This window comes from Papio anubis, chromosome 9 (assembly GCF_008728515.1).
Source record: "Papio anubis isolate 15944 chromosome 9, Panubis1.0, whole genome shotgun sequence".
In the NCBI taxonomy this organism is placed as follows: domain Eukaryota; kingdom Metazoa; phylum Chordata; class Mammalia; order Primates; family Cercopithecidae; genus Papio; species Papio anubis.
The window spans coordinates 82159630-82303808 of record NC_044984.1 but is presented as its reverse complement, the minus strand read 5'-3'; the positions used below and the strand labels follow the sequence as shown (position 1 = coordinate 82303808).

The following is a 144179-nucleotide window of genomic DNA, read 5'->3' as shown; positions in this document are numbered from 1 at the left end:
CTTGACCTCAAGAAATTCTCCTGCTTCAGTCTCCCAAAGTGCTGGGGTTATAGACATGAGCCACCACACCTAGCTCTACACTTCTCTTTTCCAAAATGGGTTGCCTGGTAGCACTGAACCATATTTCTGCATGACAATAGTAGAAAGTAGTAGGAAGGAGTTGAATAACGCTGTCCCTTTAGACAGGACATTCCAATTTTATCTAGTCTCCAACACTCCCATTATTGCTCTATCATTGACTTGATTTATTCCTTTAGATTATCTGTTAGCTCCTGTAAAGGATTTGAAATTAAGGCATATACTTTGAATGCTACCACTCCAGGGTGCATCATATCTACCATAGCCTTACAGTTTTTCCCTGGAGAGATCTGTGGCCCAACAAATATTTTCAATTCTTTTCTTGATGATCACATTGAGTTAAATGGCTGAAGAAGAATAATACTCACAGAATGGTTCTCATACCTAAGTTTATTTCTATTTGGCATGGCACATCTTTCTTAAGAAAAAGCTTTGAAATGTTACTTTCCTTCAGAGCCTGTAGTGGTTTGAATTCTATTCCCCCAAAAGATGTGTTCAAATCCTATCCCTGTGACTGTGACTGTGATTTAATTTGGAAATGGGGTCTTTGCAGATATGATTAAGATGTAAGTTAAGATGAAGTCATACTGGATTTGAGTGGGCCCTAAATCCAGTCACTGGTGTCCTTGTAAGAAAAGACATAGAAACCGAGAAACAGAGACAGATACACTTATAGGAAAGAAAGCCATGAGACTAATGGAGGCAGAGACTGGAGGGATGCAGCCACAGATCAATGGCAACCACCAGAAACTAGGAAGAGGAGAAGAAGGATTCTTCCCTATGGTCGTCAGAGGGAGTGTGAACTTATGACATGTTTATTGATTTCAGATTTCTGGCTTCTGGAACTGTGAAAATAAATTTCTGTTTTTCAAGCCACGCAATCTGTGTTAATTTGTTATGGTAACCTTAGGAAATTAATACAAGACTCATATATCTAAATTTTTCTTCATTACTTTTTCCTTAAGATGCTTTGGAAGCCGTTTGCCATTCAGTAGTCATACCTTACCTTTATCTTCTTATTTGAAAGGGCTTTCCTTTTCAGGATTAAAGAAGAATCCTGCATTTGAATTGTGCTTATTGCATTTTATAAATGCTGAAGTAATTTAAACTCCCTAGGCAATCCATAGTCACTTATCTTTCTCCAGTGAAATTGGTACATGTCTTTAGGTCTCACATTATATGCTTGTAGATTTCTAAAAATATAAGGTATCTTGCTGTGTTCTTTAACTTTTGGACCATAAGATATACAATATGCCATCCAATGATTAAGGGTAGAGATTTATTGTTTTAGTGTATTTAGGGAAGACTAGGAGTGATTGTATTTAAGTACAATTTTTAGTGGATAAAGGTCTGAACCATCAAAATTAGTTATTTGGTAAAAACAAAAACAAAAAAGAAAATACTGTCTAAAGGCATTTTACCAGATGTAGGATTTTGTTCTAACTTAGGGGAAAGAAATAAAAAGACATTTATAAAATGTTTCTCAAAAACCTTTATGTGCCAATTATTTATTTATTTATTTTTCCAAATGTTGGAAGCACCTAGTAGTAGCAACACTTTCTTTCAAGTAGTTTGGAGTATCGCTTATAACAGCGATAAGATAAAGAGTGGACATAAACATAGTATACCAGAAATGAAGAACCACAGATATATCCACACTCTCCATTGAACAGTGTATTCTTTTAATTTCTCATACATAGACATAAGTAATATCTCAATAATCTCATACTTGGTTCAATCAATAAGTAAACCATGCAAAAACAAATGCACTAGACATTGGGCTTTGTGAATTTCAATTACATGATTAATTACATGAAAAAGATCTGAGCATTTTATTAATTTAACATTTTGGTAACTTTAAAATTAATTGTAAGATGAAAGTCTTTCTTCCAAATGAATGATTCCATTAAAACTTTTAATAATCTCAATATCATTGAAATATATTGTACTGTTAAAAATTTTCTGAATAATTAAACTGCTATAATGGTTGCAAAACCAGATATTTTTTATTATTTTTCTAAATTGATATATTAAATTAAATGTTGTCATTTTAAGTGTATGAATGTCTAACCCTAATGGAGAAATGATTTTCCAGAATCTAAAGTCAGCTTTCTTAACAAAGGTAATCAAATCATAGTTATATTATTTTTGGTAATAACATGTACAGTTACTTTTCAGAGATATGTTAAATATTCAGTCTAAGGTAATAAATTGCCAGCATAGTACAAAATGAAATCCTTTCATATTTAAAAACTATTAATACTTCTTTATTAACCTAGGAAAAGTTTTTTTTTTTTTTTTTTTTTTAATTTATTTATTATTATTATACTTTAAGTTGTAGGGTACATGTGCATAACATGCAGGTTTGTTACATATGTATACTTGTGCCATGTTAGTCTGCTGCACCCATCAACTCGTCATTTACATCAGGTATAACTCCCAATGCAATCCCTCCCCCCTCCCCCCTCCCCATGATAGGCCCCGGTGTGTGATGTTCCCCTTCCTGAGTCCAAGTGATCTCGTTGTTCAGTTCCCACCTATGAGTGAGAACATGCGGTGTTTGGTTTTCTGTTCTTGTGATAGTTTGCTAAGAATGATGGTTTCCAGCTGCATCCATGTCCCTACAAAGGACACAAACTCATCCTTTTTTATGGCTGCATAGTATTCCATGGTGAATGTGTGCCACATTTTCTTAATCCAGTCTGTCACTGATGGACATTTGGGTTGATTCCAAGTCTTTGCTATTGTGAATAGTGCTGCAATAAACATACGTGTGCATGTGTCTTTATAGCAGCATAATTTATAATCCTTTGGGTATATCCCCAGTAATGGGATGGCTGGGTCATATGGTACATCTAGTTCTAGATCCTTTCAACGGAGTCTCGCTTTTGCTCTGTAGCCCAGGCTGTAGTGCAGTGGTGTGATCCCGGCTCACTGTAGCCTCTGCCTCCTGGGTTCAAGTAATTCTCCTGCTTCCTGAGTAGGCTGGGAGTACAGGAGCTCACCACCACACCCAGCTAATATTTGTATTTTTACTAGAGACGGGGTTTTGCCGTGTTGGCCAGGCAGGTCTCAAACTCCTGACCTCGTGTTCTGCCTGCCTTGGCCTCCCAAAGTGCTGGGATTATAGGCATAAGCCACCATGCTGGCCTACATAGACTCTTCTTGCTATCGATTTTCAATAGGGGAAGTAGCAACTGAAAAACTTTAGAGATATTTTCCTGCAGATTGACTTTTTGTTATCATTAAAAACCCTGATAATACCACTCTATCTAGATGGAAATTCACTGATAATTATAATACATAATAACTAACTCTGTCTCTATGGTTTGACCATACAAATCAGAACCAATTGCATTTAGTCAGTTGACTCTGAGTAATTGGGATGTGTTAGAAGTTTAATACACCATGAACATAAAGACAAAAGCAATGAGAAATTACTTTAATTTTTATCATCAAATAACTGAATGCCTACTGTGTTTCCAATACCAATGATATAGCAGCAATGCCAATGATAGAGAGCAAGACCTGAAGGTTCATGACCCTTATCGTCTTTGGGAAAATAAATGTTTCTACATAAGTGATTTTGTCTTTCTAAGTTTTTATTGTATACATTAAGTGGGGCAGATGTAAATGTTGGGCCAAGTCAAAAAGCTTTGTGTTTCTTGCTTCTATTGGATCTGACAGGCTAATTATTTTGCCCTTGTATTAAATATTTTCTTTGCAAATGTAGTTACACTTAGTTCCTTCCCCCATTTCCCTGATTCCAGGTATTGGCAAAGATAGTGCAGCTTCTAAACACTTTTCACCCAGTTTCTCTGATGTTAATATTTCATGTAAACACGGTACATTTTTCAAGACTAAGAAGTTTACACTGGCACATTATTATTAACTAAAATTATGACTTATTTGGATTTCACCTATTTTTTCACCCATCCTAATTTTTTTTTCTGTGCCAGTATCAAATCCGGGTTGCCATATTGCATTTAGTGGTGTATCAGTTTTGTGATTTATTTAATTTAAAATATCTTTTGACTAACTAGAAATAATAAAATCTTGCCAATTTTATCTATTCCTATTCATTTTGCATTTCCTAATAATTTCAATTAAATTACTGTAATTAAAAAAAATTGCTTATGCCTGTCAAAACACTCAATAAATTTACCGCTCTGCGAGTTTCAGAGGGTAGGTTCTTTCCATTTAAATGCAAAACCAGAAAGAAAAGTTTAGGGAGGTAGAGCAACATAATCAACAATTCTAAACTTCATAAGACAACTGGACATCATAAGACCTAGTATAAAAATTACTTTTTAAATAAAATTCCAGATAAATGTTTTGTACGTTAAGGTTAGAAATAAATTGAGCTGATTGCAACCTGACCTACAAATTCATGGTCGCCACAAAGATTGAATTCCTGTGTGTAGAAATTCAAAGTGAAATAAGAACTACAAAGTTAGAAGTAGAAAGAGATCACATCATAAAAAGGTCAGCAAGAGCACTGGGAGCTCTTACATGGGGCTTCTTACATAGCTTCAGTCTTATGACCTGTGAACACCATTGCAGTGGTGTGCTCTCATGCTGCTAATAAAGACATACCCAGACTGGGTAATTCATAAAGGAAAGAGATTTAATGGACTCACAGTTCCACATGGCTGGGGAGGCCTCACAATCACATTGGAGGATAAAGGAAGAGCAAAGGGATATCTTACATGGCAGTAGGCAAGAGGGCACGTGTGGGGGAACTCCCCTTTATAAAACCATTAAATCTCATGAGACTTATTCACTATCACGAGAACAGCAGGGGAAAAACCCACCCCCATGGTTCAATTTCCTCCCACCATGTCCCTCCCACAACATGTAGGGATTATCACAATTCAAGGTGAGATTTGGGTGGGGACACACAGCCAAACCATACCAACTATAAAGAATATCAAGATGTTAAGTGGCCCTGTCACTCTTATTTTCCCAAACTTTTTGTGCATCACATAGTTTCAGTAGCTCATAGATTCATTTCTCTTTGATTTTTTCCTTGGCTATGAAGACTTACGATTTACAAAGGATGTCTAAAAAAGTGAGTGGCTCAATGAATTTTCACTTTCTCCAGGATACATATTTTATCTTTTCTTTTTTTATTTCATTTCCCATCGTTTTATTAGTATTGTTTTTTTAAATAAGGAAATTACGCATATAGTAAAAAATTAAATATTATAGTACAGCTAAGAAAAAAAAGAGGTTACCTCCCCTCTTTCCAGACCCATATCTCAGAAGTAAACTCTTTCTTGCTTTTTTATTTTTTATATTAATTCTTCTATTTTAGATTTAGAGGGTACATGTGCAGGTTAGTTAACAGGCTATATTGCATGATGCTGAAGTTTGAGGTATGATCTATCCCATCACCCAGGTACTGAGCATAGTTCCCAATAGGTAGTTTTCCAACCCTGACCTCCTCCTTCCCTTACCTCTCTAGTAGTCCCTGGTGGCTATGGTTGCTATCTTTATGTCCATGAGTACCTTTTTTTTAGAAAGGAGGTCTCATTGTGTTATTATATTGCCCATGCTGGTCTAGAACTCCTGGGCCTCTCTTTGGCCTCTGAAAGTACTGGGACTACAGGCATGAGCCACTACACCCAGCCTCATGAATATCCAATGTTTAGCTCCCACTTATAAGTGAGAACATGCTGTATTTGATTTTCTGTTTCTGTGTTAATTTGCTTAGAACAATGGCCTCCATGTATGTCTACGTTGCTGCAAAGGACATGGTTTTGTTATTTTTTATGGCTGCATACTATTTGATGATATATATGTACCACATTTTCTTCACCCAACATACTGCTGATGGGCACCTAGGTTGATTTCATGCCCTTGCTATTGTGAATAATGCTATTTTTAACATAAGATTTCCTGTACCATTTTGGTAGAAGGACTTATTTTCTTTTGAAAATATACCCAGTAATGGGACTGCTGGGTTGAATTATAGTTCTGTTTCAAATTCTTTGAAAAATCTCCAAACTGCTTTCCAAAGTGTTTGGACTAATTTACATTCCCACCAACAGTGTATAAGCACTCCCTTTTCTCTGCAGCCTCACCGGCATGTCTTATTTTTTGACATTTTAATAATAGTCATTCTGACTGGTGTGAGACAGTATCTCATTGTGGTTTTGATTTGCATTTCTTTGATGGTTAGTGATGTGGAACTTTTAAAAATATGTTTCTCGTCGTTTGCATGTCTTGCCCACTTTTAAATGGGGTTATTTGTTTTTTGCTTGTTATTTTGTTTACATTCCTTATAGATTATGGATATTAGACCTTTGTCAGATGCATAGTTTGTGAGTATTTTCTCCCATTCTGTAGGTTATCTGTTTACTCTATCAACAGTTTGTTTTGGTGCACAGAAGCTTTTTGGTTTAATTAGGTCCCTCTTGTCAGTTTTTGTTTTTGCTGCAATTGCTTTTGAGGACTTGATCATAAATTATCTACCAAGGCCAATCTCCAGAATTGTGCTTCCTAGGTTTTCTTGCAGTATTCTTATAATTTGAGGACTTACATTTAAATCTTTAATCCTTCATGGATTAATTTTTATATGTGGTGAAAAGTAGGGATCCAGTTTCATTGTTCTACATATGGCAAGCCAGCTATTCCAGCATCATTTATTGAATAGTCAGTCGGTCCTTTCCCCATTGCTTTTTTGTTGTTGACTTTGTCGAAGATCAGATAGCTATAGGTGTGTGGCTTAAATTCTGGGTATTCTATTCTGTTCCACTCATCTATGTGTCTGCTTTTGTACCAGTACTATATTGGTTACTGCAGACTTACAGTATACTTTGAAATTGGGTAATGTGATGCCTCCAGCTTTGTTCTTTTTGCTTAGGATTGCTTTGGCTATTCAAGCTTTTTTGTTTTTTGGTTTCATACACATTTTAGGATAGTTTTCTGTAGTTCTGTGAAGCTTAACAAGAATAGCTTTTAGTGTGTAGATTGCTTTGGGCAGTATGGCCATTTTCATGATACTGATTCTTTCAATCCATGAGCATAGAATGCTATTCCATTTGTTTGTGTCATCTGATTTCTTTCAGCAGTGTTCTGTAGTTCTTCTCATAGAGCTCTTTCACATCCTTAGTTAGATGTATTCTTATGTATTTTATTTTCTTTTGTGGCTATTGTATATGAGATTGCATTCTTGATTTGAACCTTATTGGTGTACAGAAATGTTACTGATTTTTGTACATTGATTTTGTATACTGAAACATTACTGAATTCATTTATTAGCCCGGGATTCTTTTGGCAAAGTCATTAGGTTTTCTAGGTATAGAATCATATCATCAGCAAAGAGAGATAGTTTGACTTCTGTTCCTATTTGGATGCCTTTTAATTCTTTTTCTTCCCTCGCTGCTCTAGCTAGGACTTCCCAGAGGTAAACTGCACTTCTGTTTTTTTTTTTTTTTTTCTGGTGGCTACCTATGAAAATCTAAACAATATATTTATACCACTTTACTAGTAACTTATAAAATTCTCTCTGGAAAAGATAGAGGGGAAAAACACACTCTGGGGCCTATTGGAGGGTGAAGGTTGGGAGGAGGGAGTGGATCAAAAAAATAACAAACTGGTTCTAGGCTTAATAACTGGCTTATGAAATAATATGTACAACAAACTCGTGTGACATGTTTACCTATGTAACAAACTTGCACATGTACCCCTGAACTTAAAATAAAAGTTAAAAAAAGATGGAAATTTGCTCTGTATTTCTCCATCTTACTCTTCTACTTCAACCTGGATTCTTCTCTATTCCCATGTTTTGATAGTTATTATTTTTACTTTTCTCATAAATCACCTTTGTGGTTTAGTAACTTATTAAATACTCAATTCTTGTTTTACTAGTTTTAGGCAATGCTTCTCTCTCATTTTGTACAATTAGTTTTTTAAATTACAAATATGGAAAATATTATCATTTATTGAAATCTTACTAAGAGCTCAGACAAGTAGCTTTTCCTCACGTAAGCTTTGTTCATCTCTTGTTACACTCATTCCTAGGTATATTTTTCATTGTTCTGCTAATATAACTGCAATCTTTGCTTCCTTTGTAGGTTTGCTTCCTAATGGCTATTCTTTGCATATATTGGAGACAATTGCTTTCTGATGTTACTTGAAAACTCAGTTACCAAACTAAATTATCTTATTCTTATAGATCTTGTATAATTGATTTTCTTTGGTTTCTAGGCACACAAAAATTTCAGTCACATGTAATTATAGTTTAATCTCTTCTATTTTAATGTTTCAATATATTTAGTATTCTTCTTTTATATCAGTGCATTAGTACCTCTAGTAAAATGTTATGTTACAGTGCTGTCAGGAAACCTGTTTGCCCTATCAGTGTCTTCAGCTAAAATGCCTCCAGTGTTTTCCTATTCAGTATAACAGTGGCATGTTGTTGTAAGAAACTATCTATCAGTTCTTATTTTATGGAGGATTTTTAAAAATTAAAAGTGTTTCTGGGTGTGGTGGCTCATGTCTGTAATCCCAGCACTTTGGGAGGCTGAGGCAGGGAGATCACTTGAGCCAGGAGTTCAAGACCAGGCTGGGCAACATGGTGAAACCCCATCTCTACTAAAACTACAAAAGTTGACTAGTCATGGTGGCACAGACTTGCAGTACTAGCTACCTGGGAGCCTGAGGTGGGAGGATCACGTGAGACCATGAAGTCAAGCCTGCAGTCAGCCGTGATTACACTACTGCACTCCAGCCTGGGCAGAGAGTGAGACCGTATATTGAAAAAAAAAAAAAAAAAAATTGTGTTAAGTCTTTGTCAAATGCTTTTTCAGTGTTTATGGAGTTTATCATGCTTTTTTTCTTATTAAAGAGTTAACAAGTATTAACAAGATGAATTTTATTAACAGTTTTTCTGTTGTTAAATATTATCTTTGAATACCTGGAACAAACCCCACTTGGTTTAAGTAGTAGGCTTTCAATCATCTCTCTAATTATTTTGCATCAATATTCATAAGTGAGATACAACTGTATATTTCTTTTCAAATCAGGTTTATTTTCAGCTACAGTAGATTCAGAGGGTAGATTTTGTTATTGTTATACCAATTATTCTGTAGCTATCTATATGAAGGGTTATAATTCCTCATTCCATTTATGTCAGTTTTGGCCTCAGTACTTGCTTTGACCATATGACAATTGGGACATATGCTACTCATTGAATGAAATTTAAGGACCACCAACCTTTCCCTCTTCATCAAAGAGATGAACATATCTTTGATAGGTGATGCTCTTTCAACTTGAGTTTCAAAATGAAAAAAAAAAAATAGTGGAACATATAAGCAGGCAAGTATCCAAGGACATGAAATATAAATGAGGAATAAATCTTTGTCCTTGTAACTTAATAAGATATGAGGGCATTTATTACTGTAGTAACTTTCTTAAGATTATTCCTAGGCATTTAATCATTTTTGCTATTATTTTAATTGCAGTCATTTCTCCCATTATTTATTCCTAATGGTTGCTCTTTTTATATATAAAGGAAATTGATTTCTGATACAGCTCAGAACAAATATTAGAAAGCTTTCCTCTTTTTCTTGTTATCCCAATTAGATTAAATTCCATGGTAATTTTTCTTGTGAAGTCATCTGGGACTTATGCTTTTTATGGATGGTAGAGTATCTCTTTGATAGTTTTAAAAAATATTTTTTGTTGGGGAACTTTTCTTTTTAGACCTTCTACCTTTTATTGTCAGTCTTGGTAAGCTATATTTTCTCAAAAAATTATTCATTTATTTCAGATTTTCATATTTCCTAGTAAAAGGTAATTCAAATTTGTTGCTTGTCGTTTAGATAATTTCATCTTTACTTTGTTGGCACAGCAAAATGTGTGAATAATTTCAAATTAGCATCTAAAGTTGTAATGTCAACATGCAAAATTAAAAACCAGTATTTATATGGGTCAAAACATAGTTAAATTATATTTTTAATAGTTACATATGAGAAATACATTTTCCAAGTGTTAAAATAGATGACCATTTATGTTAAAACACATGCCTCAGTTTTGCTTGTTTTTTAATCTTTTTGATCCATTAGAAAACCTCTATCTTGGAAAAAGTAGAAAAAACTTCATTAAAAATTTTGAAGCTGATGATATGCAAGGCATATGACAAAATCTTTTATTATCATTGTAGAAAAACAGATACAGCAGTCAAACCAAAGTTACATTTCAAGGTGGATGCTAGTTTCTTTATTGTAGGTTTAGCAATAAAGAAAGAAATATAAGGCAATTCAATATTTCTTTAATAATAAAGAACTATCCACATTTTAATCAATAATTTAATGCATGACAGTAACTGCTGCTAAAGTTTGTGGCTGACAAAGAACTGGGTGAAATAACTAATATTATGGATGACAAAAATGATGATTTGAAATGATCTTGATAATTTAGGATACCAGAGTGAGATAAAAGAGGTAAAATTTAATGAGATAAAGGTAAACATCAGAACTTTAGTATAAAACTAAATTGTCACGGTACAGAATGAGACTTAACATCAGTAAATGTGACTGTAAGTTTTAGTTCACCATCATCTCTATTTGAACCAATGATATTTTGATGGTATAATGCCTAAGAGCCTAATCAGTTTGGATTAATAGGAATCCAAGGAACAGATCATCCAAAGTACGTTTCTAGTCTTTGTGCTGGACAAACTCTTTTGGGATTATTGTATTCAGTTTTGAGTTTCATTTTAAGAGAAAGACTTAAAACTAGAATTTGTTGAATGGCCATTTGGATTGTGAAACTGGTGAGATTTAGAAATCTAATCATGAAAGGTAGTTTTGGAAGAATCTGAGATTTTCAGTGTGAAGAATAAAAGACTAAGAGGAATTTCTCTTCTAGTAAGTTTTCCATGAATCTCTGGGTTTGCCCAAGGGCCCTCCCCTGTGCCAGTCTGATACACTGTATATTCATTCACTCATTCCATTAAAAATTGTATAGAATGTCTGCCATATGCCAGGAGCTATTCTACACTCTAGGCACATCGCGGTAAAGAAAACATGAAATTTCTACTCTCATAGAAATGACTCTCTGTGGGAGTCACAGATAGTAAACAAGTACATACATTCATGTTAAGTGCATGCAAAAGTAAAACGGTGCGTGGTAATAAAGAGTAACTAAAGAGGGAGTGCTTTTTAATATGTTGGTTATGGACAGCCTCTTTGAGAGGTGACATTTGAAATGATACAAACTACAGGTAGAGATCAGCCAAGATGTAGGCTTGCCACCTTCCTTGCAGAGGGATTTCTGAAGGCAAAGGCCTTCTGTGGCAGGAATTTGCTTGGCTTATGGGAGGAGAAAGGGATAGAACAGCAGGAAAGGAAAGTGGAAACATAAGCAAGACTATTTCTTGTTAAAAGTGTAAACTGTGGTAATGAATTGGATTTTATTCTGGGTACATGAGAAATTTATGAAAGATTTAAAAAGGAAAATTCCATAGCTATGAGGCTGCTCTGAGGAATATTGGTTGTAGAAAAAAGTATGGAAGAAAGGAAACATTTAGGGCACTTTATTTTAGTACTTTTCATGTTGTGTACACATTATTTGCTTATATTCATTTATTTCCTACTAAGTTGTAGTTTCCTTAGATAGAGCAAGAATATTATTTTCCCTGTTTTTCTTTTCTGTGTGTGTGTGTGTGTGTGTGTGTGTGTGTGTGTGTGTGTGTGTGTGTCTACAGTGGCCAGAAAAGTACTTGGAACCTGAAAGATATTTAGTACATTTTTATTGAAGATTCCAGTTTTATTCTATCTGATTATTTAAATGGGAAAAATAGTTGGAAGCTGAGGATGTCTATTTCTGCTGTATGGAATGGAAGCAAAGAAATCTGATTTGTAACAACAGCAGAATGGACATGCAGAGAGAAGCCGAGATGTAAGTCTGAGAAGGAAGTGTTTCTTTGTTCCCTGTAGTACTCCATTCTGTTGTTCCAGTTTATTCTTGACTAAATTTATGACCTTGAATGTAAAGAGATGATACCGGAATCTTTATAATAAACCATTTTTCTTCTTTTTGTGTTTCCTTGAGTTAACTAGTGTTGATTTTTATTACCTGCAAAGAGGAGTGCTAGGATTCATTTTCAATTCGTTGTTACTTGGTGAGTGATTTAAGTTACTTGACTTCTTTAAGTTCTAATTTCATTCACCTTGAAACAGATTTGATATTATTTTAATATCTGTTGATAGTACAAATACAGATAATGCAAGTAGTGTTGAGTTCTTTGTTTAGCTCTCATTCATCATGGCCACTCCCATGTGGAGGGTAGCCATGTTGGAGATTTGGATGGGAGTAAAACGCCAGGTGAGTTGCAGGCTAGCTCGTTTTGGGAAGGAAGAAGGAAAGTAAGTTCCCAAGTCCCCAGTACTTTTTCAGCTCAGTCAACCCATATTTGTTTTACAAAAATGACCCTGAAAGATTCCTGAAACCGCTGCCTATGACCTAGAAGTCCAAGCCCACTACAGGACGCAGGATTGTCAGACTCATGGAGATATTTCAGCTAGAGCTGACAACTGTTACCAGGTAACACTGAGCTATAGTTGGGACCAGAATGACTACATCTTCCATGACACAACCCCCTCACATGAAATCTTGTGCAGGCTCAACCTAGTCCTTTAATTACACTTACAATAACATGACTTCATTTATTGTGCAGTTGAAATTTTTATACGTCAGTTATTACATTGTCATAGGATTTTACTATAATAATAACTACATTAAGAAAATTAAATGAGATTGTATAGATGTAAAGTTCTTGCAGCAGATTGCATACTTGATAAATGTGAAATAGATATCAGTTATTGTTTTCAAAATTATGGCTATTATAATTAAAGGATGAGCATATAAAGGAATTGAAACTCAATATGTTTAACAGTAATATTTCTTATATAGTTGGGAAATAGGGTTAGTACAAATGCTGAAGTGATAATCTGTGACATTTATTTATGTAAGTTATTCTTTCCTCATATATCCAGGTTAATTGTCTTGGATGTGTATTTAATATTTTCAAAAAGGGAATTGGCAGTGGACTTGCTCTGTTGGCATTATTACTCATACATATGCTCTCTCTATGTCTAGAATTGTATTATTTTTACTTTTCTCTCATCACCCTGATCTCTTTTATAAGAGCAAATATTTCAAAATATGAACATTTGGGATTTAGTTTATTCATTTTGAAGTACCCGTCTTCTTAACTTCTATTCATTTCCCTTGATATATAAAGTCTGTAAACTCTATGCTACTCAGGATTTGTAAAGCAATTACTAAAAGTCTTTGATATTTATAAAGGATCTGAAGCTTTCAGAGTGATTAATTATTGATTACTCAAATGAATCAACCTATCAGGCCATAATAAATATTTAATATATTTTAGAATGAAGTGATCCATTTCTTGAGGATTTAAAAAATGATATTGTTCTTCTGTGTTTTAAAATTTTTAGTTTGCTGCCCTGCAATCAGATATAATCTTCTTTTAGTGAATAGGTTTTTTTGTTCCTTATATCATATTTAATTTGTTCTTTTAAACAAACTAAGCACATAATGTAGTTAATAATCATGCATTTCTTATTCAAATTTAAATGGTTTTACATTTATCTTTGGGATTTTTTGTGTGTGTCTGTATTAACAAGCAAAAAATTTCTGCTTTATACAAAACCATATTTAAATGTTTTCATTGTCCTATTTAGGTAAGTCAATCAATACAAAGTTACTTCTCAATAAATGATTGACCCAGATTAATATTTGTAAAAAATTTGTTAAACCCAAACAAATGAGTGCTTTTACCTGTCTCTATGAAATCAGTGGTCTTCATAAGCAAATTACTATTAAATCATGGAAAATACCAAACTACTCAACAATAAAAACATTTACATCAGCAACTGTATTCACAATGAAATACTTATGATAAACTGTTTAAACATGTTCAACATCTTTAGAGAATATACTCATGTTAGCATTATTCAGTCATTCATTTATTCTTTCAACAGTTAAACATTATCAGTCATTCATTTTTTTTCATTGAACAGCTAAATATTCTGTAAATATTCTATGCATTATGATAGAGTCTGAGCATGGAACATTAAAAAGGACAGACATGGTTCCTACCTCTCAGAGCTTGCAGTATGAGAGAGAAATGCAAGGCCATTTACGTGAAAGTGCTGTGACAATGAAACCAACCCGAACTAAGGTAGCACACAGTGCATACAGCCAACTCTGTGTGATGGTTGGAGGGCAGATAAACACCCATTGCAAAATGAAGAAAGGGAAAAAATAATGAAAACAGAAGGAAGGGTCCACGAAAATGCTCCAAGTTTTAAAAAAGATAATCTTCAACAAAGAAAGGAATGAAAGGAAATAAGAAACATGTTAAAGGAATTTAATAAACAATGATTTAAATATACCTAAATGAATAAATAAATGAGTAAAATAGTTCAAGAAAGGCACAAGAGCAAGTGGCAGAAAAATAAATATAGGAAAAAGATGTAAATAATTTTTTTAAAAAGGAATGAGAGCAAAACAGAAAAATTGTAATATTAAAAATTATAACACTTAGGAATTGTTTAAATGGTAAGAGTGAGTATGAAAGACAGATTGGATAATGTGTTTCTATAGATGCTGTTGAAGATTATTAATACCTTTGAAAGATTTTCAATGTAATAAAGGTTTGGAAAAAATTCAATAGGACTTATCAGATCCTTTAATAGTCTAAGGTATTCTGTGACTCACAGAAAGCAATACAATATGTAGCTGTCCCTCTGATGTCTTAACCATAAAAGTTTTTTTTACAGAAAATCTTACTAGTATCTCCAGAGATTAAGCTTCTGAAAAACATAACAAGAAATAGTATGCTAACAGAATTGTATCCAGAAATAAAGGGAAAGTGGGGAATGAAAAAACAACCTGAACTGTTTTTCCTAAAATCCACATATATTCTCTCCTTGCAAATCCCATTTTGTCCCAGTCACTTCTCTCTATACACGATATTCATTCTGCTATAATTTATTTTATTTTTGAAACATAACCCCCATGATCTCCTATGTGTATGTACATCTATAGATGTATATGTGCTTACATGCATTCATATATATGTATGTATGTATATACACACACATACATACTTGCATAAATACAAACGTATCTCTCGTTCTTCTTAAAAATCAGTTTTCTAGTTTTAAAAGTAAATAGCATCCACTAACCTAAGATATTCAATAGTTGTGATAGTGGTTAAGAATATTGTATGATACAAAAAGTAGTACTAAAAACCTCCTATGATCTAAAATTTAAAAATGAAAAAATTATAGTAATAGGAAAAATGTAATAATGTGGGGAATGCTATAGAAATATTCTCCCAGTCTTCAAACATATCACAACACAGAAACTCTTAAGGGATCAATAACCAGGGTGTTTATGCATGCCATATGGAAATATTTCCTCTGCAGTGTGCCTGCATTGCTATTTAAAAGGAGAATAAATGTTATGTTAGCAATATTTTTATATAGCCTAGAATTTTTATTTTTTAATTTTTTGCCATTGCATCTGGTTGGTAAATGAAAGATAAAATTCATTTAGGGAAGTAGTTATTTATATAATTTATGTAATAATATGATTAAAATGAAACCTTTAAAATTTTATCTTGAAAGAATAAACAGGCTTTTCCTTTTGAAAATAATAAGTTTAATTAGTAGGTAAATATGCACTCCAACAACAAGAGCAAGAAAGACTTTATGAACTCTTAATCTATGACTTGAAGCCAAATGCTAGACGTTACCATGGACCTTATACATGAAAGTGTTAATTCAAATAGAAAAATTCAGTAACGTTGGAATATCAAAAGCTATTCTTCTTGGATGTCTTTCCAATGGATCTGGATAATGCATCAAGTCTTTTGTGATTTTTATCTACCAAATAAGAATAGACTCAAAAATTGTCTTAATATTTTTGATGCTTTCTATTATAATGCATTACATATTATAATATGCTATTTCATAATCTATTATAATTATGAAGATCATAACCTATAATGATTTCTTCATAATCATAGGAAAACTCCAAAGTGGAAAATTATAGAAAGAAAATTAAAATTGCACATAATTCAGCCACCTAGTGCTGACTACTCTTAATATTGCCCACATTTGTCTACATTTGCATTCTCTATGCATTTTCTATTTATAAATTATCAGAGATATACACAACTTGACTTCTCGATGTAGGATCATATTGCATATCTTCCTAGCCATGTGTTACTTATTTTTTTCTCTCAACTGCACTGTAGGGAGATTTTCTTGTTTACCCAGACCCATAGGTCTGGGTATAAGTTTTATAGGATACTATGTGACATCCATCACCTGCTTCTTTCCTGAGCTTTAATAGCCCTTTGGTGTTATCTGTCAAAATCACTTGCCTTAGGTATTACTATTGCACCATTTTCTCACAATGAACCCTACTCTCTCCCCTGTGGGGTCCCAGCAGCTCTGATCTCTCTGGAGCTCTCAAAGTATCAACATTCTTTTATACTTTGGGCAGAAGGAAAGCGAATACCTCTCTCTAAGCCCTTAAAATTATGTTTTCCTCAGCATACTAAAACTGTGATGTTTGGGCCTCAACATAAAGCAGATTTTTCTTCTTTTAAAAAACTTTTTTTGTTGTTGTTCATTTATGATTGCAAACAACTTGCTTCCGCCATGAAATGAGAGTAGGGCAGGTGTATCAGTGAGTTTTCATGCTGCTGATAAAGACATACCTGAGACTGGGCAATTTACAAAAGAAAGAATTTTAACTGGACTTAGAGTTCCACATGACTGGGGAAGCCTCACAATCATGGCAGAAGGCAAGGAGGAGCAAGTCATGTCTTACATGGATGGCAGCAGCCAAAGAGAGATAGAGCTTGTGCAGGGAATCTCCTCTTTTTAAAATGATCAGATCTCATGAGACTTATTCACCATCTGAGAACAGCACAGGAATGGCTTGCGCCCATGTTTCAACCACCTCCCACTAGGTCCCTCCCACAACACGTGGGAATTCAAGATGAGATTTGGGTGGGGACACAGCCAAACTATATCAGCAGGAGTACATCTCTTTGATGGTTTTTGTTATGTATTGGCAAAGATTCTTTGCTTGGCCAGCCTTGATCAGGATTCTGCCCAAAGGCCCATGTGTGCACTTGTAACCATCAGATGAGTTCTTCTTGATTGCTGCTTAGATAGAGCCAGTTTTCCATGACAAGGTTATTACAATAAAGAAAAGAAAGAGTTTTTCAAACACATGGAGATGGCTAAACAGGAGATTAGAATTTTGTTATTACCCAAACTAGCCTCCCTGAAAATTTGGAGGCTAGCGCTCTTCAAAGATAATTTGTGGAAAAGAGACTGCCTAGGGAATGGGTGCTGCTGATTGGTTATGTGTCGGGGGGTATAGCTATAGGAGTGTGGAAAATGGTCTTCATGCATGCTGAGTCTACACCTGGGTGAAGCCACAGGACTAGTTGGCAAATTCAGGTGGAGAAAGACATCTCAAAAGGCCAATCTTATGTTCTACAATAATGATGTTATCTGCAGGAGTAATTGGAGAAGTTGCAAGTCTTGTGATATCTGGAATAATAGCTGCTAATCATTTATATCTATACTTCAGGAGAATTCAGGCTCCTGTCGTTGTCCTAACCTGGTGGCCTTTCATTAGTTTTACAAAGGTGGTTTAGTTCTGGAGAAGAGCTGTTATCATTTAAACTATACACTAAATTTCTCCCAAAGTTAGCTTGGCTGAAGCCCAGGAATGACTGAGGGCAGTATGGAAGGCAAAGGGTTGGTTAGATCAGATCTCTTTCACTGTCATAATTTTTTCATTGTTAGTTTTTGCAAAGGTGGTTTCACACTTCCTTATAAAATCCAGTTTTAACAAATAACCCTGCTAAGTCAGCTAGCAAGAACCTCCCATTCTCTATATCTGATCAAATTCATCATCCTCCACCATCTACCAGGTGATGTCTGATCACCCTGGCATGTTTTCACCAAGAATCAAATTGGTCAGTTGAGCCAGAAATCCCCTTACTCCTGATGCTTCCTCTTAATCATTTTCTATCCACCGACACCCACACTATTCCCTGGCTGTAGCTTCCCACTTGCCCATGCTGTATTGGTAGTTAAGCCCAATTTTCCCACTGTGAGCCCCTGCTGTAGTGGTCCCTGTACCTATCATGATGGTCCTGAATAAAGTTTATCTTACTGTGCTTTAACAAGTATCATTTAATATTTTTTTTTCTTTAACAGTATCATAATGGCCTTTCCTTTTATACCCCTACAACTTCGAAATTGGTCTATACTTATGACTCTCTGGTCCCTTAAAGATCCTCTCAGTAGAATCCTTGATTTGTTTTTGTAATTCGATTACTGCAGGAACTTGCCACAATTTTTTGCCAGACTACCTAGACACATTGAAATCCCTGCAGCTCCATTTCAAGATGCATTCTGTAAAAACTCCTCAGCCTCTTTCCCCCAAGCCAGCTTTACTGAGGCATGATCAACAAATAAACTTTGTATATATTTAAGGTACACAATGTGATGTTATATGTAATCATTATGAAATGATTCCCGCAATCAAGTTAATTAACCTATCCATCACCTAAAATAATTTACTTTACTTTTCTTTTCCCTGGGGAGAACCATTAAGATCTAGTCTCTTAGTAAAATTTAAGTGTATAGTACATTACCATTAGCTAATCATCATGCTGCACATTAGATCTCTAGAACTTAATCTTGAAAATTTGTATTCTTTGACAAACATTCCCCATATCCCACTGCCTAGCCCTTAGTAAATACCTTTCTATTCTGTTTCTGTGAGTTTGATTTTTTTATATTCCAAGTATAAGGGAGATCATGCAGTATTTGTCTTTTTGTGTCTGACTTACTTCACTTTGTGTAATGCCCTCTAGGTTTTCATGTTGTGGAAAATGTCAGGATTTCCCTATTTTTAAATGCTGAATAATATTCCTTTGGGTATATGTAGTATATTTTCTTTGTTTATTCACTAAGGGACACTTAGGTTGTTTCCATATCTGGCCATTGTGAATAATGCTGCAGTGAACATGGAAATGCAGACATCTTTTTGAGATGCGGATTTCATTTCTTTTGGATGCATACCCAAAGGTTGGCATTGCTGGGTCATGAGATAGTTCAATTTTCCGTTTTTTTGAAGAGCCTCCATATTGTGTTCCATAATGGCTGTACCAATTTTCAATTGCATCAACAGTGTACAAGGATGTCCTTTTGAACCTAGAAGTGTGTCTTACAGAACCTGCTTGTTGTTGTTATAAGGCTTTTGCCAAATACGGTATTGCAAATGATATTTTTGTGGACATTATATCATACCTTTGTGACTGTTTCTATAGGAAAAATCACTGAAAAATCAAATTGCTTGGTCAAAGGGTATGTGTACTTTGACTACATCAGAAAATTTTCTTATATTATTAGAATGTTTCTTTTTCTCAGTTCAATTTAATAACTATTAATTGAACGTTTTGTACCTGCCAGCATTGACACAGGCAATGGAGATACAACTGTGAACAGATGGATGTGATTCTCATTCTCACTGTGCATAACCTGTAGTGAAGAAATTTATGGTCTACGGAGGAACTATTTGTTCCTGTAGAGAACTTAATTTTTAAGATTGAAATTTGAGTGGTTTTCTTAGTGATTTAGCTATATTTATGTAATAGAAATTTTATTCGCCAGGACTTTCAGTTGCAAATTTAGCCAATTTAAGTCAGAAAAAGATTATTAGTGGTATAACTATTTGGGAACTTGTGATATTATATCTATAGGACAAATTTTTTAAATGGAATTGAGAGGTCAGAGTACACCTGCGTATTACATTTAATGTATACATCCAAATTAATCTCCAAAAATGTTGCAGAAATTTATAGTTCCCCAAATTCCCGTGGATACTGGACATTAGTAATCATTTTAATCTTACCAGTCTAACCAGTGAAACACTGCAACTCATTTTTGTTTTAATGTGCATTTGTTTAGTTATGACTGTGATTGAGTATGCTTCACATGTTTATTGCTTATTTTAATTTTATTTTTTCTGTAAACTATTTGTAATGTCCTTCATCCATTTTTTTGATAGGGTCTCACTATGTTGCCCAAGCTGGTCATAAACTACTGGCTTTGTTCATTTTTAAATGCAGTGTTTTATTAATTTATAAGAGCATTTTTATAGTAAAAAATTAAGTTTTATTCTGTCATATATATTGAGAATACTTTTCCTGGCTTGTTATTTTTTAGCTGTATTGTCATTGACTTTTTTTCATTGTAAAATTAAAATATATATATAGTCAATATGTAAATCTTTTCTTTTATGGCTTACATATAATATAACACTTAAAAGATCACCCTCATTTTAATTATATTATAAATATCATTTATTTAAAAGATATTATTTTTTGTCGCTTTATGACCTGAATTATTACATTATATTATAATTGTCTTTTAAAATATTTTATAAGAGTAAGAACAGGATCCAGCTTTATAACAGTTTTTAAAGTGACTTGATATTTTAAATATTGTTCATTGATTTGTCTATGCTTTCTCTATTTAAAATATATATTTTCAAATTTCCTGTTTAATTGACTGATTTCTGAACATTCTATTCTGTTTCATTTATTTGTCTATTATAATGTTTCTCAAATTGTGATTCTTGCATTCAAGAAGATGTCCCCTTAGCCAGCATGATTGGTAATAGTATTTGGTCTGTTAATAAACAGAAAACTGTTTGGAGACGTACAAAAATACAGAATGCCCCTAATGTTTTAATGTAAAACATGTAACCACACATTCATTTGCCAATCTCTTCAATTAGATTTCAGGCATGTTTTTTGACGATACATCTATTGTTAATTTTGTGTTAGCAATCTTGCAATAAAGATGTTCCTATCTTTAATATGGGCAAGATCTTAAAGAAAGATTTTGTGAGTAGTCTCTGATTTTTTTAAAATCTGTGTCTTAGTGTGCTATAGATTTCTCATCCACAACAGTTTAAACGAATTTTTAAAAATCAATTTACTTTGTTTTTTTTCTAAAACATTTAATTTAGTTTTAATAGAAACCTTTTTGAATGCACATTTCATGGGTTTGCAGAATATTTAATTAAATTAGGTAATTTTTTGGTGTAAATGGGCATAAATAGTTCTTAGTTTTTTCAGTTTTAGTTCTGAGAAAGAAAACAAAGAATTCAACCATGGAAACAAATTCATTGAGTGCACCAGTGTAGCCCATTGACTGTTTTTAGTATGCTGGGGACATCATATGGTATGTTTTATAGTGCAAATAGAGGTCCTCAGTTAAACTGGTGGATTAGTTATGGGAAGGATCCTTGTACTTTATATGTGTTTTAATCATCTGGGAATCCTGTTACAATGCATATTTTCATGCTACAGCACAGACCTAGAAAATCAGAATTTTGAGATGTTTGATCCACAGGGAAATTTAAGAGTTAACATACATACTAGGTGATTCTTATGTGCTGTTTGAGAGCCATGAGGATATCGTTTCACTTGTACCAAGCTGCTCTGATTTGTGTAACTCAATGACATTTTAATATTCTGTAGGGCTCTTATCCTCATTTTTCTTTTCTTAATTTTCTTGCCCATTTCTGCATGTTTATTTTACCAGGTCAAAGTTAACATTTTACTTTAAATTATTTTGTTTCAAGCTGTATCGATTTAATAGGTGAATTTCGAGAATAAACATATTTACAATGTGAAATTTTGGTTTCCACAAGTTATGTTTCCGTTTATCTTTCAAGCCTTTTTAATATGTCTCAGTATAGTTTTAAAGTTTTCTTTATACCACCCAACACAATTATTGTTAAACTTTTTCCTGAGTGTTTTATCTTCTGTTATTCCTATTGAAAATGAGATTTATTTAACCATTAAATTTTCTAACTTGCTGTGGGTTATCTATTGAAAAGCTGTTGCTTTTATATTTTGTTTTTTTTTTTTTTCAATCTGTTTCCTGATCATCTTTTTTCTTATTGTTTCACATCACTTTTTTTGGTTGATTTTCTTATGTTTTCTAAATATAGAGTCGTATCTACTGAAAACAATGGTTATTTGGTCTTTTCTGTCTCACTATTTTTATTTCTTGTTTCTCTTTCCAAGTGCACTGACTTCCAGAACGGCACTGTGCTGTTCTATAGCATGAAACTGAGTCCCCATGAGGATCTTGTTTACTCTTCCTGTCCTGGTTCATGCCCACAATTCTTACCAGTCTAAGTAAATGAAGCTAGTACCTTTCAGAGGTGCATCATTTACTTCTTGATAAATTTTCCCCAAAGTCTAGAAAGTTATATCGTCTCCCAATTTGTTCTGAAGTTCACTGTGCTTGGCAGATAATTTTGTTAGCCTGTGTTTTAAATTTGTAGCTATTTTCTTATTTAATGCAAGATACTATGTTTTCTATTTTTTTGTTTTCATTGATTTCAGGTTGAATGTATATAGTAATTAGCTAGCTAATTATTGCGGTATGTTTTCTCTATCAAGTTGTTAAAACCCTTAAAAATAGGTCATTATACTTTTGGCTTTTTTTTTTTTTCTACTATACATATCAAACATGTAGAATTTTTCCTGTATAACTTGGCTTATCAATGTCACAGAAGGTTGTACAATATGAATAATGGTTGCTGAATAAGGGACACTGCTTTTTCCAGACTTATCAATTTCTAAAATGAAAAGATTAAGGGCCTTAATTAACAAAAGGTATTTTTCTACCTTGTGAACTGACAAATACTTAGCAAATATTTTCTGTTTTAATGATTTAATTTTTAGTTAATATTTTTATTAACTTGGAATTGACTTTTTGGTATGATGTTAGGTGAGCATATTTTTCGTTTATCAAAGAGGTAACCATTTTTTTTTGTTTGTTTGTTTGTTTTTTTTTTTTTTTTTTTGAGACGGCGTCTCGCTCTGTGCCCCAGGCTGGAGCGCAGTGACGCAATCTCGGCTCACTGCAAGCTCCGCCTCCCGGGTTTACGTCATTCTCCTGACTCAGCCTTCCGAGTAGCTGGGACTACAGGCGCCTGCCACCGTGCCCGGCTCATTTTTTGTATTTTTAGTACACACGGGGTTTCACCGTGTTAGCCAGGATGGTCTCGATCTCCTGACCTCATGATCTTCCCTCCTCGGCCTCCCAAAGTGCTGGGATTGCAGGCGTGAGCCACCACGCCCGGCGGAGGTAACCATTTTTTGCCAATGTTATTTATTGAATCATCTTTTCTCTCTTTCTATCTGCCTGTCCACCTACAGATTGATAATACCACTCTCATCGTTTTCTAATATCATTGTGAAAATCTATTTCTGTATAATTTATGCCATTCTGATTATCTGTTTGTCAATTCTTGCAAATAATCTTCTTGGAGCTCTTGCAGTTTTAATTATTTTAAATATCAGTCACAGAAAATCTTCCTCATTTCTTTAAAAAACTTTTTTTTTTTTGCATCTTTCAATCCATTGACTCTTCTTGATAAACTTTAGAAACATTCTGTGAATGTCTAAAAACAATCACTTGGGATATAATTTGAATAGCATTAAACCTACATAGTAATTAGAGAAGATTTTTAATGTATTTTTTCTTCATCTGTGTGCATAGTATGGTTTTCCAATTATCCTAGCCTTGTTTTACGGTCCTCAGTGAAATGTTAAATTATGGTGATGATGCTGGGTAAATTTTTGCTAGTTCTGATTTTAATGAGAATTTCTCTAGTGCTTTGCTGTTAATTATGAGGTCATTGGCTGATTTAGGACATATATTATTTGTTATGTTAAAAATATTTTTAGAACTTTGTTTGCTAAAGTATTTGTATTTTGTTGTTTTGAGATTGTGTAATGATACTTTAATTTTATCTCATGTCAAACCATCTCTTATTTATAATTTCTAAATTTATCATGATCAATTTTATATTTATTTTCTCATTCTTAATTTTATTTATTCATATTTTATATTCTTATTTTCACACTGTCTTGATAAAGCTTATTATATGTTTGACTATTTTATGCTTTTCTTTACCGTAAAATATTTGGTTCTTGAATGTATACTTTATTCTGTTTCCTAGTTTATTAATATTTGTTTTCATCTGTATTATTTCTGTCCTTTTGTATTCCTTAGATTTTTGTTTGTTTGTTTTTGGTCCTCTTTCTAACTTTTTGGGCTAGATATTTGCTACTTACTTTTATTCATTTTCATTTAATAATAAAAATATTTAATTCTATCAATTTTTCTCTTGGTGTAACTTCATACTATAACACTTACAGTTTGATAGTGAATTTATCAGTTACCATTGTATTCAGAAGGAAATAAAACCTGTAAAATAGTGGTTTATTTTAGAAATCTTTATTTCTGACCCTTCATTATTGAATTGATATCCCTGAATGTTATCGCTAATGTGATATCATGCTGTTATTAATGTATACATGGTATTGAGTTCTCTATCCATCTATTAGAATAATCTATTTCTCCACATCTGTAGTTAGAAAGACTGGTTATTACTCTGATAATACTGCACATTTATCAACTGCAAACTCATATAGTTTTCAACATAGACACTTGTTTCCCACTTGGCATTCAGAAAGTCAGCTGGGGGAGTTTTTCTTCAGGCTGCAGGTCAAAAATCAACTGTCTCCTCATTACTGCCCGCTATAACTTCTACTCAGATTCCATTGATTAAAGTAGGTCATAATAGTCAAGCCCAAGTGGGACAGAAAGATATCATACTCTGTTCACAAGTAAACTGTGGAAAAAGCAAAGATGGAAGAATTGTGAAACAATGACAATCAACTCTAAGAATAATGATGGAAAAAATGCCTTTCTTAGATTTTTGTTTACTGATCTTTTAATAACAATAGAGGTGTAAGAAAAGAAGGATAAGCTTGAGGTGTTGGCCAAAATCATAGGTCCAATGAGGCACCTACTCAGCCAGATTTTAATATATGTCAAAAGACTAGAGCAATTCTTTTTTTTTTTTTTTTTTTTTGAGATGGAGTCTCACTCTGTCGCCCAAGTTAGAGTGCAGTGGCGCAATCTCAGCTCACTGCCACCTCCACCTCCCAGGTTCACGCCATTCTCCTGGCTCAGCCTCCTGAGTAGCAGGGACTACAGGTGCCCGCCACCACGCCTGGCTAATTTTTTGTATTTTTAGTAGAGACAGGTTTCACCGTGTTAGTCAGGATGGTCTCTATCTCTTGACCTTGTGATCCGCCCGCCTCAGCCTCCCAAAGTGCTGGGATTACAGGCGTGAGCCACCGCGCCCAGCTGAAACACAAGAGTAATTCTTTTACCATATATGTGGTTCAGCAGAGGAAGAAAGTTAATAAAAAACTAGTTTGTGAACGCTAGCTAAAATAACCAGAATAAATGTCACTCTCTAAACTCAGGTGTGAAGTAAATACCATGTTTCTTTATTTCTTTAAGTTAAATTATATTAGGCTCTGAATTCCTATGCTATTTGGGATTTACATCAGAATCATATCCCATGTTGTTCTCACTGCGTCACTGAAAGCTACAAAACAATCTTGGAGGTTTATTTTGTTCACAAATGTAGTATGCATTTTTAATTTATAAGTCATTACAATTGTTCCAGAAATTCTTATACTTCCACAAGAGTAGAAAAGAGCCAGGAGATATATACACAAAAAGGCTAACAGTAGTTACACTGAGGGTGGATGCACAGGTGGAAGAGGGGTCAGAAGGAGGGAGGGAGGGGACACACTTTCCTGTTCTTAGGTTTGTAATTGTCTGTAATGATAAGTGGTGGGTTTATGAATGATTTTCTTGTCATTTTTGTGTTAGGGTTTCATAGAGTTGTTATAAAGACTAAGTGAATATTAAATATAGGAGGTTTAGCATAGAGTTTGTCTCATAGTAAACCCCTTAATTTGGTATGCTCAACTATTCTGTTGTTAACATGCTTACATTAGAAACTATATTTCCCAGATTCTCCTTTTTTTAAATTTTTTTATTTTACTTTAAGTTCTAGGGTACATATTCACAACGTGCAGGTTTGTTACATATGTATACATGTGCCGTGTTGGTGTGCTGCACCCATTAACTTGTCTATCTCCTAATGCTATCCCTCCCCCCACCCCACGACAGGCCCCGGTGTGTGATGTTCCCCTTCCTGTGACCAAGTGTTCACATTGTTCAGTTCTCACCGAAGAGTGAGAACAGGCAGTGTTTATTTTTTTGTCCTTGCGAAAGTTTGCTGAGAATGATGGTTTCCAGCTTCATCCATGTCCCTACAAAGGACATGAACTCATCCTTTTTTATGACTGTATAGTATTTCATGGTGTATATGTGCCATATTTTCTTAATCCAGTCTATCATTGATGGACATTTGGGTTGGTTCCAAGTCTTTGCTATTGTGAACACTGCCCCAATAATCATACGTGTGCATGTGTCTTTATAGCAGCATGATTTATAATCCTTTGGGTATATGCCCAGTAATGTGATGGCTGGGTCAAATGGTATTTCTAGTTCTAGATCCTTAAGGAATCGCCACACTGTCTTCCACAATGGTTGAACTAGTTTACAGTCCCACCAACAGTATAAAAGTGTTCCTATTTCTCCACATACTCTCCAGCACCTGTTGTTTCCTGATTTTTTAATGATTGCCATTCTAACTGGTGTGAGATGGTATCTCATTGTGGTTTTGATTTGCATTTCTCTGATGGCCAGTGATGATGAACATTTTTTCATGTGTCTGTTGGCTACATAAATGTCTTCTTTTGAGAAGTGTCTGTTCATATCGCTTGCCTACTTTTTGATGGGATTGTTTTCTTCTTGTAAATTTGTTTGAGTTCTTTGTAGGTTCTGGATATTAGCCCTTTGTCAGATGAGTAGATTGTAAAAATTTTCTCCCATTCTGTAGGTTGCCTATTCACTCTGATTGTAGTTTCTTTTGCTGTGCAGAAGCTCTTTAGTTTAATTAGATCCCATTTGTCAATTTTGGCTTTTGTTGCCATTGCTTTTGGTGCTTTAGACATGAAGTCCTTCCCCATGCCTATGTCGTGAATGGTATTGCCTAGGTTTTCTTCTAGGGTTTTTATGGTTTTAAGTCTAACATTTAAGAGTTTAATCCATCTTGAATTGATTTTTGTATAAGGTGTAAGGAAGGGATCCAATTTCAGCTTTTGCATATGGCTAGCCGGTTTTCCCAGCACCATTTATTAAATAGGGAGTCCTTTCCCCATTGTTTGTTTTTGTCAGGTTTGTCAAAGATCAGATGGTTGTAAATGTGTGATATTATTTCTCAGGACTCTGTTCTGTTCCATTAGTGTATATCTGTGTTTTGGTACCAGTACCATCCTGTTTTGGTTACTGTAGCCTTCTAATATAATTTGAAGTCAGGTAGCCGGGTGCCTCCAGCTTTGTTTTTTTGGCTTAGGATTGTCTTGGCAATGCGGGGTCTTTTTTTGGTTCCATACTAACTTGAAAGTAGTTTTTTTCCAACTCTCTGAAGAAAGTCATTGGTAGCTTGATGGGGATGGCATTGAATCTATAAATTACCTTGGGCAATATAGCCATTCTCACGATATTGATTCTTGATATACAATCAGATTAGTGTCAGCTAAAAGTGAAGCTGCATTATATTTGATAAGCAGAAGTGAAGCTACAGCTTTTATACTTTGAAGTCATTGTGGATTAGAGATTATGACAGATCAATGCAGTGATCTGGCCAGGATCCACTTTGTCCTCTTCCCCTGTTAATGTCCAGAATCTTTCCAAGTGTCCACCCTCCATAGCAGCTAGGCTTACCATGACATACTTAATTGTGAACTCACAGAGGTAGTAGCCATTGAAAGCCAAGCGCCTTTGACAGATTTCTATCTATTCCCATTTTTGGTACTTCTCCTGCAGCTGGATGTGTCAGGATTCCATATATCCCTCCAAGTTTCTGCTCATTCAACTATGCCAGGAATAGCAAGTGAACAGTCTTTGATTCTTTAACTCCCCTTTTCAGATTTTTATTTTCCTTGAGAGAAGATCTGTAGTGATGTTCTCTGTAAGCAAGGAATAGCATTAGGAACAACTACCACTGAAACGGGCTCTCTGAATTGAGAGGAGACGGTGGTAGCCCAGGGAGTCAGGGACCAGGTAGTGGTACTTATTGGCCTGATATGATGGAGGGTGGGCAAGGCTACCTCAGTGGGCAGCAGAGTCAAAGGAGTATATTCTGGACTGCCTATGTCTTTGGCATTGGCTAAAAAACATATTTCAAAAAGTAGCAGAACCCCCACATTGCTTCCTTGCCCTGTGGAGTGAGGAATGTTAGGATAGAAAAGCAGAAACTACTAACATTATCTCTATCTACTGAAGTAGTAAACCAAAAGCAACATTGAATCTCTGTAGGTAGTGTCAGTGTTGAGGGCTTGAAAAATGCAAGAATGTCCATCTCCATTGTATCTCTGTTCAACTAGTGTATCTTATCAAAGAAGACAAATGGAATTTGGGGAATAACTGGATTTTTGTAAACTTAATCAGGTGGTGACTCCAACTGCAGCTGTTATTCCCAATGTGGTTTCATTGATCGAACAAATCAACATAATCCTTGGCACTTTGTATGCAACTCCTGATTTGGCTAATGCTACTTTCTCTGTACCCACTAGTAAAGAATGGTAAAAGTTCACTTTTGCCTGTCATGGACAGCATACACTTTTGCTGTCCTACATCAGGACTGCATCAATTCTTTAGCCTTCTGTCATAATCTGGTCCATAGGGACTTTGATTATCCTTCCATTCAACTAAATTACTCTGGTCCACTGCAATGATGACATTTTGCTTGAGCCTATTAGGCAGGAAGTAGCAACTACCCTACATACCTGGGTAAGAAAAATATGTAGTAGAAAGTGAGAAATAAATCTCATTGGAATTCGGGGGCCTGAAACCTTGGTAAAATTTTGAGAGGTCTAATGGTTTAGGGAATGTGAAAATATCCCTTCCAAAGTCAAAGACAAACGTTGCAACTGGACCTTGCCATCACTAAGAGGCACAATACATACAACATCTGATATGTAATTTTTGAAATTTATCATTATATTGATGGAGTTTCTTCATATACCAAAAGAATATGATAGCAATGCTTTATAGATATACTGCAAATAATTTCATTACATTTTAAATGAATTATTGATGCTGCATTTACTTATTATAAAATACCTGAATGAAAATATGTGTTAATTTTTTTTTAAATTGTAATATTTTAGAATTATTCTTCAATAGGTTTTGTAACCCCTATATGAATTCTGGGATTGTCATGTATCGGATTTTCCTATCTTGAAGTTTACATACTTAAGCATTATAGAATATTCTAAATCTAAATCTTCGCTTTTCATCTTTTATTGCTAAAAATGAAGATAACTTAAAATTTTATTTCAAATACATTATAGAAAACGTGCAGAATTTATATTGATGTTATCAATAATGTAATATGAATTGGGGATAATGTGATTTGATTATTACTCTAGATCAAAGCTGAATAGAATGTCAAACATATTTTTATACTAGTTTTGTCACATTTGCTTTGTGTTACCTTCTGTGTAGTCAGGCTCATAATAAACATCCCTAAATTAGTGACAGAGTAAATCCTACAGTCAGTTATTATAGCTATATTGTCAAGTAATGATAGGGCTTAATTACCCATTTTCTAAAATCATTACATTTTTTGCTTACCAACTGCATGACTCTTAGCAAAGGATTCTTCCTATCTTTGAAAAGAAATAAAAGCATTCATATCAGGCATTAAAAACTTGAGAACCTGCAGTGAGAGAATCACATCAACTACAGTAAGAAAATATCTTCTGACAAGTCAGATTTCACTCACATAATTGAATGATCATGACAGGCTGTGATCAATAATATCAAATGTCCCTGAGACTGTTTTTTGTCCATTGTTACAGTTCTGAAAAGGAATTTGTAGTACAGAATTTACTGACTTCAAAAGCAAACTTGAATGTCTTGATGATGAAATAAGAGATGGACTTGTAGATGTCTTCAGAGAATTACTGACTACATATAATTTATACAGAGCTTGGCATAAGTGTGGCTATCAAATGTATTTAATCAGCAGACACTAGATGGATAATTAATTAAGAAATTCTAATATTATTATTCACTTAATGAATATAGGAAATATATCATGAGAAAAGTAAAAGTAAAAGCTGACTTTAGAATCTAAACCACACTGGCTCTGTAAACTATGTATCTTCATGATTTTATTTAAAAAATACCACTGGCATACCATAAAGTTATATCAATACTTATAAAATATTAAACTACAGCAATATAAATTCTTTGTAGTAGCTTTATAAATGGAGAAAACACAAGGAAAATATAATCACAATATGTAATTCTACAATAAAATGTATTAAGACACATCAAGATTTCAGTCACCTGGGTACTGGTTTCACTTGGAGTCATAATTAATTCATGTCCTGTCTCTCCTGTGTTCAGAGAAAAGTACATAAATGAGAAGAGTCTTCATTCACAACTCCTCTTCTGCCAAATTCCAAATGAAATGAAACCAAAGCAAGCGCAGCACAAAATCTGATTCAAAGGAAACTTCAGACACTGAAGCCATTAAGCACACATTTCCTAAATAAAAAATGAGTTGTCTGCAAGCTGTCTTGACACGGTCTGCAAAGTCTCACTGCATAAAACAACAGCTCAGCAGATTGTCAGAGAACTCCTGAGATAAACAAAAACCAAGTCAAACTTCTCCCTTCCTGTCTTTCCATTTCAACTTCATCTTGACAGAAGAGAAATGCTCCTTTACTCTGTAAGAGTGAGCCGTAAATATCCTGAGATGGCATTTTTGAATAGATTTTCAAAAACCAGGAAGTAATGGATTGTCTGTATGCAGAAGACGCATGATTAATTGATTCATTTAGGAGTTTAAAAATGAGCTACTTTTATTAAGTTTATCAACTCCTTACAATTAAAAAATTTCAGAAAAGATTTTGGAGAAGTGGTAGTTAACAGCAAAAAATCTGGAATCTAACAGATGGGTTTATATTCTATTTCTGCACATCCTATATCCAAATTGGGACAGTATACTTGACATCTCTGGACTTTAATTTCTTATATTTAACAGGAATAATGGAAGTACTTACCTCAGAGAGCTGTCTTAGGAGTTAAATCAATTAACATGTATTTTAGAACAACTGTTCATGCTATGTAGTAAATATTATATGTTAGCATTCATATGGTGATTAATATTATATTATCAGTATAGTTTTGCTTGTTTCTAAACTCCTAAGTGTATTTCTGTGAATCTGAACCTGTTGCTACCGTAAGTCTCACTCTAGCACGATAAGTCTTTGTTAAATATCTTCCTTTGCTTTCTGAATTTCTGTGCTCATGGGAAATAATTGTGTATATCCAGAAAAATGAAATAAGAGGGAGTGTGAGCAAAAGTGGCTGCTCCTAGCTTTTAGAATGAATTAAACAAATAAAATATTTTCATTTTACATTTCTGTTTCTTAAGACTACTCACAAGCAAAACTATGAAGTTGATAGATAGTTTTAGATTTTTTTCTGTTGATTGCTGCTCCTTGCTATATCTCTGCAGCCAAGGTTTCAGGAGTGCTCCTTCCTTCATAAGGCCTGTTGCTACAGGGTCCATTATTTTGAGACAGTAATTGATGCTTTGCATTTTCCCTCATTCTTCAATTCACTGGCTACCACCCCATTGCCAGTGTAACATACCCACCTAATCTTGTTGCCTCTTGTCAGACCATGTTGTTTTAGAATGTGTCCATAAAAAAAAAAATCCCAGCTGAAACATTAGCTAACTAATGTGTTACCCTTTCCAAATATTGCATCAATCTCTTTCTTTTTGCATTAGTTGTCTCTTAAAAAAAACTTTCATTTTAAGTACAGGGGTACATGTGCAGGATGTGCAGGTTTGTTACATAGGTAAATGTGTGTCACAGGGTTTGTTGCACAGATTATTTCATCACCCAGGTATTAAGCCTAGTATTCATTAGTTGTTTTTACTCATCCTTTCCCTCCTCCCACCCTCCCTCTCCAGTAGGCCCCAGTGTCTGTTATTCCCCTCCATGCATTCATCATCATTCTCATCATTTAGCTCCTACTTATAAGTGAGAACATGCCACATTTGGTTTCTTGTTCCTGTGTTAGTTTGCTAAGGATAATGGCCTCCAGCTCCATCCATGTCCCTGCAAAAGACATGATCTCATTCTTTATAATGGCTGCATAGTATTGCATGGTGTATATGTACCACATTTCCTTTATCCAGTCTATCACTGATGGGCATTCAGGTTGATTCCATGTCTTTGCTATTGTGATTAGTGCTGCAATGAACATAACACATGCATGTGTCTTTACAACAGAACAGTTCATACAAGAAGCACATCTTACATAAGCTTATCACTTGTATTCATTATGTATCAATTTTGTTAACATTATTTTACTTTTTATAATTGAAAAATAAAAACTGTATCATGTACATGTTGTTTTAAAATATGTATAGGTTGTGGAATGATTAAATCAAGCTAATTTGCATATACATTACTTCACTTTTTTTTGTGGTGAGAATTCTTAAAATCTACTTTCTTACCAATTTTCAAGAATACAGTACATTGTTATTAAATATGGTCACTATGTTAATAGAGGTCTTGAACTGATTTCTTCTTTCTTGAACTGATTTTTTCTTTCTAATTGAAATTTTGTAGAGTTTGACCAGTATCTCTTGTTCTCCCACTTTCCCCCCAGTCTTGATAACCCCCATTTGACTCTCTACTTTCATGAGGTCAACTTTTTTAGATTCCACCTGTAAGTGAGATCATGCTGTATTTGCATTGTGCACCAATTTTAAGGCCTATCGTGGTTTATATTCTTCATATAACCATAGGGAGGATCATACTTCATCACATGCCTTTTGACTAAATGTCTAAGTTCAATTTAGATGTTGTTTGGGGAGTTTTATTTGTTCTTGAACCTGGAGGTTTACAATCTGTTGAAGGAAGGAGAAAGGACTGGCCCATTCTCATGTGTTTTAAAATGAAGTTGCTTCAATTTGACCTGCTGTCTCAATTCATGTTTGGTGGTCCTGCAGATGATCAGTAATTAAAAGAGAGAGATACTGTTGCCAAATGAAGTTGAGAAACACTGACTACTTTACATTGCTCTTAGAGATTCATAATGCATGTTAACATGTTAAAAGTTATCAGAAGTTTTATGAAAGAGAAGCACATTTAATTTTATTTTAACCTAATATTTCCTTGGTGCTTTGTGTAACATACACTAACTTATAATTAAACATGCTGTTTTAGATGAAAAGTAGTGGAGTATACTCAGATGATTAAAATGGTTATACTTAACAATGAACTTGTTATAAATTAAAAAAACATAAAACTGGAGTTATGCTCATCCCATTTATTGTTCAAAAATATTTGGACTAACTGTTTATATATAAGTATATAAAAGTATAAAAAAGTATATAAAACTTTACTTATTTTGATGTGAACATTTGGCTCTATAAACAGTCAGATTACTATTTATATTAAACTGATAAATGAGAGTGAACTATGATCCACACACTAAGTCAATGGCAAATGGCAAACGGCTCGTGGCACAGCCTCTATGTAGCTAACGGCATGCAGTGAGAAAATTAGGTTGTCTTATTCTATGAACTATACAGTAGCTCACACTGTGCTGGGAATTAGCCTAAATTAAATTTAGATCACAGAAAGCTTTATATGCTGTTAGCAAAATGGTAGTTATCAATCCTTTTGCTAATGAGAAGTCAAAATAATTGAAACTGAACTGGACTAATGTGTCTCCAACTCTTAGTGCATTTGGTGAACATAGAAGCAGAAAGTCTACAATGACTATTATTTTTACAGCTCAGTAGTTCTGCCAAATGTGCATTATGTTAGGAAAAATGGAATTCTATTAAATGCTTTAGATTTCTTTTAGAGTCTGGAAGAATATTAATTTATTTTCTTCTTATGCAGGGCTACCATTACACTGAGCCTGAGTTAAGTGGGAACAAGTTGTCACCATATCCCAGTACCTACTGGAAAACTCTCCTTGTTTCCTCTCATTCCCCATCCAGAATTATTTAAGGGTACCACATACAAATAGAATAATGTAATTGTAGCAACTAAATATGCTTCTGCTATACCCCAGATTATCATTTTCCAGTTTTTGTATGTTTTCTAAATTCAGAAGTAATGTATAGAGCTGTGCCTCCAATGCCTTCTCTAATTTACTGGCCTTATAACTCACATTTTTTTCCTGATTTAGACTAAATGACTAAATTATAGCAAATAAGTCTGGTGTTAAGATTATTCCCAAACTCCTGTTTTGCTTTCTTGCTCTTGAATATATACTCAGGGTATAGGAGAGACTAGAAAATAGAAATTTATTACTCTATGGGCTTTTTATCCAGTATTATTTACATATTTGCTTTTTATTCATCTAACATCTTTATTAAAAATGAGCATTGAAATGCTGAAGGATTAGATAAATTTATAGGAGGATTAAAAAGAGGGACACGATGATGGATGTGGGGAGTGTGTAGGAGCAGAAATGACAAGGAGGAGAAGGAGATTTTCCCAGTTAAAAATGTGCTTCTGGGAGTTTTTCTGGCATATGAAAAATATCTGATTGAGCTTGGCAGTTAAAAAAAGAAAGCAGCAATATAGGAAAAACTAAGCAGAAAATCTTTGTCTAAAAGTTGTTAAAAAAAAAAAACCCTCAGACATTAAAATAGACACAGTGGATGCAAAAATAGAGTATAAAATGAGAGTGACATGGATGGAGAGATGATGAGTTCAATTGGGAAGATGGAAAATATATTGAAATATTTAGACATCGAAGTTTAGAAAAGGTACTTGGGAGTTGGTAGTCTTAGAACCTGAGAAACTCTATTTCATCTGCAATTTTAAAATACTTGGGTATTTAGGAGAGACAAGGCATGTAAACAGAATAATAACAAAGAACTAGACATTCTTATAAACTTGGCGTGTCACTTTTAATAAACCAATTACCATCTAAATTTATTTAAAGTGATGTTTATGATAAAATATTATTCCCTTCTATTTACATAGTACTTTGATTTTCAAATATCAGCTCATTTCTTAAAGCTTCCCAGCAGTAGTGAAGGGTGAGAAGTGTTGAGAGTATGTGCAGGCTCTCCCAAGTAATAAGATGGGTAAACCGAGTGATACAATTTTGAGAACAAATGAAACTAGTCCAAAAAATTATGATTGTGATGGAAAGATATATTCAGGAGAAAATGCCAGAAGAGCACTTGGAGTTAAAAGGCTGAAAAAATGGGCCAAGAAATCAGTAATGAATGAGCTTTGAGCCAACATACACCAGATGGGAACCTTAAGGCAAGTTATAGTATAAGACATTTTCTTGAGGAAGAGCTACATCCGTAGACTTCTGAATCAGTTGTTTTCCTTAATACTGTTTTATCTACCATACCAAGTAGTTCAAAGGAATAAGACATGATAATTATGGCTTCTAGTTTTCTGTAGATAATGGCAGCTATCTAAATCAGAAATTTTCAATATCCCTCTAAAAATCATGTACACAGGTCACAGAAGAGCAAATAAAATTATTCATAGTTAATATCTACAGCATGATTAAAACACCAAGACTACTGCAGATTTCAAATTATGTGTAAGTAGTAAAATAAACATGCAAATCCAACAGATTCATTCTCAGAACTGCATGTCACTGCATGGGAGAGTGCTATGGTTTGAATGTGCCCCTCAAAGTTCATGTATTGGAAACTTAATCTCCAAAGGAATATTGTTGGGCCATAGGAACTAATAAGAGGTAATTAGGTGAAGAGGGCTCTGCTCGCATGAATGGATTAATGTTGTTATCTTGGGAGTGGGTTAGTTGTCTCAAGTGTGCATTTGTTATAAAAGTAACTTTGGCATCTTCTTGCTCTCTTGTTCTCTCATATTCTCTTTCCTTTCTGCCTTCGGCCATGAGATGATGTAGTAAGAAGCCTCTCAAAAGATGTGGGCCTCTTGACCTTGGACTTCCCAACCTCCTGAACTCTAAGAAATACATTTCTCTTCTTTGTAAATTACCTAATCTGTAGGATTCTGGTATAGCAACTCAAAATGAAACAATGAGTCAATCAGAGATTGGGCAGAAAATTAAAAAAATGGATAGAGACTTAATAAACATGGATAAAATCAAGCACATTAAGAGAAAGTTAATATCCTCAATGGAGAAACACTAAGAACACATCAGATACCTTTTTGGTCATACCTAAGGCTACTGGGGGATAAAAAGGAAAAAAAAAAAAAAAGGTATGGAAGTGCAAAGACCAGTGGTGAAAGTTATGCAAAGGCACCTCTTCTGGGTTAGAGTGGGGAGACTTGGAGTGATTGAACTTCCCTTGGACTCTTGTCTGTACAGGAAAGTAAGGCAGCAAGCATTGGAAGCTAAAGATCCCACAGAAGTAAGCAGACTTACAAAATCAGAAGAAATATCAATCATTCCTTACCCTCAAAACCTGCCAAAAATAATGACACCATTAATTAAAGCAACTTCACTTTGTTGTATTGACAGAGGAGGAGGATGTTGAACTAACAATCCTGATACACAATCTACACTTCTAATACTTGTCTACTTAAATGTGTTACTTTTGTCCAGGAAAATATCAAATGAACATAAATGAATAGAATAGATAATTGCATATAATATCCACAGAAAACTGCTGTTGTGAAGAAGAGTATGCCACAAACGTGACCATTCTTTCTTCATGATTTCATGATTTCAAACTCTCATAAAGGTACCACATTTTAACTATATCACGTCCTCTGGTACTGCAGGCAAACAACAAACACAAGACAAAGAAAAAAATAAAAATAAAAATGTTTATAGGTGACGAATATTCTTTCTTCAAAACCAGCAATGAGGCAGAAGGAATTAGCAACACAACACTACCCTCTCCAACTTTAATTAAATAGCTTTAAGTATCTGAAGATATAAATGAACACTTTACATTAGAACTACAAAATCTTAGAACAGAAAGGGGCAAAATGAAAGGAGATATAGAAGGATAGTTGACTGGACTCAGGAAAGAGATAAAAGAACAATGCAAAATCACATTAGAAATAAAAATACAAGAAAAATCATTTCAAAATAATGTGTGAAAAGCTTACAGAAAAAAATTCTTTGACTGAAAATTTGAGAAGTTCCAATGAGGAAATAAATGAAAATAAGAGAAGGAAAATGAATAGAAGAATTTAAAAGATCAAAGAGAGAGATACAGAGCATAGACAAAGAAGAACCAATATATTCGTAATTAGAATGACTGAAGAAGAAATTAGAGCAAATAAGCAAAACTAATATTTAACAGTAAAATCTAATAAGATTTTCTGAAAATAGAAGGCTTACATTTAATGTTAAAAGAGCCTATCATTTACCTGAAATCACAAATAAAGAATGATCATGCTTGTGACATACTCTAATAAATATATCACATCCTCTAGTACTACAGGCAAACAAACAACAAACAGAAAACAAAAAACATCACTTTTGGCGGGGCTCTGTGGCTCACGCCTGCAATCCCAGCACTTTGGGAGGCCGAGGCTGGCAGATCACAAGGTCGGGAGATCGAGACCCTCCTGACTAACACGGTAAAACCCCATCTCTACTGAAAAATACAAAAGCCCTGTCTCTGCTAAAAAATACAAAAAAAAAAAAAAAAAATAGCTGGGAGTGGTGGTGGGCACCTGTATTCCCAGCTACTCGGGAGGCTGAGGCAGGAGAATGGCATGAACGCAGGAAGTGGAGCTTGCAGTGAGCTGAGATCACGCCACTGAACTCCAGCCTGGGCAACAGAGCTAGACTCCGTCTCAAAAACAAACAAACAAACAATAACAGAAAAGCCCCATCACTTTTAAAGGAAATAAATAAAAACAAGTTAGCATAAAACCTCTTAAACAGGATGCAAAACAAGACCATAGTGGTATAACATTTTATTATTATTATTATTTTCTTTTATTATACTTTAAGTTCTGGGATACATATGCAGAATGTGCTGGTTTGTTACATAGCTATACACCTGCCATGGTGGTTTACTGCATCCATCAACCCATCATTTACATTAGGTGTTTCTCCTAATGCTATCCCTCCCCTACCTCCCTACCCCCAAACAGGTCCCAGTGTGTGATGTTCCCCTCCCCGTGTCCATGTGTTCTCATTGTTCAACTCCCACTTATTAGCGAGAACATGCGGTGTTTGGTTTTCTGTTCTTGTGTTAGTTTGCTGAGAATGATGGTTTCCAGCTTTATCCATGTCCCTGCAAAGGACATGAACTCTTCTTTATTTTTTCTGGCTACATAGTATTCCATGGTTTATACATGCCACATTTTCTTTATCCAGTCTAAGATTGATAGGCATTTGGGTTGGTTCCAAGTCTTTGCTATTGTGAACTCTGCTGCAGTAAACATGTGTGCATGTGTCTTTATAGTAAAATGATTTATAATCCTTTGGGTATATATCCAGTAATGCAATTGCTGGGTCAGATGGTATTTCTGGTTCTAGATCCTTGGGGAATCTCCACACTGTCTTCCACAGTGGTTAAACTAATTTACACTCCCACCAACAGTGTAAAAGCATTCCTATTTCTCCACATCCTCTCCAGCATCTGTTTCCTGACTTTTTAATGATCACCATTCTAACTGGCATGAGATAGCATCTCATTGTGGTTTTGATTTCCATTTCTCTAATGATCAGTGATGCTAAGCTTTTTTTTTCCATGTTTGTTGGCCGCATAAATGTCTTCTTTTACGAAGTGTCTCTTCATATCCTTCTCAAACTTTTTGATGGGATTGTCTGTTTTTTGTTTTTTGTTTTTTTTTTTTTTTTCCTTGTAAATTTGTTTAAGTTCTTTGTGGATTCTGGATATTAGCCCTTTGTCAGATGGACAGATTGCAAAAATTTTCTCCCATTCTGTAGGTTGCCTGTTTACTCCAATGATAGCTTCTTTTGCTGTACAGATGCTCTTTAGTTTAATTTGATCCCATTTGTCAATTTTGGCTTTTGTTGCCATTGCTTTTGGTGTTTTAGTCCTGAAGTCTTTGCCCATGCCTATGTCATGAATGGTATTTCCTAGGTTTTCTTCTAGGATTTATATGGTTTTAGGTTTTACATTTGAGTCTTTAATCCATCTTGAGTTAATTTTTGTATAAGGTGTAAGAAAGGGGTCCAGTTTCAGTTTTCTGCATATGGCTAGCCAGTTTTCCCAGCACCATTTATGAAATAGGGAATCCTTTCCCCATTGCTTGTTTTTGTCAGGTTTGTCAAAGATCAGATGGCTGTAGATGTGTGGCATTATTTATGAGACCTCTGTTTTGTTCCATTGGTCTATATCTCTGTTTTGGTACCAGTACCATGCTGTTTTGCTTACTGTAGCCTTGTAGTACAGTTTGAAGTCAGGTAGTGTGATGTCTCCAGCTTTGTTCTTTTTGTTTGGGATTGTCTTGGCTATATGGGTTCTTTTATGGTTCCATATGAAATTTAAAGTAGTTTTTTCTAATTCTATGAAGAAAGTCAATGGTAGCTTGATGGGGACAGCATTGAATTTATAAGTTACTTTGGGCAGTATGGCCATTTTCACAATATTGATTCTTCCTATCCATGAGCATGGAGTGTTTTCCCATTTGTTTGTGTCCTCTCTTATTTCCTTGAGCAGTGGTTTGTAGTTCTCCTTGAAGAGGTCCTTCACATTCCTTGTAAGTTGTATTCCTAGGTAATTTGTTCTGTTTGTAGCAATTGTAAGTGGGAGTTCATTCATTATTTGGCTCTCTGTTTGTCTATCATTGGTGTGTGGAAATGCTTGTGATTTTTGCACATTGATTTTGTATCCTGAGACTTTGCTGAAATTGCTTATTGGCTTAAGGAGATTCTGGGCCGAGACTATGGGGTTTTCTAAATATATAATCATGTCATCTGCAAACAGAGACAGTTTGACTTCCTCTGAAGTATTTGAATATGCTTCTGATAAACTTAAAAGAATTAAGGATGCTTTAGCCAACAAAATTGTTATTCAGTTTTATCACTTTCAAACATGCAATACTTCTGGGAATACTACAGTTATGAGCCCCTCCAAAGGAATTGACTACAGGGTGGTTTCATCCAACCAAGTGTTAACTCTGAAAACTTAGTTACAAAGAAAGATGTTAAACATTGAATACATTTAAGGGCAGATGCAAGAATACAAATGAGGAGGCAAAGGGCAGAAAAACAGTGTGTAATTATGAAGTGGCTATAATGCAACTAAGAAATGGGAGGAGGAGTGTGAAATAAAGCAACAAGTTGAATAAACTCATTGTCATGTGAGTAATGGGGGTATCAAAGTTGTAATTATACTTGACAATTAAATATTAGCAGTCTAAGTAAGGAAACAAAGTGTATATATATGTGTGTATATATATATGTGTATATATGTATTTAGCTCTGTGCATGGAATGGGGTTGGAATCAATAACAAACCATTTACAATGAGACCATCTAGAAACTAGATCTTGGTTTTATAAATAATATTCCCCATTAAAATAAGTCAGTACTCTTTTTGAGAAATGGATAATTCCTGGTTTGTGGCAGGAAAAGTATCAAGTGATCTAGAACATTTTGATTTACCAGAAAGCTGGAAATCAATACTACTGGTGCTAAGAAAAGAACATGGGAGCAAAAGTATGTTTAAATTAAAATAGCTGCTATCTTGAAGAAGCTCATATGACCAAATTTGGGACAAGCAGAATATCAAAAATATTGGCATTAATGCATTAAAAATCTGTTTTTACTGATTTAAAGGGACAAAAAATATTTTAAGATCTTTTATAAAGAAATTGTGCTAACTTCATAGTAAGCAGAGGTGAAAGATAAGATACATCTCACTTCCCTTAATATTAAAATTTAGGAAAATGCCACAATAAAATTAGTTCATCATTTACTAATTATCAAAACTAATGAAAATTTACAAAAATGCCACAATAAAATTAGTTCATCATTTACTAATGATCAATATTAATGAGAGCTTATAAAATACTATCAGTGTTTTTCTAAATACTTTTATATATTTATATTTTATAATTCTCCCATTGCCCCTAAGAGGTTAGCATTATTTTATACATGGTAAAACTTATGTGGAGAATTTAAGAAATTAGCGCAAGATCACATGAATGAGCCAGATTTTCAATACAGGTCAATGTATCCCTACAGTCCATATTACTGTTCTTTGACCTGTACTTTATTCAACTTAACCATTTTAAGTTGAAATTTTAAGGGAAACATTTTAAGGAAACTTCCAAGTCATCAAACCTTTTGGTTATCACAGCACTCTGTGAGCTAGTCACATCATGAATGTGTAACATCATACATTTACTATCTTTATTTTTTATAAGCAAAGAAATGGAAGTTAGCAAATGTTAAATATCTTGATAAAATTAGTGTAATAGCCAGGACTTGCATTTAAACTTTCTGAATCCGACTTAATACTTTTTCACAATAGCATGCTGCCAAGAAGCTACTACCTTGGGAAAGTTTTGAAGGAATGAAGTAAAATTGTGTACTAATGAGTCAAGATTGCATTTATATGAATTTTCGGAAGGAAATGCTGGAGGAACTTTAGGAGACTGCGGTAGGTGAAGTAATGGTTCCCCCAAAGTGTCCACAACTTAATCCCCAGAACCTGTGAGTATGTTAGGGTGCATGAAAAGGGAAATTAAAATTGCAGAGAGGACTAAGATTGCTAATCAGGTGATCTTAAAATAGGAGATTATCTTGACCTTAAAATAGGAGATTTCACTTGTGGTCCCAGTGAAATCACCAGAGTCTGTACAAGTGGAAGAGAGTAAAAAGTCAGGTTCTGAGAAGGATATGAGATGATGGAAACAAGGTCAGAGTGATGCCATGTAAGAAGGACTTGCTGGGTTGGAAGATGGAGGAACGGGTCCATGAGCCAAGAAATGTGGGTCTCTACCAGCTAGAAAAGGCAAGGGCATGGATACTTCCCTGGAGCTTTCAGAAGGGTAGCAGCTCTCCCGACTCCTTGATTTTAGCTCGGTGAGACCCACGTTAGGTTTCAAACTGCTGAAGTTGTAAGATAATAAACTTGTGTTGTCTTTAGCCAGAAAGTTTGATGTAATTTGTTACAGCAGCAAAAAAAAAACAAAAACAAAAACAAACAAACAAACAAAAACAACTGTATTCAAAGACAAAAGCTTGAACAGGGAAGAAAGGAAGTAGATAAATAGTGAGTTCTTATTGAGTCAGGCCTCATGAGATGAAAATGGATGGATATACTGATGCCGTCAATTCTGTGAGGGCTAGAAAATTATAGCATGTTTGAGGTTAGCAGTTAGGATATTTGGGAAATTATAAAACATATCTAAGCTAGGAAGGTATAACTTGATCATAACCCTTCCTCAATTTCAATAACTTTCTCATTTTCTCTCTCATCTTTTGGAGAAGAATCAAACCTTTGTAAAGAAATAGTGTGTTGAAAAAAGAACATGGGAACAAAATTCTGTTTAAATTTAAATGAATTGAGAGAAATTTGTTAAAAGGTGTATAGAAGAGCAAGGGGCTTAGTCTGATCTCACCTTTCTTCTCAGTACTTCTGACCTGCTATGCCTACTGGGTCATAGAAGACTGTTGAGCATTCTCTTTTGTGAATCAGCTTGAAAGAGAGTAAGAATAAGTGCATGCTGGGTCCAGAATTTTACTTAATCTTTTTAGGGAAACTTCAGAGGCATATGCACAAAATATGGAGAAATGTTAAGATTATTCATTTATACTGATTACCAGATAAGATTACATTAGGCTAACTTGCATGGTTTCAATATAACTGAAGCCAGTTGCTTGAAAATGAGGTGACTGGTTCAAAAGTCTCTCATTTCACTTTCCTGTCACATCTTACAATATATGCTTTTCCTTCTCTACTAAGAAATATTGCCATTAAGAGTCTATAGTTTAAAGAAACACTGACATTTTGGATACAGTCATTTTCTAATATTGCCATATTGGTCATAAGATCTTTCCATGTTCAAATGTACTTGTAGAAATTAAACAAGTTTGTTTCTTTTAAGGTGTAAAAATTACAGTATTTTACTCATGTTTGCATCAAGACATTGTTTTTAATGGGAAAGCTATTAGACTCATAATCCCTAAGTATGGCAATGACTGAACTAATAATGATGCTGTATTGTCATTATATGGCTCCTACAGAAACATTAAGGCAAATGTAACATTTAACCCATCACTATTATGATAAAAGAACAACTATTCATAACCAAATGGAATGTGCCAGAAAACAATTTGATCTGCCAAATAGATAAGGCCATAGTAGGTTGTTTTCAATTTTTACCTATTTAATTTAATGCAAGCTGTGTTGTGGATGATTTTGAATGTTAGACTGAGAAGCTTCCTCTTAACTGTGTAGCAGTGATAGGTCATATACTATGTGTGATTTTATTTAGAGGCGTCTGCGTGATATGGCAAAACCACCAGATAATTAGTTTATAGCATTTGCAAATTCTAGTTCACTCTTTAGTGTCATGCCATTGCCAAGAACTCTATCTAATTCACATGAAACTGCAACTCAAGTAATATTCTTTGTGGTTACATTTGGCCCCAGTACATTAACCTGAACAAAAGCAATTTTTAACTTCATGAGGATATGTATATGTAAACAAATACTTTTTGGCAAGGCTGGAAAATGGATCATTTTGTGTTGTAGCAGAGTCTTGATTTACAAACTCTTTGGAATTTACACAAATATCTTCTCTCCATTCCTTTGAGAGTACAGTAATTCAGCAGAGGGCTGCTGGGTGTAATTCATCAGAAACATAAAAGCATGAGCTATGCTCTGGGCCTCTTAGGGAACTGAATACTAGTTTCTTGGTATAACTGGAAACATTGGAGCTTTTATTTTCTCCTTAATTGCAAATCTGTGATCTAATAGGGCTACAATGAACTGTTAGTGACTATCCATCTCAAGTGAGTCTAGTTAACTTATATTCAATGTCATATTTTTAAATCATAGTTTCATTATATGTACAGCTAGGTTCTCTGGAGGAGTCTTTCCACTCATCCAAGGCTAATTTCTCCATTATTGTTCTACATCACATCCCCTCTCACACTTTGACTTTGCTTCAATAATTATCCTCTTCTTTTTCTAGTTAGCATATAAATAGGCTCAAGCTAATCCCACCTTTAAAAAGAAAAATAAAGCCAAAAGTTGTACCAGACCTAATCATCCTTAAAAATACTTTCTCTTCTTCCTTTCAGAGTTGTCTGTTATAACTGGGTCTCACACTCAAATGTCTGCAGGGATGAGGCTGTTGGTGTAAAAGAGAGCTGCAAAACCTGGGGGCAACAGTGGAAAATTATAGAGACTGTGCCCATCAGCCCGGCTACAGCTGATTCCTGCCATATGAGAACACAGATCCAAATGCCAGAGCTTCTCGTTTTCCAAGAAAACCTGGAAATCTGAACTTGTCTAAAATATTTTAAATGTTAAATGCTACCATCTAACTAATAAAACGAAGCAAAGATGAAGACAACACATTTGCAGCTCTGTTAAAAGATTTCTACTGGCTAAATTCAGCCTGTCACCTGCTAGTTTGCATTGTGAAATATTATCATTGCCCTCATTTTCTCTCTTCTTAATTTTTCAAGCCATTACAATACAGATCTGCCTAAATTAAACTGTAAATAAAACTCTACATAAATAAAAATGCTCCTCCTAAATGTACTTCTGATCTCCTAAATACCCAAATCAATGGTTACGTCTCCACAGTGCTTAATATTCTGGATCACTCCTTTTGTTCCAGTCATAATCATGTGCACTGATGGCTCAGTCAGTCTTCTCAGTAGTTTTCTTTGTTGAAAGTATCTTCTCATTGTTCTTTGCAGACTCCATTTCTTCTATATTTTCTTAAATATTGATGTTCATTAAAATTTCTGTCATTAGTCTTTCTCCTTCTTCTTTTTCCTCTCCTGTTCTTCCCTGTTAGTGCGCTATGTTATGGAATAAATTCGGACTGGTGTCATCTAATCTTATTACTTGTAGCATCTGTACATATATAATAGTGACTTTAAATGGGTATTTCTAGCTTTTATCTCTTCTCTTAGTTTCTAAATTTATAATTGCCAATTAGACATCTATATTTAGACATTCTGCAAACAGCTCTTGCTCAATTATATACATTTTTTTCTCTTCTAAATTTAGGAAAACTACCTGTCCAGTTTTGACCAGGGCTGAGGGATTTTTCAGGACAGAGGACTTTCAGTGCTGGTGCTGGTACAGTCTTAAGCAAAATGGAACAATTGATCTCTCACTCATTTTCAACCTTGCTCCTCTTCCTCTTCATAAAATTCTAGTTAACAGAACCAGAAATTCCAGTTCCCTAAATAAAAAACCAGTTCCCTAAATCAAAAAACTGGGAATCATCCTAAACCTGTGTTCTCAACATGTGTTCCTCAGAATCCCCCTGGGGTGCTGATTAAAAATGAGATTAAAAAAAAAAAAAAACAACCCTTCCATCCTATTTCAATTAAAAACAAGATATTTGAGTATGAGGCATTTTAATTTGCGTTTTAGCAAGTCTCCCAGAAAGTCACTAAATTCACTTAGGCTTTAAAATCCCTGTTCTAGATCTTTTCTTCTCTTGTCCTGCCCACTCAATGAATCAATAGGCATTGGCATTGCTATTGTGTCCAGAATTTGGTGGGTTCTTGGTCTTGAGACTTCCAGAATGAAGCCGCGGACCCCTGCGGTGAGTGTTACAGTTCTTAAAGATGGTGTGTCCCGTGTTAGTTCCCGCAGATGTTCAGATGTGTCCAGAGTTTCTTCCTTCTGGGGGGTTCATGGACTCGCTGGCCTCAGGAGTGAAGCTGCAGACCTTTGCGGTGAGTGTTAACAGTTCATAAAGGTGGCATGTCCAGAGCTGTTTGTTCCTCCCATCTGGAGTTGTTCATCCCTCCTGGTGGGGTCTTGGTCTCGTTAGCTTCAGGACTGAAGCTGCCGACCTTCACGGTGAGTGTTACAGCTCATAAAGGCGGCGCGGACCCAAAGAGTGAGCAGCAGCAAGATTTATTGCAAAGAGCGAAAGAAGAAAGCTTTCACAGCGTGGAAAGGGACTGGAGCAGGTTGCGCTGCTGGCTCCGGTGGCCTGCTTTTATTCCCTTATTTGACCCCATCCACATCTTGCTGATTGATCCATTTTTCAGAGAGCTGATTGGTCCATTTTACAGAGAGCTGAGTAGTCCGTTTTACAGAGAACTGATTGATGCATTTACAAACCTTTAGCTAGACACAGAGTGCTGATTGGTGCATTTACAACCCTTTAGCTAGACACAGAGTGCTGAGTGGTGCATTTCCAATCCTTTAGCTAGACAGAAAAGTTCTCCAAGTCCCTACCTGACCCAGAAGCCCAGCCATCTTCACCTCTAACTATGACTGTACATGTCTTTTCCCTCCCATTCTTACATATGCCTCTTAGATCAGCCTCTCATTGTTTTAATTTTATATTAGGGTAATTGCCTCCTAGCTCATTGCCTCAATTTTAGTCTAATCATTTTTAAAACTGTCCTCCACAATGCTGCTGTAATACTAATTTTAAACAGCAAATCTGAAATGTGTTCAAAACGTCTCAATCATTTCACATATCTTCTATATTTAAAGTTAAAAACATTTTTATGTGGTGTATAAACTTATTTTATTTTTGAGTTTGTTTCTTCTCTACATGCACTACAATGTTCTTACACATTCCCACGTGTAACTGAGTGCGACTATCAAGCCATGTGCTTTGGGTGGAATTGGATGGAATTGACTCTATCCTGAGATGTCAGCATGGTCATTCAAATCACAACTTTCTCAAAGCAATGTCACTGGAAAGGCATGTCACATGAGTCACATCAGTCTGGTTTCATGGAAGCCAATCCCAGAATACTAAATGCAGGAGCCCAAAAAGAGGCACTCCATCCTCATGGTCTTAGACCTCGAATGTGAACCTCAAGCCACTGTGCCCTTCATACCTAAGAATGAAACCAACATGGAAGAGAAAAAAGCCAAAAGATAGTCCCTGATTACATGCTTCAAGTTCCTGGATGAATCCTTGACAGCTGTGCTGGTAATATACCTAATATCGCTCAGCTCTAAACTCATACTTCTAAACTGAGACTGGAATTCTGAAAACTAACTTCCTGGACTAATTTAACATTCAACTTCCCCTTAGATTCTGCCACTGGGAGGCATGAGAGTGAAAGTGGAAGCAGCAAAGAGGGCAGAGGATCTTCCCTCCTGTTCTTTGCTTTTGACAGCATAGTTCTTGCAACTGAAGACACTTCTAGCTCTAGCAGCCAATTTATTTATTCACTTATTTATTTCTAAAATCGATTTTTAAAAATTCTTTCTAAAGAATAGCTTTAGATAAAAATCAAGAAAAAGGTACAGAGATTTCCCATACACTCCCTGACCGCACACATGCATAGCCTCACCCATTACTAATAGACTTTTTATTGTGGTCAAATATACTTAATATTAAATTTACCACATTAACGATGTTTAAATTCATCATTCAACAGATTTTCTTTAAACTATAGTTCTAAATTTACAGCAAAATGGAGAAGATAGTACACAGCGATTATACATATTCCTTACCTAGATCTCCCTATTATGTTAATATTTTATATCACTATGGTAACTTTCTTATAATTAATGAACTAATATTGATACATGATTATTAATTAAAGCCCATAGTTTATTCAGTTTGAAAATTTATTTTCTTAGATTTACCATTTTTTTTTCTGTTTTAGGTTCCCATCCAAGATACCACATCACACGTACTTGTATCTCCCAGGGCTCCTCTTGTCTGTGGTGGTTTTTCAGACTTTCCTTATTTTGATGGCCTTGACAGTTTTGAAGAGTATGAATGCCCCTTTATTGGAATTTCTCTGATGATGTGCCTCTATTAGAATTTCTCTGATGTACTGCTCATGATTTAATTATTGTTATGGGTTTTTAGGAGGAAGAACACAGAGGAAAAACACCACTTTCATCACATCGTATCAAGGGTATATGCCATTCACTTGACTTATCACTATGAATGTTAGGCTTGGTCACCTGACTGCAGTAGTGCTTGTCAGATTTCTCCACTAACAAGTTACTCTCCTTCCCTCCCCTCACTCCAATCTCTATCTTACTGTACTCTTTGGAAGGAAGATGCATTGCCCACATTTAAGGACAAGGAATTTTTGCTCCTTTCTCGAACGAAGATTATATACATAAATTATCTGGAACTTTTCTGAAGAGAGATCTGTCTCTTCTCCCTTATTTACTTACTTAGTCACTAAGTCATTTATTTAAATCAGTCATTTATTTATGTCAGTATGGACTCATGGATATTTATTTTATACTTTGAGTTACAATCTAGTAGTACTTATTTTGTTGCTCAAATTGTTCCAGCTTTGGCTATCCTTTCACTCTGCTCCTGTGTCTTTTTGATATACTCCCATCAATTAGGTTTTTGTTGTTATGGAGCACTTTCTTACTTTTTGGCACTATGAGATGCTTCAGGCTCAGGCTCATTTTGCATATTCCTGCCCTAGTCCTAGAATAAGTTATTTTTCCAAGGAGCCCTTGTTCTTCTTATTGGAGAATCGTATTAAAAACCAAGATTTGAGTACTGAATGGGTTTGTTGCTACTTGGGTGCCCCTGTTTCCAGGCTTTCTCAGATAACGAAGCACAGAAATATGTGTCTATACTAACCTGTGTGTATACACATATTTGCAGTTGTCCTATACGTAACCATCTTTATCTATATTAAGGTAAACACGGGTTTCTACTGATGTCTCCAACTCTAGTCCATTACCATGTTGATCATTCTATACTTCTCCACCTTCTTATCTGCAATTCTCACTCCAATAGTGAGAAGCCTAGCTCCCACTGGTGGACATGTAAAGCAGTATCAGAATTGTTAACCTGTGCTCCAACTTGCTTCCAGCCCCAAGTGCACTGTGTCCTCAGAGATCAGGGCACTAGACATCTGGAGGACTTCCTTCAATCTCCCCAGACATCTGGAGGACCTCACCCCAGGTTTGCTTTTGTTCTACCAATTTCAGGGATGGTAGGTTTGTCCTGAAATTACTAACATCTGGGCTAACTCAACATCCTCGTTTGCTTCCCACATCAGAGTAACCAATTCTTTGTAGTAAATGCATTCAGTTTGAAATCCCTGATATGGTTTCTGTTTTTCTGTATGTGCCTTGGCTGGTCTTTGAGCTAATAGTTCCTTTTTTATTTAAGACAGTTTGAATTATTTCTTGTGGCCACAAGAGTGGCCACACAATAGCATAATGAAAAATGCACCATACTACTCTTTCTGCCTATAATGCTCTTTTTTTTTTTTCACTGCCCATGTGGAAAATTATCACTAATTCTTTGAGACTCAGTTTAAGCATTACCTGTGAATTCCTCTCTAACTATTCCTATCCCCAAGCATTGCACCAATTCCATTGCACCATTTCATCCAGAGTTATATGCTTCTCTCCCTACCTTTTTAAGATGTTTATTGAATATTGAATTTTCTTATGAGAATGCATCAGAAATTAAATGAATTTTATAATAACTTACAGATCCTCTTTCTGTCTTCACCCTAATGACTTTAAATTATCGTGATTTTAAAGGGGTCCAAGCCATTGAGACACTTGCACATTTTACATAGTAGAGATACAGTTCTCATGAACATGTTTTATAGAGCATATTCAATTCATTTTGCTTAATTGAATAAAATATTTCTAGTGTATTTTTTTCAGACAGAAAAAAAGTGTCCTAAAATTGATACTGGAATTCTTTCACACATTAAAAGTATTTGTGTTACCAAAGTTCAGAACTTTGTCTTTTGGTATGTTGCATCTTATTTTATTGTCTCAGGAACTTCTGATAAATTCTGTCATGAGCACATATGTTACGTCATTTAACTTCTTTTGAGGTTTAACCCATGCCCTGGATTTTTAGATTTCATTTTAATTTACACTTAATTTAAAAGAATGCCAAAGCCATTTCTAGGTCTGCTCTTTAAAATTCCCTCTGGAAAGAAAATTAATCTGTTACAAGTAGTTACTACATCCATATGAGCTTTAATCCACTCTGCTATCTCTAGGTTGGCTTTTAACAATGCCAAGCATTTGATCCTGCACTGAGAATGTATTTAGTGACATTTTATTAAAAGCCTGATCACACATGGTTCCTTATATCATTAGGGAAAGCTACTGAGAGAGGAACCCTTGGTAAAGGTAGGTCAAATGAGACATTTTTCTTTCTTCTCCTTTATATTTCATTGAAAGATTATGTAATTATAAAAACAACACTTTCATGCATCAGTATAAGATCTCTCAAATTTTATAAATGTAGACCAAATTTGGAATATGGGTCTTCAAATTCTGGTGGTGTTTCAGTGGCCCTGAATTTCTGTTGAAATGATTAGAGGTTGCCTTCGTCAAGAACTCTCAAGGAGTGTTATCGTTAGATCTTTTCTCTGTAGAGGAAAGTTACTAAAGTTGCTCCAGATATACCTATCCTATAGACACCATTCATTCATTATCATGTTCTGAATGCCAGTCAAGTACCAGGTACCACATAGGCACTGATGATATATACGATAATGAGGGAATTGTCTGATATTAATTAATATTATATTAATATTAATAACATGGACGTGCAATGACAGTGACATGCACAGGATATTTAGGGAACATTGTGTCAGGGCAACCCATTCTTGTTTCTGAGGAAGAAAGGAGGACAGGGTACATCCACAAGCATTAATACCAGGTCATGAAATTTAGACTCCTGAAATATTATTTTTATCAGCTAGACATATCAAGGAGTGGCCAGGAATAAATGAGGAGTGAGAATTTCACACTGTGGAAAATAAATTGATATAGAAAAAGGTCTAAAAAACGAGAACAGTTCAATGTTAGTGCCCTGCTAACCCTGATACTGTTGGATTGTTCTGAAAACCCTATGACTTGTCACTGTAGAAAGCCATCATTAAATGTTGCCGGTTTTTCTAGGCATGCTTCCACTGGGCGCTGACTTACCTGGTAATAGTTAACCACTGTCACCGGAGTCTCTTCTATTCTATCAATATTTAACTTGTTACTAGTGAATAACTTGACACCACCAAACTTCACAGTTCTGCGGAAACTACCACCACTACAATCTATTAAAAAGTTGAAAACATCCTTTTTGGAATTGTTAGTCCATATATGATAAGAATAGGGTTTACATCATATTACATTTTTTTGGAACTAGCTTTATTTGGAATCCTTATCTGTTTCGGCATAATATAATTTTTAAAATTGTATTTTGTTTTAATTGACAAATAATTGTATGTATTTATGGGATATAATGTGATGTTTTAATACAAGTGTACATTGTGGAGTGATAGAAATAGGCCAAATAGCATATCCATCACCTTGCATATTTTCTAGGAAGAGTAATAAAGTAACATGCCCTGTTATACCATTATAAGACTTCTACATTTCACGGTCCAGTAAAATTTCAAAAAGAAAAAAAGGAGACAAGCGGGCTTTGACAATTTTAAATTCTGGCTAAAAAAGACATGAAAAACATTTGCCATCTATTCTTGCCACTGCTTCATAATAAAAAGACATTTTATCCAGAAAAAAAGGCATAATCTCTGAATTTAAAAATAGGAATATATTCTGCTTTATGAAAAACTCCCTGATTATGCTAATTTTACTAATTATGCTGCAGTCTAGAGAAGATTTTTGTGCTACTGAATACTGTTGTGTATACTGGGGTAAGGAATGGGTTTTTGGGCTCATGCAAATCTGAGACTGTATCCCAGTAATGTCACTTTTTAGTTGTATAAACTTGGTTAATTTAACTTCCCAAACTTTTAAACCTGTAAAAACAGAATAGTTACCTGCTTTGCCTCCAGCATAATATTATTGGAAACATTAAAATAGCAATGCATGTGACCACAATTTATCAGCTAATAAATATCATAAAATATAATTTTTGAAAATACTATTCATGGCACAGAAGGAATTATAAATATTCCCTCTTCCTGTCCCCTTTCAAAAGAAAAGAAAGAAAGGAAGAGAGCTAACATTTATTGAGTGCCTACTATATTTAAGGAACAGAGGCAACTGCTTTTTATGTCTTTTAATTGTGACAATAAAGCCCAAAATTGCATTTATCAACATTTTACAACTGAAAAAAACCACAGCAAAACCCATAAAGTTCAGAGTTAAACTAGTTTCCCCAATCACACAGCTGATGAAAAGCAAAATGAGGAATTTAGTCCTAAGCCTGTTCAGCTTTCACTATTTAATGCTTCTCTCCAAGAGAAAAATCAGCATACTTTGCATTGTCAAAAAATATAATCTTTTTTTTTTAGCTCTCAAAAGTACAAAATGTTAATTTTGGGCTTAGCATGTAGCAGTAAGACCACAGTCAAGGACAAATTCCTTGTCATTATAGTTTATCCTTTAGGCATTAAAGCTCTGAATTATGTTCAGAAAACTCTTTCCTTTATAATTAACTGTCAAATTAACTTGCATGATGAATAATTTAACACAATTATTCACATGTACTTTAGGAGGATTCTTACAATGAAAATTAGGCAAAATCATGACATCTAAAATAAGGTTTCCACTACTTCTTTTTTGGGACTAAAACAAAATGATAATACAGTCTTATAATTTTGAGTTTTGGAACCATTTCTAAAATGACATTCTATATTACCAAGTATAAGAATGGCATATGAAACTAATTTTTGAATTGTATTAGTGCATCCCTGTTTCATATTTCTAAAAATAATGCCAATACATTTTAAGTCAGTCTTATGATATAATCAAATGATTTTCTCCCTTGTAATATATAAAGAATTTTAAATTATAAGAAAATGTACCTTGTTCCTATACATTTAAGAAATACAATGATGCAATTTTATCCAGTTTCAAATTTAAAAACTTGTAAATCAATTGTTTCAGTGTCATATAAATCTTCAAACTATGAATATATCTGTTGAAACTTAGACTTTCAAGACGTTGTCTATGTTTATGCTATGCTGAAATGTAATATAAAATGAAAAGTGAATGGAAATTGAGAAAGGAAATCAGGTTTTCACTGTAAAATAGTATGCATTTTTGAAAAAGCCTTTTGTGTACTTCCAGAAAATCTCAGTCAGAGAAAATTCCTCTTGTTTCTTTTGCATCCATCTTTTAGTCTCTAGTAGAATGTGTGATACAGAGTGAATACTAGGTAACTGTCTGCATCACGAACATATCCTGGTATTTGGCGTCACAGAAAAATACTTCACTGACTAACTAAAGTTTCCATTTTGTAAGAGTTCAGCTTTTAACAAAAAGTCAGCTATGTGGAATTGAAAAGAAAATAAAAGTAAAGTAAGTGAAATGGTGATTTATCAGTGTTTATGTCTCTTTGCCCTGGGCAATCCTTGTACTTGGCTTTAACAGAGAAAAACAATCAGACGTATATTAGATATTGAACTAGTCCTATTAGGTATCCACCGTGGCCTCCAGAGCATCACTGGCAGTATTAGGCTGAGACACATTTCTTATGTAAATTGTTGGGATGCACCTTTAGTTTGTAAAAATGGCAAATGTCAATGTACTTTTTCTTTCCCATCTTAACCCTCATAGGTTGATTCTAAAAAATCACTTTGGAGCTATATTTGCTGCCCTGATATGGTTTCTGAGAAACCTGGACAGAGGATTAGAGATAAGTAGCAGGCAATATCATTCTTTACTTCCCACTGAGCTTTGCTATTTCAGCTGAAATGGTATGTGACCTCTGTATTGCCAGTCACAGCGGGGTAACTTTAAAGGACAAGAAATTTGGCTGGAGTTAACACGTCCACCCTTGAACATTCAGGTTATTTTTGATACAAGACTGGGTATACACAGGTATTATTGGCTGAGAACAGAGTCTTTTTTTTTGCCTCTGTCTTTTTCAGTTCAAATATAAAATTTATTTTTTTGGGGCAAGAGTACTATCTTAAAGTATTATTGCCTCAATTTATTCAACATTTCTCTGTAAATAATTTCTCTATGCTTGTACTAACAAGTCAGAACACTTTTGTATTTCTGTTAGATGTACATGGTTTATATTTTATCACATGGGTTTCTTGAGGATGAGAGCCATGTGATCTTTGTTACTAATATCAACAGAATCTGTGTCATATTCTTAACTTTTTAGGTACCTGTAAAATATCAGAAGGATAATTGTTTGATTTTTATGTATGTGTTTACACAAGTTCCAAATATCACCTTTTATTTCAAGGAATACTATTTACATATTACTGTGATGAATAAAACCAGCAACAGCTGGTCATTTTCTTTAAGTCAAGTGTCATATTGGTGAAGATGCCTCACTAGGGATGCTGTTAACATGCAGATTCTGATTTACTAGGTTTGGAAAAGGTCTGAGAATCTGCATTTCTAACAAGTACTGGGGTTACACTGATTTTGCTCCTTCAGGATCCCATAAACAAACATGTAAAGTAGACACTCATTATTCAGATGAGGAAATGGAAACTTGGAGAGATGAAGTAACTTTCCCAATGTCATATAATTAGAATTTGGCTGCAATTAGAGCTGGTATTCAAAACAATTTCTATTTGTTGCCAAAATTCATCCTTAATCAGTGCTTTTAAAATGGACCTGTGGGAAAGTATCTGTTTTTCTCCCTCCATTCTGTTGCAGGCCTAAGATTTTATAACGTACAACATCAAAGTGCAATGGAAGTGCTAGAAAAATGAAATGGAAGCCTGTATGTTTCATTTTTAAATTCAAAGACATTTTTTAAATTTCAAAGACATTGCTAAGTCACTCTAAAGGTTTCTAAACATTTATTCTAAATTTCCATGTTATTTCACTGCAGATTAGTAACAATTCAAAGACCTACACAGGTCCGTGGACCACACTTAGAGTAGCTTTGCCCTAGACAACTCAAATAGTCAGAAAACCAGGATTTTTAATGAACTTTTCAACTCAAGGGAATAATGTTGATAGTTTTATGAATTAAAAAAACTGTAGCTTTATTTACATTCCATTCAGGAACTTGCTAAGAAAAAAATTAAAAATACCAATAAGAAACATTGAAAATAATACTTAATTCTGCCTCATGGATCTTAAAATGAAACCTTACAGATGAGTCTTAGGCTCTAAGGCTATCTTTGATTTAATAGGCAAAATGAATTGACCCGCTTGCCTTGTCTCCAATTATTTAGAGAATATTATATTTTCTTTGTGAAAGGGATTGCTATTTACTTTTTAGTTCGATTTTGTTTTTACACCTCCTAGTTTCTCTGTTCATATGTAGTGGTATGACACATCTCATCCTCGGATCTGAGTGGAAAGTCAGGCAGAGGTTATGTCAATATTTTTTTCTGTCATTTCAAAAGAAAAATCACACTGTGTTATTTATCGATTTTAAACATTCCTCCTTTCTTCAGTAATCTCGGAAGAAAACACAAGATAAAGCAGCACTATTTGTGAACATATTGTTCTATAAATCTTTTCATAGATCAGCATAGGGAAGTTCTGCTTTCTCCCTCTGTGTCCTTCATACGATCATGGGGAGGTGGGTGCATTTGTTTGTTTATTTATTTGTTTGTTTCCTGCACATACAAACAGCCAAAATGCAATTGTTTCTTAGAAAAGCATTTGCCACAATTTCAGAATTGTCTTACCCTACAAGCACTTAAAATTGATCCCCTTTAAAGAGGACGATTAACTTTAGTTTCTTCTTGGTCTTTAACTTTCTGCTGAAGTGGTAAGATTGTTTTTTGTTTTGACTATTCATCTAGTGTCTAAGATCCAATATTTTATGTTTTACATAATATTAACACTTTTGCCTACTTTCCGACTGTCATCAAATTCCAATTTCAAGCAAACTTATGCAAATTTAAGTTATAAGTCTGAAACTTAAAACTTTGTTTCTTTATTTGAAAGGTCTATTTTTTTTCCCACTATATAGAAATTACAGTGCAATTGTTCTATATCTAAAAAAGGAGCATAGTAATCTTTAATCCTCAAAAGCTTACAATAATACTGTCTGGGAAAAAAAGTTGACTAATTCTTGAGGTTGTATCATGATATTCTAAGGGAAACTATATATCTGAATCCTAAAGAAAAGGTTATTTGATTTTCCTCAAAGTCTTTTTTTGGGGGTGGTCAACTTGACATAGCAGACTTAGACAGATATGGTTTTCACCTTGGCTCTATTTTGTAAGCTTTACAGCCTTAAACAAGCTTCTTAACTTTTTTTTTTTTTTTTTTTTGTATTCTTAACTACAGAATAGGACTAATAGTATATCTATATGGTAAAATTGTTTAAATCTTAAATGAGATAGCATATGAAAAGAAGCTAGTATGTTTAAGATGTTCTTTGGTGGGCTGGTCATGGTGGCTGTCACCTCTAATACCAGCACTTCGGGTGACTAAGGTGGGAGGATTGATTGCTTGAGCCCAGGACTTGGAGACAAGCCTGGGACGTATAATGAAACTTTGTTGCTACAAAAAATTTAAAACTTAACTGGGTTCAGTGGCACAAGCCTGTATCCAAGCTACTTGGGAGGCTTATGTGGGAAGGTCGCTTGAGTCCAGGAGGTGGAGGCTGCAGAGGCTGTGACAGAGTCACAAGAGGCCAGCTTGGGCAACAAAGCGAGATCCTGTCTCAAAAAGCAAACAAACAAAAAACAAAAGGGAGATATTCAACTATGTTAATTTCTTTCCTCTAAGCTTTATTTTTGAGGAGGAATGGGTAGAAAAGTCACAGTGACAATTTTGTGTTCATGAACAATATCTGTGAAATAATATTTGTTTATACAAAATTAATTATTTATTGACAAATAAAAATAGTATATATATTTATGGGTTACAATGTGATGTTTAAATAAATGGAATGATTAAATAATTCAATATGCGAAATGAGCAAAAGCAAGCCAATTAACGTATACTTCATCTGAGATAGTGGACATTGTTGTGGTGAGAACACTTGAAATTTACTCTTAGAAATTTTCAAATATACAACAAACACATTGTTATTTACTGTAGTCACTATACTGTGCAATAAATATCAAAAACATATTTATTCTTCCTGTCTAGCAAACTTTGTATTTTTTGACCAATAGCTTCCTATTCTTTCCTCCCACCCTCTAGTAACCACCCTTATACTCTCCATTTCTATGAGTTCAACCACATTAGATGACAAATAAGTGAGATCGTGCAGTCTTTCTGTTCCTGGCTTATTTCATTTAGCCCGAGTTCTTCCAGTTTTATCCTTGCGAAACTAATTCTTTTTTGTTGTGGTGGTGGGATATTTCATATCTATATCAGTGTTTACTTCTATAAATATGCCTACCTCTGCATCAATTTATATCTCCATTTAAACTCCATGTATTTATTAATCACCTATACTTATATATTAGATCTTTTTTCTGATCTCTGTCTGCTGTCATCATCTATCTATCCATCTGATTTTTTACTTATTTTTCTGTGAGTAGTGAGGAGATAATATTTACTCATGTTTACAATCCAAATGTGCAAAAAAATCAAAACTTTGCCTCTATAATAGATCTAATTGTTTTCTTTCACCCCCAACCCACAGGATATTAAGTTGGGAGGGAAACTTGAAACATGCCAATGATCAGGGCACCCATTTCTCCTTATTTAAATAGTGTCCTTTGGAAGACTTGGTCTCCTTTGGGGAAACATGTGGTTTTTCATATTTTCTTCTAAAACAATCTGCTTCCATCCAAGATGACAGCTAATATAAAGGGGGCTTATATGAGTTGGGTGGTGGGAAAGAAAGGTGGTATTCTCTAAATCCTGTCTCTTTTGTAGGTGGCCTATGTTCTGATATTCTCTGCCAATTTTAAAGTGGTGGGTGGCACCTATGACCAAAGCCATTCATGTTTCTCTCACATAGTGCAGCCTCTGAAATCTCCTACACCCTTCATGTTCCCTCACCAGGGTTCATGGAACCCCTGAATCATTAATATGCCCTGTGCAAGCCATGAGGAATCAGGGTACTGCACAGGCTTTTTTTCTATTATTAGACACCTTTTTCTGCCACTTGTACTACTAGTTGTATATTGTGATGGACATAACACTTAGCTGGATGGTAGATTTCTTCTAAAGGCCTTGGCCTCCCTAGATATGGCAAAAGTGGACCTCCTGTTTCTTGACCACTCCCATATATGATTGGAGAGAAACACCACCCATATGGAGCTAAGCCTTGAGAAGGGGAAAAGCTGAAAACTCTGGAATCTGCCCTTTTATACTACTTTGGTCTCTTGTATCCTCCCATATTCCCACTGTGGGAGAGGGAGGAAGGGAACAGCTCTCTATTTCTTCTTCTCTGATCCAGCTTCCCCTATGCCATGTCCTCTACTTGTTTCCAGGGACTTACGGCAAGAGAGTTAACATTATTAATAAATGCACATACATTAAAAATCATTCCAAAAATATTAGGATAGATGGATGGGTGGAGAGATAGCAGATAGATACTCTTCAGGCCATCACTCTCTTTTAAAAGGGAAAACCTATAGTAGAGCCTAAAGATTGTAACCTGAAAGGAGTTATAACACAAACTCCCTCTATATCACTTCGGAACATTTAATGACCTAAGAATTGGTTATAAATAAATCCATCACTGCAGGGAAGTTTATCTAAAGATATTACCTTAATGCTCTGGAAAAGCAATATGGCCTATAGCTCTTCTCAGTGGATAAGTGTCGTTTTCATTTGTGACATTGCCAGTATTGTAACTCTCAAGTGCCTAAAACTATTGAAATCTTTCAGTCTAAAATATCAAACAAATGCTATTGATTTTTTTCACAGATTTCTTGAACTAAGGTATTCAATTATTTAATTTGATTTATATATTATCAAGTGATGAGACTAAGTTCACACTGCTACTTCATTTATGAGACATCTAGGAGTACTCATATTGCATACACATCATCTATTTATTTGCTCTTTCCGTGATCACCTTTTGTATGCATACATGTTTTTCCAAAGATATGAAAACATCTTTTTTAATCTTTAGTGATTTTTAATTTTTTAACTTTTATTTTAAGTTCAGGGATACAAGTGCAAGTTTGTTACACAAATAAACTTGTGTCATGGGAGTTTGTTGTACCGATTATTTCATCACCCAGGTATTAAGCCCGGTGCTCATTAGTTACTTTTCCTGATCCTCTTTCTCCTCTCACCCTCCACCATGCCCCAGTGTGTGTTGTTCCCTTTTATGTGACCATGTGCGCTCATCATTTAGCTCCCACTTATTAGTGAGAACACGTGGTTTTTATTCCTGTGTTAGTTTGCTAAGGATAAGAATATCATTGTCACAGTTACACATTTATTTTATTTCTTACATGAAAGACCTGTTGAGTATTACTAAGGTCAACTCACTGGGCTTGATCTGTGGAGCCATATATAAATTAAAAAAATTCTGCCTCCCTTGGCTTGGAAAACATAGCTAAATAGGATAGTGATGCATGTAAAAAAAATACTTTAATAGCTGTCTTTTTGTAAAAATTCTCTTTCATTTTTTAATAGATTAAATTTATAAAACACAGTCACATGGCCTAGAAAAACATACCTGTCTGGAATAATTAGTTCTAATGATCAGGAGCTCAGTAGTATACCCTGCAACTTCTTGATGTATCACAATTTTATAGCCCCGTACAAAAACTTTGACCTTGACTATCAAGAGAAACCTAAATTTAGTTGTGTTTTCTGATTTCAAATGCAGAGATATTTGTAATATTTTTAAAAATTAAGTTATACTTTAAGTATAATAAAATTTATAGCTCCTAGGTGGTGTTTGATGAATTTTGGTAATTATTTGCTGCCTTTTTCACTACATCTCTTTGTGTTGTATTTTCGTAGTTACACTAGAGATTATAAGATATATATCTTATCTTACCACATTCTACCTTCAAAACCTTACAACTTATGTTCTTGTGTCATATATCTAAAGTCTATGAGAATGAATCACGCAATGTTATTTTTAACTAGTAGTGAATAAATTTTAAAGAAAATTAAAAACATGTATTAAAATAAACATGTGCAGTAGTAAGATATGTTTTATTTTAACCAACATGCTTACCTTTTTGGTGTTTTTAATTTTTCTTTTATTTAATTGATTAATTAATTAATTTTTCTTGAGACGGAGTCTTGCTCAGTCACCCGGGCTGGAGTACAGTGGCGTGATCCTGCCTCACCTGCAACTGCTGCCTCCCAGGTTCAAGTGATTCTCCTGCTTTAGCCTCTCGAGTAGCCAGGACTACAGGTGTATGTCACCATGCCTGGCTAATTTTTGTATTTTGGGTAGAGACAGGGTTTTGCCACGTTGGTCAGACTGGTGTCGAACACCTGACCTCAGGTCATTCACCCACCTCGGCCTCCCAAAGTGCTGGGGTTACAGGCATGAGCTACCGTGCCCAGCTGGATGTTATTTTTTATGATGAAGACTTCCATTTGTCATCATTTCCCTTTAATTAGCCTGAAGGTTTTTTTGTTTGTTTGTTTGTTTGTTTTTTTAGTATTTCTTTTGTAGGACACATTTGAATTGAAGATCAATTCTCTTGGTTTTTGTTTCTTTGAAAATATCTTTATTTCATTTCCATTTGTGAAGGTTATTTTCATTGGTTAAAGAATTCTAGACTAATTTTTTTTCTTTTAATACTTTATTTTGTAATGTCTTTGTCTTTGGAACTTCATTTTTTTTGATGGGCACTAAACCTTTATTCTTATTACTGGTTCTCCACATATAATGCATCTTTTTCCTTTGGATGATTTTATGATTTTTTCTTTATTATTTGTTTTCAGCAATTTGATTATAATGTGTGTAGGTGTGATTATTTTGTGTTTACCTTTCTATAATTCACTCAGCTTTTGGAGTATTTCGGTCACTTTTGTTTTTCAACAACGTTGGAAAAATTGTTAGCTTACAATAATAAGCTTCTTTAAATATTTGTTCAATTACATGATTTTCCCTATTTTGTCAGAGTCTGATTAAACATGTTAGATTACTTGATGTTGCCCCACATCTCATTCTGTTTTATTTTATTTTCACTTTTATTTGCTCTTTCAAGTTGAATAATTGATATTATGTTTTTCTTTAAGTTTACCGATTGTTTCTTCCATTGTGTGAAGTCTTTTTTCAAGTCTATAAAAATAATTATTTCTGGTATTGTGTTTTTTTCACCTTTAGCCCTCTCATATAACTTGTTTGTATAGTTCTTTTCTCTCTGCTGAAACTACTATATATTCACATGTGTTTTTCATTCACCTTTAATGTTTATCAGTTTGTTTTAAAAGTCTCTGTCCAATGATACCAACAATGGACTTATCTCTGGTTCTCGTTCGATTGACTATTTCTGCTCTTGACAATAGATGATAGTTTCTTGGATCTCTGAGTGTCTTGTAATTTTTATTGTATGTTTGACACTATGTTTAAAAGAATAGTAGAGACTGAAGTAAGTAATATTTACCCCCAGAAAAAGGAATGCCTCTCTTTTTGTTAGGCTTTTAGTTTGATGTGGATAAATCAATATAATGTGTGGTTAAGTTGGATTTAGATTTTGTTACAACTTAAGTTAAATTTAGTTTGCCATTCGTTTTAAATATATTAAGAGGAGAATTTGAATTTTCCTTTCAGTAGGGTTTGGAATCTGATCACCTGAGTCAAGAGATCATGTCACACTTTATTGCTAATCAAGCAGCTTTCTGGCCAGTGAGTTTCCTCTTTCTCCTGTTGACAAGCTCTCAATGTTTGGAAGAGGCTCTGAAAGCTCAGAGTTCCTAACGGGCGTTTCTCTCAGATATCACGTTCAGTTCTCAGCCTTCAGATGGCAGGCTGCTGCAGTGTGTCCTACAGTGGAAGCTAAATGTTTTGTGAGGGATTTCTTTGAGCTCTACTGCCTTGTTCTCAGCTTTTAGTGAGCTGTAATAAACATAAGAAAGTATTAACAGGGTTATTATGGCAGAGTGCTGATAGGCAAGAAAGACTTTGATGTGTGACATTTGAGCTGGCCCTTGAAGGATAAACAGAAGTTGGCCTTACAGAAGTAGTAATAGAAGGACTCTAAACCATATGCTTTAAGTTTTAAACTAAGTCCTGGCCGGGCACAGTGGCTCACGCCTGTAATCCCAGCACTTTGGGAGGCTGAGGCAAGTGGATCACCAGAGGTCAGGAGTTTGAGACCAGCCTGACCAACATGGTGAATCCCATCTCTACTAAAAATACAAAAATTAGCCGGGCATGGTGGCGGGTACCTGTAATCCTAACTACTCGGGAAGCTGAGTCAGGAGAATCGCTTGAACCCTGGAGGCAGAGGTTGCAGTGAGCCGAGATCACGCCACTGCACTCCAGCCTGGGTGACAGAGTGAGACTTTGTCTCGGAAAAAAAAAAAAAAAAAAGATTAGTTCTACTTTATCTTGTAACAGACTCAGAAGAACTGATCCTTAGCTTTTGTGCTTTTCCTTCCATTTATTTATATTTCATGGTCAAATTTTATTATCAGATGTATATCATCTATTTTAGATATGTTTGATAAAAATGTTTAACTTTCTTCATTTTCTACACTTTCTACTACTCTTTATATGCCTGTTCAGCATTAGTTAATCCATTTTTACACTTTTGCTTTCCCTTTAAGTGGAAAAGAGCATTCAGGTTCTCATACTTCAAGTTTACTTTTTCACAATACTCAATGTATTAATTAAATGAGTTGGTTAAGAAAAATTTAAATGTTTCCTTCAAAAGTGTTAATGAAAATATTTTTCTTTAGGTTTATGCATATTAATTTTACTTACTAAATATTTAAGGTAAATTGAAGAAAAGTAAAGTAATAAGCCTATACTTACAGTTTATACTTTCCTGAATATTAAGTTGAAATAGTCAATCTTAGTAAAATACTAGAGGAAAATAACCTATTTTTGTGTATATTCGATATAACATTTGATATTCTGTTGTTGGTTTTTATAGATTTCACTTGTCATCTGTGCCTACCAGAATGATTTCCTTATTTGTGAGATTTTGAATCCTACGCGCATATTTAAGTCAGAGTTATTTTCAAATGGTAAATTGGTTCATGTCACTTTCATATTTTCAGCCTTTTAATAGTTTCCCAACATGCTTAGCCTAAAATCTCAAGTTTTTACCATCACCTACAAGGCCTTAGGTTAGCTGGCTTTTCTGACCTTTTTCCTAAACCCTTTCTCCTGCCTCCCTCTTCTCCAGCCCACTAGTCTACTTGTTACCCTTGGAACATAAAAAAAGATTCAATGTCCAGAAATTATATATTTTCCTCTGTCATGAACTGCTTATCTTTCAGGTAATCACATGATTTGCATCGTGACTTCCTTCTGGTCTCTACTCAAATATATTGTCCTCTGTTGTTCTTTTTCTGATTATCTGGAGTAGTAGTTCTCTTTACTTTTCATCTTTTATACTGCTCCTACAGTGCTGGGGCCAATCGTCTTGCTAGAAGTCTTAGCTTTCTGGAATTTCCTCTGGCTTGTATATGCCTTCTACCTTGAAGTTAAAACTCTTTATAAGTAGGAGAGGTTTGGTCTCTATCTAATTTGGGCAAGGTTTTAGATTCACTTTGAGAGTGACTGCTCAAAGATCAGTGCTTACTCCCCAAGTTCTCCTTTCCTAATAGTATGGGAGCTGAAGGGAATAGTACAAGGTATTGGAAATGGAGGAGGAGTTTTTCACCTAAGGTCAAGAATGACCACAAATTAACAAGATTGAGGAGACTGTAGGAATAAAGTTCAATAAGCCAAGCCAAAACTCAACAAAAAGGCATGTATCAAGACAAGGGTACAATGACAAAAACATTAACAGCCAGATAAATAAAGTTAGCAGGTAAATTCTGGGGCTAAAGTCCAGAGATTTATACTAGTTGGTTGAATGCATATAAGTGTCAGTTATGGTATCATATACCCCAAAACATAAAGTGCCAGAAATATGTATTTTCAGCTACAGTGTTAGAGGCTTAAAATGTATTCTTCACAATGGCATACTTTTTACAGTTGAAAAATTAAAACTTGGAGAGTTACACTCTGTTCCATTTGAATTCAAGGCTTACGAACATGATGCTATACTTCATGGGTGAAGTACGATTGGAGTTGGGCCTTGAGTGTTGGATAATAGTTGTAGGCAACACTAGGTGCTGAGACAGGGAGAGATATTTACTGGACTAAGAAAATGAATGTCACCAAAGTCTCAGAGGTAGGAACTTCTGAGACATATTAGGGGAATAAAAAGAAACTTCTCATTCCATTTTTATTACTGTAAGGTTCAATTCAATATGTACAAAATGAAGCAAAAGTCTTGACTATTTTTTGATCTACATGTTACGCCGATGTAAAGTTTGATATCAGATACAAAATGTGAATACCAACTTCTGTCAATTATTGCATTTCTAAGAGGAAAAAAACCTCAAGGCTTTTCTGACTCTAATCACCAATTCAATAAGCATTGTGGTGTAGTTTATTTGGACAAACATTTATTGAATTTTTGTGACAGATAGTATGTTCAATGATGGGGATATGAAGAAAAATAAGACAAAGTCCCTCAGAGACTTAGAGTAGTGGGGGAAACAGATTGGTATAATTAAATTACAGTTTTCTACATGTACTGGTAGAAGTATGTGCTCATACTTATTGATATTTTTCTTACAGCTGAAATTAACCTTCAATTCAATAAGGAATGATTTGATTGTTAAAGAAAAGTTGCTCTCATTTCTAGGTTTTTTTGTTTTTGTAATTGTTTTGTTTGAACAAGAAACTACACATCTTTTTTAAACATTATAGTTAACTTTAGGCTTTAAAAGTGATTTACAGATATTAAGGAACATTTTGTGAATTGGACTTTAAATGTGTTTTTTGGGGTAGGGGGATTCTTTCCAGAAACTTCATTCCCAAGCTATTTATTTTAGGCCCCTCTTTTTATGTATTTATCTTTTATTTTTATTGACATATAAAATTGTATGAATTTACAATGTACATCATGATGTTTCAAAGTATATATGCAATAATGACTAAATCTAGCTAATTAACTATATATTGCCTCAGATAGTTATTGTTTTTGTGATGAGAACACTTTACATTCACCCTTTCAGCATTTTAAAATAATACAATATATTACTAACTCTGGTCACCACATTGTACGATAGATCTCCTGAACTTATTCCTTCTATTTAACAGAACTTACATATTTTTTGATCAACATCTCCCCACCCCTCATCCCCCTGCATGTATTTTTTTTTTAGTCAAAGAGAAATGAAGACAATCATGATAGAATATGCTATAAGATATAGATGAGAATTTCTTTAGCTGATATTTTTGGGGGGTCTTATGTCATCCTACTCAGGTTTTTGTTGTACATAACTCAATTTCACAAGTCTTCTTTCACATATCTCTTGAAATAACAGTGATTTATTTATTTATTTATTTATTTATTTATTTATTTATTTATTTTTTTGAGACGGAGTCTCGCTCTGTCACCAGGCTGGAGTGCAGTGGCCGGATCTCTGCTCACTGCAAGCTCCGCCTCCCGGGTTTACGCCATTCTCCTGGCTCAGCCTCCCGAGTAGCGGGGACTACAGGTGCTCGCCACCGCGCCCGGCTAGTTTTTTGTACTTTTTAGTAGAGACGGGGTTTCACCGTGTTAGCCAGGATGGTCTCGATCTCCTGACCTCGTGATCCGCCCGTCTCGGCCTCCCAAAGTGCTGGGATTACAGGCTTGAGCCACCGCGCCCGGCCAATGATTTATTTTTTAGGGTTGTTCTTCTTTGATGCCAGGGTGTTTACCTGCCATTTCATGTGTGTTTGAGTTGGCAAAAAATGAACAATTGGTTCCAGATATAAGTGTCTTACAGGTCCGTGATTCTAAGTGGCAACAAAAGCAGCAAAACCAATACAAGCTTGATTCTTTGAAAGATCTTATGTAACATCTAAGAGCAGCCAATATCTTTATAAAACTCTGGGTCGAATGAATTAATATTTTTACATGAAGTTAGGAATTTGATTCTAGGAGCAACAGCAAAACCCAGAAACCATGTAACAAAGGCATATATATTATAAGTCAATGAGCAAAAGGCGGATATAGGTATAAACATGGCTAATACCCTGTAGGAGGAAACACCAGATAGATTTTGTCATTTCTGGCAGTAAGGGTTTTATCTTCATATTTATAGAAACTATAAGAAAATACGAAGATTTTACACTTTTTTCATTAATAAATCATTACTTGCCACTTTTACTCTGCACTTTGTTTAAATCCAACTTGATGGGTTGTGAAAATGAGGATGATTTGCTCTTAACCCATTTAAACAATACTCATTGCAAGTCCTAGACATACTTAGGCTATTTTCTTCTGTTGAACATATCTCAGATAAGCACAAGAGGAAGGAAAGATGGCTAGAGATGTAACTAAGTTGGGAAGGGCTCATCTATAAATATTAGATGACTGCAGTGTGGTCACGTTGTGCTAGGCACTACATACTAGGAATAAAAATAAGTAGGCAGAAATTCTGACAAGTGTCAGAGGAGAGAATAATAGTGTTACAATCTTAAGAAGAAAGCCTGAGAGCAAACCACACATCTTGTGTATTTGATTGCGATAATCAAGATGAACATACCCAAAGTAGGGTGACATACTGTTAGGAAGTAGAAAGGCTGCTAGTCTAATTCTTTCTCTAATCTCATTGAGGAAAAAACAAGATAAAATAATTTAGATTATAACATTCTGAGTTTCAGTTAGAAATGCGGACACGTTTCCAGGCAGTGAGAGTCATTCAGTATTGGTAAGTGTTTCTAAGGGAAGCCAACAAACTATTGTTTTTGTAGATTAGTGAAATCTTTGACTTTCTGCAAGGCCAGAATCACTGCCTGAAGGTAGTGGGGAGAAATGACCAGATGGCCTCAGGGGCTTCTCTGAATCACCTCCAGACTTCCAGGTTTGAAGAAACTATAAAATTACATTGTTAGCTTTCAGGTTGAATGTATTTTTCCTCTGTGTTGTCTGGAAGCTCTCCCATCAGAACTACAACCATCTCCTGATGCTTTATCTTGTACTCAGGCAATGCAACTCACTCGGTTCCTAGACAGATGGAAAATAAAGGAACTGCCTTGTGAGAACTGCAGAAACACACCTGGTCTAATACACTTCACCACTAGGTGACACTCTAATCATATCGCAGCTACCATTTAAAACATCAATAACCTCGCCTTTATATATGAAAAATTTCACTTGTTTTCTGTCTTAAAATTGTTCCCCCTTACCACTGAAATGAAAAGCCTAGCTCTCAGAACGCTTGAATTTTTTATATGTAGTTTAAGAAAATCGTCAAGTTCAGTTATTTTGTTAGGCATTCAATAATTTATAAGGCCTTTTTTTTTGTATCTCATATAACAAGAAGCAAAATTCAATAAATACATGTGTGGTATAAAATATCAGTGTATGTTTAGTTGGTTTGGTTGTTGTAAAGTAATTTATACGCATTCCAAGCATTACAATGTGATGCCACTCCATCACATTGTAATGTAAATGTTTTAAAGTGTTTCCAAAATGTAAGGGACCCAGGTGATACAAAAAGTGTTAGTGTTTGAAAAATATAAGGGACACAGGGAAATTCTTATTGTTTTGAAATTAAGCAGAAAACGGCCTTTTTTTTTTTTTTTTCTTGCATCTCCATTGCTACATCCCAGTGTATTCGTTGCTAATAACTATGGGTACATTTAGTGAAAATAAATGAGTTTTAAAAACATTTTCTGTAAAAGTCTCTTTTAAGAATCTCAGCTCCAAAGATAGATATTCACCTCTCTTCTCTCTTTGGTCTTTTTGGAATCTGGCTTTCATTAATAAATAATGGATTGTTTACATATGTATATGTTAGTCAACAGCAGGAATTCTTTAAAGTCATACTGCCAAGTGACTTTTCCATTTCTAGAATGACCGAGAAGACCAGAACCTACAACCAAATTCACCTGTGGTTTAGTTTGACTGAGCTAGGAGGGAAAATAAGATGAACAAATTGCTATGTTTTGGATATTTGTTCTCTCAAAATCTCATGTTAAAATTTGACTCCCCATGTTGAAGGTAGGGCCTAATGGGAGGTGTTCAGTCATGGGGGCAGAACCCTCATGAATAGATTAATGCCTTCCCTTGAAGGAATTCTCACTGTATTCATTCCCATGAGAGCTAATTGTTATGAAGAACCTGGCACTTCCCCTCTCTGTGTTGCTTCTCTCTTGTCCTGTGGTCTCTGCACATACCCTCTCCTCTTTGCCTTTGCCACGAGTGGAAGTAGCCTGAGGCTTTTGCCAGATGCCCAGTCTTTCAGCCAACAGGATTGTGAGCCAGATACACTTCTTTTCTTTATGAATTATCCAGCCTCAGGTATTCCTTTACAGAAACACAAATGGACTAAGACAAACATCAAAAAGTGTGCATTACAAAAGTAATTCCTCTTTTCAGGAAAAAGAAAATGACTTGTAGCTAAAGCAAAGAAACTAATATTTAAAGGCAGTTTTCAACAACAATAGCAATCCAAGTCAAGAAGAGAGCAGACCAGGAAATAACAAGCCAAACAAAGTACATTTTCTTTAATGAAATAAATACCTGGAAAAATATAGCTCTGAGTTTTATAAAATCTGTAAGATTTTTTTAAAATTCAGAATATGAATTTATCCTCAGAAACATGTGATTTTTAAATGTAGATTTAAAAGATAGATGATTTAGAAAAAAAATGTACTTTTTGTGAAATGATTCAGTTCATTTTTTTAAAATAGTAAGTTATACCTGCAAGTCACTTGAAATATCATAGTCTGTGAAAATTAAACATATACTTAACTTACAGGAGCACATGTATTGGCATTTATACTTTTCTTACTCTCCTGGGGTAATTTATTACTCCTCTCTTTGTTTTGTCAGTATTTAAATTCCTTGTAAAAGTTTGCAATCTACTGGGCTAAGTCCAGTGTGTGGTTGTAGATATGTGATACATATGTGAGTAAATTGATGAATGAATATTGTGTGAAGGGCCAGTAGTTCACATAGCTAAGAAAATAAACAATTAAAATTTATAATGTGGTTGCAAGGATAAAAATTTCTCTTTCAAGTGACCTTCGGTGACAAGATGGCTTAAAAGTTTCCCTCAGCTTGACTAGACAGGTTTCTTTCTGACTGTAAGTCCCTGAACATTCCTTTTCTCAGACCATTTACTTTAGAAAACTTGCAAGTATAAATTCTTTGTCTCTTCTAGATATAAGTCTTCTTGCCAGTTTTACAACCCAGCAATGTCTTTCTCAAGGACCTAGGAGCCATGCCTTGAAACGTAATCATCAGGAAAGACAGGGCCCCTATCTCCCACTCTCTGTGTGAGTATTGGAGCCTAACTTCAATAAGTGCCAATTAGCAAACATAGAGGTTCTAATCACACTGACAAAGCTTCCTCCCTAAAATCCTCCAGTATTTTTCCATTAGCTCACTGTGGTGCTTAAAAACTGTCTCGTCTTTTATTTCAATTGAGTTCAATGTCTCTCCTTTATTGCAATCATCTGGAATTTTTTCTTGCTGTTTAATTCGTCCAATGCAATTTTCTAAAACACAAGTTTTATTTGAAAAAATAGCGATATCAGAACATAAAAACATGCTAAATTAGGTAATATCAGTGGGTATTTAGGTCAGTGTTAAATCTCTAATAGTGGCATTAAGGGTGTTTATGTAGTTTTTCTTATGAATTTCAACCTTAAATGTTTAAGATATACTTACTTCAACCCTTTCTATATATTCATAAATTCCTATGGAAATATTATACACAAGTTAATCAACACCATAGTTGTACATATGACCATTATTGTTTTATCTCCTCTTGAGGATAGATGATCAAAGCCACTGCAATAAATAGTATCTCCAGTAAAAATGTTAGCAGAGATCTGGCTTGTAAGTTTGTTTGTACGCCTGTGTGTGAGGGTGTAGATGGCACTCTTGAGAGGTCAGAATAGAGGAGCATTTCTTCAGAGTTCCCACATAACATCATCAGGATATGTCCCATCTCAGTCAGTAAGCTTGGAATTAAGAGGGGATCTGTTGACAGTAGGTCTGTAGTTAACACATTGAAGACTCACATTTAGGAATTCCACATATTTTATAGTCCTAACTTTGAACAATTTTACTTTATTATGTTCTAAAAATATTTCTCTGAAGCTTCAAGGGAAAACTTTAATTCTGTATTTGTATGATTTGTTAAAGGTTTATCCATGATGATACGGACTTTGATCAAATGCTCTTCAGATTCTCCCTTAATGTGGCTCCAGAATTCTCAAGTGAAGATCAGATAAACGGAGCAACCAACTATGAATTTTAATCCTGGCATGAAAGTAAGCTGCTGCTTCTCCATAGAGACAGCCCCTATGCCCTGGAAGCTGAAAACTAAAATTATTTCAATTAGTTTATCCACAGGGCCAGAGCCCTAGAAACCGGGTTAATTCAACACTGCTTGCCATTACGTCCGATGCCCCTCACAGCTTCAGCTTAGCTAACTACTACCCGGTCCTGGGGAGCAATCTTTGTATGGCCCTGACTGGCAGGCTGCTCTACACTGGAGTTCTATGCAACAAAGAGTTTTGACTTTTATCTACTGGAGTGTCTTTATGTTGTGTCCTACTAGCAAGACAATCTTCAACTCTTACAAAACTAAAATGAAGATAGTAATTTCCATGTTCTCTGCCATCATGTCTAGACTATTGATACGACACCATCACTGACCAGGCCATTAAAAAAAAAATTGGTTCATGTAGGAAAACAGTCTGTTTCATGGCAAATGTGATGGCATCTTGAAGCAAAACCACTGTAAGGACAGGCATTTGACCCTCACACACCAAGGTGTGCTGCAGTAAGGGCGTTAAACATTAATTGTGGCATAGATAATCCCTTATAAAGATACCTGTGTACACTTCTCAGTTGTCATGAGTCTTGGCAAGAAGCTCTGAAGATATGACCAGCTGCCCATGTTTCACCCTAAAAGCTTTCTACATAAAGAATATTTTCTGGAGGGAGATATGGGGGTCCACTGTCTTGCAACTGAAAACATCACTTCTGTTTGTATTGAATATTTATTTCTGAGAAGCTGGATCTGTTAGCCTCTTTATTCAGCCTCTCAGCTCCCTTGGAACATTTGGGTGGGTTTGCTTATACTTGTTCACCACAGAAAAGTCCACACTGTCTGATCATAACTCTTGTCCTTTTTCTTATGACTATTAGCCATTAGCATCTATATTTTATCCTTTATTTCAATAAATACCCATCTTATAATTTCCTTCTTACTCCCAACGTCAGACATTATTTTAGTAATTAAGAATCCTTAATATTAATCAAGCCCTATAATACCTTGTTTTCAGAGTTCTTCAAATCCCCCAATCACATTCAACATCAAAAATAAGCCATTCATTTCATAAACATCCTTGGGTTCCGATCAGTTTGATGGATGTCTACCCCTTTAAGATCTTGAACTCTGGTGATTCCTCTCTACCTTCAATGTTTTTCAATTTGAAAACATTGAAATTTTTATTCAATTTGAATCATTCAAGATAACTCTATACAATATATACATTGTTAAAAACTGAGTAAGATGCAAAGATAAACAAGAACCTGTCCCTGTTTTTTAATAACTTATAAAATGAAAGGAGAGATAAGTACACGAATAATAGTATTTTGAGGCAAAACTTATGCAAGCCATAATTGAGGTAAAAACAACAAATTTGAGAGATTAACTGCACCTATTAGGAAAAGCAAACCATCATACCCTCACTCTTACTTTACTTTCTTTTCTTGACTTCTTAATTTACTGTACCACCTAGAAGTTTGTATTTCTTTATTTTCCTAGTTCATCACCTTTTCACTTACTTCCCTAACAATTTAGACCCATATATTTCAATAATAGTCTGGCTAAAACATTCAATGCTCTATTGATGGGTGACCAGTGGGGAAGCTGGCTGAGCATCCATCTATGAGATCTTTAATGTATTGTTGGAATTCTGTGGCATCATTGAAAATGTAAGGGGATAAAGAGAGTTATAATTAATAGAGATTCTTTTAGGAAGCATATTATATGTTGCTGAAGGAATACTTAATAAACCCTTTAATTGCATGAGTTTTTGCTTGATTGAAGTAAACGGTGGTCATTCTGACTAAACAATAAATTAGTCCAGTGAATTGTACACTTATTTTCGAGTGAAGAATGTAGGTTTTTATCCTGAGCTTACTTGATTTCTTGAAATTTTTAACCTAAATAACAATCAAAGGCTTTGTAAGAGAAAATAATAGTTTTGGGGAAGTAAGACATTGTGATGCTGATACCTATGCCATAATAAATTATGTGCATATTCAGGAAAGAAAAGAAAGACTAAGCTTTTTTAAAGAAAAAATGAGGAGGATTACATCATTGTTTTAAGATAATTATCATTGGCTACAAAGATTAATAACAAGAGTGGCACCAATCTGAGGTTAGACACGTAATTGCAGGGAAGATGTTCTTGCAGAAGTATTTTTTTTGTGCAAGGTTTTAATGGCTTCAGTGCATGACTGTGGGTTTTGACATCTTTTGTGATAGTTTCTTCTATCAGGCATTTATGCATGAGAACCCTCCCTTCATGGCCTTTTTTGGCTCTGTCAGGTCCCCCTGAACCCCCACAACCAACCACAAGTGACTCCATTTTGATTTCAACAACTTTTACCTTTCTCATTTCACAATCTTTCTCTGAAAGCATCAGTGATCAATCATCCTGTAGTTAGGTTTTGATTGTCCCTTTGTGCCAGGATAGACCTGTCCTGGATTGCTGGTCAGGTTCCATATTGGAAGATGTGATTGGCAACTAGTGAGTTGGTGTTAAAATTCTTTCAGCCACATTTGAGAAATGCAGTTTAAAGGGAGTAGCTCTGAGGAAACGTTTATCTGGAGTTGTCCATTATGTTCAGTTCTGTCTGTTTCATAGACATTTCCTATCATCTCAAAGTGTTGGGCCAGCATTACGGTGTTAGGAGTTGACTTCTGAGAAAATTTAACAAGTCAGAGATACAAAGTTTAAAAAGGGAAAATACAAAGTAAAATTAATGGTTATATGACAATTCCAGTTTGCATGATAGTTTTGAGCCATGAGTCTAGGCTTAAAGTCATCCAGTTGTAAAAATCAAATGATCACTGGAAATTAGGACGACCTGTTACAGCTATATGGCCTGTTTTCTTCTTCTGTATATATGGGTCTCAACTTTCCCAGAGGAATTCATCCAGGTACAATTTGTAGTATTAGCAATAGCAGAGATATTTCCTTATTTAGCCAACAGATACTAACAGATCTCTTAGGTCAGGTTCTGTCAAGTTATCTGCAGAAGCTACTGACTGTGAAATTTCAATTACACCATTATCTTGTCAAGTGAAAAAGGTAGCATTAAGAGGGGTAAGAGTCTCATTGTGACATGGAGTCTTGTTCTGATGTCTTGGGAAAAGCTGTCAACTGTGTGAAAATGTCAACTCCCTGTCCTGGTTTGCAGCTTGAATGTCTGTGGTTATGACATCAGGTGGTTTGATGAACTTTCTGTGTGACCCATATATCAGGAAAGAGTCTTGTCCCTTAAAATTCAACTAGTTACAGCCTATAGGGCTTTAGGAACCGAGCAGTTTTTGTTATCAGTTGGAAATTTGTAGCCAAATGTTAGAGGAAATTAGGAGAATTCAGAATCTAGTTCAGTCTATAGTCTACTGTGAGGCTATGATGAGATAATACATGGAAAATGCTTAGAAATGTGTTGAGCAGTGGCATATAACCAATAAATCATAATTTATTTGCCTCCAAGAATATTTACATGTTTGCAACATCCTGAAGTTTTCTACTATGAGATACTTTTTGGGGATTCTGCTATAGCAATCAAACCTTTTTGTTAAAAAAATGAAATCAAAAGCAAAACAAAAAACAAATAACATCAGAACCATAGAAAACAAGTTAGCAACACTTCCGAAACAGCAAGAACATCAAACTCAAAATTACGTAGTTAATAATATCAAAGATTATTTTCTTTTATGTAACTATAAATGCAAATGTTTCTCATTGGTGGGCAGCCTCCAGAACCCCACTAGCATCTTCCTGTAATTCTTGGACCCCAAATCACATTGTACGAACAACATCATTGTTGCTCTTATTCTGCTGGTAAAATCAAGCCCTGTGGCTACGCCTCAATGCAAGGGAGGCAGAGTAATGCTATGTTCAGGTTCTGCTTCCCTGTGACAGGAAGTTTCCATTTCTCATGGTTGGTTAGCCATCTTTGACATACTTCCACTTATACTAAATGTTTGAATTAGTGATTACATTGCAAGTGATATGATGATTCATGACTGGTGCACGTTGGCTAGGTCTACATTGAAAAAATGTCTTTTTAAATGTTTTATATTTTAGGATTTCTGTGTTTAGTCAAACAGTTGGCTCTTTTGAGAACAATTTGTGAAAAATTGATCCTTTCTTGAAAGCAGGTTTGATGAATATTGGAGAAAATAAATGAAGGTCTATATCAAGTTAAGAAGAGAAAACAGAAAAAGCAAGGGAAAGAAAGATAATTCAAGCATTTAAAGGCTTCTGATAGGCTTCTCAGTGTGGCCGAGACCGAATTATTTTCCGATATTTGTTCTAAAACTACACCTTTCCAAATTTGTCCTCTGTATGGGCCAATGCATTTCATACAACTCATGTCTGGAGAAAGGGTTACAGTGCATGGCTTTGTTATAGGCTTATTAATTGAAAATATCTTCTGACATGCTAAGGTCCTGGATAACATTCATCTATATCTCTGAGTACCCTGGAAATACACAGACTGATTCAAACTCCATTTATATAAATATGTTTATTTTTAAACTTTTTCTGTTAAAATAGATTCATTTGTCTTTGATCTGACAGAGGAAGCTATCTTTTGTAAACAAATAATTTTTTTTTCTAGTTTTATTTCTGGTGTATTTCATCCATTCAGTCTTTATCTAGCAGACTTTGATGTATACCGTTGGTTCTTGCCTTTTTTTTTTTTGTCCAACTCCTTTATGTTCGCGTGTAGCCATTTATTAAAGTCATATTCCTCAAGGGGAGGTCATCATTATATACTAGGAGGAGTCTGAGATGGCTCAAATTCTTCTTATCTCAAGATATTCTCTTCCTCCATTTTCCAGATATTACTGAGCTACTGTTTGTTCAGCTGTGCTTGAATATCTGCATCCTTCCATCTGACTGGCCAATTGACTTTAAAATGCCTTATATCTCTCACAGCCCAATACAGTACAGCTCAACACAACCTGAGTGGCACATCATCATGCATTCCAGCTATAGCTTGGAAAGACAATAATATCAATGGCAACAAAAACTTACTGTACGATCTTCAGTTTTCTCATCAGTAAAATCAGGACAATAGTTATCCACCAAACGTAGCTTTTCCCAGAAGCAAGGAGAAATAAATGTAAGATGGTTAGTCCAGTGTCTGGTCCTATGTTCTCAAATTTTAATTATTGTAACTGTTACTTTAAATATTGTTATAATTAATTTTAACTTATCGAGTGTTTATTTGTCCCATGTGCTGTACTCCTTCCGTACCCCACATACCTCACCACACAGCCTTAACTGTTATTTGTATGGTTGTAGCTCCCAAATCTGTATCAGTAGCCTTGATGGTCCTTAGGAGCTTAAGGGCTACAAGTAGCCTTGATGGTCCTTAGGAGCTTAAGGGCTACATTTACAACAACTCTGATACGACTAGTAAACTTCTGCAGTGAGATTCTCTGTAGCGTCTCTATATCCCATATCTATACCCACACCAAATGTCTTTTTTCATTTGATTATCACAATAATGTTTTATGTTATTATTATTTTCATTTTATTGATAAGGAAACTGGAACAGCTGAGGTCAAATCCATCAAAACATCTACCCTCTAGGTACTTAGGATTGCTCTTCCTCCTCTATGCTAAGTAATTATACCTCTTCCTTGTATTCTTTCTGTCTTCATACTTTGTAGTTTGGAATTACAGACATCATCTAGAATTTTTTTCAAGGTGGATTTGTATTTCCTTCCTCGGTCATTGATTTTTTGGGTGGTGATTTTTGAGAGAAGAAGTGGGTAGAGATATTTTTGTATTATACCATCAGGAATCTGGAAGGCTCATTGCAGTACTTTCTTTTTTTGTTATTATTACACTTTAAGTTCAGGATACATGTGCAGAACATGCAGGTTTGTTACATAGGTATACATGTGTCATGGGGGTTTGCTGCACCCATCAACCTATCATCTACATTAGGTATTTCTCCTAATGCTATCCCTCCCTTTGCCCCCCACCCCACAACAGGCCCTGGTGTTTGATGTTCCCCTCCCTGTGTCCATGTATTCTCATTGTTCAACTCCCACTTATGAGTGAGAATATGTGGTGTTTGGTTTTCCATTCCTGTGTTAGTTTGCTGAGAATGATGGTTTCCAGCTTCATCCATGTCACTACAAAGGACATGAACTCATCCTTTTTATGGCTGCATAGTATTCCATGGTGTATATGTGCCACATTTTCTTTATCCAGTGTATCATTGGTGGGCATATGGGTTGGTTCCAAGTCTTTGCTATTGTAAATAGTGCTGCAATAAACATATGTGTGCATGTGTCTTTATAGTAGAATGATTTATAATCCTTTGAGTATGTACCCAGTAATAGAATTGCTGGCTCAAATGGTATTTCTGGTTCTAGATCCTTGAGGAATCTCCATACTGTCTTCCACAATGGTTGAACTAATTTACACTCCCACCAACAGTGTAAAAGCATTCCTGTTTCTCCACATCCTCTCCAGCACCTGTTGTTTCCTGACTTTTTAATGATTGCCATTCTAACTGACATGAGATGGCATCTCATTGTAGTTTTGATTTGCATTTCTCTAGTGACCAGTGATGATGATTTTTTAAATATGTTTGTTGGCCGCATAAATGTCTTCTTTCAGGAAGTGTCTGTTCATATCCTTTGTCCACTTTTTGATGCAGTTGTTTGTTTTTTCTTGTAAATTTGTTGAAGTTCCTTGTAGAGTCTGGGTATTAGCCCTTTGTCAGATAGACAGATTGCCAAAATTTTCTCCCATTCTGTAGTTTGCTGTTTCACTCTGATGATAGTTTCTTTTGCTGTGAAGAAGCTCTTTAGTTTAATTAGATCCCATTTGTCAATTTTGGCTTTTGTTGCCATTGCTTTTAGTGTTTTAGTCCTGAAGTCTGCCCATGTCCTATATGTCATGAATGGTATTTCCTAGGTTTTCTTCTAGGGTTTACATGGTTTTAGGTTTTACGTTTAAGTCTATATTCTATCTTGAGTTAATTTTTGTATAAGATATAAGGAAGGGGTCCAGTTTCAGCTTTCTGCTTAGGCTAGCCAATTTTCTCCGCAGCATTTATGAAATAGGGAATCCTTTCCCCACTGCTTCTTTTTGTCAGGTTTGTCAAAGATCAGATGGTTATAGATGTGTGGCATTATTTCTGAGGCTTCTGTTTTGTTCTATTGGTCCATATATCTGTTTTGGTACCTGTACCATGCTGTTTTGGTTACTGTAGCCTTGTAGTATATTTTAAAGTAAGGTAGTGTGATGCCTCCAGTTTTGTTCTTTTTGCTTAGGATTGTCTTGGCTATACAGGCTCCTTTTTGGTTCCACCTGAAATTTAATTAGTTGTTTCTAATTCTATGAAGAAAGTAAATGGTATCTTGGTGGGTATAGCATTGATTTATAAATTACTTTGGTCAGTATGGCCATTTCCACGATAATGACTCTTCCTATCCATGACCATGGAATGTACTTTCAAATGGTAACTTACATCGCAGTGTAGATATTGGGGGAACTAGAATGGTTAGATTTTGAAGAAGGCTCCCATAAAGGAGATGTAAGACAAGATTAAAGAAGAGTCATAGTAGAGTCAATGGCTTTTTACATAGAAGGACATAGTGAGAATTTTAACTTTGGTGTTAGACTGACCTAAGTTAATGCCTTAGCAATCATTGTTGTTTATGATCTGGAGTAATGTATTTTGTCCTAGACCTTAGGGATAAAGGTTAGTTTCTTTTTCTTCTATCCTTCATTTCAAAATTATGTATATTTAATACCTTTGGATGTGGCCATTTAACTATTTTGGGTACAATTATCTGCACCTGCATACAATTAAGGCTCTTGCTGAAGGTTATTTAGTGGATGATCAAGGTTGCTCAGTATATTAGTTATTCTTAAATGTTCTTCAGACCACCTGCTGGATTTTACAGGTTGAATGGATTGGTGATTTGATTTTTGATGCATTTATTCAGTTTGCACTGATATACCATGATTAGTTACATTCATTTAATAGGCACTTAGCAAATGCCCTTGTGAAAGTGAGAAAATATAGGTGATTGCTTTGTGTATTTCCTTCTTTGTAAGAACATTGGCAATGCTGATGAATAATTAATCAACTAATTTTTGCCCTGTTCAGTGTTCCCTGTTTGGAAAGGAGATGAGTTCTTTTATACATGGTGATATGTATTTAAAATCCTAATTCAGTTTAGGAGTATAGATGTGAATTGATTTTGTTCTACAGCTTAAGGACAGAGATTGCTTATGCAGAACCTCTGACCCCCCAAAATTGCCTCTTCCCTCTTCTGCATGAAGACCAACATTTTACATTTACATTTACACTCTATACATTTCTTATTGTCTCTGCACCTCTATTGAATCCATTTCAATTTACCATTTTTGACTGTGTTGATTTTTATAGTTTTATCTCATGTATGTATATTAACATTTTTATGTTAAAATGTTGTACAAACATTTAATAAATTGAAACAAAGAATGACTTAGTAAGCTTAAGCATTACAGACATTTTATTTAGTCTAAAGGCAGCAGTAAAGGCAGCACACTCACAGGCTTATTCTTTGGTAAACTGTTCTATCTGACACTTTCCTCTTTTTCTAGATTTGAGTTTTGGCATTTACTTCTTTTTTAATTTCCACAGATTGCTTAGGCATGATCCCCTTTTTGATGAACCTGTGTAGGAGATTTGGGTGGAATAACATCTGCAACACAAATCTGGATGTATCCAAGTGAAACCAATTTAAACTTATTAAATTGCTGCAGCATTCCAGGGGTCCTGATTAAAAGCTCCTCCAGTCCAGGAGTTGAATAATTTCACTGCCACTTCAGGCCTTTGGATGTTTTACATTATCTCTAGTGGTGTCCTTTCAGATTAAACATAATCCCATTAAGCAATGCTGCTGGCTTTTGGGCTGCTTATACTAGGCTGAGTAATACTCTGCTTTTTATTTAGGACTGTGTTTCTTAATTCTTCATCTTGGATGGCTGGCACACTCTGGCAATAAGCCTGCATGCAGTAGATGAATATATTCTTTATTAGTAGAACTGATTAAGTTGTCATACAATATCTATGACCCAAATGTCCTCAGGCCACATCACATTTAAACCTAAAATTCTTTGGTTCAAATTTCAGTCTCTTGTAAAAGTACATATTTCTCCATCCTTTCCAGCCACTGCTTAGTTTCTGGGGAGGTCTTAAAGTGTCTGTTACATGCATTGACAAATTCTAATTGTTGTTTGCAATCTCCGTAGTTGATGACTTGTGATGAGTAACTCATCATAAGTAGCTGAACTCCACTCTGTCAACTACTGATATTTCCACTAAAACAGTTAGGTGAGTTGAGACTCTTCCCACATCACCACTACCATGTCTGGTAAGCTGTTTCTTCAGCAGAAATAAAGATCCTTTGACACTCTTGGTCACTGACACACAACCCAGCTGTGATAACCACAGTTGTGACATAGTGCTTGGAACTGTTCTAATTGTTTTATAAAGTCTTCCAACCAAAGTTGTCCTCATCTATAAAATGCAGTTATTGATAGTAATTGTTCCTCTTAGTGATTGTAAAAATTAAATGAAATAATTTATGTCAAGTGCTTATATATGGTAGCTATACACGTTTGCTGCTATTATTATTTTTTCTATTAAAATGAGTTTGAATTCAATTTTAGAAAAATGTTATTTCAAATTAATACATTTAGTGAATCAGAATTTTTTTCAGAAAAAATATTTTTTTGGCTTAATATTTCTCATGTTGAGCAGAAAAGTAAGGTTGAGAGACTGCAGCCAAGAACAAGCAACCATTTCAACTCTAGGTAGAAGGTTACCCAGCTGAAGGACAGTCAAGTTGTTAAACCCAACATATATATATATTGAACACTTTCTATATCCCTGCATCTGTGGTACATGCTTTATGGGTGTTAACTCTTTGTATCCTTGTGACAATTGTATGCAATAGATATTATTGTTATCTCTATTTTATAGATGAGAAACTGAGGCATATAAAAATTAAGGTTGCTCAGTTGTTCAATGATGGAGCCAGGATTCCAGCCCAGGCACTCTGACCCTAGATTGTGATCTTAACCACAATTGGTCTTCATGTTATAAATTTGTTGGCATTGAAAAAATATCTCATTGACTAGAATTCATTTTGTGTCCTGACCTCTAGGTCCCCAGGGAGAAATATATAACCACCCTTACATTTAGTATGAACCATGGTCAATAAGCTGTGAGCAGAAAGTAAGAAAGAGCTGGCACATTACCATTGGCTAAATGTCATAGGAAGGACTTTTTTGTGTGTGTGTACAAGGGAAGGAAAGTAGATAATATATTTCTAGATTTATGTTCACTTCGTGTCTGAAGAACCCAGTGACACTGTACATTTACCATATCAAACGAAAAATACCTCTTCTCTCAGATGGGGGCATTTGAGGTACTTATGTATTTGTAAGACTAGAGGTCCCAGACATTAGAATGTATTAAAGTGCTTTCTTATATATTATAGCATATTCAGATCTCTTTATTTACACAGCCTCTTTGAACTTTGACATGCCAAAATCATGACAAACGTGAACTCTCTTTCATGATGCAGCTTTTGCACCCAATGCAAGCTGGCATTTGTTTTGCACAATTGCTGCTTTCACTGACTCTTGCTCTACAATTGCTTATATATATGAAACTAATATCTTAGGGAAGTCTTTCCCTCATTCCTTTATTTTACTTTTTAACTGTGGAATTTTTATAGTGGATTTCTGAGCTGAAGTTGCTGTTGATGTTTTTGAATCCTGTATATGAGGCTTTGAGTTAGAACCCTAAGGTTGCCAATTACTTTTTAAGACCATCTCTCCTCAGCTTTTGAATTTCTAAGCTTCAAGAGGTATTTCTTTCTCTTACTTATTTTTTGAGTGGGATATACCCCTGGCATTGCATTTCCTTTGTTTTATTCCTTCTCCTTTGAAGAAGAATCAACTCTTTTCTCTTTTTCTTCTGGCCTCCAAGGTGTCATTTTTCCTTTCATATATAAAGCCTGTCTTCTGAGATCTCAACATTTCTCCAAAGGAATTTTCTCTCTTTCTCCATCTCTATTATCTTATATCCCATTTTTTCTTTTATTTCTTACTAATTTTGTTTAAATAACAAGACAGAAGCATACTTTTACTACTCGGCTCTTTTAGGGCATTCTGACTAATGAAAATTTTCTCTATAGTCCTTCTATATTACCCTTTAAAAATTAAGGTAAAATGTACATACGTTGAGATAAACAGATCGAAAGTGTACAATTTGAGGAGTTTTAACCAATTATTAAGTTAAGAATATCACCTCAAGATATTGAACATTTCCATTTTCCCAGAAAGTTCTCCTGTGTTAATCTTCCAGGCAATTCCCAAACCGTAGGTGAGAAAGGCTATAATACCTAGATCATAGATTAGTTTTTTCCTACTCTTGAACTTCATAAATATAAAATCATACAGTATATATTCACTTATGCCTGAATTCTTTATCTCAATATTATAGTTTTGTGGTTAATTTATGTTCTTGCTTGAATGTATGAGTAGTTTATTCTTTTTTTAAAAGTCATGAATAGAATTTCACTAAGTGAATATAGAATGGATTCAATGCAATATATTTATTATTATTAACTTTTTTTCCCATTTTTGGGGCAAATATGAATGGCAATTATGAATAAAGTCACAATAAACATTTTTGTAGAAGGCTTTTGGAAATACGTGTTAATTTGTTTTTGATATATGCCTAGAAGTGGGATGGCTAAGTTATAAGACCGTGTATGTTTACTTTTCAGAAAATGACAAATAGTGTTCTAAAACGGTTCTTCCATTTTACCCTCTGTATTAGTCTGTTCTCACACTGCTATAAAGAAATACCTGAGGCCGGGCACAGTGGCTCACGCCTGTAATCCCAGCACTTTGGGAGGCCGAGGCGTGCGGATCATGAAGTCAGGAGATTGAGACCATCCTGGCTAACACGGTGAAACTCCGTCTCTACTAAAAATACAAAAAATTAGCTGGGCGTGGTGGCGGGCTGCTGGGGAGGCTGAGGCAGGAGAATGGCAAGAACCCAGGAGGTGGAGCTGGCAGTGAGCCGAGATCGCGCCACTGCACTCCAGCCTGGGCAACAGAGACTCAGAGACTCCGTCTCAAAAAAAAAAAAAAGAAAAAAAAAAGAAAAAAACCCTGAAACTTGGTAATATATAAATAAAAGAGGTTTATTAAGCTCACAGTTTCACAGGCTGTACAGGTAGCATGGCTGGGAAGGCCTCAGGAAACTTACAACATGGCAGAAGGGCAAAGAAGCAGCAAGCAAGTCTTCACATGGTGGCAGGAGAGAGAGAGAGCAAAGGGGGAAATGCTACACACTTTTTAACAACCAGATGTCACGAAAACTCACTCACTATCATGAGAACAGCAAGAGGGAAGTCTGCCCCCATGATCCAGTCACCTCTCACCAGGCCCCTTCTCCAATGTCGGGGATTACAATTTGACATGGGATTTGGATGAGGACACAAATCCAAACCATACCATCTTCCCACTAGAAATAAATTAGAGTTCCAGTTGCCTTACATCCTTGCCAGTGTTTGTTTTTGACAATCATTTTAACTTTGGCTATTCCTAGTCTGTAAAAAGGCATCTTATGTCTTTTAAATTTGCATGCCCCTGTTGACTAACAACGGATAATAGTTTTGATCCTTCTATGTTGATTTTATCTTTATTGGAGGTAATTGGTTTTGGTTTTGTCCTAATGTGTGCTCCTTACACTAGGGTTTAAGCCTTCATTCTGAAACATGGCCTTCCCAAAATCTCACCTGGATGCCCAAAGAGCTCACTTGGCTGGAACCACAGTATCTCCCAACATTGTATGATCTCTGATAGCTCTATTCAGTTACTCATTATAAAACAAACATTCTCCACCAGACCTTGTGGATTCTTGCCCTGTGCTAACTTAGCCCAACTCTGGTTCAGAGACAGGAATCTCCATGTGAATATTTTTGTTTCCTCCTTGGTCACTTTCCTATTCTTTAAAACTTTGCTTCACAATTTCTAGCCACTACAGTAGCCCAAACTTCAGTCTTTGCCTCCTAACCTAAGCAGAACTTTCATGCTCTGCTTCTGCTCTGCTTCCCTACGCCATGGTCCAGAAGGGACTCTTGGATAAAAAGCTGGGAAATTATAGGGCTCACCTTTTGAAAGTGTTTCCCTACTTTCAAGGATCACAGTTTTGCACTGGCCAATTTCTAATGCCTGAAAACATTTACCTTATTTGATTGGTCCAGTGCATAATTATTTCTACTGTGAAGGGAAACCCGGCACCATTTGTTCCACCATCGCTGAAAGCAACAGTCCTTCCTTGTTAGTCATCAGCTAATTTTCCTAAGGTTAATAATTAAGGATAAAATGCCAACATGATTTTATTGCCATACTTCCTCTTTTTACTTCTGAAACTACTATCTTTCTAGAAAATTATCTCTATCTATCTATCTATCTATCTATCTATCTATCTATCTATCTAATTATCTATCTATCTATCTATCTATCTATCTATCTATCTATCTATCTATCTATCTATCTGTATCATCTGTCTGTCTGTCTATCTAGCTAGCTACCTATCTATCTAGTGAGTCACATATCTATCAAAATAGCCTGGAATGTGGCAATTGGTGTGAAAGCACCATTTGTGCTTTCTTAAGGTGATGAGAAAAGGGTAAATCTACAGCTGTTGCTCTATAAATTTGGTATAACTCTGCATATAACTGTGGGGATATGTCTATTATATCACCATCTGTCAAACATATCAGAACAAAAGGGATTGAATATAAAAATGGTTGTTTTAAAAAGAATTAGAAAGTGTCAGGTAGTTTTTAACTTGTATTCTATGCCTCTATATTACGGAGAACAAGATAATCTTAAAGATATTTGATTTACTTGTTAAACTTCTTAATCTTAGAAATGATTTTTTTACTAAAATCATGAAATTCCACTGAAGATATATAGTACTGGTAGGGAAATTTATTGCAAGAACAAAGCATTCTAGAAAGAATTTTTCAGTGGGCTTTTAACAAATTTTAATTCTAAGGTGAGAAGAAAAACAAACTGAAATAAGAGAATGTTTGTAAAAATAAGTGAGCTATTTGAAATAATAGATTGTTTTATAGATGAAGAAATGGAGATACTATCTTAGTCTTTAGAATAATTTCTCATAAACAATATAATCAAATATCATTACCTTAAACATTGCAATACAAAAACTACCAAACACACATTTAAGCAGCAAATTGTAATGGAAGTAGCACTGGACTCAAGAGAGGTAATGTGATTCCTAGACCTTCCTTGGTTAGATTTTTTCTCTGTTATCTATGAAGTGAATTAGCTAGACATACCGGATAATTTTAATGGTTTAAATTCATCATTCTAGGCTTTATTCCTCTATATTGGGAAAAGTTCTGATTCAAATTAAAGAAAAAGTTAGTTTTAGAAACTTTGCTTTAGTTAGATATACTCTTGGGAAAAAAGTTTAAAACTATTCCATAGTCTTTAGTATCATCATACTTCTAACATGTGTAATTACAGATTTCATTTTATTATTTTCTATTAACTGACATCTACTATGAGTTTGACAATCATATTTAACACTATCTTCCATAACAAGTATTCAGTTAGTTTATTAGGGAAGTCATAAACCAATTTGATGATTATCAGGTTTGTTTTCTATTTCACAAATAAATTGGTCTGGACAAGCCAAGATACAGATGTTCATTCATAATCACACACATCAGTCCACCTCTACAACTTTATATTTAAAAATTCCACAAGCTTATGATCCTGTCTCACAATCACATCCACAAGTGCGCTTTGGGATTAGTTTTAGCAGGTTTATTTGTTTGTTTGTATTTACTTTTGCCATTTGGGTTTTCATGGGAGCTTCTTTATCACTTCTGTACTGATAAAAAATTTATTTCCACTTGCATCAATCAATTTTAATTTTCATAGCTGTACTAAAAATATATGAAACAAAGATTTTAAGTGTGTACATCTTCACTAAGTTTATATTTGCTAATTCAAAGTTTAGTGGAATTCCATTAGTACAACCAGGAATTACTTTTATACTATCAACCAATTGACATCCATTCCACTGGTCTTTCTTTGAGATCTGTTTAAATGGTTTTCAGCTCTCTACTTTCCCTAACGATTTAGAGGTTAATAACTCCACTGAAACAGAATGCAACCAAGGGAAGTGTGAAAGTCTCCAAGACTCTAGATGCTTCTGAGGTTCTTTTCATATGTGAGCCCCTTAAAAGAAAATCATTGAAAATGTAATTTTTAGAAGATATTCTTCAGAGTATGCTGGTGATTACCTGAGTAGGGTGGTAAATAATAGAAAGAATATCAGTAATTTGCATGTTTTCAGTTTATTCTAGTTAGAAGGAGACTCATTAGATATTGATTGCTACAGAGTCTCAACAGAATAATGGGAACAAAGATAATAATTACTGAATTGTGCAGTAGGAAAGGCTCCAATATGAAATACACAATACTGAAGCAGAGAAGAATGATAGAATTGCCTGTTTTCATACAGGTAATGAGAAATAGTAATGGAAACTAAATAGAAGCTATAGAAACCAATAATTATATTACTCTTTGATGTTTTATAAAGAACATTCATATGAATGTTTGCATTGGATTCTCATAGCATCCTGTAAAACCAAGCTCAAGAAGTTACCTCATGTTTATAGTTAAGAAATCTGAGGCTCAGAGAATTTGGGTGATTTGTCCAAGCTCACACACTTTTCATGTTGTATATGCAGTATCAGAATCAATATTTTTCCTCCCTCTATCAATATTTTCTTATGTTATCTGGTCACATGTGTTTTAAAATATTTGGAGACTCATGTTAAAGCATGACTTTAGCTATTCAGAACCTATAGTAATGAATTTATCTGGATAATTAATTATATCAGATACCTGAAAGAACAATTTGTACTTAAATTTTAATTTTTGTGGTGACATAATGTCAATAAAAATAAAACCTTTTAAACTTTTTTTAGTAACTGATAGTCACCATTAACATATCAGTTATAGTAAAGTATTGTAACTGTATATATAAATATATTGAAATATTGGACTAAATGAATCACAAGTATAAAATATAACACGGGTGTTCATGTTAAGAAATGGTATACTCTTGTCCACCAATTTTTGAAGGTCACAACTGCAAAATATTTCAACAGTTGATAAATCAATATGAATAGAACAGTTGGCATTTTCCAATTTATGGCAATTGTCCATTTTCCTTTTGAAAATAACAATCAAATGCTTCTTTCACCTGTTATTTTTCATAAAAGAAATTGTAGTATTACTGCCTAGAAGCTACTCTTTGTCAATTAGTTCATGCTTTCTATTTGTTCAGCAACACATCTAAACTTTTAGAGAGAGTGCTACCAAACAGGCTTCTCCCTTCATTTTAAAGGGTGTGTTAAGCAATTATAGGGATGCAGGAGCAGAGTTTTGGCCCTTACTTCTTTCACTTGTATGTGCTTAGTGTCAGGGCTTGTTATTTTTGAGTAATTCTGGATTGCAAGCTGTTCATCATACATGAATGGAAAGGTTCTCTTTTCCTTGGAAAATACATCTGGCAGGAAACAATGCCTGTTGGCAATCCGAAAAGCCCGAGACTATGCCTAGAGGAGCATCTCATCCATAATTACAGTTTGTGGTAGCCTTCATTTTTTCTATACAATTATTTATAGAGTGCAAATGATAGTTCAAGACATACCACCCCAAAATATGACTGTAGGAGATCAGATTATGCCACCTCAAAATTTGTCACTTCAGCATATTGCTTACTTTGAGCAAAAAGAAACTGAAAACCAGCCAAAGCAGGAAAAGCTCTTTACTTCTCCTCAGCTACCTAAAATGAAGTGTCACTCTCCCCCTTTATTTACATGTATAAAGGAAATATTCTTTAGTAAAGGTAATAAACATACATATACCAGGAAGAGAGCTACTCTTTCTCAGGTGAAGACAACTTTTATCACCAGAGAAACTTTTATTTACATAAAAAACTACTTTTACTTACTATACGTTTTTTCCCTGGTTCTCACATAATTTGCCTCCACTCCCCCCTCAGAAACCCCAAATTCCTATTCCTTTCTGTAGCTCAGGATGATATAAAGGCTTCAATCATCTGGCTGCTTCTTTGAGCCACATATTTCTATGGGACTTCTGTGCATACATATGTAATTCACATTGTTGTTTTTTTTTCTTTTAACCTGTCTCATGTCAATTTAGTTAACAGACCAGCCCAGCCAAGGAGCTTAGAAGGGTCTACCCTTTTGTCTAAGAAAGTGTTTTTTCCTCCCTTATGCTACTGAGGGCTAGATACTGTTATAGACACTAAGTATTTAGTAGTGAAGAAAACAGAAAATGATTTCAGTGTAATGAACTCACATTACGTGGTGAGGAGAAGTAAGAAAAAAAAAAGGTGCTTTATTAAGAGAAGCAGAGTATCTCATTTAAAATGAGTCATCAAAATTAGGCATAGTTTAGATGTGACTCAGTCATTGAGATATAGAACTGGAATCACAGAAGCAGGAAAGAAAGGAATAATGTGTAATGGTTTAGAACCAGTGACTCTGATGTTTATCTCCCTAAAACTTTGTTGTTAAAGAGCAATTAGGTTCTCTTAGTCAAGGCTTGGTCCACAAAGCTGCTAGACAACACTGAGCCAACAATCTTCTTTCAACTGTTAGATGAAATCCTGTCATCTTTGCTTTTCAGGGAATTGGAACACTTTCTCTCTGACTCTTGCTTTATTCTTATTCTTTCACATGGTTGAGTATCAGATTTTGTGACTGGGTCCTAATTGGTTCTTCTTTATGATAAGGGATCTGGGCAAAATGGTGTGATAAAAAAAGTGTGGTATATGCATTAATCTTTGCACCTAGTTCCAGAATGGACCCTCAGGGGCCAGTAAACATATGATGCAAATGAGCTCTATATCTCTTAATGTTTAGGAGGCAGCGTTTTGAGTAAGGCAAGCAAACTGTCAATGATGACAACAAAGAGACGTGTGGAACATCAGCTCTATTGCTGTCCTTGAGTTAAGATCTGCAAACATAGGGGAGCTCGTTAGATTTGGCTATTGTGCTTACTTAAGCCTTAAAATTGAGCTCCCAGTGCAACCTCTTACTTCTATAACTTCAGCACAAGGACGTGGTGTTTGTTAATATAATGGGTCATTGACTCCAGTCTTCCCACACGCCATTTCTCAGCAAGAATCAGATCCCATGGTTGTCCTCTTTGTAGAAGGCAGGATTACCAGATGTTCTCAGAGGGGTTAAAAAGCACAAAAACTTCCTGAGCATGAGGGTAATAAGACATGAGAGGGCTGTGAAGCCCTCTCTACATCTACATCTCTCACAATACATCTCTCACATATACAGACATATGCAGAGGGCATGGACTCTTGAGTTTGAATTCTGAGTCTTCCACTTTCTATTTTTGAATCTTTGAACAAGTTACTTGGGATCATACTAATAGTTTCTATTTAATAGGGTTATGCTAAATATTAAGTAAGTACATGCAAAGTGCCTCATAAACAGTAAATGCCTTTGGGACAGTTTGCTAGTTTCTTCTTATTCCCATATCTGTTTTCTCCCCTTTGCTTTACCTGATTCTGCAGTTAAATACTCCTTTACAAAGTCCATCATACCTAGGTATGGCCTTGTGCTACGAGAGAAACAGTACATGTTACTTATCAGGGTTGCACAGAATATAAGAAGAGACGCTTCTTCTTTGCCCTCCTGAAGTGATACACACCAGCTCCAAGGAGTGGACTAGCACTACTGTGTCAATATTTCCTGCCAGAGCAATGAGACCCTTGGGGTCACCTCGATCCACAGAAGTAGTATTTAATCCTATTTTGTAGGCTAGGAGCATTCCAGGCTGTCAGTCTCATAGGATTTTGTAGATGTCATATGTAGTTGTGATGCATGGCCATGAGGGGAGACTCAAGGTCATCCTTGAGAGGAATCTGAGGTCGGACATAGTACTTGGCCAAACTGCATTGTCAAAAGATAGTGCCCTTGTTGTAAATGAGTCAGAGTGAACCTTGGAGCAATTGAAAAACTAGGGGTAATATTCATACAAATGAGCTGGAATACAGGGAGCAAGTGGGTGATATGGCTATGCATTTATGCTTTGACTGGTTATCTTTTGCCTTTGTGGGTTGGACTAGCCAGATTCTATTTTATTTTACTTTAACCTTTATTTTAAGTTCAGGGGTACAATTGACAGGTTTGTTATTGGTAAACTTGTGTCATAGGGGTTTGTTGTATAGATTATTTCATCACCCAGGTATGAAGCCTAGTACCCATTAGTTGTTTTTCTAGCTCCTCTCCCTCCTCCTATTCCCCACCTTCCAAAGAGCCCTAGTGTGTGTTGTTCCCCTCTATGTGTCCATGTGTTCTCAATTTTTAGCTCCCACTTGCAAGTGAGAACATGCAGTATTTGGTTTTCTGTTCCTGTATTAGTTTGCTAAAGATAATGGCCTTCAGCTCCATCCATGTCCCTGCGAAGGACATGATCTTATTTTTTGTTTTTTTATGGTTGCAGAGTATTCCATGGTATATATGTATCATATTTTCTTTACCCAGTCTATTATTCAGATTTTTAACAAATGGGTTAGGATGAGTCAGACTAAACAACACACTGAAAGTCCTGGTAGGCTGGCTCTAAAAAGCTAATGTTTTGCAATAATTTTTAAAATGTGTAGATTTATATTGATACCCTTTTACTATTCATTTCAGAAATTCACTTAATACTGGAGTCCTTTATTCTCTGTATAGCTGTCTCCTCAAAAATGTTCGATAATTTGTTCTCTATAAGGAATACTGGTTATTTGACCATTTTTTAAAATTTGTTTTTATTTATTTGTTTGTTTTAATTTAGTTGAATGTTACATGTGGATAAGATTAGAATCTGTTTCAGAAGTATCATGTGCCCTTGCCTTTTTGGAGAGGAGATTAATGATCTTTGTTAAATATTGCAGGGCATCCATGTCTACATTTATTTCATAAATTTCATTTACTCACTATGGATTGAATTTGCAGTATCTTTGTAACCAAGACAGTAAGATTTAGCAAGGACAGATACATTTAAGTTTGCATTATGAGTATGGTAAGCTACCTTGGGAGACATGCTCTAACTTCAACCAGAGATGTTTCCATTGTATTTGTAAGATGAGACTTATATGGACACCCATTTTATAGCAGACTTTTGACTTTTGACATCTGTGTTGTAGTTTAGATTTATACGTATGCCAAAGGATGGTGGCACTTGGCATATGTGCAAATTTTCTCCAAAAATTTCCATTACCTAGCAGGCAAACAGATAACTCCCTAACAGAAACAAGTTTGAACTTCTAAGATTTTTAGTTGCTGATATTTTAACAGCAGGCTGTTGCTTGCTGTTTGCTTATGATTTCTTAGTGCCTGTTCCTGGGCTCTAGTTTCAATAATCTGGCTGATAGTGGAAGAAACTACATCAATTTCTCATTTTCTGTATCCTCACAGGAAGATGTGATTTGGATTTGTCTCAGGTGTCTGCAATAGTCCTAGCATCCTGAAAGCTTATATTCCTCTGTGCTTTCTTATTGGTGCAGTGTTTCTGCCCATGCTTTTTACCCACAGAAATGGAAAGATACTGATTCTCTTAACAATAGAATATTTAGGACAATATATTCAGTAATTAGAACTTATATGTACTTAAAAATTTTAAAGCAAAATAGATGCCTAATTTTATAGAATAAAAAATTAATATGTTTCTGAATTTCAGTGGTAAAATATTACTTGTTCTTTTCTCATTCCTCATCCCACATTAAAATTAGACTCTTTACTATTTTCAAGAATATTTTAGAAAGTATAATATTCTATGATATCTCCCAAGTTGTTCTCAGAGAACAACTCTGAGTTGTTGTTCTCAACAAGTCGTGGTGTGCTTTCACTGTAACTTTCTAATGAGACTATATTAGAATTATATCACCTATCAAAAAGGAGCCTCAACTAATGTGAATATTAAACCCTATTTCAACAAATCTACTAACTGTTTTTTGTCCTTGAGGTTTAGCCTGAAGTACTATTTTTGGTAGGAATCCAAAGGAGAGTTTTTAAATGCTGGCACAAGACACATCACTTCATTTAAAATGTATAGTAACAAGAAAGCAGATTGTCATAATATTAGTCAAATCTCAGAGGGAAATAACTCTTTTCATTATAGATTTTCATCACTATTTTATGGTTTTTAATTGTTGTATTGCAAATTAGGCAATACAACATATACATATACAATACAACAAATACAATGTAGGCAAACATGAAACATAATGTTTAATGGTTTGGATTTGAATTTTAATGCTTTGAAAAGGCTGCATAAAGGGACTTTTGCATTGGTTATAGCAGCATAGTAGGTTCAGTACATAGCATAGCCACATAGTGTAAAGAAGTAAATACTAATAATATAGTATCATGTTTAACATTGATTAATGCTAACATTGTAAGTTGTTCCCAGATTCTGGGAAAATCAACTTTTGTTCTTACTTTTCTCTTAATTATATTTGGAGGCTGAGATGAAATTTAAATGGTAGGTGGTCTATTATTTGTGAGTGCCTTAAAGGCAATTCAAATTAAATGGTATTGATAGGTTAGAAATTAAATAGTATAGTATACATTAATTTTCTTTAACTGTCATGTATTAGTTACTGAATCTCAAAAAGCACTTCACTGATATGATAAAACAGTGTGGAAATAAATTCTAGAAGAGATAATCTGATAAGGAATGGAAAGAAATGAACACCGTATTTAGTATTATATTCAGTTAACCTACAAGTAGTGCAAATAGAGCAGTTTAGAGAGCTATCTCCAAAGAGTAGAGATAAGTATGTTTGATTTATTTTGGGTTTTAAAATCTTCTCTAGACTCTAAATCAAGGGAGGCAGGCACTATGTTTGCCTTCATAATTACATCCTCAGTAATTGTTGTGCAAAATTCATTCAAAAATATTTTAATTTACTCTTGTTGCATAGTTCTGTAAAATATTCTAAGAGCCAGATAAGTCAATTTTTTTTTACTCCTATTAGTTCAAGCACTACTGTCAATATCATGATATTAAAATAAAAAGTCCTATAATGCTTGAGGCAAATAATCAATCTTGTTAATCATTCTTGACCTTAAGAATTCTTATTTTTAGTGGGGAGATGAGACAGAGATATGATCAAGTAGACTATATACAAGCCCAGTACATAAAAGTCAGAGTTGAAAACTCACAGAATAAACCAAATATTAGTATATAACATTTCTGTAACATGGGAAGAAAACATTCATTTTTGAGAAAAAAATTTAAGAAAAACTTCTGTTAAACGTTTTTAACTTTATCACTCTCCCCACTCCAAGTTAAGACTTGGCCATTCCCATGCCTGATTGTTGGCAGAGTGATGTAGGCAGCAACATTTCTACATGTGTATCTGACTCTCAGTTTCCAATGAAACTTCTTACTGATTTCAAAAACATGCAAATTAAAAATTGAAATTTATCTATTTCACTTGAATAAACTTCTCCATAGAATTAATGTTTTTTGACTCTGGGCAGGGCACTGCTTCTTTAAATAGTGTCTGCTGTGTTTATTCTGGGCAGAAACTCCAGATCCTTCCTTATCCATCAAGTGCAAGATACATGTATATATATCTTGCATATAGAAAGATACATGGATACCTAGAAGTGATACAGAAGTAGATACATACACTATACTGTTCTCCTGATCTGTCTGTGAATTCATCAGTACTACAATGCTTTAATTATTTTGGTTTACTAGTATCTTTGAAAATTAGTTATTCTCATACTTTCCTCTGTTTTCATGTTTTGTTCTCATAAGTATTTTCATTATAGAAATACTGGTATCTTTTTCATATCCATTGATTTGAGTGATTGTTTTGTTCCTAAATTTCTTAGTAAATTATTTATAAGTGATCCTCTAGGTAAACAGTTTCAGAAAATAATGGCAATATTTACAATTTTTATATTGCAGATCTCTTTTTCTGAATGTGTTCATTTAGAAAATTCAGAACAATGTCAACTAATAGCAGTCATATGTTTTTGTCCTGCTTCTGATTTTTAAGGTGATGGTTACACCATTTACAACCACAATAGTTATGCTAATATATTAATGATAATATATTAATAAAATGTCAACTTGCATTTAAAAACAAAACAAAACAAAAACAGTCGATCTGCCAGTCATCTCCATGGACTTCTGCACCCCATCCCATACCCTTCTTCACCTGGGGTCCCCTTCTAGTTTTCCCCTGCCTCCCAGGCTCCTGACATGGCTTACTACCTTCACTCCCGGCACCCTGTCTCCAAAGTATAAGCTGGATCCCCTTGGCCTTCTGAATCTCCCAGTGGCTCCAGGTTTCCCAAGACCACTTCCTTGTGGGCTTCCAAAATAACCTTCATCATTTCCCCAGTCTCTCACCCTCCTCCCCTGCTCCCATACACCCACAGTTTGTTTCTTTCCCTGTAAAAATCTTCACTGCCTCAATTTCTGGTTCACCTAACTCTTGTCACTATATCTTGAGGCATGAAATCTCAACTGTTGGAATTGCTGGCAAGGGGTGACTGCCTCTAAGCCATTGTTTTTTACATAGTGATTTTTTTCTGTAGCATTTTGACCTAAGATTTCAGCAATTTGAACACTAATTCCTCCCCTCCTGGCTCAAGAATTACTCCGAAGTCAGTCTGCAGAAAACAAATATTTAATATGACATAAAAAAATGCATATCTGCTTGAAGTTGGACCTAAGTGGTCTATAGCAGTCCAAATTTATAGCATATATAAGTTTGCATGTCATAAAATAACATAGTACAATTTATAATAAAACTGAGAATTTAATATCTAATCAAAATACAATAAAATATGATTTTCAAATATGATTAATTCTTTCAGCTTTCCCTTTACTTGAGGGCATGTAAGCCAAAAATACTCAAACTATGGCTGTACATTTAAACTTTAACAAAGCATATTTGGTTTATTTTAATGTAACTCAACCATTCTAAATTGATACATAGTTTTCCTTCCTGCACAGTTCTTTGTAATTGTTGTTCCCTTTGACTTGTATTTCTGTTTCAACACAGCTTTCTTCTTCATTTTCACCTCTTTCCATTTGCAAAGTCATCTATCTCCAGGCCCCCAGAACATGTAGTTGAATTCACCTACCTCCTTGACATCAGTTTCTGTAATCCTTGCGTCAGCGTAGGGAGTAACTGCTTGAGTAATTACAAAGGTATTTCAAAAACTTCAGTGCAATTTGGTTCAGTTATTTTCATTCAGATGCCATCACCGTTCAGGGAGATTAATCACTGGAACCCACTGATCCAGTGGTCTGGATGTCAGCATGAATACACATCGTAAAGCTGTGAAAATGACCCTGAAGAACAAAGAAACTGTACAGCTGGAAACACTGAGTATTAGAAGAAATAACATTTGATATTTTATTCTACCATATGGTTTACCTCTGGATACACGACTTGTGGATGGTGAACCTAAGGTGAAATCTAAGAAAAGGGAAGCTGTTGCAGGAAGCGGCTGAGGCAGAAGAAGAGGAAGAAGACGTGGCCATGGCAGAAGAAGAGGGGGTCCTAGGCGACAATGTCTTTCAAGATTACTGTTCCAAAGTGACATGGGATTTGGGTTATTTTTTGTACAGGTTGTGTTTGTTTATGTCAGTTTTTAATAAGCATAAATGTGGAACAGTTGTCTATTCAGTACATTTTTTTTTTTTACAGAAGTTTTTTATTGATCGAAATGAAAGACATTTTCTGAACTGCTACAGTTACCATTTCAGGGCTTCAGAAAGACTGAGATATCAGCATTTAACAAGATACTAAATGAACAAGAGATCACTAAATAAAACTTATACAAAATGAGGCATGCATGAGTTCATAGGTAATGGCTTTTATATTATCTTTGACATAATTTTTAATTTTATATCACTACTGCATATTTATTACAGCATTTCTAAACATAATTAGAAAAAATAAACAGAGAAACAATCTTGGTACCTCATAATTTAGATCATAAGATATCAGAACAAATACAGCCACCAATTATCCATCTTAAATACTGTATACATTTAACAGAAATAATAATACATGAAAAATTATTCAAATTTGAATTTAAAAAGAACAAATCATTAGTGAGGAAAGCAAAATGTTTTTAACATATTATAACACTTCCACCTGAGAATCATAGCTGCTCAGATGACTTGAATATATAGCCTAGGCTTCCTAATATTTTAAACATATTCTCCCATCTACTCCTTAAAGAAAAGTTTACAGTGCTTGCATATACCAATACTGAATTTCATACATCTGACAGTTTGCCCGAACAACTACATTCTGAAAAGCATACATGTTTTAAGCTGTGTGACAGTGATAACCAGAAAACAAAACACAATTCTGCATCTGGTGGAGCTGAAATCAGGTCTCTTCAATTCAGCAGATCCAAATTCTGAAGGAATATTTTCAACAAACTTTTGGACAGTATTGACATGTGAGTAAAAACAATCAGACTCTATTAAATGATGAAAAAATACCCAGGGTGCACTTGAAAGATTGGAAGAAATGGAAGAACAACTGAATTCTCTGCAAATTGGAAAAACATAAATTACCTAGGTATGTGAATTATATCAAGAATGTTGATACCGTTTCTGGTCTTTACATTCCAAAACAAGTAAGTACTATCTTCTACAGAGAGATAAGAGGGCTGTTTTCTTGCCTACCTACTCATTTTAATGCTCTTGTTTCACTTAATGACAATCATCGCAAAGAACATTTCAGTCTATTTTAGTCCAGTTGTGGTAATATAAAATCAATTCATTCTTAAGGAAAACAATGTCAATTTGTTGGAGATATAAGCATGAAAATCCTACCTTTCAAGATATGATGATATTAGTTATTACAGATTCAGTAATTATCCATGCATCCATTTGGATATGTTAAAATTATATATTTGACTATAATCCTCAATACAGATTTTTTTACATTGGCCAGTGCCCTTCATGGAACATTGCTGAAGTGAATTAGGCCCTTAGAGGTACAAATGGCAGTGTTACACAGATAATGCCTGAATGTATTTCATTTTTGCAGTAGACCACTTCAGTGATTTTTCTTTCATCTAACTAGATATGCCACAAAAGCTCAGATACCTACACTGATAGAAATTAGCTTGAAATAAGATGCAGAAAAGAACAATAAGCATGCTTCAAAGGTGGTTGCATTTGCAAAGTGAAACTAAGTATTAACATCAATAAATTGATGTAATAGAAATTGCAGTGTTTTGTCATTTATTTTTGCTTCATTGCAAACATTCAGGAGAGAGTGATCCTGGGAAAGCAAAACAGGCTAAAGACACTCTGGAAATGGCATGATTTAACTTATTGCTGGAATACTGCAACTGGAGTAGAGAATAAAGTATTCTCCAGAAGAGAGATGTATCTTACGAGATGTCTGATATATCTTTAAAAGAAAGAAATAATTTAAGTTCCTCATTTCTGTCTTCTCATTGACCTGATTTTTATTATAACCTATTTTTGGCATTCCATTTAGTTATTTGTGAAATTGCTAAATGGTGACCTTGGCACAGAATGCCTGACATTCTTTTAAGTGTTTAACCCTAGTTTCTAACCCCAACTCAATATGCCTATCCTCTACATTGCTACTGAAGCAGTAAAAATACAATGAAATGTACAGACCATTAGTTCCATTCTAAATGCTCTTAGCTTCCCTGGAGACTTCAAATTCTTCACAAATTTCCAGAGTTCCAGAACAAATACTTTAACAGAATATTAACCTAAGGAAAGCAGATGGGTCCTTTGGTCGAACATTAAATGATGCCCCGTTGAGTTTAAATAGTTCAGTGTAATGTATTTTATGACTATTTCTTCAAAATGAATATCCTGAGTTAAAACAAAGCCAAACCCCTAAGGGGAGCTGCTGTGACTGTGTTTCTGCACTTGTCTGTAGGTCAGGAACAAGTGAGAAGTGATTAAACTGTCTACCTACCACTTTTTTTGTTTTGTTTTGGAGGGGATGGTATATTAATTTCTTAGGGTTGCCATAACAATTTACCACAAACTTCCTGGTTTAAAATATCAGAAATGTATTCTTTCATAGTTCTAGAGGCTAGAATTCTGAAGTCAAGGTTTTGACAAGGTTGGCTTCCTCTGGATGATCTGAGGGGAATCTGTTCCATGTACAGTTTCTGGGGGCTGCTGGTCATCAATGGCATTCTTTTACTTGTAGATGCATCCCTTCAATCTCTATCTCCGTTGTCACAGATAGTCTCCCTGTGTGCCTCTCTAAATGTTCACATGACCTTCTTATAAGGACACCAGTCTTTGGGTTTAGGGCCCATTCTAAAGCAGTATGACCTCATCTTAACTATCTACATCTTCAAAGACCCTATTTCCCAAAAAGATCCTATGCTGAAGTTCCTGGTAGACATAAATTTTGAGGAATATTATTCAACCCAGTACAGAGAGGGGCAGTTTCAAATAAACTTGTCTTATTTTGATGGAGTTTTGAGGTAAACATTATTATTATTAGTGTTCAATGTCACCAGTTCTCCTCACCTTTTTGTATTAGGGAAACTACATTTCCTAGCCCCTTTGCATTGCATGGGACTTTGCGATTCGTCTTGCACAGTGGTCCAAGACTGGGAGTTAAAAGACTTACTTTGGTTGGGCACGCTCACACCTATAATCCCAGCACTTTGGGACGCAGAGGCGGGCAGATCACAAGGTCAGGAAATCGAGACCATCCTGGCTAACACAGCGAAACCGCGTCTCTACTAAAAATATAAAAAAAATTAGTCAGGCGTGGTGGTGGGTGCCTGTAGTCTCAGTTACTCGAGAGGCTGAAGCAGGAGAATGGGATGAACCTGGGAGGTGGAGCTTGCAGTGAGCCGAGATCGTGCCACTGCACTCCAGCCTGGGCGACACAGTGAGACTGTGTCTCAAAAAAAAAAAAAAAAAAAAAAAAAGACTTACTTTGAGACTTAGCTGCCGAGGAGCTGATGTGGGTGTCTCCATGATTATTTCTGTTCCAGTGATGCCAGAAACTGGGTGTTGAGAAGGAAATGCCACACATCAATGTTACCTGGACAGTGGCCTTTATCTGAGTGAGAAATAAACTTTTGTTATTATGACACTGTGATATTGGTGGTATTTATTACCAAAGTAAAATATAGACAACTCTGACTAATTAAGCTTCTTTAAACCGCAAATCATCTTTTAATATGAGTTTATAGCTCACAGATTAATCAGTTAGTCTAAACTTGGAGCCTATATGGTCTTAGCTCAAAATTTTTATTCCAAACATTTAAGTTTCCTCTTGTTTCCTAAAAATTTGATTCCATTTACAATTATTTGTTGAACACATTTATACTGAGGACTCTGTACACATATACATTAGAACATGTTCGATTTATATTATCTTTGACACTTGAATATGGGTAAATAAAGCCAGATTGTTGCTGAACTCTTGAAAAAGCTATTTGTGTTAAGAGAGTTGTGACATGAATTTTTGTCATTTAACTATTATAAAATTCCCAGTGGTACTCCACTGGCAGAAAATAAGACTTTAAAAAATGGTGTTTCTGTGTCAAACAAAAATTTGGTGAGCTGTGCTTTAAACTCTAGAACTTAGCTTCAAAGTAAAAGATTTTATTATTGAAAATAAAAATGGTAATCTATAGACAATCTACAGTGGCTACAAAGAATGCTGTGACATTTCAGACATATGTTCAACTTCCATCTCCATAATGAGTTTATTTTGAGTCTCTTTATATACAGTTCATCTGAAGGGCAAAAATGAGAAGTTATATCCAAATGGCAGGGGTCCAAAACTGATGTCAGCTAAGCAACAATATTATGTGTAATATAACCCCCGCTGGGGTGTCTGAAGATCTTACTAGAATGTTACATAAAAACTCGGTGTTAAAACACAATAGAGAAACTAATTTAAAGTGGAAAGAATGCAATTGTTCCCCAACAAGAATGAACTAGAAAATGCTTCAAACAGGTTGAAGGGCAGTGTTCGTTGACCTGAATATGCTGATCCATGGTGGAGTTGAATTTGACACAGCATAGAAAATAGTCTGGGCTGAGCTCCCTCTCTAAAGCTGCCTGGCTAAATGGCTTTGTTACAGTGTCATGAGGCAGAATGTCAAGGGTGACCCTCTGCCATGAAATGTTCTTCATTTCAAAGGTCCCTCAGGAAATCCCTGTGTGCTCACTGGCATGGGTGATCAGGAAAGGATCAAGGTCTTCTAGAGGTTGTGAAACCAATCTGGTCTCTTGGCGTCTTTCAGTACGGGATGACCTCAAGCTCAATGAGATATGATATTGCTCTTAACTCAATCCTCAGCGACTGTGGACTTGGAGAGTTCATCTGGGCGTCCTTCATGTTATACTCACAGTCTTGAAATTTAGCCCAAATTCTATTCATTCAATAAATGTTTATTGGCTATTTGCCATGTTCCAATATTTTTTTTAGGCTTGATTGTGCAATGATGAACAAGGCAGATGTGGTCTATATCCTTCTGGGACTCACAGTCAAATGGGAAGAGTAGGCATTGCATAAAGAATAAAATAGATAACAATTATTGTGATTTATGAATGCTTTCATGAAAGATAAGTATGATAAATGATAAAGTCCTCTATATCTCCTCAACTCATGATACCTTGGTAATTTGAGAGGCCTCCTTTTGAACCGCATATAGAAGATCATTAGTTTCCTTAGTCTTCTTTTTCCTGTGAACGTAAACAGTTTTGGCACTTTGAAGTTTTAACGGCTACTATTGAAGATGTGTGATTTGTTTTTCTGTTAAATTTGCTGTTAGTCCTAGCAAACATCATCTTTTCCAGAAAAAATGGAATTCTGCCACATAACCCTGTAATCCAGTCCCATCTCCAGTCAAAGTATAATATTTTTTCCAAAGTCCTACAGACCAGGACCATATGTCATATATCTTTACATCCCTGATAGCACTGAACTGAATGCTTCTCATACTGATACATCAAGAAGATACTGATAGGTGTTGACTAGATGAGGGGGCATTAAATACTCTATGTTTTATATAAAATGATGGCTTATGAAAAGAAAAAGTAACAGGTATGTGGAGGAATGTATCTGACTTCATGTCCTTGAGAGTAACTCAGTAAAAAGTGGTATTTTCACAAATGTTGAAATACTTTCAAACCCTTTAAAGGTGTCAATTAAGAACTTAACTTTCTGCTAACTTGAGGGATTTTAACTGCTTATTGTTGGCAACTTTTTTTTTTTTTTTTGAGACATGGTCTCCTTGTGTTTCCTAGGCCGAAGTGCAGTGGCTATTTGCAGGCATGGTCATAGTGCACTATGTCGTTGAAACCTTGGGTTTAGTAATCCTTCTCTTGCCTCAGCTTTCTGAGTAGCTGGGACCACAGGCATGTGCCACCATCCCCAGCTGTGCTGATAACATTTAAATTCACATTGATTATCATGGAAAAGAAGTTTAATGAGCTACTGTTGTTGAGATACACAGATTTGAAAATGCCTAGATAAGTGAAATCTGTCCTGTTCTCATGTCACATAGGACTTGAACTTTTATTATTTTTTGTTGTTGTTGTTGCTTGTTTTGAGATGGAGTCCCCTTTATCGCCAGGCTGGAGTGCAGTGGCTCAATCTTGGCTCACTGCAACCTCTGCCTCCCTGGTTCAAGCTATTCTCCTGCCTCGGCCTCCCAAGTAGCTGGGACTACAAGCATGCGTACCACACCCAGTTAATATTTGTATTTTTAGTAGAGACGGGGTTTCGCCATGTTGGACAGGATGGTCTTGATCTCTTGACCTCGTGTTCTGCCCGCCTTGGCCTCCCAAAGTGCTGGGATTACAGGCGTGAGCCACCACACCCGGCCGAACTTTTATCATTTTTGATATAAATTGTTTTCATTATTCTAAATGAAATTATAACCTGCTTAACAGTAATAGTCTTAACCTAAGGCCACTCAGAGATGTCTTGTTAATCTCTCTGAATTCCTAACTCCCACTGCTCTAGCTCGAACACTGTCCACATTACATTTTCTTTGACTCACCTATGTCTTCAATCATCGGACCCAAGAGAACTCCCAGTTCCCACTTCGTGTTGCAGACAATCACTCAAGACTCCTGTATTCTCTGCTGAACTCTGATCCCATCTCTATTTTCCCTTCACCTTAAAGTACTGCCAACTGAAAATTAGTCCCTATTTGTAGCACTTTGGATTCTCTGTATTTGGATGTCAAGTTTTCCTCTTTCAAGTCCAACCTGACTCATTCAGTTAGGACCTAGAATATCCCGTTATTGTGTGGGGCAAATGCCAGAAATAAACTCAGCCACAGGAAAAATAATCATTGCCTATCAACTGCCCACAGGCCAGCCTAGCACCCATTCCTATGAGAAAAAAGAATCTAGAAATTTAATTCTAATTTTTTATCTTATCCCCATGGCTTCCTAAAACTGTTTCACCCTGGTGCCTGCTAGCCTTTGGCGATTTTTAACTTTTTTGCCAGATAAATGTTTCCCAATTGACACAGAGCGCTGTCTGTCTTCTTCCTGCACCTTTTGGCACTGACTTTGTTGTATCTGTTCCTAGGTCTATGTTTGCTTTGACCTTGGTATTTATGAGATACTTGACTCTTGGCTGTGATCTGATTATCTTATTTCTCTTCTGTGGTTCTTCCTTTGACTTTTCCAGGAGTTTTTCAGATCTGATGACCTGTTTGTCTCTGTTCTCCGCTGATTTTTATAGTGTTGGCACTACAAGATAATTACCATTGTTAAATAAGGGTTTGTCTTGGGACTTGTGGTACCCAGATATTATGATCAAATATATTAAATTCTTACCATACTTTCCAAGAAACCCGGTGTGTTCTTTAAACCATTTGAGTTTAAAGATGTAAAACTCCTCCTGGTTTATGGCCCAGCTCTATTAGTGATGGTTAATCATAATGAGAGGCTGAATAAAAACTAGAACATTGCCTAGAATTTAAGTTAAAATGGGAAAACAAATCTCTCCAGGTTACTAAGGGGGATTTACTTTTCCAAATGCTCTGCAGGTAGCTTAAACTCAACATATACAGCTGGGGTAATGTTTTTTAAAAATTATGGATGTGCTTTTTTATTTTATCTTTCACAGTACAAGACCATTGTCTTAGTCTGCCCGAGGCAACAATATGCCTGAGGAAGATTAGGATTTGTTACAGTAGAAATGCAAACAGAAAGCACCCAAACAATAAAAATGAGAAAGGATAAATAAGTAAGATGGAAGAAAGGCTTCATGGGGTTGAGGTTGGTTCTGGCAGTTTGCCTCCAGAATGATAAATCAGATTGTTAGCTGTTCTCTAGAGAGGAGTTCCATTATTTTTTATATTCCTCATATTTGCAAATAAATAATCCATCTTGGAGCAGTCAATTCAGAGCTCCTGTATAATTTAAAGAGCATAACCCTGCTCTCTGTGAAGTCTTGTTCCATGGATTCTGGAAAGAAGAAAGAGACAGAGAGAGTAGAATGAAACCATTAATTATAGGTGCACATTTTCCTTTCTCTGGGCTCTGGACAAGAGATATGTGGGGAAAAAAAGAGAGAGAATACTAGCAAAGTCAGACAGAGACCCCTGTTTTCCATTTGGGACTTCAGGAGAAGGAGGATACTTGCAGAGGGTCTATAAAACACTGATGTAGAATCACTTCAAGATGTGTCAGTATAGCCTGTTAAGGTAAAAAAGTGGTCCCAAGTGTGGCTTTTCTAAGGCACCCTTGGTTCCCTATAGATCTTGCCAGAAGAAGGTCATTATTGATGAAATAAAGTGATTCCCAAATAAGGACTGAAGGGAGGACCACCCCAACCAGGGCCAAATAAGGTTTGCAGGTAGGCCTCTGAGGTTTCTACAGCAAGATTTGTGGTGAAGGTAGTGAGGTATGAATTTCACAAGCAGCAGTGTTTGTGCCAGGGCATGGCCTTTGAGATGTGTTCGTCATAGGCTTTCAGCATCAGAAGAGAGCAAAGCAATCAGAATCCAGGAGGACAAAGGGTGCTATTGAACCACCGAGGAGTAAGAGCAAGACACCATAAGCATCAGAGGAGTCAGTATTTCCTCTTTCTTGCCATAAGGGCAATAAGCCATACTCCTCTCCCAGAAGGAGGGATTAATCATCTGAACATATTTTATCCAAGAGATCCTGGATTCAAACTAATTTTTAAACTGTTTTGCACATTTAATTATTCCCAAGAATGGATGGGGCTCTGGAGAAAGGTCAGTTTACAGAAAAGATACAAAAATCACTTTTTCTCAAATTCCAGATGAGTGCCCGTGATTTCATCATATATTGCCTTCTGCCCCCATCCTCCTTCATCACTGTCTCTAGCACTGGTGTACTCTCTGTCATTAAGGATCAACATCCAGAATCATCTTTGATTCCATTTCTCCTTTTCGTTCAACATCGAAGTTGTCAACTTTTGAAGGTCTTACATTTTGTATGTTCCTTTGGTTTTTTCCTTTTTAAAAATTTCAACAGCTTCTAATTGGTCTGCTTTCTTCTTGAACCTTTCTCTTCCAATCATTTCTGTACATGACATCTAGATTAATTTTCTCAAATGAGGATCCTGATTCTATTACCCACTTTTCAAAACATTCGTGGTTTATCATCATGTACTAAATTATAAGAAAATGTCTCAATCCTGTATAATGATTCTTCCAAAATATGACTACACCTTGCATTTCCTGTTTTATCCTCCCTTTATCACTGTAAATATTCAGTGGGAGAGCCTGAGTGGAGTACTTCTTAACTAGGGTACTGCTGGCTTTTAAGTCCTGGTCTGTTAGCTGGTGCTGTTCCTTTGCCTGGGATGTGATTTCTGCCTTACCTTCTCTTCTCTTAAAGTTTCCTTGTGGATAAATCTACTCCAAACCTCATAGCGCTGAATCCTCATTAATGTTTATAAGGATAGGGGTTTGGAAATCTTTATTAAGTATAATTCACAATGGTATAGAGTTCACTTTGCTGACTAGTAAGCAAAGAGATCCAAGAGAAACTGGTGGTTATCCTTTGCGGATAAATGAGAAAGTTTCACAGGAAACAGGAAAAAGATGTTAACAGAATGAGAATAAAATAAAAATAAGTTCTGAAGATCTCTCCTGTGATTCTAGAGAGGGTCCCTGGGTGCGGGGCTAGAAATTTAGAGTCTACATGACAGTTAGGAGGCAGCCAGAATTTGCCATAAGCTTGTAATGTCTGGAATGGGGACGGAAGAACAGGATGTGCTGGCACCAGGAAGTGGGCCATAGAGAAGATTGCAGTTCAGACGAAAAGAAGGAGGTTGACTTAATTGGTACAACTTTTCTCATCTTCAGATATTTCAAGCAAATGACTTGTTCACAAGACCAGCCATCTGCTATCGTAGAAATGAAGAAAAGGAGGTTTTCTGGTTTTCTACTTTTCTCTGTAAGCCACTGATCACATGATAAATAATGGTTTTTGTTGTTGTTGTTGTTGTTATTTTTGTGTGTGTGCAGCTCATCACTGCATTTTTGTGCTATCAAAATAAAGTAATTTAAGTGACTGAAAGATAGGATACAGTTGATGCATATCTGGAGTGTCTAAAAATCAGGTAGCTTCTTGAGTTGAAACCAGATTGGAATTTTACAGGGAAAGGAGAAGAGACAGGCATGTGTCCTTATGGTTTGACTCAGGTTAAAAGTTTTTGTCTTTAATTCTTACAAAATTTTCAGCGGAAGTTTAGTCTCATTTTTATGCCTCTTGCTTGGAATTGTTAGTGCAATCCCATCTTAGTAACTGTAAGGAGAGTACTTTCTGAGAACTGTTTTTATAAGGCTTATGGTTGTTCACTTGGTCAAGGTTCACAATGTGGAGTAATAGACGAGGATCAAAGGCCAGAAGGGAACACAGGACCCTCTATTATGTTTGTTTTAATCAATGTATAGTACTAGCGGACTTTTAACTTGTATATGTGAAAGAATGTCTACTACCTTTTTGATTATAATACATAGGTCCTGTTAAACAACAATAAACAACATGAGATGATTCATAATGCAGTAAGATGAAAAGTTTCATCTTGGTCAATGGAATTCTCTGAAGAGAAATTATCAGCATTTCTTGAGAAAATATACTTTGTTTAGTCTATGAAAGTGGAGTGTAAGACCCCAAATACGTGCTCAAGAAAAAAATACTATTGCTAAACTGTTGTGCAGTAGACATAGAAGTGAACTTTTAGGTTCTTGAGAAGGGGCAAAAGGAAATAAGGATAGCAGAATGAAAAGAAGGTCAGAGAGAGGGAAACATCTAGGCTGGGCTCTGAGTAAGAGAAGGGCCAATATAATTCATGATGGCAGAATGTTGAGGAAGGAAATTTTACATACAGAAATACTGATATTAATTTTTAGGTTGTTTACTGTAGAGTAGAGGATGTAAGTGCCCTCCTCTGAGCCTTTTATGGAATCATCAGTAAACTACTCATTAATTTTACTTAAGCATGAGTATATCCTTTCAGGAACACTCAAAGAAGTATTGAATTCTAAGTCAAAGTCAACACAAATGTAGTGCAAGCAGCTATAGGAATATGAGAATAAGAAGTTATCTGACATCCAGGGCACAATATATTTTTAATCTGGGTATTTTTGGTTAGAAAGATAGCACATAGGGCCGACAAAAACAAATTCATTCTGAAAGTTTTAATGTAGACACCCTTTTCTAGTTATTGGCTCCTTTTTTATTGTATGCGTTATGACTTTAAATACACGTCTTGAATTTCTTTCTCTCTTTTTCACATACACAACTTGGTGCCAACCAGAGAAGAATGAAGGACCACAAATATGAAACATTCATTCATTCATTCAAAAATAAGTACAGTACTCAGTAAACAATTTGCTTACCCATCCCTGATTCTCTTAAAGCGGAAGCCATCTGACACCTCTGCTCCCACGATACGCATGTCTTGGATTGAAATATTTACCTTAGCATTTTATAATAATTTGTTTCCAATTCTACCTCTTCTGTTAGATTATGAGCTTCTCAACTATTATTTATAGTTTCATTTACAATATATCATTCCTAATGTTTGACACTGAGTTCTATTGTATTTCTATATTTCCTCTAATTTGTCAGAATATTGTTATGCTACTTTCCTCCCTCAACATTGTCCTTTTCTTTGACTTTGCCCATTATTTTGTCTCATCTCCATGGACAATGCTCTCTCTCTTACCCCTACCTCTTCTTCTCTTAACTGTAAGCTCCTTGAGAACAGGGTTGTGCATTCTCACTGACCTTGGCATCCCCAGCACCTAGTCAGAATAACTGCATTGCAGAACTAAGCTGTTGTTCAGTGGACACTCTTGTGGCCATCGGCAGGAGTTTAGTACTTCGAACATAGTACATGATACATAATAAATGCCTTTAAAAAAAAACATAAGTTGAATGGATGGGTAAGTAAATGTTCTCTATTCCTAACCATTTAGGAATCTTGATGCCTATAATTTACCAGACTCTCTGTGAAATTGATACATTTTATTTGTTCTTTTTTTTGACATCTGCCTTATATTATTTATGTGTATAATTGTGTGTATCTGTAGGGGTCTATGTGAGAGACTATATTTGTATCTTTTCTTTTCTCTTTCCCACCCTCATCTCACATTATAAGTTCTTTTATGAGAGGAGCAATGTCTTAGTTATTTAGTTTTTAACACACTGGTATATTACATGTAAACACTAATAATTTTCAATTAAATTATAGCTAGAAGCATTAATTTTAAATAGCAACTTAAAACTAGTTTAAAGTGGATTATTGTACTTTCAATAAGGTTAGAACATCTTTGATTGTAGATACAATGTTTTACCCTTGTCCATGTCCTGAAGACTTTGTACCATCTTGGGCATATAACAGCATATTCAGAAATGCCTTATGAATCATTAATTTTCATTTCCCAAGTGTATAAATTATTTTTGAATAGTGGTTTTAACACTGGAGGTTTTGACTTATTTGGCATCTGGATGTGCCTGACAGATGATTTAAAGAGTCTTATAATTATAAAATATGATCGTTTATTGAGACAGATGTACATATGGTGCACCTTTTGAAATTAAATAAAGTGCCTGAGTCTAACATCTGTGTGGAAAACATCCATCACAGCAGGTCTTCCAGAAGCTATCTGATACTTTCCTTGCTTCCACTAAAAATAGTCTTTCATCATGCCTGTTCTATAAAAGTTTACTATTTTCTTTCAGATACATGCCTTTATGAATTTGGTTTTATTTCTCAATCCTAACTGTCCTTTGTAATCATGAGTTTATTAGGTTAAATTTATATATTGTGTGAGGATGTAGACTAAGATGCTACTATAAAGGAGTCCAAGATACAAACTTGAAGCATAAGTTTATTCCTTTCTAATGTAACAATCCAGAAGTGAACGGTCTAGGATGGCTGGGGTGTCTGTGCCTTCCTAGTTCATTTAGGGACCTGGTTTCACTCATTCTATTGCTCCATTATCCTCTAGGATGTTCTCGTCTACTTTGTCAAATCTAGATCACCATGTCCACCATCTAACTGCAATAACTAGGAAGAGGAAATCTAAGGCAAACATCTTTGTTTTTAAGGGGAAAATCCAGAAGGTACTCACATAACTTCTCACATCCTATTCGTCAAACTTAGACACAATGTCCTGCTTAGCTGCAAGAAAAACTGGGAAGCATAGTCTGTAAGGTGGGTGAAGAGATGGCCAGTGAAAATCCCAAAGAGTCTGTCTTTTAAAAGAAAAATTAGGCAACAAATACTGGTGAACTGTCTGACTCAGTCAACTCCTCTGATCACTCCATGAGTACCTTCTCCCCACGTGTTAACATACCCTTTCTTTTTCAAAATCAACTAGGCAATGTTCCTTTATCCTGTCTACATAAAAATTGGGGCTGTTTGAGTGTTGCACTTTCCTCTCTGACAAGTTTGAACTTGGACCTTTGCAATCTGATAACTCATACACTAATATACAAATTCTGCATGTCCCTGACACCTAATATGCAATGGGAAGATGGAACATAAGAATCACCATGATAAACTCCTGTTAATAAAAATAGGCAGAACAGGAGCAGACAAACACTTTATAGAAATGACAAAAATCTGGTATGCAATGATTTTAAGGACCTTGTTCTTGCACTGGACTAAATTCTTCAGCTGGGCTCTTGCCTTGATCTATGAGAGGAACTCTGTGATCCATTGTCCTTTAAGTCACATGGCTCTTCCCTTTTGGGTTGGAGTAAGCTTTTATTCTGTTACCTTTCTCGGCCACAACTAAAGTATGCATTGAGAATATGCCCTGCATAAGCACTGCTTTAGGGACAATCATAGGCTCTTGTTAGTCAGATTTGGGGTTTCTTTGCAATGAGGTCTCCTTTTTCAAATCTCATTAAGATTCCAGGCTACTTGTGTCTAATAAAATTTACATAAAAATCACCACACTAAAAGATTCCTTTATTCATAGTTTTTAAGCCTGTGAGATTTTCTGTTACATGCTGTTTCTGTGCTTGAGCCCTCCCTCTTGCCTTCAATATAATATTGCTAGTTTAAGGTTGTGATGGTTAATACTGAGTGTCAACTTGGTTGGACTGAAGATACAAAGCATTGATACTGGGTGTGTTTGCGAAGGTGTTGTCAAAATAGATTAAGATTTGAGTCAGTGGGTGGGGGAAGGCAGATCTACCCTTAATCTGGTGGGCACAATCTAATCAGCCACCAAAGAATATAAAGCAGGCAGATAAATGTGAAAAGGGGTGACTGGCCTAGCCTCCTAGCCTACATCTTTCTACTGTGCTGTGCTGGATGCTTCCTGCCCTCGAACATCAGACTCTAAGTTCTTCAGTTCTGGGACTCGGACTGGCTCTCCTTACTCCTCAGCTTGGAGACAGTCTATTGTGGGATCCTGTGATCTTGTAAGTTAATACTTAATAAACTCCGTTGGAAATATATATATTTGTCCTTCTAGAGAACCCTGACTGATACAAAGGTCATCTAAAAATACAGGCTTTAACTAGGAAGTTAATCTGAACTTCAAACCTAGGTTGCTCCTATTATTTGACTAAAAATTCTTACTGGGAGGATTTTAAGAAAGGCTCTGAAGGATAGGCTTAGCTTCTGCTATTTCAAGCACAAAAGCAGTTGATTTTTCTAGTCCTGCGAAGCCACACATCTTTCAGTCAAAGTAGATGAAATGCTGCAGACAGAAAAGGTGTCCATAAAGAAAGCCCTGTTTCCTTCAATCACTTCTTGCAAGCTGGCCTGTTATACATGAACTCTTTTTTATCCTGAATGACTTTTCTAAAAAAAGCAGGGAGCCATGAACACTCACCAGTCCCCTGAGTTTTCCAATCAGTTTTCTAGAGCAGTAAGATCAGCGTGGATGTTGCTGGAGTTCCAATTTCTCACAGGTTGCATTTCTTTTCCTATTGGTTTTGTGGAATAAATAGGTTATTAGCTTCTCACAATTTAATATCTGTTTTTTCCTCTTCATCCACCTAATTGTTAAGCCAATGACAAATATTTTGAGTATTTACTATTGTGGTATCTCACATCTCTGATCAAATTTTCATATTAGGTAGGATATAAGATAAATCTTTATAACAAATGAACCAAAAATAATTATTTTACATGAAATTGAAGGCTGTTTCCTCATATTTTCACAAAAGGAGAGAGATCAAGACCAGTGGTTTAGGTCCACTTCAGAGAGTCATTCATACATCCATGTTTAGGATAGGATAATATTCTGCTTGATGTTCCATCATTACGTAGGGTATGATCCTCTTCCTCATGGATTGGAAGCAGAAGAAAGGAAGTTCAGAACAACTGGCTTCATCTTTAAGGCAGTGACATTATACTTGCATGTGTCTTTTGAGATTACATCCTATTTGACCTGAACTTAATCCCTTGGCCACACATGTCTGCTAGGAAGGATGAAAAGTCAAATCTGTAGTTTAGTTGTGTATCCTAATTCTATGTAAGCTAAAATAAAGTGTTTTTTTTTTAAAAACAAAACAAAACAAACAAACAAAAAAAAACAAGAAAGAAGGAAAGATTGAATTTGTGAGGACAGCTAGCGACATAAAAGATTAATTTACAAAGAACGTTTAATTGTTTTCAGTTTCAAAACAGTTTGTCACCTACAACTAAGGATCGATTTTATTCTGTGTTTCAAAATTGAAGCATTAATAACAATTATCTCTTGGTGTTTACTAAGTGTAGGACATAGAAAATTTTCCCATTCTCTTGGAATGTCATCATCAACATAATCGAGTAGAGGAGTCTTAAAATTTGGAGGACATCGCTCCATCATGGCAATAAACAAACACTTGTTTTTTTTCCTGGTAATTTTTAAAATTATTCAAGTTGAAAGTAATGCAATATCTGTTAACTGATTTTGATTTTTTTTCCTTAAGCAATTTATTTGGGTCACTGTATTTTTTATAGTACTCTTTAATATATTCTCGACAGAATTCTTAATTGACTGCAAAAATGATTAACAGTAGACTCCCCTGCTGTTCAACTCAGTCATTCATGACTTCACCAGATGGTTTGTTTTTTTTGGGCCAATGGTTTTTCTTTTCTGGGTTTTTTTTTTTTTTCATATTGTTTCCCCTCCCCTGGATACAGTCAAGAGCTAAAATACGAGGCTCAGTTTTAATTTTATGACTAAAATATAAAATATCATGCAGGTAAATAATTTATTTTCTTTATACTTAAAACCAATGGCTGGAGTGTTTGCTATTGTGGGCAAGGTAATTTGAAAGTATACTTGTTTTCTTCAATTACTTTCTTCACATAGTCCCTTGTCATTGTTCTCTAGTAATTCAAGTGCCATTAGTTTTTGCCACTTTTTGCAATCTTCCCTTTGGTTACCCTATTACTTTTGTGGATTCGCTTTATTTAACATTTTTGTTTAATATGTTATTCAAAGTCCTGCTGAGGAAAACTCATTAGCTGTTACTCACCTAATTATTTTTAGCCTGTGTAAATAGTACATAGATTAAGATGCAATTAAACAAAGAAAAGCAGAGATATATAAATGCCTGAAAGATTTTCTTGTTTTAATCAAGCTATGTCAATCTATCTGAGAAAGTATTTATGAAATTTTAACTCTTTCGTTGGTCATGTAACATTTTCAGAGGCAATGTTTCTTAGTAAAAATAATATTTATAATAATTTTCTGTATAAATGACTGGCTTCTAAAACTGGTAAAACTTTCAAAGATCTTCCACTATGTTAGCTTATAAAAGTAATTAACCTCAAGTCATTTGCTCTACATTTTTTTTTTTTTAATATCACTGACTTCTAAAAGGTGAGGTTTGGCTATGTATTTAAATTTTTTTAATATTAAAAACAATTTTGAAACGTGTTAAAGAATATTTCTAATTATTTGTTTTTTAAATTAAAAATGTAGCAATTTAGCTTCAGAAGTGATGAAATCACTCAGTTAACAGTCATTTTACAGATAGAGAATCTGAGATTTACATAATTTAGATAACTTGTCCAGGCTTAAACTTTCAGCTGGGGGGAAGTCCAGAAAATTTCATAGTCCCTGCTCATCCAGTACCCATCCAGTGTTATTTATTTGTAAGGCTACCATAATACAGCATTACTACACATACCACAGACTGGGTAGCTTAATCAATAGCAATTTATTTTCTCACAATTCTGGAAGCTAAAAGTCTGAGACCAAAGGCACAGCAATATTATTTCTTTATAGCCCTCTTTCTTTTGCTTGTAGATGGCCACCTTCTCCTTGTGTCCTCACATGGTCTTCCCTCTGTACCTGCTTCTGTGGTTTAATCTCTTCTTAGAAGGACATCAGTAATATTGGATTGGAATCTATGCCCAATGAGCTCATTTAAGCTTAATTACCTCTTTAAAGACACCATCTTCAAATGCAGTCATATTTTGAGGTACATATTTTGGCATTAGGACTTCCACATATAAATTTTGGAATAGGGTAGACACAATTCAGCCTGTAATAGGGACATTGGTCTGTCTTTGGGCCCGGAGCTCTCCAGAGGAAGAAAATATCTGGTGGTCAGCATAAATGCTTTCCAGCCTTTCGGGTGCGTTGGAAACCAGAAAAGTGAAAAGTAAGCCTTCTCTAAATCAGTTTTTAATTTTATACAATGACCCTGAATTTACCCCAAATGTTTGCAGAAAACAGTTACAGGAATTCAAAAGAAACAACAGTAACTTTGAATGAAAAACTAACATTTTCATGAAGCAAACCAGTATTTAAAAAGGGAATTCTATGCAGAGATCACGTTAACCATCTTGGCCAAAACATGAACAGTGTCCAGCATAGAGTAAGCCCTCAATAAATATTTGCTCACTGACTATGTCATTGGATCAATGAAGATATGAAGATCTTCACAACTATTTATGCTCCTAAAACTCTGCTACATAGTAAGTTTGTGGTAGAGTGCTTCTATCCTGCCTCCCACCCAATAAATGAATAGCCCCAATGGGCATTTACATGAGATCTAAGTGTACTGAATCTCAGTACTGTCTCAGAATGCTCAGTTTTAAGTATAGCACCCTTCATTTTTCCCGTTTTAATCTACAATGGTTACAAAATGCATCTCACAATACAATGTCAATAGATAGCCATGTCACCATAGAGCTCCAATTACTCTGGGCTAATTTAAAGCTTACTTATTAATTTCAAAATCAAAAGTTTTTGTAACTTTTGAGTTCCTCAAAATTGTCACTATTGACATTGCAACTGGATAATTCTTTGTTGTGAGGCACTGACTGGGTATTGTAAGATGTTTGGCCGCTTTCCTGGACTTTACCCTCTAAAAGTCAGTGGTACCCCTCCAATCATAACAAGCAAAAATGTTTCCAGAAATGGCCAAATTTCTTCTTATGGGCAAAATCACTCTTGGTTGAGAACCATTGCTTTATGTCGAATATCTAGACCATGCTCTTTATGTAAATTTATAATTATTAAATTATCATTAAGTTAGATTATTGGAAAGTCACCTAAGTGTGCATCTGCATAAAATAATCACGTTTCCTGTCCTTATGTAAACCAGCTTTGCTGACACAAATGTTTCACTTTCTTTTTTTCTGACACTTTTTTATTCACTGAAAAATAGTCTAATTATAGTCTTCTTCTCTCAGAGTCATAGTTACTAATTATTAGTCACATTGACCTTTCTGTTAAATAAAAAGAAACAAACTTTACATCATAAACCATAAAAGCAATGACATTAAATGCTAGCTGCAAAGAAGTACATTAATTATGTACTCCTAAATTAGAATGAAATATCTTTCCAAGTCCTATATTTGAATATGTTTGAGAGAGTCTCTTTAGAAGATTTCTTTATTTTTAACGGAGCAGACAGCAGGCGTTCATGACCACAAAGTTCTCTTTGTGAAAAAATTAAATAAAACTTTATTTATTGATTAATGAAAAGACTTTTGTGGAGTTGGCAGGCAACCTCAAATGCTTTCTGACTTGTTAAATCTGTAAAAGTCAAATTAGAGATCATTTTGTGCAGTGTGGTAGACAATGAAGACAATTTTCTGCAAACACTCATCAAGACTGAGTTCTGTTAGAGAACATGTGAATTGAAGAGGCTGCAACTCAGCCAGAGTCTCTGTAGTTTCCTATTTAAATATTTTTGATGTGTCATATCCAATTTCAGTATTTCCTTCATATAAAAGCTGTGATGTAGGCTCTGTTCCTTTTCTTTGCTGGCTTTACAGCCAAATAGTGTCTGTATAGTAAAATAACTATTACCTTATTTTAAAATCAATTTTCAGAAACTTCCCTAGACTCCTTCTAGGAATTGTCTCTGACTAAATGTGAGTAATGTGCACCCTGGCCCTTCTAGAGTTACAATGCATTCCTTATTTAATAGATTTCATTGTTAAAATAGATACATTTTCATTTAGTTGTTTTCAGTATGAACTTTTAAGATTTGAGTTTAAAATACTACTGACTGAAAAAATAAATTTTTATTTAAGAAACATATGCTAATTAAGAGATCTAGAGGGAAATTTGACTATGAAAATACAGCAAGATAAAGACTTTGAGTTTAAAGTCTGGAAGGCTTGTGAAAGACATGCTAATGAACCAATTCTCACAGTGTTCCAGTGTTGATGTAGTTTGAAAGAGCATAGAACACATGGTGGTTCCAAACAGAGTCATTATTTACTGTAGATGAAATTAATTCAGGTCATTGGTTCCCAGTGTTTTCAAGAGCAAGGCATCACTTTTGGTTTTTTGGTTTCTTTTTTTGAGACAGAGTCTCACTCTGTCACTCAGGCTGGAGTGCAGTGGCACGATCCTGGCTCACCTCAACCTCCTGCTCCTGGGCTCAAGTGATTCTCCTAGTTCAGCCTAGCTGGGATTACACCATGCCTGGCTAATTTTTTATAGTTTTAGTAGAGATGGGGTTTCACCATGTTGGCCAGCCTGGTCTTGAACTCCTGACCTCAAGTGATCCACCCATTTTGGCCTCCCAAAGTGCTGAGATTACAGGCATGAGCCACTGCGCCCGGCCAAGGCATCTTGAGGTAATGATAAAATATATTCATTGTCTCATTTCATTTATTCATACATTCAGCAATGCATATTTATTGAGTAATTATAATAAGTAAGTCCTTTAGTAGGCTTGGGAATATAGTAAACAAAAGAAGTCCCTGACCACGTGGAGTTTACAAAAGAAAAAGTGAATAAACAAAAATAGATCATAAAAACATATTATGCAAAAAAAACATTTTATGCAATATGGCAATCAGTGCTATGTAAAAAGTAAAGTAAGATAAGAGAGACAGGGAGATCTTGGGTGTGTGGTGGTTAAGGAAGGCAACTCTTAGGTCTGTTTCCTAGAGGTACAGCCTGGGTTGGAGATTCATATTCAAAAGATGTATTAGAGGAAAAGCATTATGAGCACAAGGGAAATGAGGCAAACAGGAGAGAGCTGGGTGAAAGATCAGCAAGAATGTGGGCTTGGCTGGAGACTTTCAGGTAAACCACAGGAAATTCTGGAGCAGCAATGGTACTGCAGAATCCGTCCCTTCTTGAGGTAGTCTGTGTCATTTGGTTGCTTGCTGAGGTGGTGTGGCATGATCTAGAGGGAAGGCCCCTTCTTTTGGCTGAGATCAATGGTCTGGATAAATGAGGGTCAGGTGTACGTTTTTGTTCAGTCAACACCAACAGCAGCTGAGGATGGTGCTGCAGTCTGTCAAAGGGGTCTGGATGGGATTCCAACAGTATTTTCTTGTATGTCAGAGAAGGTAATGAGAATGTGAGGGAGAAAGATAGCTAACTATCTTTGAGAAGAACATTCTAGAGAGAACAGTGACTGCAAGAGACTGAAACTTGCTTAGCTTGAGGAACTGCATTATGTCCAATATGACCAGAATCATGTGAACAAGAGAGAGAATAGAAAGAGATGAGGAATGCAGGAACAAGTAGAAATCATGTGGGAACAAGTAGAAATCATGTGGTTATAAAATGAGATGGGAAGTCAGTTGAGTCTTCTGAGTGGAATGCATGATTTGGATGTATTTTTAATGTATTTACTTTGGCTGCCCTGGGAAGAATAGACTATAATAAACACAAATATAAACAGCAAAATCAATACTTGCCGTTTATGTACCATTTTGGTTGAACAATTGCATGCTATCAAAAAGCTATAGTGAATTTATTAATGCTTTAACATGGTCTTCCATATGACAGTTACAATTACATTCATATATATTTTGTGAGTACTGTGCATAGGCAGGGGTTATATTCAAAATATTCAGTGGACTGAATAAAGAAAATGTGATACATATACACCATGAAATAGTATGCAGCCATAAGAAAGAATGAAATCATTTCCTTGGCAGCAACATGGATGGAGCTAGAGGCCATTATACTTAGCAAAGTAATGCAGAAACAGAGAAGCAAATACAGGACGTTCACACTTATAAGTGGAAGCTAAATGTTGGGTAGTCATGGACATAAACATGGCAACAACAGACACTGGGGCCTACTTGAGGGTACAGGGTGGGAGGAGGGTAAGGATTGAAAAACTACGAATCAGGTACTATGTTGATTACCTGGGTAACATAATTCTCTATACATCAAACCCCTGTGACACACAATTTACTTACTTAACAAATGTGCACAATTACCCTCTGAACCTAAAATAAAAGTTGGAAAGAGAAAAAAAAAAGAAAATATTTACCAAACAGTATTCCAGTAAGTCATTATGGAAGCTGATACTTAGCCTCAAAAGTAGACAAGATACAATATTTATTGTAAGCCGCTTGTGATATAACCCTTTTCCTTCTTAAGTGTTCAAGCTTCAATATAAGATGATAATTTTTGGTCTATTCTGAGAAAAAGAAAGAAACTCACTTGGACCAAATGGGGTGGTATTCTATGATGAAATGTACCACTTGTTAAGAAAAATACCAGATATAGGATAGATAGGAAGGTCTTAATTTGTAAAACAAAGGATTTCATAAGCCAGCAGGTAGGGGTCTATAAGTTGAAACCTGAAAGTTGAGCTTAAGGGCATTTCTCTCCTAGGTATCTTTATTAAACATTGTACTTCTCCTGTAGACTGAATCACTTTTTGATGTTATTCCGTGTACCTTGTAGATTTCATTCTCTCTAAAGCAAGCACCAATTCTCTTTTATTTATTGTATATTCAGAGTCTACCACAGAGTCTGGCACTGTATAGATGTATAAGTTTGAACACCCAAGTGCTGTAACAACAGGATACTGAATTTGATGATGGGACTCGCTATGTGAAAAGTGGTTATGGTTCAAAGACAAAGAGATGCACTCTGGGTCAAATCAGGAAAGGAATTTCCTTCTCTCTAAAATAGCAGCAGCTTTGCCTAAGATTGGTGAGTCCAATCAAGTAAGCCTCATTAGAAATATACTAATTTCAAGAGTTACATGGGTAGCCCCTTGCCACTGGACTTTTATATGAAAGTGAAATTAACTTCTGTCATTATATTTTTAGATCTTTTTGTAATATAGCTTAGATTATTCCCTAACAAAGGTATCAACCATAAACTGATGTTCTGTAAAACTGTCTTGAATCCTAACATTTACTTGCATCCCAGACATGTATCCAATTGCTTATTCAACATTGTTACTTGAATGTCTGCTAATAAGAACTATTGATTAACTCAGTTCCTTGAATGCATTCTTCTTTGTTTTTTCCATTTCGGTATATAGCACCCTCCTTCACTCAATTGGCCATGGGAGAAAATGTGTAATTTCTTATTTATTTCATTTACTCACTTCCAATTTATCAATGAGCGATGCTGAGCTAGCATACAAAATATATTCCCAGCTTGACTTTTCTTGTCAATCCTACCTCTGAATCCTAATTCAAGCTATCCTTCTTGTGTGCCCAGGTCTTCATCTAACTGGTCTGCCTTTTTCCACTCTTGTCTTAGAGTCTATTCTCCACAAAATTGCCAGCATAATCTTTTAAAAGTGAAGTTTCATTTGTATCAGTTGTCCTCTAAAAGCTGTTACAATTCTTCTGTCATTATACTTAGAACAAAATCTTAATCATAGCTTTATACTTTTTTTTGATATTTTGTTGATTTCACCTTCAGCTACTTTCTCCATTGCTGATTCTGGTGACAATGCCCTTCCTTTCTACCTAAGAAATCCAATCTTGTTTCTGCCATGAAGGCTTTGGACTTAGAAATGCACTGAGTATTTAACCAGGGCTTTATTTGATAGAATTTAGCCACGCAGTTTGAAATCTTGATCATCATCCTCTCAACTTCTCCACACTCCATTACCAAAGTCTTTGTCAAAATGCCAAATGTGTTGGTAAAAAATTGTGTTTGTAATTCTTGTTATAGTACAATTTCTCCTTAATCCTTAATTTCTTAGAATAAATACATGAGTAAATGAGAGAATGAGTGAACAAAGTGAAGTACCTAATATGTGTTAAGCATTGTGCGTGGCAGTTTCAAAAATTGGAAACATTTCAAGCATTTGAACATTTTATGTGATTCCAGTGGCATTTTCTGTGAGAGTCGTCATGCTGTTTAAAATGTTTTCAAATATGGATCATGTTACAAAATTCATAATTTTATATGTCATATATAAAGAAAAAGAAACAAGGTTTATAATGTATTTTAAGCAATGTGTTACTGTATAATAATAACAACTATAATGGTAATTAATAAGTCTTTTGGAAAAGGTCCAAGAAGTATTTGATTTCTGATGCAACTTTGACTAAGATATTTAAGTTAGAAGTAAAAACATTCTTATTTTGCTATGTCACTTTAATTACAAAATTAAAAATCAATGTTTTATAGAAAAAAAAAGACTATACTTGCACTCCTCACTACCTTCAATCTTTTTCCTCCGTGGTGTTGCATTTCTCACTCTCTCATTTTACTCAGATTTCTACTTTGATAACCCCTTTTCCTGGTAGTCTTTCTTGTGCACCCTATATGCATTAGTGTGTGTGCACATGCGAGCGTGCACACACACACACACACACATTTCATTGTTCTCCATTCTCTTTCCTTGCTTTATTTCTTCATACTATTAAGGCATTTGGTAGGGTGTGTTGTGTATTTATTTGTTTAATGTCCTTTTCTTCTTATGAAAATAAAAGTTCTCTGAGCAAATGATTTTGATTCTCCTTTTTAGATCTTATCCTTAGAGCACAGACAAGTGCTTGATAGGTTTCAGGCTCTAAGCTGTTTGCAGGTGCCATGAGCTATTTCAGGCTGAAAACTTCATAGATTCTGTCAGTGCTCCAGCCTGGGGAACAGCAGCCTGGTTTACTCTCAGGGGTGGTCCCATCCTTTGAGATTCTTACTTCTTTTCAATGGCTGTACGTGTGTGTGTGTGAGCATATTGTCTGTGAGTGTGTGTGTGCATGTGCAGGTGTGTATATTAGGTTTAGGGTGCTATTTCCTATAGATATATTTACAATCTATTCAGAAACATGTATCCTTACTTAATAGTCTCTAAAATATGCAAATTTCTTCCATGCTTCCAATCCTTAAATAATGCAAAACATTGGTAAAAGAAGAATCATACTTCACTGTGCATTTTAATACACAGTAGCTGTGTCTACTGCTCCATTTCAATCACTTAAAAGAAAGACTAAGGGAAGCTGAGTTAACAAATGTTTAAAGGATAGAGTTTATGGGGAACCACATTAAGCATGCTGTGTTACAGAAATTGCTAAGGCTAGTTTTCCTAACACTGTATCATTTACTTACGGTAATTGAGGATGGACAGGAATGAGGATAGACTGGAATGGGATAATGATAACATATATTGGTTCCAAGTGACTTGAGTGTTTCAAACAGAATTTTAGATTAGTTCAGTCTCTTTATTACTTCCAGAGGTATTTGGCATTCTTTTCAGTGAAAAGCCTAGAGAAGCAAATAAAATAGTTACAATAGAATATACAAAAATGTACACAATACCATCATCAAACATTTTTCTTTTTACATATTTTTTTACTGCTAGAGGGGCAGTATAATTAATAATATATTCTATTATACATTCTTGGGAAGTAGAGTACATATGGTTTTATTTAGGAGATAGTTATAAATATCTTATTTGAAATGTGTAGATATTTTCTTTTCAATTCACTCACAACGATTAAGGTGGTGTTTTTAAAAATTACATTAATTGTATAAGGGATGCTAGAAATATTTTATAGCAAAGAACAATTATTATTTTCTTTAACAGAAATATACAATTATAGAAGAAATGCTTTGCCTTTGGAAACTCTATTAGACAAAGGACAGAGAGAGCTTAATGGTGTCCTTTGTTGTTGTTTGTAATGTAATCTATTTTTATTTATTTATTTTGCAACAGCTTTGTTGGGATAAATTCACATGCCATACAATTTATCCACTTAAAAACTGTATAATTCAATGATTCTTAGTATAGTCACAGAGATACACAACTATGACCTCAATCAATTTTTTTTTTTTTTTGGTAGAGATGGGGTCTCACTCTGCTGTTGCTTAGCCCAGTCTTGAACTGGACTCAAGCAATCCTCTGGTCTCAGCCTTCTGAATAGCTGCGTTTACAGGCACAAGTCACCATATCCAGCACTCAATCAATTTTAAAACAACTTGATCCATCCCCAAAAGAAAATCTTTAGTACTAACCTTTTAACAGTCAGTTGGGTTACTCCCAACTACCCTAGTCTTTCCTTAGCAACCAATAATCCACTTTCTGTCTCTGTAGCTTTGCCTTTGTAGACATTTATATACATGGAATCAAGCATTATGTGGGCTTTTATGACATCATTCTTTCACATAGCATGATGCTTTCAAGGTTTTTCCACATTGTACTATGAATCAGTCCTTAGTTTCTTTTTATTGCCAAATAATATTCCATTGTGTTGATGTACCCATTCTATTTACCTGTTCAACATTTGATGGACATTTGGGTTCTTCCCATTTTTCAATTATTATGAAGAATTCTGCTATGAACATTCATGTATAATGTTTTGTGTGGACTATTTTCATTTATCTTCAGTATATAGCAAGATTTGTGATTGTTGGGTCCTGTGGTAATTCTCTGTCATGCTAAGTATGTTGAGAACATTTTCATGTGCTTGTTGGTCTATTTTATTTCATTTTCACTTGTCTGCATTGCAATATGATTTTCTCTATTACTATTTTGATCTTTTGATCTTTTTGCAATCCTGAAAACCACATACCTAAATTTGTTAGAAGTGTGTATAAATCAAAATGAGTGTGTGCTCATATGTATGGCTATGTATGGTTTATTGCATAGATTGTCAGATATATATGACTTGCCTGTATACCATTTTCATTTGTTTTCTAGTTCTTAATTGTTTCCTGATATTATTTTAATGATTTGATTATAGATTTGACAAATTTATCAATAGTATATTTATGTAAACATAAAACAGCTTATCTTTGGATTTTATCTACCTATATATGTTTCTGATAACAAAACAGTAACTAAGAGGGAAGTAATTTTAAAATGATAAAGATAATCCTAAATATTAGAGAATTAGAATTATATTTATTTTAAAAGAGTTGGCTGAATCAACTTAATACTCCCTTTGAGTTATTTTAACTTGATTTTGACAATGAAATTTCACATTGAATGAAAAAATGATTCAAACTAATAGATTCACAAGGGCAGTAACTGCTGCTTTTCTATGTGGTATTTAATTACAGCCAATATCAGGAGCTTGAAGGAGGTACATTAATTTTTAACTAAGGATGCTTTTAATGACTCTATGTTGTCATTTTCCAAAGAGAATATGTGAGGTAGTTCAGGCTGTTAGAAACAAATATATTTCTCAAATATATACATATTTGAGGTTTGATTTTTGCCATTTAAATGGATATGTTAACAAAGTTATAATGAGAGAATTTCATTAATCAGTTTTGATTCGTTTAATTCACATCTTTAAAACATTTTCTGAGGGGTTCAATACAAGGACTATTTTCATATGTTAGTTGTTGTGTTAATTTTATTTGTTTAATCTTTTAGCAATGAGGGTCAACTCCTGTGTGTTCCACTATATTATGGGACATATGTCCCAGGCTTCAGAATTCTCTCAGACATCTCACTCATTAACCAAAAAGGGAAATACCACAAAGAAAATTTTACAGCAGAAACTGAAATTGTAATAAATTTCTCCCCCGACTCCCAGTGTAACTGACAAGTTTTGTGCCAAGGGTCCTTTAGTAACACGAAATTTGACTTGATTTCTTTCACTGCTGGCCTGCAGAGGCTGCGAAAACTGTGTACAGTTCTCAGACTCTTGATGACTAGCACAGCTGCAATCCTGTGTCATAGGCCCCCAAATCAAGAAATTAAACACTGTAGGCTTATGAAGGCTATCTCTAATGTTTCATTTATTCATACAGTATGGTGGCTGTTCTTGGTAAGAGGTTAAAAAATACACATAGTTTAGAGTGCACACTATCTATACCAACCTGAACTTTTCTGCTACGTGATTTACCAAGATTAATTTGTTTCTCAGTTACTTCAAGTAAGAGACAATTTCTGCACAGAGACTATTTGCCATGACTGATATTCACTTACAGTTACTCCTCTTTGTATCGCTTTTCTTTTATCAGAGAATGGGGGAAGTGTACCCATGGGACTGAAACATCTTTGATTTTGTGAGGCTGATCATTGATGGGCAACAATTCTCCATGGGTTGCTTGAGTTTCTGCATGTCTTGTGAAGATGCCTTGAAGACTTTTGCTCTGAACTTTTTTTTTTTTTTGCAAGGAGATTGATATAACAAATAGTTTCAGAAGACAGAGATAGTGTCTCCTTCTGGAGCAGAAGGCTAAATTTTCCCCTAGCCAAGATAGTAAAGACAATATTTTTCTCTGGGTAAAAGATTGGGCAGATATGCTAGCAGACCATTTCAAAAATTAGGGTTTCTGAACCTTAGAGTTCTTTAGCAGTTACATGGACCTAGAGAATGTGTACACCCATTTGGACTACTCCTCATTATCCCCGTGAAACTTAGAGGGTGAAGGATCACAATGCAAACATGAAACCAATGCTGCCTGCTGTGCTGTGAGTAGTAAAGTCCTATGCTTCTGATCCAGGAGTCTCATCTCTTATGCCAGCATCTAAATGACTGTGGCAAATGAATTTGTTAGCTTGCAAGTAGGATAAAATCTCCTGCCTTTCACAGTTCTTGAAAATCATGTGAACCTTGAGGCTTTGTGCTGCCCTTCTCCAAAGGGATTCTGTGGGAGAATTAAACCCTATTGCCCCAATGCACTTATTATATGTCATGAACTCTCTTTTCTCCTATGCTTGTGGTATGGTGGTATGTGAAACTGGAAAACTGAGAAAACAGCCAATCAAATAATCTCCTACTGAGCTAATTTTCTCGTGGAATCCAGTTTGAGAAGGTCATGTATTACCAAAGGTAAATGTTTAGCTTCACAGCTTCTCTGACACATTGGCACTATAAACATCCTTTGCAAGTATAAGATTAGGAATAGAACTTCAGATGGTAATAAGAAATATAAAAAATTCCCCCTTTGCGAAAGAGCGTATATGTTATTTACTGTCAATATCAGTGGTCTGAGTAAGCAATTCTCATGAGATCTCGACTCCCTGACCGTTTGACTTTGGCAAATGCAATATGGAGAGACAATGCTTGGAGTTACTTTAACTCCTACCTGACCTGGTGGGAGGGTGCCCAGGTGAGGAAACTGAGCAAACTGGCTTTTTGTTTGCAGACACAATTATAAGGACTCTTGGGGACCACCATGTGTCCTCGCCCTTTCCCCTGCCTGTTAAGGAAGAATAAACAACACCAGTATCACTGCAGAAGCTAAGGGAATTCAAAGCAGCCTCAAGAAGCTGAGAAACTGACATTTCTAAGCAGAAAAATAATCCTATATTCCCTGTAGTAGACAGTAATGTCTATAAAATGGACCTCTCCCACCATACCGTAAATCAAGTATTAGCTGCTAACTCACAGTTTGTTGTGGATTTGAAAAACGTTTCCTCACTCGAGTATGAGAAAAAAAGAAAAGCAACTAGGTATACACTTTTTTCACTTGCCTTTACATTACTTTGATAGTATACAGTGAAGTTCTACTCACACAAAATAATTTCATCCTTAATGAGTTGGTTTGGACACCTTTGCAGAATCTGTAGTGTAAGTCTTTAGATTTACAAGTGACAAAGATGTTAGGCCTTTGAAGAAAAGAATGAGAGTATAGCTTATAAAGCAGAGAATTAATAACCTTTGGCTCCTCATGCTTTGCCTGAAAGCCATTTGCTCTTTTCTTCTGAAGATCCTAATAAGCAGAGAAAAGATGCCTCATGCAAAACCTGCTCTTTCAGCGTCTGTCCATTTTTATTCTTCTGGCTCTTTGCTTTGTTTCTCACTCTTTTTGCTGGAGCCTTTTCTGGTTTTCAAGATCCCCTTCAGGATGACCTGCTGCTTCTTGTCCAAGTCTTAGGCTTCCAGATTTCTAGGAAATCTATTTGCTCTCTGTATTTCTTTGCCAGCCTAAATCTTTGATACTCCTTAGTACAGACTATAGATACTGATTCATAAAATGTTTTGACTTTACTGTTTGCTTTCTGAATTTATTAGCATACCTCTTTCTTTGCCTTTGGCTACTGCCAATGGCTGGCCTAATGCTATTTAATCATTTTAGGAATTCTATGGCTTTTAAAATCTTACATGTTTTCCTACTTACACTTTTCAAAAAATAGCTTAAAATTGAAAACTGAAAATTAAGCTTGAGCTTTGGCAGCTCTTCTATACAATTTCTAGATGCTTCCTTGCTAGATGAATTTTGATATACTATTGCAGTCATAAATCACGAGGTTTTAGTAAAATATACATACTTTTAAAAGAGGAAACATTATGTAATAGATATTACATATTCTGTGTTGTGATTCACTTTATTATTTAAATATAGAGAAGAAAAAATATCCCAAGGACTTCTTGAAAATATTTTAAGGATTCTTTTATATACTTGGTCTCCTGTTATAGAGATGTTCAGAAGTTAAAATGATTTCTGACAATTCTATAAAGAGATTGAAAAATTTATTCAAAAATGAAAGTTTTAAGGTATTACAATAATTAATGAAACAGAGAAAGGATAGGAATATAAGACACGAATGATAATTTTTTAACATTTTTAAAATTTTAAGTTCCAAGATATTTGTGCAGGATGTGCAGGTTTGTTACCTAGGTAAACTTGAGTCATTGTTGTTTGCTGCATCTATCAACACATCACCTAGGTATTAAGTCTCACATGCTATTTATCCCAATGCACTCCCTCCCCCAACCCCGTGACAGGCCCCAGTGTGTGATGTTCCCCTCCCTGTGTCCATGTGTTCTCATTATTCAGCTCCCACTTATAAGTGAGAACATGTGGTATTTGGTTTCCTGTTCTTGTATTAGTTTGCTGAGGATGATGGCTTCCAGCTCCATCCATGTCCCTGCAAAGGACATGATTTCGTTCCTTTCTGTGGCTGCATAGTAGTGAATGATAATTTTTTATTTTTATTTTTATTTTTATTTATTTATTTATTTATTTTGAGACGGAGTCTCGCTCTGTCGCCCAGGCTGGAGTGCAGTGGCCGGATCTCAGCTCACTGCAAGCTCCGCCTCCCGGGTTCACGCCATTCTCCTGCCTCAGCCTCCCGAGTAGCTGGGACTACAGGCGCCCGCCACCTCGCCCGGCTAGTTTTTTGTCTTTTTAGTAGAGACGGGGTTTCACCGTGTTAGCCAGGATGGTCTCGATCTCCTGACCTCGTGATCCGCCTGTCTCGGCCTCCCAAAGTGCTGGGATTACAGGCTTGAGCCACCGCGCCCGGCCTGATAATTTTTTAAAAGGCCTATGGAATGTCAAAGAGACATAAGGACTTTTGCAGATGTTATTTAATCATGCAGAGCCAATAATAGAACACATTTGGCTACAGTGAAAATATATTGACAGTTTGAAATTGTCCAGAATTTTACGTAGTTTACCAAAGCAGCCAAATCTTTGAAGGTGTCAATGACAACACAGGTAATATACATACAAAGGATATCTTTTTGGGTTTTCTGTAAACTATTCAGCTGTGACTATAATGCTCCTACACTATAATCCCAAAAATGATGTCCAAGAACAACAGATTTGGTAATATCACCACAGGGAGACAGGGAATAATAATTAAGAAGCTTTTGTCCTGAGATTCTGAGACATAGGAACTCATGATGTATCAGTCAGTGAGGCTATACAACAAATTTGGCCATACCTTATGATATAAGGGTTTCAGGCGCAGGCAGTGGTAGGAGAAGAAGAAAGTGAGAACTAACAATTAGATTGTTCTTGTCACATTTATAATCTGATTTGACTCAGCATTTAGCATTAGTTGGAATTTACCATCAACTGCTTGTTAAAGATAGAGAATGCACAGAAAAGAAATGTTTCCAATGAAAAGGATAACAGTAAAAAGATATTTGGGCTTAATTGATTGCCATGTTACAAAATATAAACCAAATGCGTGAAGGTGACAAGGAAATGGATTATTAGAAAATTAGAAAAAAAAGTAGATCTAGTAGAAGAAATAGTTATGAGAATTTTATGAGTAAAAGTGGTCATTAGTGATAACTCTGAGGTACTGAACTTCTGGGAACAGAAGTTACAGAAATGACTGGCTACACAAGTCTCCATAATTACTAATTTTGCAGACTAGACGATGTTAAAGGCCAATTGTAGTTTTCCTTATTCATTTTTTTCATTTTTGTTTAATTGGTTACTTGGACAATGTTTTACTGATAAAAATGAGTGTTTTATGTTTTAAATATATTGCTCCATTAAAAAATATCTCTATCTTCAACAGAAATGTTTTGACCTTACATTATTTCTGAAAAAATTATACCTTGGCAAAATCAAAACTTAAAAATCAAGCCAAAGCAGATGGCATTTTTACAAATTTTCGTAATACTTTACAGAGTATAAATCTAGATAAAGAATGGGTTCTTAATTGAAATTATAATACACTTATTGGGAATAGACCTTTGGATGGTAATAAGAAATATAAATGTATTTCTTTTATTTATAAATATATTTATTTTATTGATGAGTCCAAATTACCTAAGGATTCTGACACCAAAGACTTTTATTACAATTGTATTGTTTTAGATTTTTAGTTTATAGGAGTTATCCTCAAAAAACTCGGAAGAAATACACTGAACCATTAAACTCACCCCTGAGAATAAACAAAAAGATATTATGATGCTTTTCTAAGAGTGTGACTCAAGTCCAGGGAAAATGATTTGTTTCTGTTTCTGTTCACTTAATATTCTGAAAGTAATGAATATGATCTTAACTTTATTCTTTCTATTTGGTAGTTATCAAAAGATAATTTTACAACTTATCCCTTTCTGAAAGCTTAATTTTAACTTCCTACTTATGTTTTGGTTAATTTGTAGCAAACTCAGTTGAAACAAATAAGTATTTCAGATAGACCTTGATGCAACAGCGAATGAACAGTGTGGGTATCAGACCATAACATGAAAACTAATGTGGATATATGCTGCCCTTCTAATGCCTTGTTTTTCTCTTTCAATAATTGTCCTATTTGGGAGAATATGGTTCTTCAAAGGCAAAGAGCAGGAAATTTTTTTAGATGAAACCACTTACAAACTCTGCCTAAAGTGTTTGAGACAACTACACTCAGATACAGAAGGCACAGAAGTAGGCCTAACTGCTTGACTGGAAGGGTGTATAATCCATGTCACCCTCCTAAACTTACTGGATCTCAAAGTCTTCGTCTGCCAAGTAGTTTACTCATGATATTATTCTTTTTGCTAATTAAGAGGGTACATATGAATAAATAGCCTTTGACAGAAGTATGACATTCAGAATAAAGGAGATATTATTTTGAATTAACAAAAATTTATCTTATTTTCTTCTCCATCAAAAAACTCTCACAAATAATGTATTAAGTTGGCTAGAATCTTTAACTTGGGCAAATAAATTTTTTTTTAGGAAAACATGAGCAGTAGGAATGCTGATACTTACATAGAAAAGTTTACATAACATACTTCTTAAAATATTTTGTGTTTTCTTCATGTTTTCTTAATCACTTATTAGACTGTAACGTCCCTGAGAGTAGAAGATATTTCTTCAGTGATGTGTCTTCATATAGCATTTTGGGAAATTTGCACGGAATTGTCTAAATATAGCACAAACTCAAGGCATTATAGTGCTGTTAAGAAATCAATAATATCAATGAACTTTGTTATGAAAAAATTATGTAGGCTAAATGGGCATATATTTATGCCTCCTCAGATTGACAGTAGCAGAAATCTACTTAAATTGCATTAGACAAAACACATAAATATCTTAAAGACTTCTGTCACAACCTGAAAAGCAAGATGGTTTGTTGACCTGATGAGGGACTGGGACAAGGAACTGGAAGTCCTAGAGTAAGTAAGGCAAGTATTTTCTTCTGGGGTTTTCTTTCAGAGGCTGTATGATCTCCTATATTTGATTCTTTGTGTTTCTATAAGCAATTTCCTTTGCTTTTCTGTATAAAGGAAAAATGTGACCTCTTTAGGTGTCAAGTTTACATATTTTCAGTTAGAGTTGACAGTAGGAGATAAGCAGTGTTTAGGACTCAAATTCATATTTGGAGATATGCCTCCAAATATGGACATTTGATATGCCTCCATATAGGATATGGAGGATATAGGAGATATGCCTCCATATAGGACATTTGTCTCAAATGTCCTCCATAAGTACACACAGCTGAGGCTAAGATAATTGGAGATAAATCAGCATCACTTGACTGTATGGTCCCAGCTCCACAGATGTGAGAGCAGTTCTATGTGTCTGTGGCTCATGTGCTGGACATTCACCTTAAATTGTGTTTAATATAATCAGTCAGAATGATTTTAGAGAAAATGCTGGTTTGTTTGAGAACTTTTTTAAAAAATCACTTTATAGGAGACATCAGCAAGATGGTGGATAGGACTTCCAGCACTCACCCCCTCATAGAAACACAACAATCTGAATAACTATCTATGCACAAAAATACTTTCACATGAACTAAGAAATCCAGGTGAGCTATTACAGCACCTGGATGGAGAACAGAAATAAGATGCATTGAAGAGATTAGGAAAGATATAATCACATTACCTATGTCACCTCTCCCCTAAGCCCAGGCAGTATAGAATGGAGACAGACAGAGACAGATACCCTTTGTGTGGGAAAAGAAGATTAAAGTGAGCACCTAACTTTCCTCCAGCACCAGACCTGCCCCAGTGAACCCTGGTACCAGGCCAGCCCCCAAGGCCTCAGGTTCTAGTGAATTCAGGATCCAGGCTTGCCCCGGCAGATCCGGGCTGCATACTTTCTTCTAGTAGTTTTTGAATCTTACATTTTCACATCTTATGTTTAAGTTTTTAATCCATTTTGTGTTGATTTTTGAGATAAAGGTCTTGCATCCGATGGATGCTGCCCAGAGACCACAGCATATAAAATCGTGCATTGAGGCCCATGAGAAGGACATGGAGCTCTCATTTGCCATGCAGCGCAGCAAGGAAATCGTGTGTGGAATCTGCATGGAGGTGATTTATGAGAAAGTCAACCCCTGAGAGCACCACTTCGGGATCCTCTCCAACTGCAGCCACACCTACTGTCTCAGGTGCATTCGCAAGTGGAGGAGTGCTAAGCAATTTGAGAGCAAGATCATAAAGTCCTGCCCAGAATGCCGGATCTCATCTAACTTTGTCATTCCAAGTGAGTACTGGGTGGAGGAGGAAGAAGAGAAGCAGAAACTCGTTGTGAAATATAAACAGGCAATGAGCAACAAGGCGTGCAGGTATTTTGATGAAGGACATGGGAGCTGCCCATTTGGAGGGAGCTGTTTTAACAAGCATGTGTACCCTGATGGCCATAGAGAGGAATCAAAGAGACAGAAAGTGGGAACATCAAGCAGATACCCGGCCCAGTGAAGGAACCACTTCTGGGAACTCATTGGGGAAAGAGAGAACAGCAGCCCCTTTGACAACGATGAAGAAGAGGTTGTCACCTTTGAGCTGGGCGAGTTGTTGCTTATGCTTTTGGCTGCAAGTGGGGATGATGAACTAAGACTGTGACGATGAGTGGGACTTGTTTCATGAGGAGTTGGAAGATTTTTATGACTTGGATCTATAGCAACCCTGCATGGCTGCGAACTGGTCTGCTGACCCCAGACAGCAGCTGTGCCCTGTGGCGGTGCGGCAGTGCCTGTGTTCTCTCCTAGGGAGGCCTATCGACTCCAGGTGCTGGCATAAGAATTTTTACCCAGGGCCTGTCTTCTCAACCCCTCACCTTTCCCCGAGGAGTGTGTTGTTTTCCCTGTTGAAAAAAAGTTAGAAAAATAAATCTTAAAGTCAGTTTTCTGAAAGAAAAAAAAAAAAGAAAAGAAAAAGGGAACTAGAAAAATTAAAAAAAAAAACAGAACAAAAAATAAATAAAAAAGAAAAATGGAACTTGGCAAACAATACCAATCAAAAAAAAAAATCACAATCAATTATTAAATTTTAGAGTTTTCCTTAGAGTCAGGAAGATGATGACATTGTGCTTACAGTTAAAAACTATGAAGTCCTTACTAGAGCCAAGAAAAGATATGAGAGGTAAGAACTGGGAAGAAAACAGTAACAATATGCCTATTTGAAGACATGCTTATCTATGTAGAACTTAAAAGAGCATCTATGGACAAATTATTAAAAGGGATTTTTAGGCACTAATAATAATAAAAAAAAGCAAACAAAATAAAAATTCCAGTCTCAATGGAACAAAACCAATGTTACCTCTTATTTTTAATTAAAGATGGGCAGCCTGTAATCCCAGCACTTTGGGAGGCTGAGGCGGGTGGATCATGAGGTCAGGAGATCAAGACTATCCTGGCTAACACAGTGAAACCCCATCTCTACTGAAAATACAAAAAGTTAGCCAGGCGTGGTGGCAGGCGCCTGTAGTCCCAGCTACTCAGGAGGCTGAGGCAGGAGAACTGTGTCAACCCAGGAGGTGAAGCCTGCAGTGAGCGGAGATCACGCCATTGCACTCCAGGCTGGGTGACAAAGCAGTGTGAGATTCCGTCCCCCCCCCAAAAAAAGGGGGGTGCAAAACCATTCTGGAGAAAAATTATAAAACACTGAAAATATATATTAAAAAATGGACCAGTGTGTGTATGTACATATAGAGAGAGTGTTCATGAATTAAATTACAATAACAGAGTGATGTTGATAATTCCTCAAAATTATCTACAAATTCAATTCAATTCCAATTAAAATTCCAACAGAGGCGGGGCGCTGTGGCTCACACCTGTAATCCCAGCACTTTGGGAAGCCAAGGCAGGTGGATCACGAGGTCAGGAGATCGAGCCCATCTTGGCCAACATGGTGAAACCCCGTCTCTACTAAAATTCAAAAAATTAGCTGGGCGTGGTTGTGTGTACCTGTAATCCCAGCTACTTGGGAGGCTGAGGCAGGGGAATTGCTTGAACCTGGAAGGTGGAGGTTGCAGTGTGCTGAGATCACACCACTGCACTTCAGTCTGGTGACAGAGCAAGACTCTGTCTCAAAAAAAAAAAAAAAAAAAAAAAGAAAGAAAGAAAGAAAATCCAACAGGAATTTTTAAGGAAGCTGACATCTAACTTTATATGAAAGAGTGAAGAAAGAACCAAGAAGAGTCAACGCAATTTTGAATAATGAGGTGGAAGGAGTTGCTCTACTAGAGGCCAAGAATTAGCTTAAAGCTGCAATGATTAAGATAATGTATTCTCAATGCAGGAAAAGACAAATTCACCATTGGAAACAGTATGGAATATTATGAATATATGTAAATCAAGCAGCATTGTGATCTGTGTACGACTGGATTATTCCATAAATAATGCTGGAACAATTTATTCAAATGGAAGAAAAATTACTCTGGTTCATATTATACAGAAAAAATAATTGTAGGAACAGTAAAGACTTAAATGTTGATATGGTTTGGCTGTGTCCCCACCCAAATCTCAGCTTGAATTGTAACTCCTAAAATTCTCATGTGTCATGGGAAGGACCCTGAGGGAGGTAATTGAATCATAGGAGTGGGTCTTTCCCATATGTTCTCATGATAGTAAGTATCACGAGATCTGATGGTTTTATAAAGGAGAGTTCCCCTGCACACGCTCTCTTGCCTGTCACCATGTAAAGCTTTGCTCCTCCTTCACTTTCTGCCATGATTGTGAGGCCTCCCCAGCCAAGTGGAACTGAGTCCATTAAACCTCTTTTTCTTCATAAATTACCCAGTCTTGGGTATGTCTTTATTAGCAGCATGAGAATGGATGAATACAAATGTGAAAAATAGAACATTAAAACCTTTAAAGGGGTGTGACTAATATTTAAAAATAAGAAAGGAACATACTCTTAAGGAGAAGATGGCTATAAAATTAATAACTAGGGGGTAGTGAATAAAATTTAAAACTGTGGAGGAGGGCAAAGCAAGATGGCAGAATAGAAGCCTACACCATTTATCTACCAACTGGAACATCACATTTTAACAACTATCTGCGCACAGACGCTATCACTAGAGTCAAAAATCAACTGAGCAACCACAACATCGTGCTTTAACTTCATATCCTTAAAAGAGGCATTGAGGAGGTCAGGAGAGACAGTTTTGAATTACTGATATCACCCCTCCCCCATACCCTGGCAGCAACTGTGCAGCACAGAAAGAGAATTTATGCATTTTGCAGAGGCAGAGCCCAGCCTCTGGGGGTCTTTATATTGAACTCAGTGCTTCCCTGTCACAGAGGAGAATAATGTCATGCTGGGCTCAGTCAGCACCCACACATGGAGGGAGCATTAAGACGAGCTCTAGTCAGAGAGGAATTTTTAGTCCCAGCATTCGGAACTTGATTTCTTGGCAAGCCTTGCCACTATGGGCTAAAGAACTCTGGGGTCCAAAGTAAACTTGAAAGGCAGTGTAGGACACAAACATGCAATTCCTAGGCAACTCCTAGTGTTAGGCTCGGCTCAGAGCCAGTTGACTAGAGTGGCATGTGACCTAGGGAGTTACCAGCTGGGGGCAGCTAGGGGAGTGTTTGTGCCGTCCCTCCCACAACCCAAGGCAGTACAGCGCACAGAAATGAAAGTGACTCCTTCCTACGGCTTAAACAGAGGAGAGCAAAGAGTAAAGAGGACTTTGTCTTACATCTTGGATATCAGCAGAGTCACAGTTGGATAGGGCACCAGGCAGAGTGGTGAGGCCCTAGCTTCCAGACTACACTTCTATACACATGCTGGCCCACTGCCTTGAAGGGAAGGAACCAGTTCTAACAGGAGTCATCACCTGCTGACTGAAGAGCTCGTTGGTCCTGAAAAACCAGCAGTAATTCCCAAGGAGTACACTGTGGGCCTTGGGCTCTTACATCTGCTGGGTATAGGGTGACCCAGCACAATCCCAGTTGTGCTGGGTATGGTGAAGGACTCTTTCTGTTGGAGAAAAGTGGAAGGAAAAGTAAAGGGGACTTTTTCGTGCACATTTGGTACCAGCTTGACCACAGTAAGGCAGAGAAATTAACAGGCTTTTGGGGTCCCTCAGTCCAGGCCCAGTCTCTTGGATAGGATTTCCAGACCTTCCCTGGGCCAAAGAGCAGCGCAGTGCCCTGAAGGGTTAGTCCCAGGTTTGGCAGCATTCACCACAAGCTGATGGAAGAGTCCATGGGCTTTAAGTGAACATCCATGGTGGTCTGGCAGAATTCACTATGCACTGGAGGTGGTGGGGGCCACAGGAAGAGGCTTTTCTGCTCCTCTGCCTATGGAAAGTGGAGGGAAGAGCAGAAAGGACTTTGTATTGTGGTTTGAGTGCCAGGTTAGCCACACTAGAATAGAACATCGGGTAAATTGTTCATGTTTTTTACTCCAGTCTCTGGCTCCCAGACAGCATCTCTGGATACTCCCAGTTTCTGGGGGAGCTTGCCACCCTGAAGGGTAGGGCCTTGGACAAGGTTTAGTGTTGTGCTGGCTTCAGGTCTGACCTAGCACAGTCCCAGTCATGGCAGCCTCAGGGGTGCTTGCATCACCACATCCCCAGTTCCAGGCGGCTCAGCACACAGAGAGACAGACTCTGTTTGGGAGAAAGTAAGATAAAATAACAAGTGTCACTCTCTGGTAATCCACAGAATTCTTCTGGATCTTATCCAGGACCATCAAGGTGGTATCTCTATGAGTCTAGAAAACAATTGAATTCATGAAGAGTGAGAGTAGGGGGATGACTAGCAGAGGCAGGGAAGGGGAGTACAGGGGAGGTGGGGGACGTGTGGGTGGTTAATAAGTATAAAAATAAAATAGTTAGAAAGAATAAGTAAGACCTAGTATTTGATAGCACAAAGATGTGACTATATTTAATAATAATTTAATTCTACATTTTAAAATAGCTAAACAAGTACAATGAGATTGTTTTTAACACAAGGAAAAATGTTTGAGGGGATGAATATTTTCTCCAGGTTGTGATTATTATGCATTGCATGTTTATACCCAAATGTCTCATCTACCCCATAAACATACGCACCTACTATGTACCCACAAAGATTAAAAATTCAAAACAGTAAAAAATTTAAAATTGCACAAAATCAAAAGTAAGAACACATACCACAGACTAGAAGACATTTTTAGTGTCTATAATTGACACTATTCATAAAATTTTCCCTAAAAAACAAAATCGTCACAAATCACCTAGCAAAAGACAACTTAGGAGAATAATAGGTATATTGATATAAATACAAAGTTTTTTAGAGGAATTTCCAAATTGTTAATACCTATTTCTGGTAGGCTAAATAAAGGCCCCCTCCAAAGCTGTTTGCATCTAATTCCTGGAACCTATAACTATTATCTTACATGGTAGAAGGGACTCTATAAAAGTAAGTAATGAAATGGGAAGATGATCTGGGATCATCTGAGCGGGTACAATGTAATCACTAGGCCCCCATATAAGAGGGATGCAGAGGATAAGAAAGTAGTTGGGTTTGTGATGATGAAAGCTAGAGTTTGGAGGAATGTGAAGAAGGGGTTGTGAGCCAAGGTATGCAGGCAAACTCTAGAAGCTGAAAAGGCAAAGTTGTCCTGGTTTCCAGAAGGAATGCAGCCTAGCTAACCCATTTTAGACTTTTGACCTCTATAAGTGTGAGGAAACAAAGTTGTATTATTGTTTTAAGACACTAACTTCATGGTAACTTATTATAATAGTTAGAGAAACGAATGCAGTAATTTTCCCTCTATTATAATCAGGGAAATCAAAATTAAAATCAACAAACTATTTTATACACACACACACACACACACATATTAGTTGCACAAATAATTACAAATCTGGGAATAGCATGTGTAGTTGAAGATGTAGACAAATGAGAATTTCTGTACATTCTGATGAACTCTAAGTATACATAGAGTCTAAAATTGGTATGGCCATTTTGAAGAGAAAACACCCCAAATAACCTAAACATTATTCTACTAAGTACATACCACAGAGAAATTCACTCAAGCTCAGAAGGAGATGTGATAAAAGCATTCATTGTAGAGTCATTTGTAGGAAAAATTGAGAACAATCAGAATGTTTATCAATAGTAGAAGAAATAAACAGCAACATGTTTGTAAAATGGGAAATGATAGCCATTCATACAAATGAACTAGAGCTACACTTACCAACAAGATAAAACGAGTTGCCAGAAAGTTTCAACATGCTTCTATTTAGATTATTATTTTTATTACCATATAAGCACTATATATTTCCTGTAGATACATGAACATTCAGTAAACAAATAAAATATTCATGAAAATAATAAATGAGAGAACTATGACAGTAGCTACTTCAGAGAAAGAGAGAAATGGATCAGAGTAATACACAGAGGGTTCACCTTTGTGTTTTATATCTTAAAAATAAGCTGAAGTACAGATACTGAAATCTTAAAATTTAATAAAACTGGATATTTAGTAAACATATGTGTGCTATGTTATTCTCTACTATTGTATACATATTTAAATTGTTTTATAATTTGAAAACAAAGCAAAACAAATTTTTTTTCAGTAAACCCCAAATTCAAAAGTTTTCTGTAAAAAATATGTTCCTTGATTTGTTCTAGGACACCAATCTTAAAAATGACAAAGGAGAGGATTTTTTCCTTATCTTAAAAATAGCATAATGTCCTTGCCAAAATCGTAATGAAACTTCCACATCCTAAGATTTTTGAGTCAAGAACTTTATATGAGTAGTATAAGATATGGGAGCTGATTTGCAAATAATGCAAGATATGGGTGAAAAATGCTTCAGATTGTTAACTTAAGGCCAGCATTGTGGGTCTGACTTTGCCAGACCAAATTGTTTGACACTAGTTAAATCTCAAACAATTCTCTCTAGTGCTAAGACTCAATGACCCGAGGCTCCTTTCTAAGATGCAAGAGAGATCATAGGAAAGGTATGATGTATCTGTCAAAAGAAATAGAAACAACTATTTTTAGAAACGTGGTTTGTAGCTATTCCACTAGATTTGTCCAGAAACGTATTTCTGCTTCCTTCTAGTCGTGGAGCACTTAAAATTTATTTTTTGAAGTATCTGGAAATAATTTTAGAGCCTCTCTAGTACTAAGATTCAGGCAAAAATAATAAAATAGGGAAAATCCTTTTATTTTGTAGTGAATATTTTGTCAGCAGATTAAAAATTTACTAAAATATCCTGTCTTACTGGAAGGGAAACTGTTTGACTTGAGGTTCAATTTAAGGATTTTTCCTTATAATGGAGCTATGTCAATTTAGAAAATGATGTTGCTATTTAAAATGCCATTCCATAACCCTCTTTAATTAAAGTGGCAATATACCATCAATCTGCTCCCATTAATACAATTTTAACCATTAGAATCTAAGCTGTATGATATTCAGTTTTTTTTTTTTTTTTTTTTTTAGAAAGTGTGCACAGACTCCTTAGAGATTTGAGGAGGGAGCTTCAAATTCAGTGCTTTAGAAGTGGTAGCTTTGATGGAAGCTAAGGAAAAACAAAAACAAAGGAGAAAGACTGAGAGGCGGAGAACAGACAGGAGCCGACAGAAAGAGAGAAATAAGCAGAAAGCTGAGGATCAGCTGTTAGATGTGAATGTCAAGAATTTGTGTTAATGAAATGATAACCCTAAGTAATTAAATGCTTCTGGTTTAGGTCCTGGTGGGGGTTGGGGCATATCTTACTGAGCCCATAAAAATCCATTCTGTGTCTGGGAGGCGATTGTATTTCCTATATTCACTTCAGTCTAATTTCCTGTGAATTTCAGATCGTTTCTTATTTCCAGTTATAACACTGTTCACATTATTGATTTGGCAGATTCAAATGATGAATGCCAAGAGAAGCAGAACAAGATGGAAAAGACTGGAGTAGCTCAAAACAATTCAATGATACACATTTCAAAAGGTACATTTTGCAGATGCAAGAATGAGAAAGCCAATTAAATGGCTGTGGGGAGAAGGGCATTGTGTATAGTAAGGACACAACTGGCAATTTCATAATCATCTAATAACAAGAAACAAATTAAGTTTTACCTCAGAAGCACTAGAACTAACCAAAAACTGAAAATCTGGAAAGAAGGATACTTTCTTCATGCTTCAGGAGTTTCAAGGTTTCTTTCATTTTTGCTTGTCTCTATTTGTGTGATTTATTTTCCTCTCCTTGACCACCTTTGCCTGCTTTGTCATTCTACTCATGAAACAGGAAGCTTGACATGATCTAGTTCAGATCAGAAACTGGTGGATCTTTTCTCTGTCTCTTTCGTAAATGATAAAAGACATATTTTTTTTTACAGCTCAGTTCATCTTTTTGAGCCAAGATGAACCAGACACCATCATTATCAATGTCATCACCATCATCACCATAATCACTACTAACATTGAGTGCTTACTACCTGCCATGCACTATTCTAAACGTTTTATGTGTATTAACTCATTTAAGGTTTACAGTTCTCTGTTCTAGGCATTATGTTATCACTTCTGTTTTGTAGACATGAAAACTAGTTTAGTTTAGGGCATGGTTTAGTGAGTTGTAGAAATTCACAACTGGGGCTGGCAGCGGTGGCTCACACCTGTAATCCCACACTTTGGAAGGCTGAGGTGGGCGGATCACTTGAGGTCAGGAGTGAGCAGAGATCACATTCCACTGCACTTAAGCTTGGGTAACAGAGCGAGACTCTGTCTCAAAATAAATAAATAAATAAATAAATAAATAAATAAAATAAAATAAAATAAAAAGTTCACAACTGAATATGAATTCTTTTTGCTGAAATTTCTTTTCTTTAAGAATGCTGAATATAGACACCCTTTTTAGGGTTTCTGCTGAAAGGTTCACTGTTAGCCCGATAGCATTACCTTTGTAGATGATCCGCCTCTTCTTTCTAGCTGCCTTTAACATTTTTTTATTTCATTTCAACCTTGGAGAATCTGATGACTTACAACTTCAGCAGAGTTTCAGGATACAGAGCCAACGTACAAAAATCAGTAGCATTCCTATACACCAATGAGTTCCAAGCTGAGAGTCAAATCAGTAATGCAATCCCATTTAAAATAAGTCACGGAAAGATGAAATACCTAGGAATACAGCTAACCAGGGAGGTGAAAGTTCTCTATAACAAATTACAGAACACTGCTCACAGAAATCAGAGATGACACGAATGAAAAAATCATTTTATGCTCATGAATTGGAAGAAACAATATTGTTAAAATGGTCGTACTGTCCAAAGCAATTTGTAGATCTAATGCTATTCCTATCACACTGCCAATGACATTCTTCACAAAATTAGGAAAAACCTATTTAAAAATCATATGGAGCCAAAAACAGCCCAAATAGCCAAGGCAATCCTAAGCAAAAAGAACAAAGCTGGAGGTTTCACGTTCCTGACTTCAAATTGTATTACAAGGCTACAGTAACCAAAACAGCATGGTACTGGTACACAGACAGACATATAGAAAAACAGAAAAGAATAAAGAGTCCAGAAATAAAGCCACACACCTACCAACATCTGATCTTTGACAAAGTCAACAAAAACAAGCAATGGAGAAAAAATTCCCTATTCAATATATGTTGCTAGGATAACTGGCTAGCAATGTGTGGAAGATTGAAACTGGACCTCTTCCTTACGCCATATACAAAAATCAATTCAAGATAGATATAAGACTTAAATATAAAATCTTAAACTATAAAAACCCTTTAAGATAACCTAAGAAATACCATTCTGGGCATAGACCCTGGCAAAAATTTCATGATGAAGATTCCGAAAGCAATAGCAACAAAACAAAAAATTGATAAATGGGACTAACAAATTCTGCACTGTAAAAGAAACCATTAACAGAGTAAACAGACACCCTACAGTATGGGAGTAAATATTTGCAAATGAATGCATCCAACAAAGGTCTAATATCCAGGAACTATAAGGAACTTAAACAAATTAATAAGTGAAAAACAATTCCATGAAAAAGTGGGCAAAGGACAAGAACAGACAGTTTTCAAAAGAAGACATATACATGGCCAAATGCTCTACATCACTAATTATTAAAGAAATGGAAATCAAAATCCCAGTGAGATACCATCTCACACCAGTCAGAATGGCTATTACTTAAAAAGTCAAAAACAACAGATGCTGGTGAGGTTGCAGCCATAAAGGGAGTGCTTATATACTGCTGGTGAGAATGTAATTTAGTTCAGTCATTGTGGGAATGTAAATGAGCTCAGTCATTAGTTCAGTCACTGATCACACAAGATTACTGTGGTGATTTCTCAAAGAACTTAAAACAATTCTCTACCCAGCAATCCCATTATTGGGTATATACCTAAAGGAATATAAATCGTTCTACCATAAAGACACATGAATATGCATGTTCATTCAGCACCCTTCACAACAACAAAGACCATAAATGCCAATTACTGGTAGGCTGGATAAAAACATTGTGGTACATATACATCATGGTATATTACACAGCCCTAAAAAAGAATGAAATCATGTCCCTTTCTGCAACATGGATGGAGCTGAAGGCAATTATCCTAAGCAAACTAACACAGGATCAGAAAACCAAATACTGCATGTCCTCATTTATAAATAGGAGCTAAACAATGAGAATGTATAAACACAAAAAAGGGAACAACAGACACCAGGACCTACTTAAAGTTGGAGGGTGGAAGGGGGTTGAAGACTGATAAAGTGCTTATCTGATACTATGCCTGTTATCTGAATGATGAAATGATCTGTACACCAAAACCCTGCGACAGGCAATTTATATAACAAGCCTGCACATGTATGCCTGAAACTCAAATAAAAGTTAAAAAAAAAAAAAGAGAAAACAGTACATCATAAATGATTCATAAATGAAAAAAGATCACTGATCACAGATAACCATAACAAATATAATAGTGATACAAACATTTTAAATATGAGGATTACCAACGTGTAACTCAGAGTCATGAAGTGAGCATATACTTCTGGGAAAATCATGCCAATGGACTTGCTTAATGCAGGTTCGCCACAAACCTTCAATTTGTAAAACCAGAGCAAAACAGCACGGTATCTCCAAGTGGCAATGAAGTGGAAAAAAAAAAAAAAAGAAATTCACAGCTACTTTGTGCAGAGCTCATATTTGAATCCCAGAGGTAGCTGTTGGAGCCCAGGCACTTCCTTTCTATATTATACTATGTTATAAGTAAGTGATTTGTGCAACCTCATTTCATTCAGCAAGGAATAAGGCTAGGGGTAAATAATTCCCTGCTCATTCAATAGGGGGAGTGACTAGAGATTTCCTTAAATGTGGGTATAAATGAGACAAGCACTGACTAGGCTAATACCTTTTAATTGAAAGACAAATTTGACATTTAAAGAGGTCAAATTTCTATGGCAGGTCTGGCCAAATACCCAGAGACCACAGCGCAGTATCACCTTAATGGAGTCAGCCAAGGTTATCTTAGTGTTTTAGATTTAAATTAGACTGAAGTACAGAAACTGGGACACCAAATTACAGACCTACCATGGGTCATGAAAAGTCAAATTATAATCAGAAGGGTGTCTGAAGAACAAAGAAAATCAGCTGAATGGATCAAATCAATACTTGAATCATTCTGTTTCACCTTATGAATCAATCTCCCCATGGAAAAATACCTACAACATCAATTGAACATACAGTTGTTGGGATACTTTCCCCCGGAATAGTTTCTAAATTAGCTCTGCCACTGCTTTGCTTTGACACCTCTTTTTCAGTTTCTAAATTTGTCTGTTCTTTAAATTGCTTCCACTCTGTCCTTAGGTGTATTTAATGACATTAATTATCAACCATATTTTGCTCAAGCCTGAAATTCATCTTGTCTCCTTAATATATCTTTGCTTACTTTTTATATTATGTGTTATGTATTGATTTCATAGTTTAACTCACAGAGGACAATTCATTTTACTTACGTATATGTTTTGAGGTTACTTCACTGTGTATCCTCAAAGTACTACCTGAGGTGAATCTGTGGAGAATATAGTGGAGAAAGATACAAATTTCAGTGCCAGATATACCTAGGTTTTGAATTTGTGGTTGCCAATCATAGATATATAATCTTGTGGAAACTCACAAAATAACTCTGTGCCCCAGTTTTTGGAACTAAAATCTAGGCAAAATAATAGTACATGTATAGGAAGCTGTTAAAGGGATTTAAATAAATCTGCATAGTGTCTGGTACCTAATAAGAATAAGCATTCAATAAGTGATACATATTATTATCATCATCAACATTCTCTTTAACAAGATCATTTCATTAAATGAACCACTTACATATGAAACTGATTCAATAACACACTCTGGGTACACCATCTAAGGGGGTCAAAAGATCTGAAAATCTTCTCATGACGGAAGTTGGGACGGATGCCTTGATGAAGGCAAAGCTAATTTGATTGTCATAATGTATATGTGTTTGTTCTTTTGTGTATGTGTGTTTTAGTTACTTGCAGATATCTCTCCTTTAATAGATGTAAGGGCCTTTAAAGGCAGTCTACCAATTGTCTCTTGCTATATAACAAACCATCTCCAAACTTAGCAGTGACAAATAAAAACAAATTATTTCTCATGATACAGCTGTGATCACTCATAAGGCTGCAATCAGCTGGAGTTTGGCTAAGGCTACAGTGTCCAAGACTCCCTCTTATCCTCCAGGGTGTCTTGCTACATGACCTCTCTTCATTCAGTGACGAGCTCAGGTTCTTTACACCATGGACCCTGGCTTCCAAGAGAATAAGCTTCAATGTGCTAACCCTCCGATTGCACCATGCTTGCCACTAATATTTTGGCTAAATCAAGTAACATGACCAAGCTGAGATTTTGTGTGAGAGGAGACTATAAAAGAACGTGAATACTGGGAGCTGTGGTTCATTAGAAGCTGTCAGTGTAACAATCTAGCACAGGCAGTGCTTGTTTAAATTAATTTACTATCCGACTGGGCACGGTGGTTCTTGCCTGTAATCCCAGCACTTTGGAAGGCCAAGGCAGGCGGATCACTTGAGGTCAGGAGATCGAGATAAGCCTGGCCAGTGTGGCAAAACCCTATCTCTATTAAAAATACAAAAAATTAGCCAGTCGTGGTGGTGTACACCTGTAATTCCAGCTACATGGGAGACTGAGACAGGAGAATCGCCTGAATCCGGGAGATGGAGGTTGCAGTGAGCTGAGATAGTGCCACTGCACTCTAGCCTGGGTGACAGAGTGAGACTCCCTCTCAAAAATAAATAAATAAATAAATAAATAAATAAATAAATAAAAATAAAAATAAAAAAATTAGTTTACACTCAGTGACTGCATTGAACTTAACATGCAAATGTCATTAGACATTGTCTGGGGAGGCTTAATTCAGTTTAGTTTGAAGAACTTTCTGTTGGTTAGAATTGCCCACCAGTAGTACAGATAACCTTGAATAAGTAAGATTCTAACAATGAAATCCTCCACTGTGCCTGGATCACCAGTTGTCAAAATGTTATATAGATGTTTAGTAGCTTGTTTGGACATTGAAGTAGATGAAGACTTTAGTCCCTTTCAACTTTTAAAGTCTATGACTGTTTATTGAATATTTCTAATGTTGGAATCACTCTACTGTAGGTGATGCAAAAGTGTACTTTTGAAGCCACACAAATTTGTACTAAAATACCAACTCTACCATACCTCTTCATATGGAAAATGGAAATAATAATACGCATGTTGCAGTCTTGCTGCATCAAATAGCATAATGTATACAAAGTAATGAGCAAAAAAGTAAATACTCAATAATTGTGAAAAATAAGCTTAAGGGCATATAGTCTAATTAGGAAAAATTTTTAAAAGCTTCTAACAATTACTTAGCATTTGGACTTAAAATATTCTCTGAGTTAATTAGCAATATTGCAGGGTTGAGACAAAGGAAATAAAGAAGACATTCATTGAGCAGTACCTGAAGTGACAATATTAAAATGACCTCATTTTGTTAGAATATAACGACTTTGGTGCTGATAGTAAAGTCCAAATACCATTTAGGACTTTTTCCTCTTACATTTTTTAATACAACTTCCTGAGAAGTAAAATAAAAATTCTTCCTGTTTCAAAATATTTACTGAGAGGTCCAATTTTTGTATCTTGTTACCTGTCCAATGCATATTATTAGATAGAAAAGGATTCATATATATTCTTGACAAGGAAAGAATACAGATAAATAAACATAACAAAAAGCCAACCATAGGCTTGTAGTGACCCTTTTTACCTCCATATTTCTATTTCTTTAGTAGTCCATAAAAGGTGGACTTTAAAGGTGGTTTTCTGTTATCTCCTCAATAGCCGAAGTATATTTTTAGAGATGCTGATGGAGAAAGGACACTACTGTGTCAACTGCGCTTGTGTAGC

At 35.4% G+C, this 144179-nt stretch overlaps 3 long non-coding RNA genes and 1 pseudogene across 4 annotated transcripts; 1 reads left to right on the top strand and 3 right to left on the bottom strand.

Annotated features, from left to right (window-relative positions):
- Positions 1-66828: 66828 nt before the first annotated feature.
- On the bottom strand, positions 66829-71655 carry LOC110740727. Its single transcript, XR_002515751.1, has 3 exons — positions 71630-71655; positions 68515-68644; positions 66829-67339 (listed from the first exon to the last, which is right to left on the bottom strand). It is a non-coding gene; the product is annotated as an uncharacterized LOC110740727 (long non-coding RNA).
- Positions 71656-86725: 15070 nt separating this feature from the next.
- LOC116268905 lies at positions 86726-95423 on the bottom strand. Its single transcript, XR_004176141.1, has 3 exons — positions 94902-95423; positions 89306-89364; positions 86726-88992 (listed from the first exon to the last, which is right to left on the bottom strand). It is a non-coding gene; the product is annotated as an uncharacterized LOC116268905 (long non-coding RNA).
- Positions 95424-95435: 12 nt separating this feature from the next.
- LOC103875934 lies at positions 95436-125142 on the bottom strand. Of its 2 annotated transcripts, XR_004176139.1 has the most exons (6): positions 120924-125142; positions 120018-120173; positions 110115-110208; positions 107047-107173; positions 98734-98860; positions 95436-98534 (listed from the first exon to the last, which is right to left on the bottom strand). It is a non-coding gene; the product is annotated as an uncharacterized LOC103875934 (long non-coding RNA). The 2 variants fall into 2 exon arrangements; XR_004176140.1 differs by lacking the exon at positions 107047-107173.
- Positions 125143-126087: 945 nt separating this feature from the next.
- Positions 126088-130663, top strand: LOC110740808 (annotated as a pseudogene).
- Positions 130664-144179: the final 13516 nt, after the last annotated feature.